Consider the following 122,922-nt stretch of genomic DNA (forward strand, 5'->3'; position numbering starts at 1 on the left):
CATCCCACACCAGCACAAAGCACGCCCCAGACCACAGGCACTGTCCCTGCCAGAGACTTCAAATGCAGGCAGCACGTCCCTTGCATGCCTTCAGCTTTCATGTGCCTGGATGCATCCGAGCCCCCTCACCAGCATGACGGCCCCTCAGTGGGGATGTGCTGGGGCCTCCACAGAGCTCCCATTGTGGAGGGACACAATGGAGTCATCGCATGGCTTGTGGGGAGAGAGCAGTTTTGATGTGTGGTGGAGGGGCTACGGTGGGGTCAGGTCACCCTGAGGGCTTGGTTTCTTCTCTCTGTCACCAGTGCAGCCGATTGATCCTTTCTAAAGGGGAAAGCTGAATGTTTCTAAGGTTGCACTAGCATAAATTCCATTTCCTGAGCTCCCTCTCACACATCTTTCTGCCAACACCCAGAGCTCATGAGCTCCATCCATCACACCCTACACCTATGCCTGCCCATGCCCCTACCCCTACCAACAGCTTTGGCTCCAGCACCAATCCCATTGATACCACCTCACAGGAAACAGTCCCCTTAGACCTCTCCAGCTGAACATAGAATCATAGAGTCATAGAATCATAGAATCATAGAATCATAGAATCATAGAATAGCTCAGGTTGGAAAAGAGCTTAAAGATCGTCAAGTCCAACCACAGGTAGGTATATGAAGTCAACATCCCCTAGGGTAAATGAGCACTGATTGGCACCCCAGAGAAGGAGGATGGTACTGGAGGAGAAGGAACACGTACTCCTCAGTGTGATGGTTCTGCTGCTGAGGTTTTTTCTTGTTGACCAGAATGGGAATTGCTGGGAGGGAGGTGAGACTCAGCATCTTTGGGAGTCGCATGCACCCCCTCCTGTTTGCAGCATCCCCCAAAAAGGTTGATTGCAGAGTGCACGCCATTAGATACACCAGCACAACATTTCAAGGGAAAGGAAATTGCACCTGGGCTGCAGCTCATCTGCCACTCTGCCTCCACGCCAAGGAGCTGGCAACCATCTCCTTTGGGATTACAGGAGCAGACTCCAAAGCCCCTTCCAAGCCTTGACATGCAAATATGCAGTTTACGAGCCTGATGTTCAAAGACATTTTTTTCTCCAGGATCCTGGCCAGCAGTTAGAGGAACTGCACATGGGTGGCAGGGCTGAGCATCAGGCCCTGGAGCCAAATGTCTGAGAATACACATCTTATTCTGAGCATCTTTATTCCAAAGCTGTGCCAGAGCGCACTTGTTACTGTAGGTTAAATCCAGGCTTTACCCAACATAGCCAGAAGCCCGTCACTGCTACACAAGTGGGCAGAGCCTCTGCAATTACATCTGCAGTGAAGAAGAGCAGAAAGAATTGTCTTGCAGGCTAGCTCACAACGAAGCAGGATCGGCCCTGGCTCACTTTAGTGCTCTTGTTTTACAAGCATCTGTTGTTTTGGAGACATCTGAAACGAGCACAGCTCAACACAAGGCACCCAACGCAAAGCATCCTCTGTCAAAGGAGGAAATCTCAGACACGTGTCTGAAAAAAAGACTTGAAAGCTTTTTGTCGTTGTGTCGCTGGTGGTAATTTTGCTTAAAAAAAAAAAAGTAAAAAGAAGAGCTTTCTTTTTTTGAGAACTCCCCCAGATGTCTGTGGTTTGGGATTTTTTTTATTTTTTTAGTGCCTGGTTAGTCTCATGGATATTGAAACCTGCTCTGCTCGCGCAGAGCAAGGGGGCTCTGATGATGTTCAAAAGGATCTGAAGAGCAGCAGCCTGCACAAAGCTTTGCTCTGCTTTCCTGTGAGGGAGGGCTGGAGGAAGCGAGTGGTGGGCAAGAGTCCCACGGGCAGCTGTTTGCAGTAGAAACAAAATCCACGAAACAGAGCCTTAAAGCTTGAAAGTCCCACAGGCACACTTGTGATTATCTCCACTGTAGCTTTCCCAAAACTGTTAATAGGTTTTTGGATGCAGGTGGAAAACACAGTCCAACAGGGAAGAGACAGTGTGAATGCATCAGTATGGAAGGTTCAAGCCATGTGTCAACGTGGAAGAGTTGAGATCATCTTCATGTGTTCTGCAAATTGTGACTACCTTCCACTAGGGAAGGTAAAGGCTTAGGGCAATGGGAAAAACAAGCCCAAGGAGCCCGCAGGGCATCAGGCTGAGGTATGGCCCATTCTGGAAAGGTCACAGTGCATCCGCTGGGACACAGCCTGGAAAGAAGCAGGTTTTCAAACATCCTGAATTCCCTCTCCAGAATTTCTGCCACCACATCCCCAGATGCATCACTTATCTGAAAGACTGAAATCAGGGTTTGCTGCCTCCTCACAGGGGCATCAGAAGGGCTTGGTGCCAGATGCAACTTCCTCACACTCCAGTTGCAGCTATTCCATTCTTTTCCATTCTGAAATAAAGTTCGACCTGAAAGAGCATTTTATTGCAGTGTTTTCCATGAAACTGGAAACTGACAAACAGCAGATCAAAGCTGAAAGCAAACAGACACTGTGCAGTTGCAAGAGAGAGAAACAGAGATAATCACCCCCACATGATACACATTGCAGAAACTGGTGTTGAGAGAGCTTGGAGACCAAATGGGCTGATGAATTAAGTAATAGAATCACAGATTCATAGAATCATCAAGGTTGGAAAATACCACTAAGATCATTTAGTCCACCTCAACCCATTGACACCATGTTCATTAAACTTTGTCCCTAAGCATCACATCTCCAAACTTCTTGGACAAGAATGGTGACTCCACTACTTCCCTGGGCACCCTGTGCCAATGCATTACCTCTTGGTCTGTCAGCATCAGATCAGATAAAGGGAACTACACCACTGTGCTCTGACTGTGCCGACCATTCTCATCCCTTTCCATCCCAAAGGACACCAACAGGACCCCCTCTATCCCCAGGCAGCCAGGCGTGAGAGGCTGAGCAGCTCATAAACCCCAGTGGACAGAAGGAGCTGCACAGCTTCTCAAAGGTAAACAAATAGTTCTGTGTAATGGCACCCTTTATCAGGTAATGGATGAGACTGGGGCTGGAGAGAAGGGGGAGAAAAGCTCTATTTTCTACATCCATCACCACTAGACATACCTGCAATGGATCCAGGCAGGATAGATGATGCTAACCAGGTACATATTTCTACAAGTTAATGAGAGGCTCAAAATCTTAGCAAGAATGTCTAAACAATCCAGTGAACAAGACTGGTGCAGATGAGAGGACAAAAGGGAGCTGAGATCACAGCTGCAGGAAAGCCCAGCATTATGTGAACCATCACTTCCACTCTGATGTCAACTCCATGGTCCACGATTTGAGCTCCATGGGGCTGTCATATGGGTATGACAGAAAGGAACTGAAGGGCTATTTCCTTCTACAGAGATGTGACCCATCAGACTACTCCTGAATCAGACCCCCAGTTGTGGAGGAAAATCCTCATCCCAGGTGCTTCCCTCCCTTATTTTTCTCCTTGAGCTCTCAGGACTGGATACCTGCCAGTGAGCAGACAATTCAACATCACGTGTCTCTCTACTGATGTTTCCATTAAGACAGGGAACACGAAAGGCTCCACTGATTTACTGAGGCTCACTGATTTTGTGCCTTGACAAGAATTACTAAAGGAATCTCATTACAATCTCTGTGCTTCTCATCAGCCTGGCATGGAGCCTGCTTGTGAGCAGTGTCGATCAAAGCCTCACTTGAGAAAGCCCAAAAATTGCAGGTAGAGCTGTCAGAAATGTGATTTTTGTTCTTGTAGCTGTGGCACTGGTGCAAAACCAGAGGAAGGTGGAGGACCAGGCAGGGAATGCAGCATCTTGGGGTAGGATGGGCACAGAGCTATCCATGCTGCTCTACCTGCCCTCTTTCTACCAGGAGGGGGTACAACTGTTTAGGAGGGTGGATGGTGATAGGACAAAGGGGAATGGCTTCAAACTGAGACAAGGGAGGTTTAGGTTGGATATTAGAAGGAAGTTCTTCACCCAGAGGGTGGTGAGGCACTGGAACAGGTTGCCCAAGGAGGCTGTGGATGCCCCATCCCTGCAGGCATTCAAGGCCAGGCTGGATGTGGCTCTGGTTGGCGACCTGCATACAGCAGGGGCTTGGAACTGGATGAGAATTGTAGTTCATTTCAACCCAGGCCTATGATTCTATGATTTCTCCAGTTGCATTCATGGCCAGGGACTGGAGAAGACCTGAGTTCTAAAGGGTAACCTTCCTTCTGCCCTGGGTCCCACTGTGTAAGGCACAACAGAGGGATTGGTATCTATGAATAGCTGAAGACCTGTTTCTGTTTTGCAGCCTCTGCTGTATTGCAGTGACACATCCATTAGGTTCCCCTCCTTGTCTTAATGGAGGCTTGGTTGGAAATAATTCAGTGTCAGTGGGGAGGGCTCAGCAGAGTTTAGTATTTTTTTTTTGCCCTTTTCAGTTAGGAAAATCCAATTGGCTTTTCATTCCTCCTAGTGGTTTAGAAGCTATCAATTACTTTTCAGTGGATTTGATAAACTGGCAGAAGTTTCAAATGTGTTACAGTCCTACAAACTGTGCAAAAATAGGTGGCTGGGAGAAGAGAGCCTGTTAGTGTCTCCTTGGATGGATGCAGAATGCATTTATCTGGGGTGTCAAGCACCAGTAAACTCACATTGAAAAGTCCCCAGTCTCAGGAGGACCAGACATTGCATTTCTCCAGGCACAAGAGCAAAGGAAAATGAAATCAGATATCACGACCCCAAATGAGTACCTCAAATTAGGACAATAAACAAGTTTTCTATGTGTTATTAAATCAAGTAAATATTGAGACATCATGGAAATTATACCACTAACGTTGGAGTGCACAAGTGAGTCCTGATGGAGCATGAAGGAATAAGGCACACAGCTGGGGTCCCTAATGGTGACCCAGACGCACATGACCCCATGACATGGGGCAGGCGCGCATCCCAGCACGATGTGATGAGGGCAGAGTCATGAAACACCCTCGGAGATCTTCAGTGCTGTGAACAAGACACTGCAAGGAGTTCTTCTGATTTCATACACGCAGCTTGTCAAAACAGCAGCGTCCAGCTTGTTAATGTATTTTACAGCATTTACACAGCAGTTGCTTTTCTAGTGGCCATTAAGACAATTCCACTTGGCCGATTCCCCTCACCCTCTGTTTGCTGTCACAACGATCTGGCTCCGCATGTCTTGGAAAACCAGTTGTGTTTTATGAGGGCTTAAATCTGGAGTCATCCCCTTAGGGTTTCCTTTAAGTGTTTTCATCATCTCCCCTTCCCAGGCTCTGCAGACTCCAGCAGGGGGGATACTTTTTCAAAAGCCAGGTTAATTGGCTGAGATGCCATTATAAATCCAGAGCAAGGAGGCCTGAGATGCTCCTTGTGGGCCTTTTTCAGCCAAATGGGTTCAACAGCACAGCAGCTGCTTTGCACATACAATGCAATTCTTTGAGTGTTGTCTCAGTTCGTGGGATCTTTGTTGTTTGACCTCTGGAGCTGGAGGGAGGCAGAGCGCATCCCTGGATTACAGCTGCCAAGGAAATGCTTTCTGGTAAGTGTTGGACAATTCCTTGCTTTGATGAAGACTTCATACCTGTAGTTAGAGCAAAGGCTAAACCCTAAAATTCTGTGGGGTAAGCACAACAGGAATATGAACACATAGTTGCGTGTAGTGGAAGCGTACAAGCACAGCAAGATGGATTGGCCTTTTCTTCCAGGTAACTAGTAATGGGACTAGAGGTAATGGTCTCAAGTTCTACCTGGAGATGTTCTGGTTGGATATTAGGAAAAAAATATTCCTAGAAAGAATGCATTAGCACTGGAAAAGGCTGCATAGGGAGCGTGGAGTCACCATCCGTGGAGGTGTTCAAGAAATCTGGAGATGTGGCACTGAGGGACATAGTACTGTGGGCATGGTGAGGATGGGTTGACAGTAGGACTAGACGATCTTAGTGGTTCTTCCCAAACTTAATAATTATATGATACTCCAGAAGGTAAAAAATGTGGTCTGTAAAGACAGCTCTGGAAGATGTTTGGCACTGCATGCACTACATCATCATGAAACCCCTCCCAGCACACAGAGGCACTGCAGAGGACCATGTACAAATGCTCTGCCAGGACACATCTGGGAGAAAGCTCTTCCCCACTCAGCCCTTGGTGGCCTCGAGATGTTCTGTTGCATGCATCACCTCCAGCAAGGACTTGATCAGGCCCTGGGAGCTCTGGAGCATGATGAGCTTATCTCCACTGAGCATTTCAGTGCTTGCAGACAGCTGGAAAGCACTGCATGAAATGCCTAATAGAGGGCAGATGCAAAGCAAGACCTTCCAGGTTCATTAGGCTGTAAGGTTGGGGGCTGCAAAACACGAGTGACCTGAGCCCAGAGAGTCCCAGCTGATGGAGGTCCACAACTCCCTTCCCAGCCCCATCGGTACCCTGCTCCCATGGGTGCTTTCTACACAACCTGAGCTCACCTTACCCCACGGCTTTGAAAATGAGGTGCAAGGAGGGAGATGGAGCAGGAGCTCAAGCTTACACTGACACCCATGTATATCCCCATTCTGTCTCCAAAGAGTACAGCTGCTGAATGAAGACTTAACGCCGGCTCTACTCTAGAGAGCCTCTAGCCATTATCTAAGCATGAATATCTTTTGCATTTGGTCACACCTAGGTTAGATGCAGAGCAGCTCAGGACTGCTTCAGTTGCTCTTAGACGTGATTCTTTTCCATTCAATCAATTGCCCTTGTGTCAAATATCCTTGCTCCAAGAGATATGTGAACACAGTTTGTTCAGCCTCTGATGAAGCAGATGAAATTCTCACTCATTTTCTGAGATTCAGTCGTGCTAAAATCTATCAATTAACTAAAGACATTGGAGCTCACTAATGTCAGACTAATTATGACACGCTTCAAGCACTTCCTATTAGTTATTCTTCTGGTTATTAGGTGTGGAGGAGAGGCATATAAATAGTCAGAAGCTCATTGCTAGCCTAGGAAAAACTGCTGGAAAATTAAGCTTTTGGTGGGATGTTCTGAAGGGATATTGACACTTAGAAAAGCATGAATATGATGTAAAAATTAGCCATATGACAGAAGTATATTATATATATTGAAATCTATCAACAAATTAGGGCTCTCATATTAGGCACTGCGTGAGCAACTGTTCCCCAGCAGCACCAGAGCACTGCTGAGCCCTTGTATCCCTGCATCCTGCAATGTCCATTTCTCTTCTCAGCGCAGGGAGGTGGGATGGCTTCATGACATAGACGTCTGGTGGAATTGTTCTTGACCAAAAGCATTATCCATGTGTGGTGCCTTGAAAGGAGTTTGTGGCATGAGATCTGGGTAACCAGAACTTCCATTAAATGGATGGGTGTGTGGTCACTTACTCCCACTATGTCTGTCAGTCCTGAGTAACTTGCAAAGCTGCTGTCTGACTCCAACTCCACCTGAGAAGGGGGAAGAATTCTCAAGGATATCATTTTTTTCTCCAGGTTTTGTCAAAAGTAGGTCATAAGGAAATCCTGTCACAAAGATTTAGTTTTCCTTAGACTCATGGCTGTTCACACAGGAGGAAAGGGCTACAGAAGTCGCAGCTACAGAGAAATCTTCCCTTCTCAGGTTAGAGGGTCGAGCTGTGACATCTCTAGAAAAACAGAGGTCTTCACCTGGCCTCCTGCTGCTGGAAAACACAGCTCAAGTGTTCTGAGCTGCCTGGCAATGCTGAAATTCTCACTCCAGCGGAGCAGAACACAACACCAGGCCCAGAGAGGTGCCCAGGAACTGTTTCTTGAGCAGGAGAGAAGGCTGTGGCGATGGACTGATCCAGCCATTGGCACATGGGGTAGAGCAAGTTCCCCCTTCCTGTGCCCCTTAGCCATTCAGCATTCCCAAAGAGCTGCTCTTTATTCAGGCATCTGAAATAGCGAATGAAAGAGTCACCGGGGAAGACAGCCCTAAGTTATAAAGGGAACTCACTATGAAGCTTGAAACTAGAGAAACACGTCCAGGAGTCTCCTTCGTGCAGTTATTCTCTTCTCTATCCAACAAAAACCTCAAGGGATCAACTCCCACTAAATTACCCTCTTCTCTGCCAGCCAGAAGCCTGTACGCATCGCCTCCCACTAAATTACCTCCTCTCTGGCCAGCCTGAAACCTCAGCAACGCACCTCCCCAGTGCTCCCCTCTGCCAGCCACAATTAATCCTTCCACTCAAATTTCTATTCCCAGATCCTGCTCCTGCTGAAAGCTTCAGGGCTGCAGTAAGGAACAAGACTGAGCCTTCTAGCAATGTCTGAAATGGCCTCAAGGAGCAGGATCTCACTGAAACCAAGCATGAAACCACAGGTTTTGCTTCTGCTGCTCCTTCAAGGCTTCTTGGATGCAGAGGAATTGAGAGTTTTCCCCCTTTTCTTGAAAAATCTGCAGCTTTGGGGGATTTGTTTCCATTCTCTCCTTTCCTCCAGGAAAGACAGTCACATCTCACTGGAAGAGATGCGAAAAGCTATAGCAGTGAGGAGGAAGAAGCGTTCAGCATTTCTCCTTCCCACCCCAACCACTCTAAATCTCTCTGTGAAGTGTTTGCTCTGGCAGCCACCAGTACATTTGTCACAGGAGCTGGTCTTTGCCATTTGGAGCTGGTGATAAGGAAAAACTGCCTGCCATCAGCTGTCCACCCCATCCCAGCAGGAGACGTGCAATCTCAAGTGCATCAAGGCTGATTTCAGTATTAAAGAAGCTGTTTGTTTGCCCTGATCTATTGCAGGGGGGAGAAAAGAAAACTGCAATTTCTTTTGTTCTCCACATGCAGCAAATCGGTGTTTCTGCTCTGTCTTCATTACCTGCTCAGTAATTGTCACTGCTGAGTGCCCTTTGAGACATCATGAGGGATGCTAAAAGCTTTCCTCCCCCTTTTTGCTCTTCCATCTGCTCATCCTCTCGCAGACTGATGGTGGCAAGGTACCGTCCGCTGCTTTTAAAGGAGCAGGGCATTGTAAATGCAAGCCCCAGATTTATTTTTGATGTGTTAAATAATATAAATATAACATCCTCTTGCTTGTCTGCCCACTGCCCTCATCATCTGCTGCAGGAGCTGATCTATGGGGAGCAGTGTCCCTGGGTGAAGGTGAGGGTTCCCTTTCTGCTCTGGATTATTCACCTCAGCCAGGATTAACCAAACAAAGTGAAGATCGGGGTGTTTCAGAGTCAGGGGAGCAGTTGTTTGCTTGCAGTCTCTTTTTTCCCTTATTTCAGGACTTTGACAGAGGTGCATGAGCAGCTTTCCTAAAGAAAAGTTGGAGTAATATGGAAATTCAAACCAAGATAATCAATAGGAATACCCTAAAGGTGAACTGGTGCTCATCCCACGGCATCCTTAGGCAAATCCGGCCCTTTTCCACCCTTTCTACCTCTAGGATGTAACTATTCACAAATAATCCAGATCTCTCTTGCTGCAATTTAAGCTCACTGTGTCTTGTCTTCTTCACCACAGACATAAAAAAATTCAGACTTCATTCTCATCACACAATTAATATTCAAAGAAACCAACACGATTTAAGGGAAATGACTGCTTCACTATGTTTCTTAATGGGAGTATTGTAGTCATTTCTTAAAACTAGCTGAAATGGTGCCATTTGCAGTGTGTCAGTTGCAAAGATGGCATGAGATAGGCTTCCTATTTTAGGACAAGAAACCATTTCAAAACACAAGCCAGCTATCACACAATGCCTTTTCAAGCATGTGATTTAGGGCATCTCAGGATTATCAAAGCAGCACAACACAGAGTCCCATTGCAGATTTTCTCCTTTGACCTGCCTCTGTTTTCAGCCTCCCAGCCTGCTCCAGCCCTCACTGCTTGGGTGTTGCTTAGGAAGCTGGTAATTTCTAGTTTAAGTTTATTTGTGCTTGTTGAAACCCACTCATTTCCTAATTATTGCCTTTGAGCTCAAATAGCAATTCTCCTCCCTCTTTGGATGCCATTGGAAAAAGCTGCGTTTCTCCTGTTCAGCCTCTGTTTGCTGATTTAGACACAGGCTGTTATAGTCTCAGAAAAGAAAAAATAATGCTCTGGGTTCCCCAGCCATCCCAAAAACCTTCCTCACCTCCTTTTCTTTGTAAGGATGAGGTTGATGGGAATTGCCAGCAGAGAGCAGATTTGGGCTCGTAGGCTCAGGTGTTCTGCTCAAGCTGCTCTAAGAGCCTTAGGATCATAGGTTGGAAAAGACCTCTCAGATCCCCAGGTCCAACCCCACCCATCCCCACCATACTGAACTGCGTCCCTCAGTGCCACATCTCCACATTTCTTGAACACCTCCAGGGACGGCAGCTCCACCGCTTCCCTGGGCAGCCTTTGCCAGCCCATCACTTCTTCACAGAAGAAATTTTTCCTAAAATCCAACCTGAACCTCCCCTGGCTCAGCTTAGGGCTGCTATCTCTCTTTCCATAACTGTTACATGGCAGAAGAGATAGAACCCCCACCTCAACACAACTTCCTTTCATTTAGTTGTAGAGGGGGATAAGTTTTCCCTGAGCCTCCTCTTCTCTTCGTGGGCCAAGAGGAGATACTAACAGCCAGTGTCAGCTGAGTCTTTCTCTAGAGCTTGGGTTGGTATGATCTGGCCCTTAGATGGCTTTTCAAGGGGACAACCCATCCCAGCTAGGTGGGGAGCATGTGTAAAATAAACAAAACACTCCAGCCTGGAAAGAAAAGGTTTCCCCTCCTTCCCCAGTCAAAACCAACCCAAGTGGTAATTTTTAGCTTGCTGCCTTGGCTGTTGGCGTGGACATGCACACCAGTAGATCAGTTTCATCTTCTTGGTGCAGAGCCAACAGCAGTAGTCCCCATCTTTCTATCCACAGGAAACCACCACTCACTCACCCTCCCTGACATCTGTGTTCACTTGAACTCAGAGATCTCATCTCCAGTGCCTTCAGGAGCTCTTGAGGAGGCAGAAGTAATGAAGAATTATTAATTAGGATGTTATTAATTTATCATAATCATTAAGTGCTGGTGTTCTGGTGGGCACCAGGCTTGGCTCCAGCTGGTGGGACTGCAGTTGCAGATGGTGAGAGCTGTGAGGAGAGATGGTTTTCTTGTAGCCCAGCTAACTGCTATGCCCCGGGATGAACTTGTGTAGGAGGGCAGAGGGTTCCAGAACAACAGCAGCCCATGGGGCCCACACAGGTTAAATCCCAAACAGCAGACATTTTCCATACTTACAGAAAATGCCCTGGAGTGCAATGGCGTAGATTCAGGCTGAGACACAATCCCCAGGCTGGGCACAGGACCTCATCTTTCTGAGCAGGAATTGCCTCCTAGCTGTGCACAGACACAGACAACTTTGAGCATCAAAGACAAGCAAAAGAAATTGTTTCTACCTCCAGCTAATGCTATGAGAGAAGTTATCAGGCTAGGGGGACAGGAGAGAAATCAGTGCTTGTGCCTCAGTTTCCCCAGCATACAGCTGAAGGGAAGCTAAAGAAATGCTGCAGTCTTCAGCAAAAAGCCTGCTCCAAGTCTAGGAAATCCCCGTGGCTTTAACACACCGTCTGGGATTTTAAGGGCTTACCAGAAATCTCCCTGACTTCCCTGTGTCCCTTATCTTCCCAGCACAGCGGAGCACTGCCCTGCAGCTGCATGGAGAGCAGCCATTGGTGCCAGGGTGCCTGAGTCCTTCCCATGACCTAGGTGCAGAGCTTGCTGCAGGCTGGGCTGATGAAAGCCTTGTGCTTATCCAATTACTGAAATCATTTTTAACTCAGGCCAAATTAAGGTAAAATGCAAATAGGTGTGTTAATTCCCTGCCTCCAAAAATAGACAACAGAGCCAGGGATGTTTGTAGACCTCAATGAGGGTAAGTCCAGGGAGAAACCCCTTGATAGCAGCAAACTATGCCTTGTATGATGGAAGGAGTGGGGCTCTTGTACTGGCCTCTGAAAGCCCATTTATAGGGATGCAATTGGGGTTGTGCCTTATCAGAACCACCTGTTCCAGTTCTGCATTCCCGATGACTGAATGTTGGTAAGAAAAGCTGAAACATCTTGAGATGTTTGGACTTCATCTAAAAGCAAGCTTTTCTTGTTTTTTATTATTTTGTGAAAGGCAATAGCACAGGGCCCCTATTATTTTTAATTGGCTCCATTCCTCATTATGCTGAGCACAGATTGTCAGGCAGCAGAATTTCTCATGGAATGCAAATCAAAGCACCAAATGTCCAGGCTCCAGCAGTCCGGGGCATACACTGCTGCTTCTCTCCACTTTTCTATAGGAGGAAATATCCCCTGTGGACTCTGATGTAGGACACAGGGCAAACTGTTCTGCTTTGCAGAGAGGAGGAAATACGTCGGAATAGGTGAGAGCCACGTGAGCAAATCCCAAAGGTGCACTTACTGCCACAGATCCCAATTGTCTTGAAGCGGGTAAATAATAGGAGAGGTCTGACAGCTCTATTTGTGACTATTAATATCTGCTGATGCTCAGGAAATGTTGTCATGCAGAGCAGGAATAGGCTGCTCTTTGCCTCGAATCCTGTACAATAGACCATAAATACTCAGAGGCGTTGTGGAGCCGTCGGCATCCGTTGTGCCCAGATATCCACTGCTCTCATCAGGCAGCCCCATCTCGCTTATGGTTTCATCCGCTCATTCTCTGCTGGAGTTTATTTTGTCTTTTTTTTTTTTTTCTTTTTTTTCTTTTCATATATATACACTTTTGTAATAACTTCCTGTCCTTGGAAAGCAGGGAAAAGTGTTCAGGAGGTGACCTCTGTGTCCATGTACTGAGATGGGAGCAGTGGCGGTTGGGTGCTCCCTGATATTTGGCATCCAGCCCATCGTTGCCTTCATCCTTCACTACCCCAAAGTTTAGTTGGGCCTCACACTGGGCCCTCAACCTCCCCCTGCAAGAAAGGAGGGGCTTGGAGCCTCCTGAGGCTGAGGCTTATTCGTTCCATGGGCATGGGGGAGGCTTTTCCTCTCCTCTTTCACTTACCGATTTGAGACCGACCTGGCAGTGCTGCCTGCCTCACAGAGGTAGTTTCCAGATGCAAATCCCAGCCAGAGGTATTCCCCCCTGCCCTGCTCTCCTCCAGCATCTCCCAATGCCCCGTGTAGGAGATCCCCATTCAGCAAAGAGCACCTGGCATTGCACCAACCACCATGGAGCATTTGGACACCCTGGGGACCTGCCCAGGCTGTGGGACTGCTGGGTCATCCCTGCACAGCATCCTGTGCTACCAACCTCCCCAGAACCTGGCATCTGACTGCCTCATGACTTCAACATGCTGCCTTGGCAGCCCGTGGCACGGGCAACCAATGGGCAAATCCAGCTGATCCAGCTGAACCAGCAAGGGACTTTACGCAGGTGGGCATATCAGTGCATCTTTCGTGGCCAAATATTACATCCCAAATTTCATACTGCATTTGACTGCTTTGAAGCAAATCTCTCAGTCCCTGATGTGTTCAGCAAAGGAACATGCAGGACAAATTACTTTCTCCAGGTTTCTGCATTGGATGCTTGTGTAGATTGTGGTGAATTATCCTCTGGTGTTACCAACCTCTTCATAGATCTTGGATGTGATTTTTTCCACTCGCTCTCTCCAATTTATTAAGATCATTTGGAATTCCAGCCCTATTCTCAGATGTACTTGCTGTCCCTTCCAGCGAGGTATCATCTGCAAATTTAATAATCATCCTTGTTATGTCATCATTCAACTGTTAATGAAAATATTGAATAAACTTGCCCCCAGGAGGGACCCTGTCTGGATGCCCACTCAATTCATACATCTGTTTTGACAGGGAACTGCTGATATCCACTCCCTGGGCACCTTACATGAAGTTTTTCACCCACCCTACAATAGCAGCATTTAGATGAGGGTCCCCTGCGAGATGGTGACAAAACCTCATTGACCTATTTGTGTCACGGAGTTCCCAGCCACAAAAGGTCACTTGATTGATTTGATGCATCACTTCTTGACAAGTCCTCAAGAGTGATAACCTTGCTCTCTTCAGGGAGCTTACAAGCAGTGTGATTACTTCATCCCATTTATTTCTGGTTTTTAAAATCAACTGAGAGGCTTAGAGCACCCTGGTTCACCTCTTCCCACCTTCTTGGAAGTGTCTCCATAGGTCACCAAAAGGAATGACCTCTTCCAGACGGCTCAGACCAGTTTTTAAGATGTTTATTGGGTTCAAATGGTCTGAAAATATCTCATCTGGGTTGCTCCTCACTCCTTATGTCCTGGTTTAGCTTCTCACCTGGATCTGTGCTTCTTGCACTACACAGACCTTAGTGTCAGGTTTGGCCTTACTGCCTTTCTGCTTCACCTCTATGGGAAGAGATGTGGGAGCTGCTCCTATTCGTCCTTGCTGAATTTCTCATTGTTCTCTTCTTCAACACAAATTATCCCATTTCTTTCAATTCCTTTTTCCAGACATTTGGGCAAGCCAGTTGTGAGAGCCCACATTACCAAAATGCCCATAAAGCCAAGCCCAGCGCTAACCCTTTGGTTTGCTGCTCTTTAATCCTTTACTTTGAAAGCTGGGAGAATGTTCCATTCCATCTGGAACCTGTTAGTACTAAAATGGGCATCTTTTGCAACATGTTTTTGAAGCATAGATACAAGGATCTTCCCAGGCACTGAGGGCTTTGATTGCCCACGATGGTATGATAATCTTGTCCCCCTCATTCCCATTCAGGGTTCATATCTGAAGACCTTAGAGATTCATTAAGGTTGGAGAGGACCTTTAAGATCACCAAATCCCTCCCCAGCCCATCCCCACCATGCCCACTGAGCACAGCCTTCACTGCTGCATCTCCACAGCTCTTCACCACCTCCAGGGATGGTAACACTGCCACTTTCTTGGGCAGACTCTGCCAATGCATTTCTTCCTGGCATGGCAGCAGCAGCTCAGGTAGAAGGAGCTTCACCATTGCCATCTGGCCATGTCCACCTTCCTCACCCCCTTCCATCTCAAAGGACTTCATCCATCTTCATCTTTCCCAGCTGTGCCCCATGAAGTGTTCAGCACTGGGCGCCCAGCTAAACGTTGATGCTGTTCCTGTGCCTTTGCTTCTGAACCATGGAGGAATCAGTTTTCCTGGTCCGATACTTTGTGAGGCATCAAATAAGGCATTAATTTTGGACTCTGCAGTCATCGTGGAGATTTATAATGAGTTACTCACAGTTACTGAGCAGTGCCCAGTGCCCAGCCACTTGCTGGAGACACGTGTGGACATGGCAACACTTGAGCATCACAGAATCACAGAATTGCAGGGGTTGGAAGATCCAACCCTTCAGAGATCATCGAGTCCATATTGGGGACATGGTGGCCCACACCTCTCTGCACCCTGGTCACACGCATCAGGGTGGTGTGGCTCATCAGCAGCTCTATGGCATTGCCATGGAGACCATTAATTAGCTTCCATCCCTCAGCTGCCACTACCACACCCGAACAAGTGACATCTTCTCCCCTTGCATCTCACACTGGCATTGCCAAAACCTGTGGCAGCAAGAAAGCAGGCGAAGCCCTGGGCAGGCAATGTTTAAATGACTTTATTTTTATTTTTTTTCCTTTTATAAATGGGCACAGCACAGAAATAATTAAAAAAAATAGACAGTACCATTACAGTGCTAGATCCATTGGCAAAGATTATTTTTTATAGTCTTTTTTTTTTTTTATTATTATTTTTAAAGTTTTGGCCATTGAGTAAGAACAAAAACAATTAACAAACATTTTATTTTATTTTTCATTTTTTAAACAGACACTATGAAGCAATTTAAGTACTAAACTCTAGAAGAGTTATGTACATACAAAAAAAGGTTCTGTTTAAGATATGTTTCCTATTAAAAATATTTACATGCATTTTTCTTTTCCCCTCCCATGTTTATTGTAAGGTAAAACACTCGTAGTTCCTTCTACCCTTAAAGAGTTTTTGTTCTCCTATTGGGAATTTAAATCAGCTCCAGAGAAAACGTGAAGTGGAGCTCACACATCGTTGGGTTTTCCTTTTTCTTCAAATTATTTAAATCTTCTGGAAAGGGATAATTTTTTGGACATATATCAGTGGATTTTCTTAAATTATTTTTTTTTCTTTTTTTCTTTTTAATTTATACAAGGATGTTTCATGTTTATTTACAGAAGGACCAATGGGTGGTGATTTATCCTGGTGGTGAGCACTCGTGAGAGACAAGCATGTGATTTTAAAAAGTTCTATCAAACTGCAATGGATACATTTATTTCTAAAGTCAGCATTTCTGTCAGTTTTGATTGTCAGCTGTACATTTATGACTTAGACCAGGGGGTGCTCAACACCCAGAGGGTCGCTGGTACCCCTGAGGTCTTTGGAAATGCAGTGATGGAGCTGTTTGCGAGGTGGGGGGGATAAATCTGGGCATTGCATGGGCGTCTCCTAGGGTGAATTTTCAGAAAATAATAATAATAATAATAAAATTTTATTTAATTAAAAAAAAAAAAAAAAATTACTGGTAACTCCAGACTGAGACTTCTCTATAGGGACGGAGTGTGGGTATGGCCGTGGAGCTGCAGGCACAGTACGTGGGGGGAAGCAGAGCCACGTGGGTTTGGGGGTCTCATCGTGGGTTTTGGGCTCTGTTTCAGCTCCGGCCATGGAAAGGGGCAGGAGGCAGCAGGGCTCCTTGCCTCAGCCTTGGGGAAGCTGGGGAGGCAGGACCAGCTCCTTGCTCCCATAGCCGTGGTGAAGGAAGGAGCCCCCAGCAGCCCTTCCCTGTCAGGCGCAGTTTGCATTGAAGCTGTGTACGCGTGCATGCGTTGCACACACACGTATATACATATATACATATATATTAATTACATACACATATATATACATACATACACACATGCCACAGACATCCCCACCGCCTTGAGTGAAAATTTCAGTTGTGAATTGTCAGCGTCGCTCTGGGAGCTGGCAGAGCCCCATGGAAAGCTCCAAACCCAGATGTGGTTGTAACTACAAAGAGGAAAGGAACACAAGAATCCATCAGTTTGCTCGGTGATGGGTTTGCTCCCATTATAGCCTCTGTGCTGGTGGCTCTTGGTAGAGGTCGGATAACTCTTGGGAGCAGGAGCCAAGGTTTGCATGGAGTGAAGAGGGGGGATTTTGCCACCCAATGGGCAAAATGGGGAGGGAATGGGAAATTTGTGTCAAGTCCTGCTGCTTATTCTTGAAAGGTCTGAAATGAGAGATTTCAGAGGAAAGGGGTGACCCAATCCCTGCCATGAAAAACCCAGCCTGGCTGAGTCTTGGCACTGGCTGATGCCAACTGTGTCCCGTTGCTCTCCTAAAATACAGAGGCATGCACAGCAAAGGCTCTTCCATCAAAGACATGGGGAAGCAGAAGGAAAAGCCTTTCTACACCAACAGGGCTGCTTGCATCCTCAGAGCACCGTCGGTTTTTGTCCTTTCCCATGACACTGAACTGATGGCGTCTGCATTTCTTTGGAGCTGAACCTTCCTCATGGTCAGCTCCATCCCACCCAGACTCATCTCCACCCCCAGAGCAGCCCTCCTTATGACCACATCTCTGCAGTTTCTGAGCAACCATGTAGGAGAAGAGGATAACGAACGAAGCCTAGTCAATTCTAATTATGCATTTAATTGGCTTCACCTTCCTTTTGGCCTGTGATCTCCTGCTTTTAATGGCTGTATGAGGAAGATCTGCCCAGCTCCTCTCCCTGCTGCCAGCCTTCCTCACTTCTGGAACTGTCACGGATTTAAGTGCCAGGATTACAACTTAACACCAGCTGAGCGAACCGAGGTTAAGCTTGAATGAATAAAAAATTGTATTATAGAAGTTCAGACTATTAGAGGGGAAAAAAATGGAATGAAGAAGATTAGGGAAGCAGCTAAGAAAAGCAGCATTTAAAAGATTAAGCTGGAAGGGTTGACTTTTTTTCCCTTAATGTAAGCTCAAAAGATTAAGTCCACGTTATTCCAAAAGACAGTGATTTTGGGCGGCCTGGATGCCTGCCATACCCAACTCGTGCTACCATGGAGGTTCCATTTCTGCCGTGCACCAACAGCCGGGGGCCTTTGGGAGCAGAAACACAAAGCCATTAAGCAGCTCTTTGAGCAGCTTGGAAGCGGCCCTTGGGGCCAACACCAGCCTTCCTCAGCCACGTGGTCACCTTCAGAGCATCCTCATCCTCATGATGACAGAATTCAGAATGGCTGTGTATATGCAGACACGTACCCCAGCACCTTCAGCATCCCATTCAACGCAGCCAGCAGAACACAGAGAACAAAAACAACGACTGTTTTGAGGCTGACATCTCTAAAATTGGGATTGTTAGAGCTGGGCTGTGCTCCTTACAGTGAAATAAAACCATCAGTGAGCTCAGGGACTGAATGCTGATGTGCAAACCTCAGCTCTTCACAACCACCAGGCCCAGCTCAGCTGCTGTATGCAGTGCAATGACGATTAACAGGGGTTTTATTTCACATTACATGTATATTTATCAAACTGTATATGTATGTGGGTGTGTGTATATGTATATATATGTATATATATATTCACACATGCATTCAGACTCTCAAATTCCCAACACAAAAAGGAGCTCTGCTGTCTTGCAGCCTCCAGCAGGGTGATAAATCCCTGTATGCACTCACGTCCTGGAGGGGACAAAATGTTACTGTGCCCATGCAGGTCAATTCGTGGTGCAACAAAGTTGGACAAAGTGATATTTGTGTTGTTCTCCTGTTTAAACTGCTCTAAGAGCAAAGCCAACATCTCCACAGGACACTGCTGAGATCACAGCCACTGTTAAAACAAAGATCCTCAGCTGCACGGCAAGCAGTGCTTCAGCTAATTAAAAGCCAACTAATTGAAATATCTAATTGACTTTTCTGTGCAGGGAGCTCACTCCAAGATCCGGCCCTTCACGAAGGCACGGTTGGGCTCTGCATGTTGGGGACAGACAGAAGGGAGAGCATTGCGTGGTTGACAACAGCTCCTGGGCTCTTTGCTTGTAGGCTGCCCTGAGCTGATCCCCACGGGAATTAAAATTCAACAAAAGGAATAGAAATGCTCAGCACTGGGGCTCACCAAAGCCATGCAGATGATCTACTCTGCTCCAAGACGCCCTCAAACAGCTCTGTGTTCCTGTCATTGGGTCCCCCTGCTTGACTCCTGTCATTTAGTGCCTCTGTTTCTCCTTTCTTCCCTTGCTGAGCTCCAGGACACCACCCCAGCCAAACAAGTTTGCATTCCCACCCCATTCCAGCTCCCCACGAAGGGCCATTCCACACCATTTGAAAACCAGTGCTGCCAGAGGGGCTGCGCAAGCTGAGCTTTATTGGTCACAGTGAAAACCCAGCGAAAGCACAGGCCCTGCTCCACACCACGCCAACACCACATGGGTTCTAGGGACATCGGGTCCCTGGCTGTGCACAGCAATGCAGCAAAGGGTGCTGGTGGCCAGAGTGGATCCACATGAGGAACCCAAACACGGCTTGTTGGTGCTCCATGAATTCTCCAGATGGGAAGGCCGTGGTTTTGTTTGGTTTTGTTCCCTCATTCCAAGAGCAAATCCCAGGGCACAAGGTATTCCAGCCCCTTGTGCTTTTTCAAGGTTCAAAGCATATCTGAGAGTTACATCCTCTTTTCAAACAGAAGCTAGGAGCAAAAAGGAATTCCCGCAAAGTAACCAGCTCCATTAAAAAAATAAAAACGAGGAAAAAAAAAAAAAAAAGAAAGAGAAAAAAAAAACCCCCTTTTTTTCCAAAAGGAAAAAAAAAAAAAAAAAAAAAAAAGATAAATCCAAACCCTAGGGCTGGTACAAGGTGTCCGGATCCCAGAGTCCACCAGGAGGTGGGAAAAGCCCCGTGAGCTCCATCCGCCATCCGCAACATGGCATCTCCTCGTGCCAAAGGTACGGTTTCTCCTTTTGTGTTTTTTTGTTTGTTTTTTTTTGCTTTTTAAATTCACAGTCTGATCCAAAAGAGAAGAAAGATAAAGAGACGGGATGGAGGAGAGGAGGGAGAGTTTGGAGCAGGAGCAGGGAGGTGAGGCATGCCAGGCTCTTGTCCTACGCGTAGAACTCCTCCTGCTTGTCCGGCTTCTGGTAGGTCACGTTGGCTTGTTTGGGTTCCTCCAATGTATAGCTGCCCTCGTCCTTCTTCTTCATCCGGTAGATGAGCAGCATGACAAGGAAGGCAGCAAAGAGGGCTCCCACCACACCACCGACGATCACAGCTGGAACAGAAAGCAGCAGAGCTGTCAGGAGGGGAATTGGGCTGGGTTCCGCTTGTTTCTTTGCTTTATGAGCTGAATTCATGCTTAAAACTGAACGTGAGGGTGGTGGCCTCGTGCAATTTGTGTGATTCAAGGAGCTGCAACAGTGTGCTGGTTACTGTGAAGGATAGACAGGACCCATCTATTGGGACGGGTGAGGTTGTGTGCCCCAGCACCACCCCAGCACCTTGCTGAAGGCCAAGCCCTCCATCCTCCCACCAACCCATGTGCTCCTCTCTCACCTATCAACACTTCCTTCCTCTCCAGGATGTTCTTCTGGGGGAGCTGAGCAGCTGAGCTGCCCGACTCTATCGTGTTGTCAATGAGCCCCGGCTCTGCATTCTTGCCCAGCCCTGGTGCTGCTGGTGGTGTCACCACTGCCACCACCTCATTGCTCAGCTCAGGACGAGTTGTTTCCTCCTCCTCCTGGATCTCGAAGTCCCCGCTGGGGCCATTACTGGTTGGGACTTCCAGGTCACTGTCGAGGACCGTCGTCAACTCCCCTGGCTCCACCTGGAGGAAAGGACAAGGTGGAGCAGGGAACAAGGACTTACAGGTGGTTCGTGTCTCCAGCAGCACCTGTGTGGCTGGAGGAAGGGCATGTGATACCATGGTGGGGAACATGAGGGTTAAAGTTGGAGTGTCCCTTCCCTGTGTCACCAAAGTGGATGGCTGTATTGCAGAGAGCAGTACAATCCCACATCGTGACTGTCACCTAAAAGCTAAGGTCTCTTTAGCCAAGCAGGACCATTCTGGCCAGTCCCCATCCAGGTGCCCTTGAAACACACAAGCTCCCACCTCTGGCCTCATATGGAGATCTAAGGAGGGTCCCATCACCCTGCTGTCCTCCAGCCCAATCCTCATCTATACATTGCCTCCTGCACATCCCTACACTCACAGCATCCTTGGGGACAAGTCCATCCTGACCTGCCTTCTCACCCTGCTGCATGCTGAGCTGATCCCACAGAGCATCCCTAAGCAAAGCTCCCCCAGAACATCTCCTCTGTGGGACAAATGGCTCCCTCAGTCCATTACAAATGGGGATGAGCAATAAGCAGTTTGGGGATGAAACCAGGGCGGATGAGATGGAAACCTCTCCATGTCACAGAGCCCCTGGCACAGAGCACGGCTCACTGCTTCCACAAGCACGTGGATTTGTGACAGAGATTAATTGAAGGTCAGCAGGAGCCCGGAGCGCTACTCACATATATATATACCCGGAAAAGAGGGACTAGTTTAGACAAATCACTCCACCTTTCAGTCAAAGCGGTTTTCAAAAGGCCCCTTAGGGGCTCTGAATGAGAGATGGAGCAGTGGATTAAATCCCCCACCCTAGAAGCCCGATGGGCTGCAAGTGCTCAAGTGGGAACTGCAGAGTGGCTGGGTCTGCCAGTTCCAGGCTGTGAGCCGGGCTGCAGGACAGTGAGCTCAGCAACTGAACCCAGGGGAAAGCCCATTTCTGCCCACAAACTGCCCTCCTATTGCTTGGGGAAGAAGCTCTGGGGCATTTGCATTATCAACCCCATCCCTGTGCTCTAGGTAGTGAAGGTGCTGGATAGTGAAGGTTCAGGCTGGATATTAGGAAGAATTTCTTCTCTGAAAGAGTGATGATGCGTTGGAACAGGTTATCCAGAGAAGCGGTGGAGTCACAACTCCTGGAGATGCTGAAGAAATGTGGAGATGTGGCACTGAGGGACATGGTTAGTAGGCATGGTGGGGATGGGTTGAGGTTGGACTTGGTGATCTAAGAGAGATTTTCCAACCATAATGATTCTGTGATTCTGTGCCCCCACCCTTCCATCTCCCCTCTCCATCCCACAAAACATTCTGCTCTCTGCAGAGCTGGGAAGAGCCCAACCTGAATGGCTGGCTCAGGATTCAGCCACTCTAAAAGCTCCTCATTGCCATCTCCTGGCTTCACCCATAGTCCGTGAGCCCTTCAGCAGGTGAGAAGGGCTCCTGCCTCCTACCTGGGGGGCTTCTGTGGGTGGCAGCGTGGTGGGACTGGAAGGCAAGGCAGTGCTTTTTTCCATGGGTTCTGCAGTCCTGGAGGTGGTTGGCTTTGGCAGGGATCTCGGCTTGGCCGTGCTTGAGGGGACAAGCCGTGATGTGGTCACCTCTGTCGGCACACTGGTTTCGGGGATGGAGGTGGTGGGCGTCTCCAGGGTAGTGGCCTGGGTGGTGGCTGCCTTGGTGACAAAGGGAGGCAGGAACCTCTGGGTTGTGGTGGGCTTGGCGTTGGCCACGGTGGTGCTGATGGTGGTGGTGGTTGTGGTGGTGGTGGCAGCCGTGGTGGTGGTGGCTGTGGTGCTGGGAGAGTCACTGGCAGTGGGACTGGTGGTGGTCGTTTTCCAGCTGGGGATCACTGGTGTTTCTGTTATCTTGGGGATATACAAGACGCTGGTTGTTTGCTCAGGGGACGTGTCCTCTGTGGGGAACAGCTCAAAGGGAGTTGCCATGGGCTGCACCAAGGTGACGGGCAGCATGGCCACCGTGGTGGGCAGAGGGATGGATGTGTCCGTGGTGAGGCTGACTGCTGTCTCCAACCCCGACTCCTGCTCAAAATCTGGAAGAGTGAGAGAAGAGCAGAGGATGAAGTGGGCATTTTCCAGGACTGGCTGGCCATGTGGCCTCACACCCGAAAATCAGAAAGCACAGAGCAGTCGTGGGTTCAGCAGAAGACAAGGGATGAAGATTTTGAGGTATTAGCCAAAGCCCCTCTCTCAGGTCAACCTTTAAAACACCAGTACAGGCTGTTAGAAAAGGGCTTATCCTGCCTGGTAGGGCCAGGGACCAAAGTGGGAAGTGGAAGCACTTGAGCCCAGACTTGGTACTGTTCCCTTTGCTTTTGGCTGTGAGGGAACAGCAGGGCTGCTGGGGAGATGGGCACAGAGCAATCCACTCCCCCCGTCCCACAGCTTCAGTCCCACCAAACCCCACCCCATGACCCCATGCCTTCCCCTGGGAGCCCTGCAGCTACTCACAGCCTGAGCCGGAGCCTGAGTAGATGTCATCCAGTTCCTCATCCCCGAAGGGATCATCATCCCCGGAGCCCTCCAGGTCCACTGGCCTCTCATAGTTCTCATTGCGCCAGCGCTGAGCCTGCAGCCAAGCAAGGAGCTGCGTTAACCAACTGCAATGGGCACCGCAGGATGGGGTTAAATGGATGGGATGAGGAGAGCAACCAAGAGAGCACCAAGGGAGGGGACTGCAGGCAGTGCTCTCCGGTCAAGCTGCTCCAAACCGCTTCCCCCCCCCCCCCAAATAATTCCCTGTGGCAAATCTTTCAGGCAAGGTGACATTCTGTGGAAAGTGCACATTGACTCTGATAACATTTCCTGAGGAAAGAGCTCTCTGGAAAAGGGAAAAAACTGAACTAATTGTTTTTGGAAAGTGTTAGAAAAAATCTTATTTTAGTTCTCCAGCTATTGTTTGCTTTTGGACGATTTTCACGTGATTTCTGGCATTAATGCACGCTATCAGCTGCCACAACCCGCGAAGTGACAGTACGACACGACGTCAAACTTCAGATGTTCCGCTGCTCCATGGCGCTGCTAAAACTTGAAGGGCCCTCGCTCATAGCGCTCTTAAGCATCTTGTTTGCAGATCAAAGTGTCTCTTGTTTGTGTTGCAAGGAAACAGTTTGACACTTCATTACAACCCAAACCAGGAGGCTTTGATCTGTAAGATAGCATCAGATGTTTCAAGATGTAAGAAGCCAGGTTGGTGCTCGCACTTAAAGCGAAGGGGTGGAAGGGCCCCCTTTGCTATTATGGGATTGTACCTCTCGGTAACAGCTTTGGGTTTCTTTGTTTCTATTCCAGATTGAAATAGAAATTGAGTTTTGAAATGTAAAAGTGGTTCAGTGCGGGACAAGCCTGCTGGTCAGGCTCCTGCTGCCTCCTCACCCCTCATTTCCCTCCTTGGAAATCAAGGTATACCCAGTTGGTGATAGCAAGATGAGCTCAAGAGATTTTATATTCATTGCGCTGATCTGTACAGCCTCGAGCTCCAGCTTCCGTGAGGAGAGGGTAAAAAAACAGAAAAGAATGATAAACAAAGGATGAGTGCAAATGACATTGCTAAATGAATGATGTCTCAATTGCAAGGTCTGACAGCTGGGAGAAGAAACATTTGGAGCTGCTTTTATTTGCCTTCTGAATCCTGTGCTTGTTGGGTATGGCATGGCCAGACTTTAAAGCCTTCCAAAGAAGACAGGGATGCCCAGAAACTTGCATCTGTCTTCTGTTAAAAGCCTGCTAGGAGACTAAGGCTGTCACTTAATCCTAGACCTTAGCAACTTTTTATGCTAATAGTACTGAGGCTCACCAGGAAACCAGGAGCCCATAACACAGGCGCACCCCAGCCCACCCCTTGGCCCTGCTGGGTAACCTGTTGAGCTCCCCAGAGGTCGTATTCTCTCTGCTTGACCTGCACAGCCTCTCTGTAATGGGAGCCACATGGCCTGGCTCTGCCGAGTTCATTTCTCTCTTAAATTGGAACCAGATGAGGCAGCTCCAGCCATCAGTTCCCAGTGCTTGGATGGGGAAATGAAAAATCAGGAGGACAGGCCCAGCATGTGCCCATCCACCCATCCATCCATCCCACCGTCCATCCACCCACCCATCCATCCATCCCACCATCCGTTCATCCCATCATCCATCCATCCATCCATCCATCCATCCATCCATCCATCCATCCACCCATCCATCCACCCATCCACCCATCCATCCCATGGATGGAGTCTTGGCTGAGCCAGTGTGTGCCATGGATGCATTTTGCCCAAAAGATGTTGGAGCACTGCAGAGATCTGAATGGGAACATGTAGTGTGTGCCTGCCCCATTGCAAAGAACAAAATTCAGCTGAGCAAGGGAGTAGATTTAATCAAAGCAACTTGGGCAGTTCTCAGTGCGGTTTGCAAACAGGGCTTGGTCCTGGTGGCCCCATGGTGATGAATCACTGGGAAAGTCCCAGAGATGATGGAGATTGGTGCACAAGGGCATCAATACCAAGCTACACAAAGAGCACCACAGCCGATTCCATCACTCAGTGGGGCTGAGCCCAGTTAGACTCAGCAGTGATGGGGACTAATTACTCCTTTGCCTCAGGATGAGCTGCATCTGTGCCATGCCGGGGCACATGTCTTCCTGCTCCCAGTGGCAAAGGCAATGGCCAATTTACTTCCAGCTGCCTGAAACTCCCATGGACACATGATGACACCGACCTATTGTCCCCTTGATGCCTCCACACTTGGCTTGGCAGGACTGGCTGGGAACCATAGCCAAGGGGCTGCAGCAGCAGAAATCACAGCCAAGTTCTGCACTAAGAGCCTTGGAAAGTGAGAGAGAGCTCAGGCCCTTTGGCCCAGCCCCATCAGAACTGAGACGGAGATTAGAGAGGCTTCAGTCCCTCTGTGCTGTCCATGTGCATCTATCTCCCAGCACAGCAGGTGCCCCATCCTTCCCTCTCCTCCCCCTTTTATCAAGATAGGTGACATCATTTTACAAAGAAAAAAAATGTACTGATTGGGAGGAGGGTCCCACTGAGATGCCCAGCACAGCAGCATGGGTTGTTTGCTGGGAAACCAAGGAACTAACGCGACCTGCCACAGCCCTGCACATCTCTGGACACGTCCTGCTGCCAAACGTCTGCCTTGCACACTGGGAGGAAGGGTGCCTTATAAATCCATCCTCAGCATCAGGGAGAGGCTGGCAAACCTCCCTAGGATGCTCTCAGGTCCTTCTCTGGTAGCCATCGGCATGGCAACGGTTGCCATGGAAACCGCCTCCTCCATGGCGACGCAGCATCCACTGAGTGTGCAGGCAATGGGAGATTTCCTTGGGCACACCCACCCCTAACAGCTCCGAAATTCCTTTCCCAATGAGGTCACAGGGAAAGGACATGGGGTCCCCCGATGGGAAACAGAATTCTGTGTGCCCCACTGGGACCCCACAGCCGGGGCATCCAGGGAGCATGCCAAAGCCAGCAGCATTGGAAAGCTCAAATGGACACAACCCTGCATGCAGGTCAGCAATCTGTCCGTGGCTGAATGCCATTACCTCAACACGTTAAACTGAGAACAGACCACAGGAACAGTGTTGATCATTTCTATGATATTTTCCAGGGGATATTTTCAGTCTATCAGTCCTTGAGAGCACCTTTCTGGTGTTTTCTATATAAAACCTTAATAACTCATTCCAGCACATGATTTAGTGATACTATAAACAGTTGAAATAATATTAACTTGCACATAAAGTTGGAACGAAAACATTGTTTCTGAACCTTAAAGACTCCACAATTCTTTTCCCACTATGAAACTGCTGCATTTCCACGCTTTGATCCAAGGCTGAGTTAAAAATAAATGTGTCAGCAAGCTGCTCCTGACAGCAGGACTGATGGCAGCGACCATGCAGGCTGCTTGAGCTGGAGGTGTCCATAGCAAAGCCAAGTAGGATGGCCAAAAGGCAGTGCTGGATTCTGGGGGTGCAGGATGCTGGTGGGAAACGCTCTTCCTGCACATGGGAAGGCTGCATCCTCACCGCCTCAATCCCAGACCAGTCACAGCTCTTAGAGTCATAGAATCATTCAGGTTGGAGAAGACCTCTAACTTCATCTGTCCACCTATCACCAATATCACCAATATTGCCCACTACACCAAGTCCCCAGGTACTGCATCCACACGTTTCTTAGCACATCTGTCTGCATTCTCCTCCTCCTCGGGATCGCCTGCTTCCAGTATCATCTTTTATTCCCATGCTTCAGTGGATTAGTGCCAGATCTTACCCCACAACATAATAAAATATCCCCGAGCCAGAGCTGGCATGAAAAATAGCAAACCTCCCGACATCAATTGTTGCTAACACCTCCTCTCCCAGCACGCTCTGCTTTCTCCCTCCAGGGAGATGGTGGGGAAAAGACACAACAAACCCCCAAACACAGTACCACCTCCTGCTGCATGCAGAACACCCAATGAAGAGGCACAAATGAGCCCGGTGAATGGGACTGCATCAGGCAGATAAGAATGCTCCATAGGGATGGGGTCAATGCAAGTGCCAACACCTCCATCAATAGGGTCACCCTAAATGCCAACCACATGGCAGACAGGATCACCCCAAGTGCCAACCACCCAATGGATGGGGTCACCTCAGACACCAGCCATTCTGTGGATGGGTGGTTCTGTACCTCAGAGACAACCCAGCAGCTTAAACAAACCATGCAGGACTTCCCCACCCAGCCCAGAATTGATTTAATTTGCTCAGCTCCGTAATCCTATTGCAGCTTAATGTGCAAAACCGTCTTGAGCTTTTCTCACCTTCCACAAAGGAGCACTTCAGAGCTCGCTCTCCCAGCTGAGATTCAACCTTCCAAAGAGCTGGAAAATAGGACTTTATCTCTTTTCCCCCACTTCTTTGGTTGGAAAGAACCTTTATGATTATCCAGTTCCAATCCCTGCTATAGGCTGCTCCCCACCCCTCCCAGACCAGGCTGCCCAGGGCCCCATCCAGTCTGGCCTTGGGCATATCTGCAGGGATGGGGCACCACACCTTGTTTAGCCGACCTGAATATTGGGTTGGGTGCTCCCAGGGGCATGCACTGATTCACTGCTGCGATTTGGGAGATGTTGCAGTGGGGATGCAGTTGGGTGGGAGGGTTAACTCCTGAAAAGCAAATACATGCATGCGTGCATTCATATATGCTGGAGCACCTGAATTTGAGAAAGAGAAAAAAAGGCATTTCTTCTCCCTAGTCCACACTGGGACTTAGGTGATATTTGCCTACCCTGAGCTCCATCTGCTGCAACTATTTGTTTGCAAATGCAATCAATCTGCTTCCAATAGCACCATTCAGCCGTGCTCCCCACTCTATCATGGTTTTCGGCAACACAATGTGCAATAAAAAGTAATAGAAACGCAATTAAAGGGAAAGCAAAAGACATTCCCCTGCATGGAGCAGCTCAAGCATTTAGCAAAACTTTGCAGAAGTGAAGCGTGGAGCAGTGGGGACCACCCGAAATGCAGCCCCCAGGACCCCACTGTCTGCACACACCAAGAGAGCTCAGGTTTCCAGATGAAAGGAAAGCTCCCAAACCCATCCGAGCGTGGAGCCTTGATCCCAGCGCTGCCATCTCTGATTACTTTGCCCAGGAAGCACCTCCAGCCCCGCAGGGCTCATTTTACTGAGAAAATAAATGGGTGGGAGGGGTCAGGCCTTATACAAGAGCAAAGCTTCTGCCAATGGACAAAACCAACCAAAGCTCTGGCTGAGCCACCACCAGGAATGGGGGATTTTCAGCATTTTGGCACGCAATGGGAAACGTTTCAAGTTACCCATCCATGTGCATCTGACCTGGGCTGTAGGCGCGTGCGTGCACACATGCACACACCAAGGGGTTATGTTGCTGGAAAGCACTGTTCAAATATTTATACAGTCTAAGCCTCATTGTTTCCTGCCCCCAGATGAAGTTCTTTTAATGAAATGTAACTAAACAAACCGTTTCCATTCTGCCTTTCCAACAATAATTATGGTTGATACGCTAAACAGGATGGCAGCTTTTCAATGCTGTGCTGGAGAGATGGAGCACAGCATCCTCAAGGCAACATTTCCTAGCACAGCCCCAGCCCTGAACCTCTGGGAGAGGCTTTACGTGTTGGCTCTGCACCATCAGAGCAGTTCACCCAGCTGGGATGTTCATGAGGCTGAGATGGCGTTGCTTACGGATATTCCTGGGGAGCAGTGCAGTCTCCATTATCCATCTCCACCATCCATGGTCACAGCAGCACCCAAGCATCACTCAGTTCCTGGGAGATACCTCTGAGAAGAGGCATGGCCTTCCCCAACTCACTGATCTCCAGACAGAAAGGGAAAGGAAACTGAGGCAAACCTCCAGCCAACTGGGAGCACACCCTCATTGCACACAGCCTGTGCTCGTGGGACAAAAAGTCACAAACTGGGTGTGTTGGTGCAACAGAGCCCAAAATGGGAGGAAAAAAGCACCAAGAAAACCAAGCAACCAACCTACAGACAGGCCTTCAGCTCATGCTGTAGGGGTTCCTTGTGGGTGGGGTGCTCAGACCCCATGGGTTTGCACCACACACCTGTAGATCTTGAATCCCTTTGGTGCTGCTCTCATCCTCCCTGGGGCTTCTTGGAAAGCAAACGTGGGAGCACCCCGTGCTCACAGCCACGGGCAGTTCAGCGAGGGACAGAGTGGGATTAAGGCTGGAGCAGGGGATTACCCGCAGCTCCTGGCAGATTGTGCGTGCCATGGGGGAGGGCACAAAGCCCCAGCCCTGTGCATTTGGTGGGTTTTATGGTGTAATAAATGGGGGATTTACCTGGGAAGGCTTTGCTGAAATTATACCAAAGGCACGCATGTGAGCAATGGACATCCCCAGGCATCAGGCTGTGCACCCCAAAGCACAGCCCAGCACCCATGCAGGATCACAGCACACAGTCCAGGCTTTGTGGTTCTCCCAGCTCCCCTTTCTGCTTGCTTCCATAAAAATGCACAAGGACACATACTTGTAGATAAAGGCGCTATTTTTGGCACCTTACATCATTAACCTCTGGGATTTGTTGCAGCTCATGGCATCCCCAGGGACGCGTTGCAGGAGGGTGCAGAAAACACAGGGATGGGGGAAGCACACTTGCAGAATTAAAGCGAGGTTGTGGTTGGACTTGGTACAGTTTGGCTCAACACCAGGGAATGAACGAGTTCCCTTCCTCCCATACATGCTGGGTTTGCAGCGTGATGGGGATGCTACAGAAAATGTTTGGATGCTCAAAGGATGCTCGTTGTGCCCACTGCCAGAGCAGGGGTGTCCACAGGGCTCACAGTGGGGATGGAGCAGAGAGGTGGTATGGATGATTTCCTAACAAATTCCCTGGAAATTAGTGCAATCAGAGCAATCAACCCAAGGTTGGACCAGGATCAGCTGCGTGCTGACCCTATCTGGCCCTCAGCATCTCCAGCCTCCTGCATCCCTCCTATCCCAGCACATCCCAATGTTCCTGGCCAGCCCATTGCTCTGACATGAATTTTTCCAGTTGTAGGAGCAGGGACTCCATGGCCAGACTTTACCTGGAGAGGAAAAAAATGCTGTGATCCCCTTCCCAGACTGCTCTCCCCACTCCCAAAAAATGATGTCTTTCGATGCTGGCATCCATCATCATCCATTAGTCCAGCCTTGTCCTCATTAGGGCAATGGTGACAAGGCAGCCCCTGGGTGACCTGCCTGGTGTCACACAGGAGTCCCCCAGAACCTGATGCCAAGACTCCAAACCACTCATTTCACACCCAGACCACACCACCTCCCTCTCCCCCTCCTGCCTGTGCCTTTATCTCCCTTAAGCCGATTGCTGATGCAGCTCAGGCTCGAGCCTCCCCACAGTGAACCTCCGGTGCCTGCTGGCCCCCAGGTGATGTGGGTGTTGCTGGCAGTCCCAGCCTGGTGGCATTACAGGGATTTACAGCCTGAAACACACCAATGTGCCACCCCAGAGTGGTCCCGAGCCCGGAGCATCCATCTAGGGCTCCCCATTGGGAGAGGCCCCCATTCTCCATCTCATTCCCAGATGCAGCACACAGGTCTGAGCTGAAGCTTCATTAAACACGGGTGAGAGATGCCCAGAGGATGTTCTCTCTCTCTGTTCCCATCAGCACCAATGTGCCCAACCCAAGTAGTGGCACCCGTCCTGCCACGCCATCCCTGCCGTCCCTGTCTCCAGCGTGGGATGTGGTGAGGCAGGCAGCAGATGGCTCAGGAGCCTAATCCTGCCCAGCATGGACAAGGAGAGGTCCAGACCTCATCTCCCAGAGGGGAAAACCACAGGGGGCAGGGAGATCCCAAGCAGAGGAATGGCACCGAGACACAAGCCAGCAGGAGCCCTAATCTGGTGAGGAAGAAGGGCATGGAGTGAATCCTCTCCCTGGGCAACAACGCAAGATAAAAAAGCCACGGGGAAGTTTCCTGAGGGTGTATGTCTCCTTATGGGGGATTTGGGGTGATGCACAATGCACTGCCACGTGCTGCGCTGCGCTGGTCCTAACGCGGAGATGCGGGCGGAGAGCATCCGCGTGGCCGACATCCCATAACCCCACCGCGGGGCCGGGAGCGAGCCGAGGGCCCCGAGGCCAGCTCAGAGCAGAGGGGTGGGGGCAGGCAGCCAGCAGCCCACCCGTCCCCGTGCTGCGGTGTTCCACCGCCTCACACCCTCTTCCTTTTCCCAGGACGGAGCGCGGAGCACAATGAGCGATTGTTCGCTGGCGCCGCCGGGGAGACCGAAATGACCTCAGCACTGCCGGCAGGAGGAGAATTTGGGTGGAAACGCGCACAGGGGACGGGGAAACACAGCCCTGGGGCTGCGCGGTGCGGCGTTCTGCCCTGAGTTCTACCCCGAGAGGGGCTGCAATGCTTGTGGGGTCGGCGCACGCTGTGTGGAAACCACAGCAGAACTGAAACCACGAACGGCCACAATGAGAGGTTGTGGGATTTAAAATATAGACGTGTATATTATGCTTTTTTGCTTCTTTTTTTTTTTTTTTTTTAATTTTTTTTTTTTAATGTCATTTCATTTTCTGGGCATGGCTGCAAACAGGAAAGCAATTGGAAAGTGATCAGGAGGTGGTGGGAGGAAGGAGATGGGCTGGCCTGGTGGTGATAAAGTCCTCCAGCATGGGGTGACAGAGCCAGGGCTGGTGTGCAGGGTGCTCTGCTCTGAGCCCCAATCCTTTCACAGCCACAGACCCCAAAAGCAAAGTGGGAACTGCCATTAATGTGGATTTCCATGGGCATGTGGTGACGAGGAGAAAATCTTTGTCCACCCCAATGTCGGTGGCTTTTAAAGTCATTCCTGAGGTTCCTGAGGGAGAGCAGCGCTGTCACAACCACCCCACGCCTCATCCCAGAGCTGTCGCAGCTCAGTAGGAGCCCTGCTGCCCCTCTCGTGCTGAGCCACATCTAATGAACCTCCTAATAATGACTAATCAGGACTCCATCAAAGCCCGCCATGTGCAGCTTTGCCACTGAGAGATTAACACAGAATCCCCCACCCAGACTGCAGCTCCCCCAAACACTGCTGGACAACGAGAAGGGCCCTTTTCCCAACAGCCCTTCTTACAGCGTTTAATTAGGAATAATTCATCCAGGGCAGCGCTTTGCTGACTGCTGTCCCGAGCTGCAGACCACGGCATTCAAAAGCTGCACACGCATAGGAAGGAGCTGCTGCCCTCCTTCCTCTGAGTTGTCATGGAAATGATGATGGATGGGGAGGAAGATGCTGCACTTGCCAAAACCAAACCTGCTCACAGCCCCTTCTGCAGGTTTCCAAGGGACCCCGGACCACTCAGGATGGATGGGGATGACCCTGTGTTGGTTTAAAGGGGCCCCACAGGATGGGGAAGCAACATTTCCAGGGACGGGGATGCAGAGGTGCCTCAGTCTGCCCCGACATGCTGTCACTAGGAGGAAGGAAACCCCGCAGGAGAAAAGCACTGACGCTGATGCCCGGTGCAGGCAGGGATGCTCAGCACACCTGGGGCAGCGAGGCGAGATGCCCAGCCCCATAAATTACCCAACTGACATATGTAGGACAACGCCTGCAATGCCAGCGTGCCCACAACCTACTTTTGGAATTTACATCCATGAAGCCACGTGTAGGGGTGGTGCTCAGCTCCCGTGCCCATGGGCAGCTCCCCTTCCTGGCACATCCCGCATTACTCATAGGGAGCGACTCAGAGCTCCATCAGCTCGGTTACAGTCCCTGAAAGCAGGCAAGAAACAAACAGCAGATGCAAGAGGAGGCATCCCTCATCTGATGCCTCTTTTCTCCATCCGAAGCAGTTTCTGTAGTGCCCAACTGCTGAGAACACAGCAGGATGACACAAGAGGAAAGAGAAGCATGCTCTCTGGCTTTCCTCTGTCATGGCCAGAGAAGGGAGGGGGAGGGGGGAGAAAGAGAAATCTATTTTTTCTGCAAGAGGGTGGTCGGGACATTGCCAAAAGGGCCAGCATCCCCCAGGGGATGAGCATCCCAACGTGGGGTTGGGTACCAGCATCCTTGCAGGATGATAGGCACAGCATCTCCATAAGGTGATGGGGATCCCAACCCCACGTAGGGATGCCATACCCATGAGAGCTGGACACAGCACCCCCGGTGCAGGCTGCTGCTGAGTCACAGCCCCCCGTGCTCACTCCAACCAACACCCCAGCATCCCCCACACCTGCAGCCCCTCACAGCCCAGGAGCTGTCAGGGCAGGAGGGAAATGGAGGCAGAGCAATGCCAGGAGTGGGTGAGCACAATGCCAGGACACTGAGATGCTGAGGGAGCAGCCCCAGAGCTTCACCCACCCCTCGCACTGCCCTAGGGAGGAGACGTTTCTGCCCAGTGAGCTGGGCCTAGATGTCAGCCTGCTCTGCAGGACAGGAGGCTGCAGCCCCAGCAGAGGATGAGAAATGCTTGGAGAAGAGCTGAGCTGTACGCTGGAATTACACAGAAACCCTGTGTTTGGGCTTTTTTTGATTCCCCTCTAATTGCTCCTGCTATTTTAACTGAGACAGACATTTCCTTGGTGATTTTCGAGGGCTATAAATGTTTTATGCCCCTGGCACGGCTGATGGGTTCCCCTCAGCTCCTTCCTCTATGGCACTGAGTGCCTTCACCTCCCTCCTCCTCCTCCTGGAAATCAAAGCACCCCTGGGGGTGCTCCACACCAGGACTTGGGGAGCACCCACCTCTGCACGAGCATCTCTGGGGCGTGAGGGTGGCAGCTTTAAGGGCAACAGCGCAGGGATATTCGGGATTCCTTCTGCAGGGTCCTGTATGTGGCCTTAAAAGCCTGAGACGGATGCTTGGAGAGCAGGAATAAAAGTGTTTAGCCCTGAATTGAAGGTAAAGAAGGGGGGAGGGACTGACTGAATTGCCCCAATTACAGCTCCAAACTTAATGATTCTACAGTACTCAGCACTCAAGCCATTGCCCCACTGATGGCTGCACGGGGAATGGTCCCCAACCAGAGCAGTGCTGGGACAACGCAGTGCCATGGGGACACCCCAATGGCTGGCCTGCTTGCACCTCTGCAGCCCCACTCCACAGCCTAATTGAGGCCTGCTGGGCTGCTAACTATCCAAACCTGCTGTCTGCTGATAAATGGGAGAAACAGCTCCTTTTCGTGCCAGAATAAAACAAAGCAAGCAATTACATGGGCTGGGCTGAGAGCAGAGGCAGCCGGGTGGCACAGTGCAAGTCTCAGCATCTCCAGCACACGTGGTCCTCAGTGGGATGCTGATGTCCTGTGACCTTTGGCAGTGAAGTGGGGCTAATTAGAGCCTAATTAGCACTCATGGATACAAATGGAGGGGGTTCTTCATGCCACAGCCCCTTGACAGCCATACTAGGGATGAGGAGGAATATCTCCCCCACTACCCCAACCAGAAGAGGGAGAGGAGGAGGAAGCAGCAACACCAGTGGCAGCTGTGGGGCCACTGCACGACACACAGGCATTCCCCAAAGCCCCAAAGGGCTCCGAGTGGGCAGGGAAGAAAGTGCCCCATCATCAACCCAGTGCCAACACACCCTCCAAAGCCACCCGACCCAGCTCAGGTCCCTCTGCTGTACGGCCCAGCTTGCTGCAACTCCAAAAAAGGGAACCCCGCTCTCTGCCAGACCCAGCTGAAAGCACAGCCAGAGCTGCACAGAATCACCCCATTTCATCAACAAATACCTGGCAGCTCTGCCTTTTTCCATTGGGACGGGGCCAGGGCTTCAGAGCGGGCCGAGCGCCGTCCTCCCTCCCCCCAAACTGTCACCTCTGGTGTCACCGCAGCCCCGTCCTCTCACCATTCCTTTGGCAAACGCACAGGCAGCACGAGAGGGAGAAGGAAAATTAAAGGCTGCGTGGTGCGACCTGCCAAAAAGCCTCCAAAATGAAGGGAGAAAAAAGAAAGTCATAAATTTCTCAACTTAAAAAAAAACAACATCACAGATTTTATGTAGAAGTCCATATTTGACCACAACTCCCACTCTCTTTTCCCCCAAAATCGCAGCTCTTGGGTGTATTCCTGGTGTTTCCAAGGGATGCTCGTGTCGGCAAACAGCGTGCAGGGGCAGCACGTCCCTCTCAGCACTTTGCAGTAGTTATTCCACCCGACCAATGCGGCTCATGGAACAGCTCTGCCTCCCCCCTCCTCTTCCTCCTCCAGAAAACAGCATTTTTTGGCTCATAAACTCTCTCGCCAGCAAGTTCCGCTCAGCACTGCCCCAACCCTGGGAGGCAAAACTGCACTGGGGCCACACGCCCCGAGCATCCTTCTGCAAACGGAGCATTTCCCCCCATTTCTCAGCAGTGCAACCTTCGCTTCTCCAGGAAAGAAGCAGCAGCCCTGAGATCTCCACTGTTATTTTTATCTGAAAACGAGCACTTTGAGCAGCAGCCAAGCTGTGGGGAGGGAGGGAGGGAGATGTTTCACATTGTGGGGATGTAAACACGGCCCAACTTCCCAGCTCAGGGCTCACATCGTGATGCTAAACGTGGGCAGGGAGGCACTGGGTGGCATTGCCATGGGGTAACACTGCTCACCCCAACTGATGCTGTCCTGCTCCACGCGTTCCCCAAAAGCGCATCCCTGTGCCCCCCCCCACTCAGACCCATTTCTTCCCAAATCCAAACCCAAACTCCGTGCTCAGAGAGGTGACCCCCTGCTGCTGCCCTTTCTGCCCTTTGCCCGGCACAGCCCCAACCCCTCAGATCCCATCCCACCCCACAAAAGGCTTTTGCCCCTCTCAGCTTTGCACAAGGAGCTCGGCATAAATGTCACATTAATTAACTGAGGGAGATCTCTGCACGGCCACAAAAAGCCCTCTGTTCCGCCCCGCTCCCTGCCTCCCACCTCTGCTTTCCCTGCAGATGCCAACATGCAGAAGCCGTTCAAATCCCCTCCTCCCCCCCCAAGAGTCAAGCTGAGACCTCACACGCTCACTGCGTGCCACGCCATTCAGATCTCTGCAGACCTCAAAAAGGGAAAATCCCACAACACCGGGCTGGCAGCCCCAGCACAGAGCCACCCCACACCCCGCGGTTGGGACCCCATCACTGACCCAGGGTGGAAGCTCGTCCCCTTCCCTGCCCTCCTTCCATCTTCCATCTTCCCTTCTCCCCGGCTCCCAGAACCACTTTTGGATTCTCAGGTGCCTGTTATGGGGTTGAGCTCATTCCCCGCTCCGTAAGCCCAGCAAAGGGTTCCAGATCTCAGCCTCAGCCCAAAGCAATGCTGTAAGGAGGGGGTGGGCAGGGGTGGCCCAGGAGTTCTCAGCGCTGCCTTCCTCAGCCCCAGTCACATCAGCGGGGGGATCCAACATTGGTGCAGTGTCACCACGTCCCCATGCATGAGGCGGTGGGGGGTCCCCAATCCTTATCGCACCCCTCTGAAACCGTCACACACAGGGCTGTTTCCAGGCATTGCCCTCACCCTGCAGCCTCCAAGAAGAGGAGAAAAGCGGAGACTTTGTCCAACACAACTGAACAACATAGTGGTGGCAAAGAGCAGCAGAGCGAGACCTCGCGCCCCTCCTGGTCCCCAGTGAACCCCCAATGAACCCCACAGCCCATCATCCCAATCCTCACATTCACTTCCCCTCAGCCCTCCTGTCTCTGCTCCTCAGCAAACGGCTGCGTTGCCATCCACCAACTAAAGATCCCCAGATGGAGAAGAAAGAGAAATGAAGGGCTTCAAGTGGTCCCAACAAGGAGGGATGGAGCGAGCTGCCGGCTGGTCCCCATCCGCCCCAAACGAATGGCAAAAATGCAACATTCAGCTGAATAAAGGCTGCTGGCTGCATCACCCACAGCGTGCACAGGGCTGGGCTGCTCGCACATCGCACACCTCAGGGTGCTTTCAGTGAGAGCTCAGCAGCCCCCTCAGAAACAGGCACTTTGTATCTGCTGCTCTGGAGAGATGCAGCCACCACTGTGAGAGCCACGCGGAGCATCTGCACCCCCGGAGCATCTCTGTGCTCAGAGCACTCCTGGAGCATCACCAAGGCTGGAGCATCACCAAAGCATCTCCAAACCCGGAGCATTCCCGGAGCATCCCTGGAGCATCTCCAAACCCATCTGGAGCATCCCTGATCCTGGAGCATCACCAAAGCATCTCCAACCCTGGAGCTTCCCAAACCCACCAAAGCATCCGAACCTTGGAGCATCCCCAGCAGTTGGGCTGCAGGAAGGGAGGTACCAGAAAAGAGAAACCCCATAGGAGTGAGGCAAGCTCGGCGCTATTAAATCCAGCAGGTTGCACACTGGCGGGCAGCCAGAAATGGGGACTTTTTCCTCTAAAAGGGGAAGGGGACGGGAAGGGGAAGGGAAGAGAAAGGAAGGGACGGGAAGGGAAAGGGAAGGGAGTGGAAGGGAGTGGAAGGGAAGGGGAAGGGGCTTCCCACGCCGATGCTCCGCTAAGCCGAGCACAGTGAGAGCCGCGTGAGGAAGCCACCGCACGCAGCACCGCCCCAGGACCCGCTCCATCCCGTGCCGGACCCGACGCCCAAATCTTCCCCTGCCAAAAGCGCCCCCGGGGCGGCCAACACCCCAACCCCGCCGGCTTCTCCCGAAGGCGTTTCCCCGTGACCTTCAAACGCCATTCCCCGCAGCCTCGACCCCCCCTCCCCCGGAGGCCCCCAACCGCCGCTCGCTGCCGACCGCCACCCACCCCCGGCTCCACACCCCGCCGTGGCCCCGCACTCACCAGCGCTGCGCGGGCGCTGAGCAGCAGCAGCAACACCGCGAGGCCCCGCAGCTCCGCGGGCATCTTCGTGCCGCAAGGACGGCTCAGCAGCTCGCGGGGGCGGGGAACGGCCTTTGTTGCCGCCGCCCTCCCCGTCCCCTCCCCGCACCGCCGCCCCGCTGGAAGCGCCCGGCCCCGCTTCCCCGCTCCGCCCGTGTGCGGAAACCGCCCCGCCCCGCTACGGCCCCGCACACCGCTGTGATGTGATCGGAGCTGGGGGGAGAAGGGGAGTGGAGGGGGGGTGTGGGGGAGGATAAGGGGGTGTCGGACTGGGGTTACCCCGGGGGTGGGAGGGAGAGTGAGGGGCGATGGGGAGGATGCGGGGCTACGGGGGAAGGAAGCCGGGGGTAGGGAGGGGAGGAGTGGGGAAGATCGGGGAAACTCGGGTAATCGGATGTAGGGGAGAATGGGAGGATCCAGGGGTAGATAGAAGGGAATAGACTTCAGGGAGGGACTTCGGAGCAGTTAGGAGGGTATCCAGGAGTAGATAGAGGGCTTGGAGGCTGATAGGGAAGGATGCAGGGGGAAATGGAGTGGTATCGGGGTTAGATGAAGGCGATGGGGCATTTAGAGGAGTGGCCAACAGTAGTTAGGGGGCATGGGAGTAGATAGAGAGGATATAGGGGAGTAGATTAGGGGAGTACCCAGGGGTAGTTAGAAGGGATATGGGAGAAATAGGGGGCATCCAGGAGTAGATGTGGAGGCATGGGGATGACCAGGTATACCCAGAAGTAGGCAGGGTACCCTGGGCTAGAAAGAGGGGTATGGGAATAGGTGGGGATACCCAGAGGTAGTTAGAGGGGCATGAGGGAAGATAGGGGGTAGTCAGGGGTAGTAGGGGATCATGCGGGCAAATGGGGAGGGTACAAAGGTAGATAGGGGTTACCTCAGCATAGATGAAGGCATGGAGACAGATAGAGAAGGATGAATGGGTAGATAGAGGAGCACCCAGGGGTAAACAGGGGGGCAAGGGGACAGGTGGGGGAACCTAGGGTGGACAGCAGGGCATGGAGAAGTACCCAGGAGTAAGCACATGGGGGGAACCCAGGGGTACAAAGGGGGGGCATGGAAAAGCCGGGGGGGTAGGGGGGGATAGGGGGGGAAAGATAGGGAGGGATCTGGAGCAGATTGCTGGGACCCAGGGGCAGATGGAGGGATCCAAGGGTAGAGAGAACAGCACGGGGCAGACAGGGGGCTGGGATAAGTGGGACAGAGGAAGCAGGGATGAATGGGGAGGGATAAATGAGAGGGACTCAGGGGTGGATGCAGTTATGCAGAGGTGATGGGGAGATCAGCAGATAGGGGGACACGCGGCAGGTGGAAGAGGAGTTCAGGGACAGATCCCGTGGCAGATGGAGGAAAACGAGGGGCAGATGGCGAGGGGACCTGGGGCAAATGAAGGAGGGGACGTGGGGCAGATGGCAGCGGGACCCACGGGCAGAGCTGGGGGGGGACGGGAGAGACGTGGGGAGAAGGGGAGAAGGTGGAGCGGGGAGGCAGCCAAAAAAGGGACATCACCGGGATTTAGAAGGGAAGTGAACCCAATTCGACTACAGCGCACGGCCCGTCCCTGAGCGGGGGCACCCAAAGGGGCGGAGGTGAAGCAGATCCCCTCAGCCCGCCCCCAGGGCTCCGCTGCAGCTTCTGTCCGCCTTAATTGTGCAATAATTAACGAGATGCAAATAATAATAAGGGATGCCTCGGTGCCAGCGGGGAGGAACCCTTTGCTGAGGCTGCACCGCCCCGCAGCGGTTCCCGGCGCTCCCTGCACTGTGCAGCGCGGTGGGGAAACCCGGGGGGAGCGGAGGGGTCACCGAGCCTGGAGGAGTCCCAGGGCCCAGAGTGGGGATGCGGCACTGAGGGACACGGGCAGCGGGCACGGCGGGGTGGGCTGCGGTTGGACTCGGGGATCTTAGAGGTCTTTCCCGTATTAATGGTTCCACGTGGTGGGAAACACAACGTGGCGAGCTTGTGGGTGATGAGCTGGGGTGGTGGGACACGGGTGATGAGGTGGGATGTTCTTCACATAGAGGGAGGCACTGGAACAGGCTGCCCAGGAGGCTGTGGATGCCCCATCCCTGCAGGCATTCAAGGCCAGGCTGGATGTGGCTCTGGGCAGCCTGGGCTGCTGTTGGTGACCTGCACACAGCAGGGGTTGCAACTGGATGAGCATCGTGGGCCTTTTCAACCCAGGCCATTCGATGATGATGAGCATGATGACGTGGGTGATGTGGTGGGACACTGTGGCCATGACAGGACGTGGGCGAGACGTGGCTGACCTCGCTGGTCACAACTTGACCTCGTGGGACAAAGCTGCTCTGATGGATGAGGCTGAGATGGTGGGTCACAGGTTGATGTGACGGGACGCAGCTGATGGGGTGAGATGTGGCTGTGGATCACAGCCAGCAGGATGGAGCAAGGCCCGCCCCATGTCAAAGCACCCTTCACCCCACGTCCCCTCCAGCAGTGACACAAGGCGGGGCTGCAGCACCCAGCTGTGCCCCAGCACTGCCCACAGCCAGCAGCCCGAGCAAAGGTCAGGACAAGGGGTTTGCAAAAAAACACGGCCACGGGGGTGGAGAACAGCCCCAGAGCTGTTCATCAGGGGCAACGGGCCCCAGCCGCTTGAGAAATGTGCAACCTTCATGCAGAGCAGCTGGTGATGAACCCCAGGTAAAGGTGAGAAACGATGCAGGTGAGGAGGAACCACCCCAATGCTGCCCACACTGCCCACTCTGCCACGGATCGGAGCGGAGTACCGAGCGCCTCCTGGGAACGAGGTCTGCGAGTCAGGGAAGTTTCCACAGAGATTTGAGCTCAGTGCTCAGCCGAGCCACCACAGCCCTGTGCCTCTCAGCCACCACCATGCGCTCAGTGCTCTGCTGCACCTCACCACCGACCTTTGCTCCTCATGCATCAAACACAAACTGCACAGGAACCCACGCTGCCGAAAGGCTGCGATGGAAGAAAAACAGTGGCTCAGGTTGGAAAAGACCTTGAAGACCATTGAGTCCAACCACAACCCAACCACACCGTCTGAACAGCCCTCCTCTCAACCACGTCCCTGAGCACCACATCCAAAGTTTCTGAACACTGAGGGATGGTGACTCAACCACCTGCCTTGAGAGCAAAATGAGAGCACAGAGCAGAGAGGCAGTGGGGAAAACTTCATCTGCCCCCTGTGCGAGAGCTGCAGCCACCAGGAGCCCGCAGCACACAGGCCGATCTTCATTCGCCCCACAGCTGCCCCACAGCAGGGTGCATGGATGCTCGGAGGCTCCAAGGGCCGTAAGCAGAATCTGAGGGGAAGAATTGCCAGGAGCAACAGCCCAGGATGGGGCAGGGAGCTCTGCCTCCTCCTCTGCTCCACCTTCTCAGGCCCTGCGCAGGGCAGGGGAGGCAGAAGGGAAGAGGCAGGAGGAGGGCAGGAGGCTGCAGAGGGAAGGAAGCACCAGGCCAGATTCCAAAGTTCTGTATTTTTCAAAATAAAGATCACACGTTGTTTAGAGACAATCTACACAAGAGTTACAAAAAATAGTCGCCCAGGCATAAGCATACACAGGTTTGTTAATTATACACATATGGTTACAAGTGTGCTTGCAAAAAAGTTCATTGGAAATATACACAAGGCTCTGTAAATGTACACCGTGTAGTGTTACAATTCTATATTCAAACAAGGAAAATTGACAGTATGTTACATTCACTTACAAGTAGACAAAATGCAAAATACAGTTCATCTTCTGTACAAAAAGGGGAGGTGATTCACACTTTACAAGGTGAAAAGGGGTTCTGATTGTAAGGAAACTAGGGGGGTTCTGTACTTTTGCACTTTTCGTTTCTTACTGTCACAAAATAAGCAAAACATTACTTTGTAAGAGTCAAAAAAACACTATTCTGAACTGAATCGTTTTGTAGAACATTTAGAAAGGATCGCTACCGCTCAACTAGGTGACAAATAAAACCAAGCATCTTTTTAAACATTAACTAGGCTGTATAAAGAGAACATTTCCTTCAAAAGAAAAAATTTACTTCTGGTTGAAATTACAATTTACAATATACAACACTATATGCTACGACCATAAAAGGTGTGAATATACACTGAAATGCACAGGTTTTGCTAATTCTTTTTTTTTTCTTACCAAAAAACGGGTTTATGTCGATTCAAACTTCTCCACATTTACATTACAGAGGTTTACAAATGTACAATTGTACAGTCAGAAGTATGTTCCACTACTAGGGTACATTATAGATACAGATCAGACATCAAAACAAGAAAATACTACAAATTTTTATATATGTAAAGTCTACACCAAGTATACACTATATATTTATAGAAGCAAGACCAAAGCCGAGTTGGGTTTGTTTTCCTCATGCTAAATGATCAAATGGTGTCTCTCCCCGTGAGCAGGACAACCGAGCAGGCAGTGAAGGACGCCCGCCCCCCGGCTTCAAAACCCTCCTGGCCGTGCCCCCCTCCTGCCCAGACGAGCTCTACGCTACCTCCGTTAGCAAGTTATAGAGATAAAACAAAAGGAACCCAAAAATAAAGCCATTAAAAAGTTTCAGAAACTTAATTCTCTTTAAACTGAAGCTCCACAGCGAGTCGGTTTTTCTTTTCTCCGTATTTATAACAGCATTTAATGCGTCCCTCGCGCCGCTCAACTAAAACCCAAACTTGTTGCTGACTTCTGAGTCAGAGAAGAACAAGGGGTATCTGCAAAGAGTTGCCTGCAAGGCAGATGGATTAAAAACGTCGTGTTTTGTTTGTACTTCAAACCAACCACCCTGAAAGTTTCCACATTTGGAATATAGATACAACAGTGAACAAAAATGTGGCCTTCCATGTACATTTGATACCTATGTACAAGTATTCTATACACCAGTAAAACAGCAGGGCAATCAGTTAATTAAAAAAAATAATTAGTACATGTTATGCATAATAAAATTAAAGGAATTTACAAAGGCTTTTTTTTCTTCTTCTTCTTTTAGTAGTTCAGCAACCGTGACGCCGCGCCGCACGCTGCTGGCTGCCGGCTGCCTCAGATGATGCCATTGGGAGGCCCGCAGATGGGCCCCAGGTCCACGCCGTTCTTCATGTAGTATTTCTCCAGCTTGGCCAGGATGTGCTTGCCGTAGGTGTACTTGCGCAGGGTGGCGATGTGGGGCCGGATCTGCAGGGCGTAAAGGAGGCTTAGAGAGGGAGCCCAGCCTGCACAGCGCTGCCCGGCTGCAGGGGAGGCAGGGAGCCACAGCCCCGAGAGCAGCAGGAGCTCAAGGGCACCTGGTGTGACTGCCCACAGTGAGCAGGGCCGTGCACAGCTCCAGCAGGCTGCCCAGCGCCTGATCCAACCTCGCCTTGAAAGCCTCCATGGTTGGGCACCACCACATCTCTGGGCAACCTGCGCCACTGCCCCCATTGTAAAAGGCTTTTTCCTTATATCTAATTTACATCTTTGAGCTTGAAACCATTTCCCCTTCTTCTATCACCACAGCTCTGCTCTCCCCTTCTTTCCTGTCACTCCCCTTTACATACTGAAGGTTGCTCTCAGGTCTCCTCAGAGCCTTCTCCTCTCCACCTGCACAGCCCCACTCTCTCAGCCTGTCCCCACACAGAGCTGTTCCACCTCTTGGAGCATTTCTGCAGCCCTTCTCTGCACTGCTCAACAGCCCCCTGTCTGTGCTGTCCTGCTCCACACCAGGACGCAGTGCTCCAGGTGAGGCCTCACAGCAGGGAGCACAGAACACCACCGCCTTCCTGACCTGCTGCCCACGTTGCTCTGGATGCAGCCCGGGGTCAGGTTGCACCCACAGGCATCACAGGGCACTGAGCAGCTCCTGCACAGCCCTCCTCTTTCCAGGCTGAGCTGCTCAAGTGCTGCAAACCTGAAAGGGCTCCCAGTACGAACTGCAGCTGTGAGCCTAAGGGATGCTGAGAAAGGCACGCAGCATTCCTGGGCTGAACAGAGTTTAGCTTCTTCCTGAACCCAACACTTACTACACTTTTTTTTTTTTTTTTTTTAATCCATGGAATTACAATTTCATACTATTTCAGAATAGAAGTTGCTTCCAACTCCAGTCATTCCTGTAACTGGAGCCAAGCCACTGTTAGTGGAAGAGTACCCAAACAAGGGAAAGCACTGTTCCAGCTGTGCTATCATGCTGCTGAAGCTCTCCTGGACAGTTTCAGAGGAATGAGACATAAGAGTAATTCATTTTCTTACTACACAAGAAACATCCCACTGCCAGCAAGTTTCTGCAGTAACTCAGCCACAAGAGCCCTTTTACCCTGCAGTGGGAACTGCACAGGAGGAGGAAGCAGCCTGACCACGATGCACAGCACTCCCTCCTCCTCCCTGCTTCCAGGACAGATGCACCACCACGACCTGCACAGGCCAAGGCTGACCAGAACTCCCATGGGAAACCCTCCCCATTTCTTCAGCTCACTCACTGGCTGCTTAGTTCAACTTCAAGAACCAGACTTGGGAAAAATCTGATCTACGGCCTCTGCCCTCCCCACACTGCAGTCCCTGCAAGGTCTGGCTGCTGCCCAGAGGTTAAGGCACAGGAAAGCTCCCCAGGTCCAACACTTCTTTGTTTACCTTCATTCCTAAAACTTTTTAGAACAGAATTCCAACCATCAGTTTGTCAGTCGCCGTGCTGTTGTTAACAAAAGCACAGCACAAACTGCTTGTTTGCAGTACAAGCAATTTTTACAGCCTAAGATCAGACAACGTGTTCTGCTTTTCCAGGCTCTCATTCAGCTCGATAACGTTGCTGAAATCTTCACATCCAGCCACTCTTATTTAGCTGTCATCCTACTTCTATTTTTGACAGCCCCACTGATAACCTAATTAGCATGTTCTTCACAAGGCTGCCTGACAAGAAGAACGTGCCAGTAGGGATTTCTTTTAAAGACATATCCATAGCTCACGTAAGGATCAGCAAAGACGCAGGTCATTTTGCTGCTGGACTGTCTATGTCCACCTACACACTTATTTTAATTATTTCTTTTGGACTAACGCAGGTTTGGGTTTAAAGCAACTACTCCTACACCTAAGAATGAGTCCATCTGAAGATGAGCTCATTTGTATGCGTGCTGTTCACAGAGCAGGAAGATGAAGACACTGCCTGATGCTCAGAGCCTCCTGCCCATGGGAAGCAGGCATACAAGCCTCGGATGGCACAAGTGGCAGCAATGCTTAACTCCCAAATGCCTTCATTTCTGACCAACATGAAGCCCTCACATCCATGAAAGCCTCTCATCAAAAAGCACACTTAAAACACACGTGCCCCATTAGCAGACAGTCAGACTCTCCTGACTGGGGCTGGAAAGCAGGGATGTGAAGCGACAAGCAGCAGAAATGCACCCAGCAGTTCTGCCTCAGTGCTCGAGGTCTGGCTCAGCTCTGCTGAGTACGTAAAGCTTCTCTCATTAGCAAGCAGAGTTCTCAGAGAGGGCAAGTGTGTCATCACTGCCAGACCTCCTGAAGGCACCTTGCCAAGCACCAAACTTGACTGGTGGCACTGCGACAGCAGAAGTAGCCTTTGCCTTTTTTTTTTGTTTGAATCAGCATTCACTACGCCACGAGTGCAGAACTGGGTTACTGGGTCAGAAGAGACTGCCTGAAGCAACCAGCTGGTTTTAAGTCCCACAGCCTCCCAGTGTTTCTTATTTTCATACACCAACTAGTACTTTCCTGCAACTCTGCGACTCCCCACTTGCCAGGAAATTCTAAAAGCAGAAGCAGCTATCAAACTTGTTTCCTCCCTGCAAGCAGTGTGGCAGTGCCACTTCTGAAGACACAGGGTCCTTATCAGTCGACAGCAGCCGCTCACCTTGTGCATGACGATCTTCCTCTGAGCCGGTTCTGCCACATCGATCATCTTCTGCACCACGTAGTTGGCATACTGATCCTTCATCATGGTGTATAAGGCACTGTGAGGGCCATCGTTCATAGTGCACACCTCGTCGATCAACATGGCGCGCTCCGTGCGGGAGGCGTGGGTCACACACTTCTCCACGACGTTGCTGTAACAGTCAAAGAGAGACAACGGTGAGCACACAGCCACCCTCCTGGGCTTTTCATTCTCTGGAAGCGCAGGCTGTCCTGCAGCAGACACGTGCTGGTGCAGAAATGCAACAACGGGACACGAGCGCCCCAATGTTCCTGGGATCCGAGTGGAAACTGGGGCAGGTGCCCACTTCAGGTTTTATTTCATCCAAATTTATTTGTGCACCTCTACAGTGACGCTGCGTTTGAGATCCATGTCTGTTCTCACAGCACACCCTGGAGAAACAGATGAGCTGTTCTTTGTTCGGCCTTCTCAGCAGTGGGGCTCAATGGGAATGGAGGTCCAAGGTTGTAACAACAGAAGTACAACCAGGAATGAAAGATCTTAGCAAAGGCAGAGAACTTCCAAAATTACTGAATATATCAGATAAGCAGTCTCTGTTCTCTGAAGAGCAAAGTTAAATACAATACACGGTTAGGGAAGGAGAGTTTTGCTAGTCTCATCCTCTGCACCCCTTCCTGAATCACAAAATCACCAAATGATTTACCATAACTAGAGCTCAGCTCAGGGGACACCCTGCACTAATTAACAGGGAGCAAAAGGCTGAAACAACAGCATTCAGACCACGCTCTTCTAATTCCTGTTAATGCTGTACTTCCCTGGAGTTCCTAAGCAGCAGCACACTACCTTCCCCATCACAAAGATAGAGGTGTATTAAACCTGTGAAGAGCTCAGCCTTCGTGTGCAAAGGGCAAGAAGCACCCACAACAGCAGCTCACAAGTGTGGGAAGTGTTGCTTTGTTTTAGCATCCCCTACAGCACCCGAATTTTGCCTCTATCCATGCTCAAGCTCTGCTGCAGCTGGACTAACTACCCCAGACCGCTTCGGTTTCCCCAGGAGGCAGACACACATTACTGGAGGGGCATTCTGCACGTATCTCAAAAAGGACCACAAGGCCTCTGCATATGACAATCAGAGTCTTCTGTTAAGAGTGGGATGCACAGAACCACTGCTACACTCATTTCCCCAGTTCCCTGTGACTTGACACTGCCCCCAGAGACGGCAAAAAGCTCCTAATGCTGTGTTCTCCAAGGGACAGTGACTACTTAACAAAGGCCACAAACACCACAGCTCCTGCTCAGGTTCAAGAACCTGGACTCAAATCACTCTTTTACATCTTTATCCCCTTTTCACAAGTAAAATCTGCCCTGCCAGTCGCTCACTCCAGTTTTTAAGCAGTTACAAATCGCATTCTGCTGTTCAACAGAAAGTTATTTTTCACCTCCTTTCACCTCCCTACACCCCACTCCCAACTCTTTCACAACTCCAGCATGTGTCCAAACTCCCACAGGGTGTGGAGACTTTAAGGAACAAATTCATACCTGGCAAATTTATGTTGACTCAAGACAAGCACGTTGCCTCTAATTTCTGCTACAATCTTGCTCTTGTCCTCAGGCCGGCCATGCTCTAGTACATGCTGGATAACATAGTTCCCATACTGATCCTGTTTGAGAAATAGAAGCACATGAAAATCTGGACAGGAACCACTCAAATCGAAGCACATTAATTCTTACAAACTCTGACTGAACCCTGATCAAAACATCTTCCTTTTAAACCATGCAAATAGTTCCCACCTGCACAAAAACATGCATTCTGGAGTTGCACGAGGAAAAACACCACATCTTTGTACCAACTACAAAACTCATCAAAACTCTGTGAAACTGTAAAACAACTTCATCGCACACGAAACATCAGTAATTTCTCATTTCCATTTACTGCTTTCTCCAAGTTCCAGAATATCAAACGTACTGGAAATTGATGGCAGACTTCTAGCTACAGAAGACTGTTCTCCTGTATGTTCCTATTTGAAATGTGTCCATGTTCAGAGCACAACACAGGTACTCAGCAGCACCAGAGGCATGCCTTGATGCCTCACCTCCAGGCCCAACCTCTTCCCACTCCCAGTGTTACACAGGGGCACACAAGACAGGACTCACTCCACGTTATGCCCACTGGGTGCCACTGCACAAGTCCTAAGAAAAAAGAGCTCTTAGAAGGACTGCAAGAAGGAAAGGCAGGCAAGAAGGAGAATATCTCAGGATGTTCTCTTCCTACACGCAATCAGCCCTTTGCATCAACTCCTTTGAGATCATTAGGATATGTTCCCACTCAATACTTCATTTTCCTTTTGAAAAGGACTCAAATCCAACACTGATATTTGCTGGGTATCTACACACAACCAAAACGATTAGTGATAATGCTTTCCCTGCCTGCCCCATTCCTTTCTGCTCCTCCCCACCCGATGCTCACACAGCCCCAGCAACACTCAGCTGCAATCCCAAACAGGCCGCTAGCTCTCCAGTACAGAACAGCAACCTCAGGACATCTCCCAGCACACCATCTCCCGCTCCCACACTGACCTGCACAAGCTGCTCGGTGTGCTGGTGAAGCTCCTCCAAGATGGGAAGAGTCTGCTCAGGAAGACAGTGCTCGAGGATCCTCTGAATCACACGGCAGCCGTACGGATGTGTGGACAACGCAAAGACCTGCATCCAACAACAGACAAGCACAGGCAGCAACACAGCTGTTAGTCTTGGTGAACCCCAGAAACCTTTTGGAATTCAATGAACAGTGCAGGTTCTCCTGGACAGGGGAGGTAACGGCAGCTCCAGAACTCTGCTTGCAGCACTGCAGCTGAGACAGTGCAAACATTTGCTTCCACATCACTGCCACAGGGAGACTGCAGACACACCACATCCCTACCTGAGCTTCACCTTCTCCATTTATGAACAGGAAACAAAAGGTTAAGTATCTTGATTAATACAAAGAACACCTGGATGGGCAAGCATTATTGGAGGCTGTGTTGAAAGTTTCAGAAGAATAAACCCAGCATACTGCTTGCCAGTTGCATAATTAAAGCTATGTAAGAAATAGTATGAAGCAGAAAGGTTAAAAATACTCAGAGGATTTTCCTCATGTATCTGGATTTGTTTAAAAGTCTTAACTGTGCTTAGCAGAAGTGACAACAAGAAACCTTCTTCCTCATTTCTAAAGGATTATAAAATCTGTTGCTAAGAACATGACACCTATTCATTTTATTATTGCTGTGTAGTTTTCTGTCTAAAGCACAAAGTCCTGTTTGCTGGCTTAAAATTAAAAGCAGCAGCAAATCCAAGCACTGATGTCAAGGAGGCAGACTACAAATTTTTAATAACTATTTTCAGTAAAGTGGGCAGGAAAGCAGACTTTCGAATGCAATGAACCATAGAAGAAAAAAGTCTTGAGGTAGTTAAGTTTAAGCTTGCATACAAAAGTTCAGTTGAAACTAGGACAGCTGGCCAAAGAAATTTCACTGCCATCCACCAAGTTCCCAGATGTGTTTCTGCCTTGCCTAACTCCCCGAGGGAAGGTCCAAAGCTAACTGTGAGCCAGCAAATTTGCTGAGCAAGTTCCCAGCTAGAATCCTGCTTGTTTTGACACAGCCAAGCAAGTCAACACTTTTGCAGATGTTCCAAGAGCAGACAAGCTAATAAAGTCTGGTTCCTGCTATAATAACCCCAGGCTATCCTCACATCCCCGTGGCAAAACCCTCAGTACTTCAAAGTCACTCTCCAAAGCCAATTAAGCTGAAGCCTGGAAACACCCAGAACAGCACTTTTGTAATGGAAGACAAGCCAACTACAGCCAGAACAAAGGAGCTACACAACCCAAATCCAGCACTGGGATAATGGAGCACAAGTAACTATGCTTTGCGAGACAAAACTCATGTTCTGCCCCTGATCTCAGACCCTCAGGAAGTACAGCCTGTAAGCCTCCTCACAGAGAGAATCACCATGAAAATTTACTACACTCATCAGAAGACTCTGCTCGGCACCTTTACTGAGAAGATAAATTAATAACACACATGCTTTCTTCCCATCAGTCAAAAATATTAAATGCTGCAGTAAAGACGTTTACAAGGCTGCTTTACTGTGATAAACCTGAAAATGGCAAAAGGAAGATGGCAGAGGAATTCCTAGGCTCACACTGTAGGCTAACACCTGCTAAATGTTCCGTCCCCAAACACGTGAGTAGCTCACAGCCACTGCTGTGGAAAGAACTTACCTGTCCCTTAAATGCATCAATGATAAACTGCAGGGACTGAGGCTGCACACACTCAATACACTTCTGCACCACATGATTACCGTTCTGGTCTTTTACACACTTCAGGACGTGGCCATCCAACTCCCGCACCATCTCGTTCTATTAGGAGGAGAGAAAGAAACAGAAAGCACCACCAGGATTCATGGCTGATAAAGGCAGAGCTTTGCTGCTAAGCACAGAGGAAGAACGTGGAGAACATGGAAGGCATGAACGATACACCCATGTGTTTCAGTAATGCCAGGGAAATTTCCCAATGGCTGAGGGCTGAGATGAAACCTGCTGTAATACAGCAGCCACCCACAACACCACTGTTCTGAAGAGGGAACACTCTTCATTACACATGAGCATCCTCCTAAACCTGAGTGTTCCTAACCTAAATGTTTGAGACTATTATTCCCCCAATATATAACTTTGCTATGCACTTACTGTTCCCTCCTCCTTTGCTCCACTCAGACAGAAATGTAAGACATTCCAACTTCACAAACTTCTAAGTATCAGCTTCACTAATCACCGGGAGAAGAGCTTGTATTTTACAAACACGAGCTAATATTATACCATAATTAGGGAAATCAACAGGCAAGTTCTAGATTGACTAACATAGCACAGGCAGGCTGAAAGCTTTATAATGGAAAACAGTAGGTGATTTTTGAGGAATTCAATAGTTACACACAGACATTTTACCTCTGGAACTGATACAGCATTCTAGAAGACACTGGGAAATCCTTGGACCAGCAGGGCCAGTTTGTGCTGCCCCTCATCACTGTGCTGGCACAGAGCCACCACGAGGCAGTGCTCAAGTGAACCTGGGCCTGACCCAAAAGGAACACGCACACTTCTAAATTCTACTTCAGTGTCTTTTGTTAGTGGTGGCGCTTTGTTCTTTCTCCTAACTTAATAACCTACATTAAGACTCCTATATAATGATTCCTAACACCTTTAGTAGCTAGCTTGCAGAGTGTATTTTTCATCTTAATTCACTGTTAATAAAATCCTACTGGAATTGATTTATTAATGAGCTTTGAGTAGATTTGAGGCTATTTTCAGCCCTTATCCAACTCTGCCTTGCTTGATGGGAATTACGGGCTCCTCACACGCCTCACTCTGTGGGAAGCAGGGTACTGACCCACATATCACAGCAGCAGTACCTCAGCAAATATGCCAAAGTAAAACTTTGGCACCATTTACCTCAGGGGATCTTAAAGCATCTTCTCATTCATACTAACATTCATAATTCCATCAGCAGCTAGCCTATATCATCTGAGTGCAGGGAATTAACAGAGAACCAGTGCCATCAGCTGTTCAGTGGAACAAGGAGGTGACAGTGAGATCTGAGAACAGTATCACATACTTACTTATCATGCACAAGAAACATAACAGATGTACCATAAACCAAACCAAAAGAACACCATCCACAAACACAACCGCGAGTAACAGAAGATTACAGTTCATGTCACCAAACAGCAAGAAACGTTCAACATCAAGAAGAAAGTTAAAGTTGAAACTTACAATTACCTGCTGGTCTGGGGGAATAAACTCAAGGGCCTTCTGGATCACCCTACATCCATACATCTGCAAAGCCAGGGACAGAACATGCCCACGGATACGTTCTGCCAAGGCTAACTTTTGCTCCAGGCTGCCAAACTGGAAAGATTAAAAGCAATCACCACAAGCACAAAATCCTCATGTGGTCAAGCAGCACAGCAGCCCTCCCAGTCTGTCATACCGAAGTGTTAAACAAGAAACACTGTACTTAACTGAAAAAAAATAACAGCCATAGCTCAATGGAACTGAACAGGCACAAGTGAGATGTTTGTTCTGGCTCTGATAATGCCTGACGCATTAGAAACAGATTCCAGAGCCACTTTGCTAATGCAGTAACCCTTGAGAGGGTTGCTATAAAATTACTGGACTAAAAAACAAACTAAAATCACCAAGGCTGAGTGAAGAAGGGACTGACCAGTTTCAAGAAGGAGAGAGAAGCAGCTGCTCACTCCCCTTGCATGGAAACGCACACTTTTCTTCAGTGGATGCTGTCTGTTGTGTTTTTAACACAAGCGCTTTCCAAAGTTTGTATTATTTCTAAGTACATGAGAACTGACAGCTCAGTGCAGACAGAAAACTAATACTTGTTGGATCTCAGTCCCCTCAATATGTGATTTATTCTTCCAGCTTTTTCAGGTCAAAAGGCAAAATCTGTTCTTCAGAAGAGATTCTTAGTCCCACATTACAATCACCCTGACAGGAATGATACAGCAGCACGTGGAGATGAAATGACATCAGTGTAGCCAGATACCCAAGCTGAGCCAAATGGCATGGCTTCTAAGAACTCAGCCTATGCCTCAGGACATCTGAGCAGGCATCTGAGCAAGAGTTGTGAATAGAGGAAACGAAGACTTACTTCAAAGAACTTCTGGATGACATAATTTCCAAATACGTCCACCATCAACTGATAAGCTGCCTGGAGGATCTCGTTGAACACAAGCTGACGTTCTGCTGGGGTAGCACGCTCCAGTTTCAGCTGAATAAACCTGAAAAATAAGGCTGCTGTGATGCCACTGGCAAATGCGTCCTCAGAGCATTTGTTAACAAAAATCCAGTCATAACCTTCACACCTTGAGCTTTTACAAAATACAGGTCTTTGGAAAACAAGTGCCCTAAATTACAGCAATCTGAAACCTTGAGTGGTGGCACTCATGAGGTGTGTGCCAACGTGCCATTATCCATACGCCAAAGGCTCAAGCAAAGCAGGTCTCAGAGTGACATGGCAAGGTCTCACATCCAGGCAGCTTTCAAATGAGTTCAGCTGTACCAGCGGGTCTAGCAAGCAAACTCCTTTTTGGAGAGGGAAGCCACGCTATAAGAACTTGTCTCCAGCCCATGAAAAGGAGGGTCAGTGTTACACCACCCAGCTTAATGTCTTTTCACACCTCCTTTTCCTTTACTTCAGGATGCAACGCAAGCCCCAAACCACGTCAAATCCAAAAGCAGCTGTCGCAAAAACTGCCTACGGCACAAGGTTTTAAATCCCACCTGGATCCATGCTGGTCCTGGGAGAACTCCATGATGTGCCCAGCAATCTCCCTCAGCTGTAAGTTGGGGTACCGGTTGTTGCGGAAGTCCTCGAGCAGCCTGCTGCGGCCGGAGGGCATCACGTCAGACATGCCGTAGCGCAGGCGAGACGAGGGGAACAGCGTGCTGCTGGGGCTGAAGAGGCTGGAGGCGCTGCTGGCACTGCGGTACTTGGCCTCAGCTCCAGGAGCAGCAGAGATGTAACGGCCGCTGCCATTCGTGAGCCCTCCTGCAAGTCATAAAAACCAAAGGGGTTCAAAAGACGCAAACGAATCCCTTGGCTGTTTCGTTTCAAACGGACGCACAGCCTTCGCATGGCATTTTGCTTCTCATTATTCCTTTTCCACCAAGATGGATTTATGACACAGTTCAAATAGGGAAGTACTCTCAACCAAGCTAAACCAACTGCCCCCAAAATAATTTGGGTGGGACTAACTCGAGCAGCTCCTTAGCATGGCACTCGTGTATTAGGTTGGGATGAACTGAAGAGTTCAGAAAACAACAGCCTGTACAACTTCTGCTCCTCACTTGTTGGCATTGTCTAAACCATACATGTCAATCCACTGCTTGCATTTTTTGCTAACTCGAGATTTCAAATTACTTTATTTTGTTCCTCACCTCCATTTTTTCCCCACCTACTCTGCTGCTGACCCAACCCCATCTAAACAAATGTCACAGGTGTAGGGACAGAACTGAAGCAAAATTAGACAGCAGAAAGGCAGCAAGAAGCAAGCAGAAAAAGATTGCAAAACAAATCACTATTCAATACAGATAAACACCAGTAAGTTAAAATCAATGAGGATCACAAAGAATCCTTTCAAATACATACTAAACATTTTCATTCATACTAAGAAAGCACTCTGTTACCCAGTAACAGGCCTGGGAAACATCCATCACACAGTCAGGAAACTGCAAGTGTTGACAGCCGTCAGCTTAAACCTGTAAAGGCCGTTTTCTTGCCTGTACTTTCTGCACTGCACTTCAGCAGCACAGCACAGGACTCATTCTTGCAGGCTTGGGATCCCTCTGCTGGCCAAAGGCTGCAAGCTACTTGGGTGTGTGATTTCTCTAGAGCTGGCTAGAGATCTGTTAAGGAGAAAACTCCTATCACATGGGAATGTGCCACCGGGACAGCCGACAGGAGGCAGCGAGGGAAACCACCCAAAAAAATCCACAAGTGATCTTTGCAATGGAGGAGAGGGAAGACCTTCGAAGGCAAAGGTCCGTAGTTCTGTCTGCAAAGAGAACAGGCCTTCTCCCAGCAGCCATGCAAACAGCCAGTCCAAAATTAAAATATATTAATTAAAAAAAAAAAAAAAATAAGAACAGAGTGAACTGCACTCCCTGCCAGCAATGCCTCAAGGAAGCTTCCATGCAGGAAACGCTATATGAGAATTAAGTATCTGATAACGGGCCAATTAAGTTTCCCCATCTCTGAGCAGGCAGGCATGTTCTGACTGCTCCCCACCTGCTGCCAAACCTCTGCTTTCTCAGGAGGAAAGCAACTCAAGAACTTCCCGTTCCCATCTCTTCCTTGTGCTGCTTTGCCAATGGCGTGGCCGGCATTGTCTCTAGCTGATTTTTTAATTAAGAGCTCTAACAAGTGACTAAGTGATATTCCTTACTGCTGGAAGGACAAGCAAATGCAAAGGGAATATGAAATCAATAGTTTCTAAGGTAAAGGAAGCCAAATTAATGAGCAGTGGTGTACTGAGTCTCCGCTGCACTCCAAGCACTCAGTTACCCTTTGTTTTTCCAAAGCCTGGAGCAGGTCAGAGCCATGGCACAGTGCACTGAAATGAAAAACTGCTTCTTGATCTGCTACAAATGGCTGTAAGTGGAAAGAGCTGAGCATTGATGCTGTTACCATCTATGTCCCATCTCTTAGTTCCGAGGGAAAGTATCCTTTGTACAGCCTTCTCTACCAGAGGTAGGGCCAAAGCTTCTGATCATGTTGAAGGGTCTAGCTAAACCACTCACGTTTCCCTAAGGGCCTCCCTTCTGCTGGAGATGCTGACTGAAGGTCTCTCCGTAAGGTTCAACATCATACTGGGAATCAGAGACTGTGCAGGGACAGGTTTCCTAGTAACACAAGTGCTTCTGAAACCCATCTTTCAAACTCCTGAGCATCTTAAGCTCCTGTACCCTAATGTGTGAGTGGGACCACAAGATGTGATCTAAGCAGAATGGAAATGCTCCCTGTTCAAGAACCACATGGGGGGGGGAGGGGGAAGAAGCACTGATGAAGCTTGTGGGACACCAAGGTGGAACAGAGGGGCAGAGTCCCAGAGAACAGATGTGCAAAGCTGCTGGGTAGCAATCAGCCCCTGGCAGGGGCTGGGATTTGATCTTCAACTCGAGTCACTGTGTGATTCTATGAAGCTGCTGGTACTGACAGATTCCTGTGACCTCAGCCAGAACAAGCTTCAAGAGAAGGTCTGCAAGCTGTGTGCAGCCATCAGGCCGTGCCAGCACCTGGCTGCCCACGCTAAGCACTCTGACAGCACTCAGCACATGGAGCTGTGCAGAAGAATCAGGCGCGGCACAGTTCTGTTCTACACAGACTGACAGAGGAAGGCTGCACCTTCACCATATAAACCCACAGTGCTTTTGTCTCAGCTATGCACACTTGCACATGCTGCACACACCTTTGAGCTTAAAGCACGTATTTAGCTCAGCTCTCCTCCCTCAGCAGTTCTCATAAGGACTGCATGCTGATTTCAGGTACTTGTGATTGCCCAGATATTTCACAAGGCCACTTCATAGCACCAGAAGTAATGTGACAAACACCATTTTTCACAGCCGTGAGCTCTCAAGGAAGCCACAAGAGCAGGAGCTGAACCTTTACAACAAGCCCAGCAAACACCCAACTCTTACATCCCTGCGTGACAAAGCCAAAGCCACCACACAAGCAGCATCTAACTGTACCTCTCCTGACTGCAAATGGGATCCAGCACCAGCTTCTTGAGTTGTCCTGTAACCTTGGAATTGAACTACACGAAGCAACTCCTCCACACCTCACAGTGATGGGATTTGGCTCTAAACCGGGCTGCTCTAATTTCCCTTTTGGCAAACGCCACATTTGAGTGTTCCCATCTGTCCTTTCACTTCTATGTATTAAGGAAACTCTTCTCAGCCTCTTTATCACAAACAATTTTTGATATCGTTCCAGAAAAGAAGCCTGCCTCAAGCTTCTTTAACGCCTGTGATGTTTTCATAGCATTCAAACTTGTTTTACAACTCCAAGAAGTGGTGACTGCGTTCGTAGTGTGTCTGACACTACAGGTGAAGGACACCACAATAAAATGACCCTACACACTTCCAGGTAAAGCCCACAGCCAGCTGTGAGACTTCTCCTGCAGTAACCACCAGGCATGAAGGCAGCCAGAGGGCTGACAGCTGCCACATGGAGCATCTTGTCAGCACGGGAAGACCCCTGCTAACTGCTTGGGGCACGGCCACTTGTGTAAATGGCAGCTCTCCTTTTCCTCCAGTGTTTGTTCTTGGTACAGACTAACCCTTGTCTGATCCAGTTTTTAAGATTCATTCTTGTTTGCCTGCGGGGGCAACAGACTTTTCCTAGAGCCAGAATTTGACTCTGGTTAGTCTTTAGCATTAATTTAGTGTAGCTATTCAACTGTCAGCTTAAGAACTATAGAGCTGCATAAATAAAGCTTAAAACTCTTTGCAACTCTATTAAAGCTCAGAACAAGAGGAGATGGTAAATTTAAGGCTGATCTCAAAAATCCTATTTATTACTATTTCATACTAACCTTTAGCCAGAATCAGCATTTATCACACACACATTCAGTGAACAAATACACTATCTGATGAGTAACAGAGTGTGCATGCATGTAGGAAGCATTCTGAGAAAGTGAAGTTGCATTACATCCAGACAGATACTTGACAGAACCAAAACAAAGCAATATTCTAACAAACACTGAATTATTTGGCGCAGATGCAAAGAGTAACCATCTTTTTTGCTTATGAGGCCTGGGAATGAATGCTTCAGGAAGTTCAGATCAGTACTGCTTTATTATTTAATACATGCTTTATTTTAAAGCCTTTATTGCATGTAACAGTTCTGGGCCAACTAAGAGATGTAACTTGCATGAAGAAACGTATTTAACCAAAACTAAGAAAGTCACGTGCTTTGATAATGTTAAACTGATGGGAATTTTCCAAAAGCAAAACCAAAATCCTCAGCTAGACTTACTGCCCCAGATAACATCACATACTTCGGTTAAGAGAAGAAGCTTTATCCTAAGTTAATTAACTTATTATTGAAAACTGATTGGATATTTTGCAACCTCTTTATGGATCTATCTATTTATCTATTCAGTTCAAGGATAACAAACAATTGGTGCTTTCTCTGTGTGAGAAAACTGTTTTTAAAACACCCGGAAATGTCATCCAAGGTAATGTTCATTTAGAGATGAAGAATTTAGGCAGCAATGCACATCCCTTCCCATTTGACAGCTCAGCTACTGAGAGGGGAACCAACACAGAACACAGGTGCTGCAACTCCTGCTTCAGCAATTCATCAGCTCCTGCAAAAGCAGGGAATCTGTGGCAGCAATAAGAGCAGCCAGCAGAGCACACGCACCTCCCCCACACAGCAGGGCCGTGCTGGCATCTCTGCACAAAGGGAGAGCAGAGCAGCAGTAACCTCAGACAGCGGCATTGTGGCTCTTACCCAGGTTCAGACTGGAAGAAGATCCGTGTGAAGATAAGGAAGGTGGTGGGGTCTGAGAGTGGCCAGGTCCTTGGCTGGGCAGAGGCATACCCACAGGTCCAGGAGAGGAGGAAAACCCGAGGCCATTGTAAAAACTGTGTCCTATAGGCGTCAAACTGCTGGATGTCCTCTTGTACAGGTCACTGCTCCCTGTCAGGGAATCCCGGCGAGAACCGCTGCCAGTGTTGGAGTTAGCCACTGAAAGAGGATGAGAGCAGAGGTGAGTGAGCATGGACAACAAGCTGCTGAGACAGCATAAAACCTGAAGATGCCTGCAGAACTGACAAAACCATCATAGGACCTATAAGCAACACTCTGGTGTGATGGTATTGCTTTCCTAAGGGTAGCACATGTGCCCAAACGAAATGCAGTAATTACAGACGTTGCTGGTTGTCAAGTTAGAAATCCTTGGTTAGCCCAAATCCTGCCTTTGTTTCCTACAGTTTAGTAACTTTCATTCTGAGAGAAGACATCCAGAAATACAGCTCCAAAAGCCAAAAGATCAGAAGATATGACCTACCCAAAGGAAGCGACAGAAGAAAAACAAATGACAGCAAGTATTTTGGCTTCTGGGTGCAAGCACTTGCATTTTGCTTCCAAACCCTGAAAAGAAGGGTTTGTACACTTCAAAGGGCTTTTCCCCTCAGTGTTTTGCTTTGTTTAAGGGAAGTTATTAGATCTCCCTACAAGCATTGCCTCATATTTGTTCTTTGGGCATCAGAGCTAAATCAAATCCACCAGGAGATTTCACCTATTCTTTATTTAAGAGCATATATAGCTTCGTGTACATTTCCTTGGAACCCTCCTTCTCACCTTTCATTACATTAGAGAACAGCTGAGGAGTCACTTCTTTTTTTACTTCTGTTTGCATTTATTTATTGAGATGGAAATCAGAATTTAAGTAAAGCACATAAAAACATTTTGGAGAGTTTTCATTTACAAGAAATAAAAACCTCCTCAAACACACTTGAGAAATAATCATTTTTGCATTAAAATCTCGTTTAATAGTAGAATTGTTAATGATTGTAATGAATTAATCATTTTTTTTCCATGACTGTACATAACTTCTAGAAGCAACAGCGTCACATTTTTGTTCATGGATCAAGGGAAAACAAGCTCGTGCACCTCAGCTTTGCACAAACCAGTCACCAAATTCAATTAGTCAAATGAACTGGAATGCAAGAAGTGAATTCTGCATCTACTCTAATTCAAGATGGTTCTCATTTTCAGGCTGGGATTAAGGAAAATATTTAGAGTAGCCTTCAAACAAAGCAGCGACTCGATTCGGGGGCACTGCATCTCTCGGCCTCTTCTGAAGGACCGGGTTCTGAAGGCACGCTTTGACTTGCCCTTCAGACTGATGAAAGCAGCAAAGTCCAGGACGTAATTACTACCTCTAAGACTAAGCAGCAATTAAAACAATTGTTCTACTTCAAAAATAAAATCAATTTAAAATAAAAGGAAAAAATCTCAACCCACAGACATCTTTCTGGTTTGGTTTCATTGTGAAAAAAATCATCGTCTCCAACTGCCCTATGAGCAAATCAAAAGAAAGTTTCCATATTTCTTGCAACCACAAGTCCTGGGTTCTTCTGGGCTGTAAGAAAGAAACAGTGCCCAGAATAAGGCGCAGAAACCACCTTCCTCAAGCCACCAGAAGCAAGTTCCTCAGCCACTGCTGAGTAAGAGTCAGCACACAGACAGTTACCCCTGCGGAGCCGACTCCTGCCAGGCCAGTATCTCCACCAAGCACATGCAACGAAAGGCGAGGTGACCCAAAGCCGTTCAACAGCTTTATGTGCAGCAGCAAAAGGATGTCTGACAATGCATCAAATGCACGGAACAAATTTAATGCATCATCTCAAGGTATTCTCTGCTAAAAGAAGTCTCATCAGAACGCAGTGTGCATTTTGAAAGCCAAACAGCTCCCAGTGAAGCAGCCGCAGCTCCTACCTGCCGTCCCGAAGCCTCCCAGTGCAGACCCCAGCGTGGCACCGAGGGAGCTGCTGCTCCCAAAGCCCAGCGAGGTGTTGGCAGGCTGGGCGGAGCCCTGAGAAAAGAGGGAGCTGCTCTGGGAATTGCTGCTGAGTGAGTTGTTGCCATAAAACGAGCTGGAGGCCAGGTTGTTGGTGGGCTGCTGCTGCGGCTGAGGCTGGGGCTGCTGTGTTCCCAGGGGGCGGAAGGGGCCGTTGGTGGTTCCTGCCAGGCCCCCAGCAGCACCGTTGGCTGAAGCTGCTGCTGCTGCAACTGCTGTAGAGAAAGTAATAGGAAGCAGAGTTTGAAAAATCCATTTCATATCTGGGTTGGAAGTCAAGTTTCATCACGTTCCTCTTATTTCCTATAGATTTTTTTTTTTTTTTTTTTTTTCCCCTCAGGATGAAAATCTCCCCCTCACATCAAACTCTTCAAACACCTCTTTACTCTAAACCTGTGCTCCTCCATCAGGCTTGCGTGGAGCCACCAAATACCAAAGTGTAAAATTATTATGACTGCTGTTGGTATTATTACAGCTACATGGATCAAACAAGTTCCCTAAGATCCGAGATCCAATAACTCAGGCACACACTCAGTGCTAGCCAATCAAGGAACCTGTTTAGAAATAATCAGTGCATGAAACCCACTCCTGCAGTGCTAAGAACATCAAAACCAAATACTTTTGTTTCCAGCCGGTTCCAAAGCAAAAGAAAAAAAGCAAAATAAACCAGAGCTACAAGGAAACAATTTAAAAGCCCATTTCATAATCTGTTAGCAACACTGGTCAGGAATGCTTACACACAGATTCTTGCTTGAAAAATTGCTTTTAAACCTTGAACTCCCAAAACAAACCTAACAAAATCCAAAACAACTTGCGGCAATGACCAGGCATATAACATTTTATGTAAGCAAGGCTCTCATTAGGGAGTCTGACATACGCTAATGCCCTTTATTGTGTGGGAAACCGAGTGTCAGCAGACCAATTGGAATAACTCACAAAATTCAGCAAAATGACGCCGTTTGTGCTACGCTGCCTCTCAGGGCTATTTCTCAAGGCTCAGCTCACGAGTCCAGAAGAAGCTCTCAACAAAATCCCTGCAGTGGATCTCAGTGAGGGCAAGTGAGTCATCATTGCCAGAAGGGCACAGAGGGGCTCAGTCCCACTCCCTGTGCACGGAGGCACTGTGGTGGGAGCAGGTTTCCATCTGGCTGGGTTGGAACTCACCTGCCTGTGCTGCAGAGGAGCTGATGATGACTGGCGCAGGGGCCACCAGGCGCACGGGTGCCCCCAGGCCATTCCTGGCCCCCGCATTCACCACAAGAGCACCAGTTTGGTCATAGTAGGCAGCAGGAGCCAGCACAGGGTACCCTGGAGAGAGAAATGACACCACACGGTGAGGTGACGAGCAGCACAACATGTGGGCACAAACAACTGCATTTTGGTAACATTTCTAAATGAAAATCACAATGGTAAAGGAGAAAAGCAACAACAATTTTGGTTCTTGCGAAGCAAGTTCTCTGCATTAACCACCCATGACTTCCACACTTATTTCTACCTCTAAGTCTTTCAGTTACAATTTTTTTTTTCCTCCCTGAAGCTCCTATATGCCCTTTGTGTAAATTCAGTTACCCAGAGGGGGAAAAAAAGTCTTAAAATACTACAGCGCTATTTCTTTTCCCTTACAAGTACAGCCTGTGCTGGCACACTCCATGTGAGCACACTGCGCTTCCATCTCTCCCACTGCATGTTGGAGCAGTTCTGTGTGCACACACAAATATGGCAGAGAATTTCAAGCTATGTTCAAGATGTGCCTTTTGAAGATACCTATTTATAATAGAGCATTCTTAAATGCATACAAATACTCTTAAACAAAAAACATGCTTATGACACAAAGAGCAGCAAGCAGCAGTCCTTCCATAGCACACAGCTGCTCAGTTTAGGTACTGGGTACCAGCTATAGCATTTTAGACTAAAATACTTACAGACATAGAATAAAGAACAGCAAACAGCACAGGAAAAAAAATGAAGTCCTTCCCTATACTGGGGTCACAAAGAGGAAAGTGTTCTGTGAACGTTTTGAAGCTGTAGCCTCCAGAACCCCAACAGCACAGACTCAAGTCCACAGATTACTTGAAAGCATGTACGCTACAGCTTACTTTGTAACTGAATACAGCAACACTCTTCTTAAGCCTTAACAAAAAAAAACAACAAAAAAACCCAAGCCACACTAAGCAGCCATGTGGCACTTCCAGTAAGCAGACCTGAGGCCAAAATAATTCTCTTTGATTGCATCTGACCAACAGGACATACTTGCACGTTATTCAAAAGAACACTTACATATGCACTTTGTCATTACAACAGTATTTTGCATAACCAGTGTCAGAAGCATCTGCACCACAAAAACTCATGGATCAGAGCTAAAACCCACGCAGCACTTCTCTCCTGCAAAATTATAACAGAACTCTGCTTTTGCCTCTTTTTCTTCTCTAAGCCACTAGTATTTATCTGGAAGAAATTATGAAGGGGAAGTCCTTAATCTGTTAAAATCAAGCACTTGACAGGGATGGGCAGACAAGGCTAATGGACAGTACTAAGATATCTCAGAGGTCTTAGAATAAAAATCACATAAGGTAGCGTGAACCACAGAAAATCATGGAAGTGACTTTCAGTAGGAGCCATCAATTTTGGGTATGCAATTAACACATCAGTACAGCTGATAACATTTGCTCCACCTGTGATACAGGAATCCAAACCCTGCTTTAACTTAATGCTGCACTGGTGGTTATGCTGTGTCTAACAGACTCTCCAAAATGACCTGCATACCCACAGATTAAAACCATGAAACGCTGTAATAAAAACAAAACCGATGAATGCCAGACAAACGTGACACCACGCAGAGACTCCAGCTGTAACCTTCTTGGATCTCACTGGACAAGTCACAGCCCTCTCGGGCTCCCTACCTGGCATCCCTGCTGCCAGCCCTTGTCCAAAGGCAAGGGCAGAGTTGACGGCGGCAGCAGCCACCAGAGGATCAGTTTGCTGTCCCTGCTGGTTCTGGTTTGGGGTCAAAGGACGCTGACTGGCTCCTCCACGTAGAACCTGGAGAAAACAGGAAACGGGTCTGGTTACATCAACACCCAGGAATAAGCCACAGTAACCACGCTGCAGGATCCAGCAGCAACATAAGCTGCTAGTTCTTGCACACAGTGGCAGCTGTGTCATGACAATCCCTCCTCTCAACTCAGAGCACAACTGCCTTCACCACCAAAAGCATCAGCACTGTTTCCAATGGGTAAATGCCTAAGACTCAATTTAAATAACACATCCTTCTTCAGGCTTCCCAAGCATAATCTCAAAGAGCTTCAATTCTTCTATTCTCAGTTTCTTCTGTTCTCTTGACATACCTTCAGTCCTCATCCTCCATTAGAAGCCTCTGTGAGCCATCTGTCCCACTAGAGATAACGTTTGGTCTCTGCCACAAGAGCACACTGAAATCCCACTTATGCAGAAACCTTTACAGACTTGAGAGCTGTGGGCTGATGACATGAGGTGACACAGGTTTTTCCAAACTGCCATCCACCTCAGAAAACAGTGACCCACTGACACTACACTTACTCACTGGAAAGAACGACCAGAGATCACACACAGCCTTTTCTACGTGGCTCTTGTGGTTTAAGCACAAGTTGCTCTGAAAAGGGAAGATGGCAAACTGACCTTTCCTGTAATTACCTGCGACAGGCTTCGTCTGCAACAGCCTTTTACTCAGTGGTGATGTTAGAGCCTGCAGCCACTTGTGAGGTCAGCTCATTAGAAGAGCTGTCCTTTGGTACTCAGCATGCATTGTTGCAAAAATTAACATTGTATTGTCACCGGATAAAGCTGTGAAAAGCAACCAACTGCTTTGCAGGGCGACTGGGGGAGGATATCGAAGCTAACAGACCTGAGACATACCCCAGAGCTAGCTACTGCTGTCAAAGCCTGGAAGTGAACTCTTCACCTCTTTCCAGCCTGGAAGCCTCACAAGCTGCAGCTGCTTGGTAAGCACCCCATGCACAGGCATTCTGCAGAATGCAGCTGATGGACGACGTGATGCAGAAAGTGAAGCGCTGGCAGTTTTATAAATACACTACTCCTCCTAAGATGTTGTGAGCATCACAGACTGTCCACACTCATCACTGTATTTCTAAAACATTCGCCTCAGCACTTCTCCGAAGGATTTCATCCAAAAACGTACACTTATCTTCTTACAGACAGAAAGTCTGCATTAAAAACAATACACGCAATCCGCACTCATGCCTGCTTCGTGGCTACAGAATAATGAAAAATATCATAAAGGCTACTGATGATTGATAGATATGCTTTAATAGCTTAAGCCTTTGCAGAAGCTCTCTTTGCACGTACCTATTTAAAGGGGAAAGGTTCCCAGTCTGAATGCCAAAGCACAATGTGCCACACTTCACTCCATTTACCTGCGTGCATGGATGTGTGCAGAAGGTCTGTTAGCACACTCCTGTCAGAGACCTGCCAGGTAGGGAGGTTGATGATTAACTTTGTCAGGAGCAAAGCATTCTCCTTCTGATCACTGGTCCAGAACCACTGATGTGAAACATCATTGCTTTTCTTATCTGAAAAGGCCTTAAAATACTACATAATCTTTTTTAGCTTCAGGGTTTTGCTGTTTTTTGTTGTTGTTGTTGTTGTTTATTTTTTAAACAAAAGCTAATAAACGTAGTTGTCAATTGCAATCTTCTCTAAGGCCTGAAATCTCAAAAGCACAAAGGCCAGAACGGAAGGCTCTGCATCTCCTCCCTTTTCAGTAGGATAATAAATCCATTTTGTATCCAAGAAGGAACTCCCGTGGGACAGCAGCTGACAGTACTGTATTAACCCAACTTCAGGAGAGGAGCAGTGATTCATCCAGACATCAGAGCAGGAAGCTGTGCAGCACAGCCAGCCGAGGAACAGAAGCCCCAGACCAGCTCACGACATCTGTCCAACAGACCCCTCTTTCAGCTCAAAGCAGAATACATCCACGCACACATCTAGTGGGAGCACAACCCAAAGAAGGACAGCAGGGTGACCCTAATCCTTCTAGCATTTGACTTCATGGATTTACTAACCACTTACTACACGCCACTTACTGATACTGACACGGAGTATTGGACACATTTTCATCTTCTCCACAGCTTTCACATGAAAACAGACGAAAACACATGAACACAGCCATGACTTCCACTCACACATCACCAGCACATGCTTGCTAATAAATGACTGTACATTATTTCATGTGCCAAAGCCCCACCTACATACCTGTTGCTGGCCCTGCTGGGTTTGCTGAGTGGTCTGCTGATTTGCTGAGTTAGTGGCAGCAGCAGCTGCTGCAGCTTGCTGCTGGAAAAGGCTGGCAGGATAAACTCCCCAGGGTGTAACCCCGTAGTACTGGTGAGGGACAACTGCAGGGCCTGAAACACAAGAGAACTGGTGAGCTTCTGCGGTGTCACCAGCATTACACAGCAGTCACCAAAAATATCTGCACACCGTGTTTGATTTTACAAATCTTAGTTCAAGGTTACCAGCTTTAAAGTCCTTCCAAATAGGAAGGGATTGTGCTATCTGTAACATTCATTTTAAGAAAGCTTATTAGTCAGAACTGAAAGTTTCACCTTTACCTGGTTTTACCTTAGCTGAAGTCCAGTCCTGCTGACAGTGATCCTGCTGAAACTCCACATTTTTATTGGTGAGCCTTAATTTTATAGGGAAGCAACGAAACTTTTTACCTCTAACATAAACAGAAGGAAATGTCTCAGAGACGCTGAAGTCTCTCCTAATCTTAACACATGAGGCTCAGTAACATCCATCATTTAGCTCCCAATAAATAAGGTATAATAACCTTTCTTCGCAGCCAGACAGCATCAATTCCCAAGTGTGAAATGCTGTTCCTCCAGCCTCTCACTCCTACCATGTGTTCACAAACCACCACAGAAGAGCCCAGAAGATCCCCTATCTTTCCACACCCCACCTTCCTTTAACTGCTGCCTCCATTTAAGAGTTGTTTCTTTTTTAAATAAGTAATTATCTTGAGAGAAGAACAAAGCAAGCACTGTGCTTCATCAGCGCTCAGGGCACTGTACGCTTCGTTGGGTGATAGTAAAACAGCAAAGTGTATCCTTAAATAATCCTGGTGCCACGGCACAACGTGGAAGAAGAGATGAGCCCTTGGCACTGAACAGCACAGACCCTGCCACCACCTGTGTGAATCCAGCAGTATTTTTAATCTCTCTGCTCTGTATCTTTTGAAAAGGTCACCAGGAAAGTATTTCCTTTGCTCTTCGAATACAACACCCATCCCAGGAGTTGAATAGCACTTCCCTGCTGTAAAAGCACCTTGCAGCATGACAGCCTAAAGATAGAGCGCTGCATATTGGACAGACAAATAAACAACTATTGAGTGAATTTGAACCACAAAGCTGATCTTCAACGAAGCAAAAAAAATAGCTTCTATTTTAGGAGTTAACATTTCAGTTCTAACCAAGTCGTTCATGTAGTGCTGTTAGTTAGCTCATTAAGTCACTGCGAGGAGAACACAGCTAACTCACAGCGCTCCGTCTGACCAAAGGAGACACAACCTGCTCCTATTCATTTAATACAGATGCCAAGAGCTGGGGTGCTCCTGCGCTCAGGAGAAAACAATTTGCAAGGTTTTAGGCAAGGAATGAGTGTCTGCCTTTGCCCTTGGGCTACTGAATACCCTTTACTTGGGCAAAATTCGGGCATGGCTCTGGGTTATTTTAATCTCAATTTTAATTATCAAGTAAGCAGAATCTATAAGTTTTTCTTTTTTTTTTTTCCTAGTTAGAGATTGCTCATCAGATCCGCAGAAGCCTGAGGTGTTTAGAAGGAGAGGAGACAAAGCCTTTGAAGTCTGCAGGCAGCGGGGCTTAAAAGAGCTCTGCACATCCCTGCGAGCCCAGCTCAGCTGTGCACACTGTGAGGCTCTCATTACTGAACAGTGCTCTCAGTGAGGGCAAGTGTGTCATCATTGCCAGACCCGTAAAGACACACACAGTGCTTCTTCTGCAGACATCACACCTGCTTTTACATTTATTAAAGATGCACATACAGGAAAAAGTAAAAGCTGCTTAGTGCCTTTGAAATCAAATGTTCCCACTACTATGTCTCTCACACACACACACACACACACACACTCCTAAATACTCCTTCTAACAAACAATAAACGTGCCCAAGGAGGCTGTGGATGCCCCATCCCTGGAGGCATTCAAGGCCAGGCTGGATGTGGCTCTGGGCAGCCTGGTCCAGTGGCTGGCGTCCCTGCACATAGCAGGGGGTTGAAACCAGATGATCACTGTGGTCCTTTTCAACTCAGGCCATTCCATGATTCTAGCAGAACCAATGAAAGTACATTCATGGCACATTCCTCCCTTTTAGTCTCAGCCTTGACACTAACATCTCCCAGTCAGAAAGCACAGCTGCAGGAACAGGAACAAATGGCACTTCCTGCCAAGGGTAAGGACTTGGTGACACCAGAGCATCCAGAACCCCACGTCTGAAAATGCAAGTGTGCAAACAGGAACTTCACCAAATACTTACAACACTTGAGCTGATCCATGCAGAACTATCAGTACAGCAGCTGCAGACATCCAAGCGGGGTCTTCTCAGATAGAGTGGGAAATAGCTCAACTCCACCAACCCTGGTGCTGCCCCACGAAGCCCTGCCCTACAGCCAGCACAGACCCACACCAGAAGGGGCACCTGTGCATGACACCACACTGCAGCCAGCTCCACGTGCTCCCCAGAGCCCCGTCCCAGGCAGTGTGTGTACCTGTTTCCAGCTCTGAGCTGGCTGTGCAGGACACAGATCAGCACCAAGTGAGAGGCTTCTAAGAAAGCCCGGTTTGAGAACAGAGCTCTGAACAGACTCTACCTTTAGTTTCGGAGCACTGTGTTTTTCCTGTATGCAGATTATTCCACCATCCACTTTTCTACAAAGAACAGAAATGCTTTTCTACCTATTATATACCTCGGAGGGAATCAACATTTCTCGACTTGTCCTAAAGGAGACAAGATTTTTCTTTTTTTTATTATTATTTTTAATTGACATCTTTCTCAAATGACAGAAGTAATTTCACACTTCTTAAAGACAGCAGCATCTTCCCCGAGGACTGAACTCACAAGCTATTTTTCTCCTGCCTAGGAAGTCCTTCCCTCTATTCAAACGTGCTATTCTTTTAACTGTTGCTATTGTTGTGAAGAAAAGAGCCTTATCATGGGGCTGACAGTCTTATAATCATGCAAAAGCTGCCATAATGATACATTCTTAATTGGCAGAATCATCTCTGCCATAAAACACACAAAAGTTTCCACTCCTAAGAGTAACTGTGAACAAGAGACTACCAACAAATCTCAATTCATTCCTTCCATCTCATTAACTTCTCCAAGTCTTCCCAATCTAATGCTGCCTTACAAATCAGGGAGGCCTTCTGTGGGTAGACTTGTAGCTCTAAACAGCTCAGTAGTTCCACATCCCTGCAGCACATCACTCACTCTTAAGAGAGAAAAGGCTTTCAAAACTGAGTCTAGACATAAAAGGTGCCTTCACTCAAACAAACAGCCAGAAGTGAAGTCTGTCGCACTGCCATTTTAGCGGAGTCCAAAGCCCAACAAAACAGATGAAGTAACTCATTTCTCAGTGGTGCAATACAGTAAGCACGTTGCAGTGAATTACACACTCTTTCTGTTGTTTTCAAGAGCCATAAAGTTTAAAAATTATTTAAGAAGAGACTCTCATGCTAAGTTTGGGGAAGCTTTAGGCCTCCTAGGGGGTTTATTTCCTAGCTGCAATTTATGAGGCCTCCATCAGACATTCAGGCAGTTGCAGCTTCAACACTACTGAGAAACAGGAGAAAAAAAAATAACTTGAGAACACACTTGTAACTGCTGCAGGATTTCCAGATGTGGTCACCTACGAAATCCAGGCAGTGACCTGCTGCTCCTCTAAACTTCAGTGTATTATTTCAGAATGAACACAAGTGTTAAAAGCACTACAGCGATGCAGAAAGGCCAACCAGAATCTTCTCTTTGTAACAGTTAATCACAAAGGGCACCAAAGTAGTCTTATCATGACTGGACCTGATATTGTTCTGGCGCCCTCCTCTCCAGCAAGACCTGAGTAACGCTGCCTCCGACATCGCCCACACTGGTCATTCATTCATTGCTACACTTTCCTCATCACATGGCAGCTTATCAACTCCTCAAAATATCCTTGTACTCTAACTCTTGGCTTTCCTCCACCTCATCACAGCCTCATCTATCTGCTCACAACACGTCGTTGCCCACACTTATCTTCCATTGTCATTATGCAATCAGCATACAAAATGCACAACAGCCAAAAAGTCCAAAGCCCACACCTTCAAACTACAAATTTAACTCTTAACATACTTCCATACGACCCATGCAAAAAATGCCACGCAAGCTGCTCATGGTTACTACAATCCCATTTCAGAGCTTGACCTGACAGCAGCCCCCCAGCTCAGAAGCTAAGCAGTACTTATCTAACGGCTGTTAAACACAATAACAAGCCACATCCCAAACCTACAATGGATTTTAGCACTGCTGTGTTCACACGCAGCCAAGGTTTCACAGTCCCCATTTGGTACAAGCTCACAGCAGAAGAGATCTGCAATCAGCATACAAGCTACATCTAAGTGGAAGATAGAACAGTGTGTTGCCTCCACTAAAAAAAACAATCATCACTCTGAACTAAGCTGTTTCTATTTAAAATTTAGCAGGCTCCCACTCCAGGTGGTAAAAGAAAAGTGAAGTATGGTATAAAAATATTCTTCTGAAAGTACATTCTTCTTTTGCCCTGACTGCTTAGGCCAGAACTTTATGGCATATGCAGCGAAAGTTCAACGTGCAATGTGCTCTTCTCACTGTCTGATAAGCTGTTTTACTGAGCTGTCATCTCAAGATACAACAACTTTGGCTATGACAGTTGGAAAGAATTTGGAAACTGATACACGAATGTTTGGGAGGAAGATCACGCACAAAGAGAAGAGCCACCATCTCTGCCTGCCATCTGGACAGCCACACATTCCTTGCAGGAACCCTGCAGCAGATCTGGGGTGTCCTTACCTACAGAATCTAAAAAGCATAAATTCTTCAGAAACATCCAGTGAAAGGAAGAGATATCACAGCATGTGCTGCACAGTATATCAAGCTAGAGCAGCAAAAAGATACAATAATTACTGGTAGGAAAACACATCTTCCAACTTTTCAGTATTTACAAAGTGTATTTTCAAAAGGTATCTTTCAGTACTATCAGCTACCAAAACATCCCAAGCATATGACAGCATTTATCTGTGAGCATTTCATTTCATACTTCCTCTGTTGTTCATCCTCAACAAAGAGAATCTACAGCAGGCATTATACAGGAATTATCACCCCTAATCTAAAGAAAATAAAGATTTCCAAGACAAACACTGCTTTAACTCTGCAAGGATATACATTCTGCAGTGATCACAAAGGACTAATGATTAAGTGCTGCTATCAGTCAGGAGCACACAGACAAGTGGAAGCACCTCACCTAATGTGGCAGCTGCGGCGAGCCCGGCTGCGTACGGATCCGTTCCTGGAGGAGCAGCGCTGATGATGTACGGATTGGGGACAAAGGCAGCAGGAGCTAGACCTGCTGAAAACACACCTGTCAGTAAAAACAAACTTGACTAGAACTGAAGCCCTACCGAAATACCTCCAGCTATCTGGCTGTGGACTCGATTGACTGAACACTGCGAAACAAGGGCTCACGTTGTTTTAGTATTTTCAGGCTTTTTATTGTTTGTTTTCCCTGTGTTTCCCAGTGTTGTTACAACAACCTAGAGAGGATATAATTTACATTAAAAAAAAGAAACACTGGATTCCAAACATGCAGTGCTGCATTAAGAAGGCTAAAGCGGCACAACAGCCTGCATACAGTATAACAGTGACATACAGTACCTGTGAACTGCTCATGTATCTCAGCAGTGCAGATACACCCTTGCTGTTTAAGTGGCTATTAACATCAGTTAGATGTTAACATTATCTAATTGCTTGTTTTGATGAGTAAGTTATCAATTTTCCCTAGTATCTGAGTGCCATGCAATGCCGTTGTAGCAGTGCTTCAATTTGTGAGTCTGGAAGGAGCTCAGGAATGCATGGGCAACATCATGGCCTGCTCTTAGTGTCTGTGCAGGCACTATCTTTCTCCTCAAGGTACAGTTTAATCATTAGAGAAATTATTGGGGGGCGGGAGGGGGTGTGGAAGGTGATAAAGGTGAAAGAGAATAAGTCAAGAAGCCAAGGAATTTTAATTCAGGTCTATTCCTGAACTCCACTGAGTGCATAACTGCACAGCACAGAGCTGAGAGAACCCCACACAATGGGCTTTTAGGTTCCAAAAACTACCCGTTAATTTGCCTGCTGTACTAAAAACATTTAACCCTGAGATTGTTCAGCTCTAATCATAGAATCATAGAATCATCCAGGAGTAGCCCTTTCATCGGTCTGTTACTCTATACAGAGTACCCAAGTGCTTTCCTCCCACTTAATCCATACTGTTTTAATATTACAGATCATGCATTTGCATAAATTACAGCTTTAAGTTAAATTCAGACCCCAAGCAGCCTAAAATTCTACCTTGTGCTAATTTAAACACAGACTGTCAAGTAGAAAACACATTCAGGTGTACACAGGATTGTACATGTCTTCCTCACTTCAGTGCAGCCAATTCACACCTGACTTGGAGCAAGCAAGTACTTCAGAACGCTCCCACTGCTGGGAGTGCTGTTCAACAAAGTAAGTGTGTGTCACTCCTCCCAGACACGACTGCTCTGGAGCTTCTTGCAACTGTACAAGGACTTTTTTTCTCCAGGACTTTTCAAGTAGTCTTCAGACAACGTTCTTCTCTTTATGGTTCAAGTACTTACCAGTTGGAAAAACACATCTAGGATTCTCTAAAACCTACCAACTCTTTCTCCCTGTAGTCTTCCCAAAATACTCTGAGGACTAAGAGACCACTAGAAAAAGGCAATGTAAATACTAGGCTTACCTATGTGAGGCTGATGGGCAGCTGCCAATGCATACTGCTGCTGCTGGGCTGCTGTTAGCTGCTGAACAGCAAGTGCATTCGGTCTTTGGAACAACTGAAGGGACAAAAGAACAAGTACGGTCCTTTATTTATGCACAAAAATCAATTTAAAAAAAAACAACAACAAAAGATTCCTCTACTTTTATTCGCACAACTACCAACACTCCTTTTTAGCAGGAAACATTTCAAAAGGAAATTTAAAACAGTACATTTGAAACCAATTGCCTGTGATGATCCACTTAAAAAGAAAATATTTCTCAAGTACAGCTAAACCCTACCCACAGTTTCTTCTGCCGTTCTCTGCACAGTTGCCCCAAGGCCCTGCCTCCCCAGCTTCACACACACAGGATCACCAGAGGCTGCCACAGCTCTTGTAGAGCCTGAGCACTACCAGCTACGTTGAGAGCACTGCTGCATCAGCTGGCAGCCTGGGCTGCTTTCACAGGTGTTCTGAAATAGGTCGTGGGACAGCAGGCAGAGGGGAAAGCTCCCATGGGAGAGATGAAGCTCTTAGGATAGATGCAGCAGCTCACAAACCCTCAGATACATGAGGGAGAAAATGCTTTTTCCTCTACTTTCTAGCCTCCAGCATCACCTACGTAAAACAAGGCAAGCAGCACGTATTCTTTGACCACAGACAGAAACCAGACCCAGGGACTTCTTGGTGAAGTCATCCAAAGCACATCCAGGCTTGCCAACTTACAGTTCGCTCCAGTCTTTGGGAACAATGTGCAGCGTTACTGAGAACAGTCATTCTTAATATGGAAAGAATACCACGAGTCTTTAGAAGAACATGCGTTTTTCTTTTCTGTTCACCCAGACTCTTACTAAGCTCACTTCCTGTGCCAGAGATGCCTCTAAGTCAATGAAACACTCCCTGAATCACAACATTAGCACACCACTGTTCATCTCCAGTAAGAGCACTGAAAATACATCCTGAAAGCCACCCTAAAAATTCTCAGGAGCAACGTTCCTCCCATCTACTCCCCAAAGTGATCTTTTCTGAGGTGTGAATGACTTCATAAACCACTGTGTCTTCTCTCTGCAATTGCTTGGGGAAAAAACAAAACAAAACAAAAAAAATACTGGTGCCTAAATGCTATACAATTTTCACATCTATTATCCCTGCCTTCCTTTCAAAGTCTCAACCAAGACAACCAAAGCTTCTGCTGTCAAAAGCAACAATAATAATTCTGCCCAAATTTCTGGCAGAAACCTGCAACCAACAAGAAGCAGAGAATCGTTTAGAAAGTGAGATGCAATTATAGGCAGACTGTACTTAGTTCTCCTAAGAGCGGGAAGAGGAGCTGTGTTGTTTAAGCAGAAAATATGAATGAGGACAGCTGACAGCCTCCATCCATTTTCTTCTCTTTTTTTATAGGTTCAGAAGGAGAAACAACACGCAAAGATCACGAGGTGGAAACTCAGTACTTGGGGATCACAACCCAGTCATTGCTGCCTTCCTCACTGACTGCTGACCCCTGGAGGTGCCCCTGTGCACAGCTGAGGAGTACCATAACGCTCTATTGGGAAACGCATCACACACCCGCAGGGATTTCATCACCTCCCTTGGTCTAGTGGTCTTCACACAGAAAAAAGCACTCAGCAATACCTGATGTTTATATAAAGTTCTCTGCTATACCGTTAGCAGCTGGATCAAATGGTGCCATTGCTTAGCTCAATAAAGCATGCACATCACGTACAGCAACCTACGGGACATGGACTGAAGGATCCTGGCTCTGTGGGAGCCTTCAGCAGCGTGTTCTCAGATCAGTCAGCAGAACTATCAGTTTAGAAACAAAACAACCCCAAACTGCTGCAGCAATGAACAATGAGCCTGGTTTCCTGCTCTACTGATCTCAGTGATCCACGCATTCTAGCTTTCTTCTGCTACAAACACTTCACCCACTTCCACACTCTTGCACCCCTGGCTCAGCTACTCCAGCCTGCTGGGCTGCACTGTGCCGCAGCAAGAAGCAGAAGCAATGCTACATAACCAGTCATTGGTCCAAGGGGCAAGAGAAACATTTACCTTCCCTGAAAATAATGTTTCAAGTGCTCAGAAATTACTGGGAAGATTTCCACATCTCCCAACTGTATCCCAGGGATTCATTTTTTAATTACTACCAGCTACTCCATGCACGAGTATTTTCCCCCACTGGCTTTTATTTATTACTACTATTATTGTCTGCTTTCCCTCCTGTTCGCAGCTGCTCACTGTGAGATCTGACTTCCAGACCTCCAGTTCCACACCAGCTCTGTCTATTTGCCATTGCTGAAATGAGGGCACAGCAGCCAGCGCTGCAAATGGCCGCTGCCAACAGCCATTAGAGTTCACCTCAAGGCTCAAAGAGGAAGACTGAACAAAAATGCTTTACCTAAAATGTAACAGACGGGAAGAAAAAGGGACAGGATGCCAGGGCACAGCACTTTCATCTGCTTCACAAACAGAGTATCAGCAGCATCCCTCTTCTGCACCCTAATCTCACAAAGAAACCTGCAGATTTAGCTATGACTGCTTTCCCAGACATATTACTGAGCTTTCTTTAAAACCACATGCAAAGCTTAGGCCATTTACATTGTGCTGCACACAGGAGGAAGGGCTGGATTCCTTCCGTCTGTCTGTGGAAAGCCTCTCACATCCCTTTAAATTGAAATGCAGTTTCCCTAAGCCTACAAGCCAAGGCTCAATTTACCATGAAGAAACTGTGTGAACAGCTAAAATGTTCTGCAGCTTTCTACCTCCTGTAACACAGAGTGGGGAGCAGAGCAGAATTTCAGGCTGTGCTCGGGCAGATAAATGCCACACAGCAATGGCAATCATCAGCATCATGCATTTAGTGGAAGTTAAGGCCTCAAGGCACTGCCTCCATCTGCTGACAGCACAGCCCCAGATTCCAAAAAAATCAAAGGCTAAAGGTAAAACTCCACTAAAGATTTTTGCCATCTTATTCAGAAACCGTGCACTGAGTTTGGGTTAAACCACATATCTGCATTGTGGCATCTGCTAAGTGGAAATAAAGGAAGAAAACTCTTCACAGGACTATTTTAGCCTGTTACAAATTACACTCAGTTTAACCTGCAAACAGGTGAGGTAGTTCAGGAGGATGTCAGCAGTTTGCACACACAGGTATGCAGCCAAAGCACCAACTGCAGCGTGTGGGACACAGAGGGAATTTCAAGGACCCAAAACGTCACAGCCCGTGTTACTCAGTTATGGGAACACTGCACAATTAGATTCCTGTAATCCAGTTGCTTCTGCAATATAAACATCTGACAACCACATCTAATCTGATTAGAGATAAGACCTTTCCTTCCTAATATTGCTTTTAGCTGCACTTAATTGTAATCCCTTCAAAGCATATGATGCTTCCCTACGGACCAAGAAAGACATTATTAAAGAAGAGATCCTTGGTCCGGGATGCATCTTCTTCTGACAACAAGCAAATGGAAGAACACCCGTATGAAAGACATGTGTCTTTTGAAGTGCAAGTCTTAACTGCAGATACAGCAAATACTGAGAACCAGCAGCTGCCAGCCATAACATGAAGGAAATGGGTCCTCCTCTTTGAGCCAGCACACACCGCATTTACACCAGCGTGTACCGAGAGGGCACACGTGGCAGTGAAGAGAAATAAGAGCCAGTTCCTGTCTTTAATACTACACTTACAAAAGCCTGCTGCTTGTGTTTGCTGTGGGTGTAAGCAGCTATTGCAACTAAGCTGAAATTTTCAAATAAACACATGCATTACACAGCCTATTTTACCCAGACACCCTGCACACCCACCCAGTCTCAGCTATAGAAGCCTCAGAGCTCTGCAGCCCCATGGGCAGCCCGGAAAAAAGAGCTTCCAGCATGAGATTACTGTGAGATTGCATCAGCTCTGCATAGGTATGAACCTATCTGCTTCACACAGGAGAAACGGGTCTGCCTACAAGGCCATCCAGAGCCTGAACCCAGAGATCCATGTTGGCGCACACGCTTTCCAGGCAGACTGCTTTGAGAGATTTTTCTATTTTATTCATTTTACTTGTGAGGCTCAAGATGTGTTTATTTTAAATCCTATTTTTTAAAGGCTAGGAGAGAAAAGTAACTTGCAAATGAGCCTTAACTTAAAATAGAAAAGATTGCCAGACAAAATACAAATGCTTTACATCTCTGCAGTTATTTTCCTAAACCTAGTATTTCCTTAAAAATCAGTTAGCTTAGCTCCAACAGTGTTTGAACAGAACAAAACAAGATTCTCTGTTTTAAGAAGCTGAAATATGCAAAGACAGGCACTTAAAAGTTCTACATCAGAGTAAGACAAAGCCTTGAAAATAGCTTTCTTCTTTCTCCTTTCTGAACTATACAGCAGCTATTTAGCTTAATCATTTTTAAAGATGTCCACCATTAACTACTGCAGCATGCTACCTAACAGAACAATTGAATGAACTGTAATGCAGTTATTTATATTGCTTTTAAGAACATGATAACTCTCTGAAGGTGGGCCTTCAGCATCAACGTGGCAACAGCCCGTCCTCAGTACACAGCGCCGATCAGGCTTATTTTGCTGGAAAAGATCAGATATTCCAGGAAACTCAGGGCTGCTAAAATTCTCCTGCAATAAGCTACAACAAAGGATTTCACTCCTCTTTGAAGAATATTACACGCACAAAAGGAAAGCAATAAACATTTACAGTTGTTACCCCAACGAGCAGGAACAGGACAAGATTACAGGTCGATGGTTGGATCCTGGCCCAGCATTCAGGAGAGGCCAAACAGCAAGGCAAGGACTTGCTTTACCTGTCTGGGCTGAGCAGTTTGTGCCTCTAATATGGGAGAAAAGGTCAAACAAACCCGCTGGGCTCAGATAAGCTCTGTAGTACTGGACGCCGATCACAGGCTTTGAGACACGCTCAGTGAGAGCCTGGCCTCTGAGAAGCACTGCCCTGACCCCAGAGCTGGGCTGCAGCCCCAGGGCTAGACAGACTGTAAGTCACTCGAGAGGCTCAAGGAGTTTTGCTGATCAGCACATTTTATTAGTTAAAAACTCTTCTCCACTGCACACTTACTCAAAAGCTAGAAATGATCCATCTATAAACAGATGTATGGTGTACAGAAACCACCCCAAGCCTTTGGCCATCCTGCCCACAACGCGAGAGCCTGAGCTCACATCAACACCCTGAGACCTCCGGGGAGGAACCAGGGCAGCAGAGAAGGACCCTGTGCCAGAACTTTACCTGCTGCTGGGAATTGTAATCGAAGAGCCCCACGGTGGCTGCAGCTGAGTCCACAGGTACCTGGGTGCCAGAATAATCAAACTGCAGAGGCTCCATGCCAACATGCTCCATGGGATCCAGGGGAACGCTCTGTGACTCTATGTTGGAAAAATCCTCCACGGGCTTGGCACCATTAGTACTCGCCAGCTGGGCTAAGCCCTCAGATCCATTCTGATTTGGACCCAGAAGATCTACTTCACTAGCAGAGTTCTGGCAATTACCAGGTGTACGGCTGCACAGAGAGGAAACAGGTCCATCACTAAGCATGTACGTTCAGCGCTGCCACACAACATCAGTTCAGAGCAACACAGTACGACTCACTAGAGATAATGCAGATGATACTAGGTTAAAAAAAAGAAATTCTAGGGAGCTATTTCAGATCCTCCTTTTACAAATTCTACAGAACAACCTGTGTAACTATTAACAAAGCTGTGACACTGCAGCTCACTTGAAAGCTTTTTGAAATAGCTGTCATGGCTTCCTACTTACTCAACATAAGCACTGAACTGAAGTGAGAAATGGTTCATCCCAATTCAAGGGCAAGCAGTAAACATCTCACAGTATATTTGTTTTCCTTCTACAGTTCTAGGTGTCAACATAAGGCTCAGCAAGCAAACTAGCAAGAAACAGAAAGGCTTTCTCAGATTTTATCAGTAGCCCAAATTTCATCACTCGTGAGATGTGAGGAACAAGTGCAAAAACTCAACTGCAGTTTAGCCCAGCCTCTAAGCAGGGACAACACCTACAGCAGGTATTTTTCCAAAGCAGTCTCTCACGAAGTAGTTAACAACTGGTGTGAAAATAACATTATGTAGTGCAGAATTAGGGGGCTCAGTACAGATTATCAGTTATCACCCACCTTCTCACAAGTGCTTTCCTATGTGCACATTATAGCATCCTTACGACACTGCTTAAGCCAGGTTTTTCCTATTGCTCTCACAGCACAGAAGATCTTGCAAAAAATTTAAGTAATTAAGTGTGATGCTGATTAATCACTAATGCACGGTGCACATACCTGAAGTCTTTGACATCTGTGTCAATTCCGTTCTGCACTGGCAAACCGTTTGTTTTATCCATCACATCTCCCTCCTCCTTCAGATCTCCTAATTTATCGCCATCAAACGTGCCCTTATTTTTCTTATCCCCTTTGTCATTCTCATCATTCTCTGCATCCCTTGGCCCCTAGGCAAAAGAAACATTAATAAGCTTGAGTTTCAGATCAATTTTGCTTTCATTCCAAGATGTTAACAAATCAAAGAAACATGTCACAATAAATAAGTAATTTTCAAGCACTAGTTTTTACAAATAAAAACATAAAAAGAGCAAAATAGTCGATCACAATCAAAAGAAACAAGGGAATTACTTTTCATTTCGTTCCAAAAGAGATTACGTCTACCTCCTCAGTTTCTCCCATTTAGTAATTCAGAGCCTGACTCTACCACTCTAAAAATTCCATCCCAAAATTATTTTTAAAGAATATTTACCAAATACCTCTCTTTTAAATTGGACTCAAGGCACCCCAAAATTAATTTGGGAGCGTTAAATACAACAGCATGTACAAAGGTGCATAAACTGAACTAGTGCCTTTCCAAAAGGAAGATGTTCTGAACTGCAAGAGGGGACATTTAGTCAGACATCAGGCAGAAATCTTCACCCAGAGACGTGAGGCCCAGCCGTGCTGCCCAGAGCTGGGGGTGGCCCATCCCTGGAGGTGCCCAAGGCCATGGATGTGGGCACTCAGCCCACAGCAAGGGGCTCTGAGGTCCCAACCCAACCACCCCCTGCTTCTATCACTTCGCATCTCCATGTCAGTGATGCAGTAACTGAATGGGCAAGTGCATGCATTCAAGCAGGATGGGGCACCACGCAGCTGCCTCGTTTTTCAGGGGCATTACTGCCATTTGCAGACTGAATGTCAAGGTGCAACTTATAAGAGCACCCGAATAGATCACTAACTTGATCATACAAACCTAAAGCACTTTGAGAAAAAGATTTTTAAAAAGGGAAAGAAGGATTTCATTTCTGCTGAGCGCTTTTGTAAGCTGTGTGGCATCCTCAGCATCCCTACCCTTACATCTGTGTTTCACTTGGGAGAAGAATAAAGGGTGATTATGCCACTGGCAGTTTTCAACAACAGAAAGGAGAGGAAAAACAACATAATTAATGATAAAAACAGCAAGGGGCATACAAACATCTTTATCACTGATAGCTTTGGTGCTGTCGAAGATACCTCTGAAGCTGAATGAAAAGTGCTCTACAGAAAGCAGGACATTTTTGCATTCCCTCCATTTTAGTGGTAGAGAGGGAGTTTTTTTCCCCTGGATTTAGAGAAAAGCAATCATAGTCTGCTGTTTATTCTTAAATAAAATCTAACTGTTCTTACTAATACTTGAGAGCCCGAGTGCAAATGTCAATTATAAATACAAATTTGGAGCTCTGCTCTCACCTTCACAAGGTGGTATTTACAAATGAAATCCTTTGTTTCAGAACCGACCTCCTGACCACCAGCACTACACAGCAGATACCTCTCTGACTCTGGATGATAAACTGACTCCTTCCACTGATTGTTCTTTTTTTCCCTCCAAAAAATCATCTTTCTCAGGCTCAGGGCGCAACAGTGTTATCAGGGGCCCGCTAATGAGGGGAAAAACAGGAGGATGGATGAAGGAGACCAGGAATGGGCTCCCTGAAGAGATGAGCACAGCAGTCTCCTAGCAGTAACAAACCTACTCTGCTTTTATGTTTCTCACTGATCCAGCACTCAGCTGATGAGGCGGAGCTGAGATGTGGCTTTTTTCCCCCCACTGTGAGGATGGGGCTTGATTATGCCTCCACTGCCACATGCTTAGATTTGAGGCAGCAGTGACTGTGCTTTCTTCCCCACCCCACCAAGCAACAGTGACTAATGCTATTTCTCCACAGGAAACAATATGCCCTTGAAAGCATTCCCAAACTGGAGTGGCTTATGCTCCTAGCATCATTACATGGAGCTTTTTGTTCTCAGCCAGCAACAAAGCATCCACACGTTCATCCAAAAACCACACTTGGCTACATGGACATTTGCATACTTTTCAACAGAAAAAAGGTTTAAATGGTGCTCCTGCAGGTCTGCTTCTCCTCAGAACCAGGGGGTGTCAGCCACCTTCAACTCCTTTACACCCACGTCCCACACTGCATCCCCTCAGTCGACACTGGCCTACCCGTTTTAACAGAGACGGCTGAATAAAAGAGCAAATAAAAAAAGAACAGAACATCCGCGTCTAGGAATGGATTAACAAACAAACAAACAAAGCAGCAAATGGAGAAAACAACATAATGGAAACTCAAATTTCAGAATCAGGCAGACTTACAAATCCTCCTTTCCTTAGGCAGGAATCTCCGGGAGATGAGCTCAACACATATTCCACCATGCTAACTCCAAGTCCTCCACTCTCTGACCGTGGTGAAAGCACTGAGTTGACTTCACTATTCACATGAAAGCCCTGACCAGGTCTTCTCTGAACCATAATTGGTTGGGAAACAGAGTGATCTGGAACAAAAACGTGTAATTCTTGTAAGTAGATCCAACTATTTGAAGGAGGCAAGTCATTAAACATGTACTCCCCGATGTCTTAATTGTATTAAGAAGTGCCAGCTTTTTGACTTTGATGCCCACTGGAGAAGGATGGCTTTCTCAGCCCTAATATATAAAGCTACAAGGGATACATATACATTCCTGATGTATAAAGGACCTATAAAGCTACAAGGGATAACTGCATTCAAACTCCAAAATCATAAAATTTCAGAAGTTTGTCTCTAAGTGAGGGCTGCAATTAAAAAACAAAGTTTATTCACTTTTATTAAAACTCGTGTTAGTAAATTGAAAAAAAGTATCCATTTAAACCATAACTATTAAACTATAACTATTATTTAAAACATCGTCCTACAGTTATGCCAGCTTACATTTGTTTTCCTGGTCATATGACTGACCATACTCATATCTCATCATTGCAGTTTCTCCTAGCTGCTATTTCCTCAACAGAAGTTTAAGAACTTCAATCCTCCCTCCCAGCCCCCTGCCCTCCTGCAGCAGCCCCATCTCTTTATCCCGTCTGTGCTTCAAGGGTTTGAAATCCAACCAGAGCCTACGTAAGGATAGATGTCTCCAAGTTCTAGCAAGCTCTGCAGAAACTGCTGGCTGGGCAGGAGGTGACCTTCCATCCCAGTGAGGGAAGGGAAGACGTACTCAGCTTCTGCATGTTCAGACTGGTAACAGCCAGCAAGTTAAAAATTACTGGGAGACAGCAGCACAGCTGCCAGGGGCTGGGGGAAGAGGCTGACACTGATACTGCAGCTTCCCCCTAAGGCATAAACCATGAAGAGAAAAGGTCTATTCCATTCTTGCTCCTAGCTACACTTTCTTGCCTTCTCTCTGAAGCATGAGTATTTACCCACCCTCAAAGTGAAGTGGACCAAGAATTATCTGGGATAAAACTAATGAAGAAAGGAGATAGTTTTAACCCGGATCAATCTCCCAGCAGCTTTCACTGCACTGCTGCATAACCACCTGTACCTTCAGGAGAAGAAAGAAGCAGCCTTTATCAGACAGAACCGCTCCTAGCAGCGCTGGCTTTAAACGCTCTCTTCCTACCACAAGCTATAGGAGGGAAGGACCACAGCCATGCGGATGACTGCAGTGCATACTGTGGACTCAGAAGAAGGGAAAAGGGATGGAGCAAGAGGTATGTTATGGAAAATCAGGCTTCACCAGTTCCACTGCTCATGGAACAAACCCGACTCCTGGCCAAGGACACTTGCACACCCCACCTCCACAGTGCTCCCTGGCAGTGACCTGGAACAACTGCTCAGCTCAAGGCTGTTCTCCTTGGTTTTGATGAGCAGAATGGGAAACTCTGACTTCCCTGACTCACGGACAGCAGTGCAGGTCAGAGCTCGGGAATAAAGGCTGCAAGGTGCACTGGATTAACTGAGAATAAACAAAGGAGGAGATGAGACTAAAGGCTTTGACTCATGGAGATCTGCCATCAGCCAGTGTAGGAGGCTGCCTCCCCCACGTCTCTCCTGCTCGTCTGGTGGACGCAGCCAGCCCGACAACTGGCGGCACAGGAGAAAGTCTCGCTCTCAGCTGTTGCTGTTCACAACCCGGCTCAGCCCTTTAATCCACCCTCAGCACAAGCAGCACAAACTGCAGCTGAGGACTGGATGCACGCGCTGCAGGCTGCAGTCAGACAGCTGGAGGCAGCAGCTCCCTGAGATCTGCCCAGCCTCACAGCCTGCAACGTTCAGCTGGGAAGATTCTGATCTATTTTTGCCAGGCAAACAAAACAGAACAGAAAAACAGCAGAGAAATTGCTCACTTGGAGCTGTGCCTCTGCACAGTTTGGATACTGCACAGGGTGCCCAGCAGTGTCTAAGGAGCACAGTCAGTACAGATAGAAAGCACCAAGAGTTAAAAGTCAACATTTCACATTCAACACATGCATATGGTTTTTCTGCCAGTTAGCTAAAATAAACCTGAACACTTTCCCCTCTGAAGTTCAAAATATGGGACAGTCTCCCATCCAAGAACAAAATTCTTGGCAGATAAACTTCAACACAACTAATTCAAAACATCTCTTCATTTATTTCAGAATTGATGTTTTTGGGCTTTGGTTCGTTAAGTATTTAAAAATTACTTTTTTTCCTCCACCAATGTTGTTCTCTAATGTCTTTGTTCAGTCTTAAAGCAAACCATCCCAAAGCAGAAAATGCATCAGAAAGTTTTAATTCCAATTCTAACTGCTACCTAAAATTTTTAAGGAGATAAATGTAAGGGTACAAGCATTCACACTTGGCAATCTTTTTATACCCATGGATATCTTTCTAACTCTAGCACAAAACAATGTGGTTTTAAAGGTTTTATTATTATTATTATTATGTAAAACAGATGTTTTTTTGTTTTTTTAAACTTTTTAAAAGCTGTGTCATCCAAACTGGCCAGCAATTTTGAGCAGAGGAATTGCATGTTTCTGTGTTCAATTCCAACTAAATTAAGTAAATAATTGAGCTACCTGATGTTCCCCAAGCACTGTCTCTCCACTGATCTCCCAGAAATATCCCTTTTGGTCCATCTTTGCTGGAATCATCAGATTCCCAAAACTTTTTACCCGGCAACAGCTGCTGCAATTAAAAAAAAAAAACAAAACAAAGCATGATTAAAATAAGTATAAAATGCAAACATAAACCATAAGCGTCTCCCTTCTAAACATGAGTCAATCATTAAACACAAACTGATACATGCTTATAATCAAAATATTTATACACTCCTAGGGTGTAAGCCGTACAGCAATGGAGACAATAACTCAATCTCAGCAATCCTCTTACATTCTGAAATGCTTTACAGACACTGCACACGCAAGCACACGCATACAATTCAATTGTGCAGCCTCTCTACACAAAGGCAAGTGGCAAGAAAAACGTTAGCAGGAGCACTGCTGTGATGAGAACACTCATGATTTCCACCTGAGCTGCGAGGATACCTCCAAAACCACCCAGCATTTCCAGCAGGAGTCCTTGACTACCCAGGTTCTGGTGCTGGCAGGGATAGAATACAGAAGAGGTGCCAAGAGCTCTCACTTCTCACTTACTTAATGACTGTTAAGGGCTCCCAGTGCTATGAAGGTTATTGGTAAACAATAATAAGAGTGAACAGTTCTGGGCCACCGCACCTGCCACGCAGGCATTGTTCCTGCAAGATGAGAGGAGAAAGGCAATGCACTCACTGAGGAGAGGACAAGTCACCACTGACTCGGATAACTCAAGGAAGACTGTACAGAAGCTCGGAAGATGGCAAAAAGAGCAACGTGCACTATTTAGGGGATGCATTTTAAAACACTGTGTGGCATCCAAATACAGCAAAGGGAATTTCAAGCACTCCTTAAGTGCCTTGGATATCAAGCATACAATCTTTCAATTAAATCCTCAGGCTGAATGAGATGTATGTAATTGGGACAGCAAACAACACCACATTCACAGCAAATTAAAAAAAAAAAATAAAAGAGCCTTGCCTGATGAAGTTGGAATAAAACAAGGAACTGGAAGATTAGCAAGTACTCGCATCTGTACAGAATTACCATAGCACAAGCAAGAGTATTAGATAAGTCAAATCTCATATATATTAGTGCTGATAGCTCTATACTCCGCCAGCTTGCGTACTAATTTAAGGCTACAGCCTAACAGACTGTGGGGTGAAGGCAAAGCAACAGCAAACAACTTCAGAGCTCACAACTTCCAGAGCCCTCTGGTTTAAGGCAGTGAACAAAGAGAAGCAGAGCTCACTCTTTACTTTTCACTTCAGGAAGACCTTCCTACCCAGCATCACAAAGCAGCTCTGTACGCATGAGCTTAACTCTGATGTCCCCAGATTGAGATAACTAGGAAACACCATAATTAAGATAAGTATTATAATGCAATCAGCACTCATTCTAAGCAGCAAGCGAAAAGCAGAACTCCTTCCAAATTCTCAGAAAGTCCCGCCGCAAACTAGAGTGCAATTCCACCCAGTAATTGAATGAACACTCAATGCTGCTGTTGCCTAGAAGTGATTTTGCTCTTGCACTGGTATCAGCTGAGATTAAAATCAACACGTGACAAACAAGCACAGGAAAAAATAAAGTGAGATGTGTCAGGGAGAAGCCTGTGCAGACACAAGATGGAGGACAGAGGTGTGCAGCAGGCACAGAGCTCAGCACTGCAGCACTACTGCTCCAAGCCCAGCCTCAAGCTGCAGGGTTTTGGGCACACTGCCACAACCTGGGTAAGATCTATACAAGCCCCCCCCCCAACCAATGCATCCGCACTCACACAGCCTAATCAGCAATACTAAAATCTAGGAAGCCACTCTCAGATCATAGAATCACCAAGTGTGGAAAAGACCCCTAAGGTCATCCAGTCCAACCACCCACCACCAGTATTTCCCCACTGAACAGACATTCACACATACATGAACACAGTGCCTACAAGTCTCCCTTTAGCACTAGGTTCCAGACAGTTCTGATCCTCAAACACCAAACTTCCACTGCTCCCAGCCCCTGGATCACAGCACACCACCCACACCCCAAAACTCCCTGTGCTGCCCAAGAAAGACCATTTATTGCTCCTTTTCCCTACCAGATATCCCATTCTACTTCTAATCTCTTTTTCAGCAGTGAGTCATCTCCACCCAAATCTCTCAAAAAGAGGACAGGGAAAAAAAAACACCTAAGTAAGAAAGCTTTGTAATGTAAGTGCTAAGCTTCCTCCGGATTTTATTGTCTTCTTTTTACCAAGAGAACAAGACCCAGCTCGTTATTTTAACTCTCAACCCACAAAGCAGTAACAGCATTTTTCTTGGCTGCTCCTTCCTCGCAACCAGAGGCAGAAACACCACAAGATCAGCAGGTCACTTGCTTTTTAGATACCTATTGGTGACTTTAGATTTTGTTATTAGTGACAGCATAAGCTGCTCATGAGCCTCCCAAGTGATCAATGGAAGCAGTGCAGCTTGCACCACTCCTCTTTCTGCAGCATTCAAACAAGACATCCGCAAGGACAAGTGACCACCAGCAGCTCATGCCCAAACACAGCAGTTCCCCCATCACAAAACCCAGCTCCTCCAACCCTGCAGCCAGCACCCCACCAACACCTGCTCTCCCTCCACCATTTCAGAAAGCAACAGAAACCCATTAAACAAAGCTTCTCATGTCCTATGAAGAAAGGTTGAGGGAACTGGGCTTCTTTAGCTCAGAGAAGAGAAGGCTCCAGGGAGACCTCACTGTGGCCTTCCAGTACTTGAAAGGAGCAGATGAACAGGAGGGGGAATGGCTGTTTGTGAGGGTGGATGGTGATAGGGCAAGGGGGAATGGTTTTAAATTAAGAGAAGGGAGGTTTAGGTTGGATATGAGGAAGTTTTTGAGCCAGAGGGTGGTGAGGCACTGGAACAGGTTGCCCAAGGAGGCTGTGGATGCCCCATCCCTGCAGGCATTCAAGGCCAGGCTGGATGTGGCTCTGGGCAGCCTGGGCTGCTGGTTGGTGACCTGCACACAGCAGGGGGTTGGAACCAGATGAGCACTGTGGGCCTTTGCAACCCAGGGCATTCAGTGATTCTGTGATTCTGTGTCCTTTAATGATACCTCACAGTGTAAAGGGACACAGTGTGCAATGGGCAAAGCTCAAATGAAAAGATGAGAAGAAGCACAGACTTGCAGAAAGCAGACAGGAAGAGCTGAGCAGCATTAGAGCATTTTTTAGCCAAGGAAAGAACATCATCTGGTTTATGGGAAAACTCAACTCCTGCCATATGTTCCTGAGTTTCCAAAAAGTAAATACATTTTCCTCGTATACTCAAGAAAGCAACAGTAAACTCTATACTTAGAAAATTTATTTCGACTCAAAGAAAAAAGGCAGCTTTAACCAAAAAAAAAAAAAAAAAAAAACACATGTAAGAGGAAATCCACTAGGCCAGCATAGAAGGGCAAAGGGGAACCAAACACGATATTCATGCGAGCCACTGTGCTCACGTATGAACTTCACACACAGCACCACAAACTGCACAGCTAACTAGGCAAGAAAAAAGAACCACCTTCCTGTGCATCTGTGTTACTGAGGCACAACAAGCTGTTATGAAGTGTCATGCACAGAGCAAGCTTTTATTTACATGTTGGTTGCTCGTTTAATAAACATTTCTATTTTCTTGAGAACAAGCTGATTCACTACCACAAAAGACAGCAAGACTCTGTCCTCTGGCTCGAGGATGACTTCAGAGTAATTTTATCCTCTACTGTTTCACATACCCTCTATCCCTTTCTTATTTTGCCCTTTAACAATGTGGTCCTGAAGAACTGTACCTGAACACCTTATAGTTTTGCTGTGAATCACAAATAAGGATTAGAACAACGTTCTGATACTTGCTATCTCACACACACTGCACAACAAAAATAACAGCATTTCTGTTCCCTGCAGTTTAATCTTTTTCCCCAGAACATAAAGTTTCAGACTGAAAGCTCTCACTTCAGTAGAAAAAGAACACTAAAGTTTAATTTCCATATGGATTCTGTGTGTGTTTACAGCTGGGAAGGGCAAGAAGCAACCAAAAGACAGTTGCAACAGATGTAAAGGGGGTCCTCACCCTGTCAGCAAGATTCAGCAATTATTTCCACTGAAGTACAGAACAGCCCACCAAGATGATGAATTTTCCCTTAGGGAAAGTTGCTAGTTGTGAAGGAAAAATTATTCCAGCAAAAATAATCCAAGTTCTTCAGTGTGAAGATTAAAAAAAAAAAAAAAAAAAGCAGAGGTCAGCAGACTAGGTCATTTGTTCTGTTTTGTTTATTAAAATTGACCTTATCTAGTACGAAAATAATCCCTCTAAGCCCTCTTACAAAGGACTTACAGAGTTAGGCCAATATTCAATTTAGCACAGGGAGGAGGGATGACATAGACATCAACAAAAGCAATGCTACGTCAACAAGTACTGAGCCTGTGTGTATGGGCCCCCTGAGATGGGATTATGAATTAGACAAATTAAGTAAACCGATCCCCTTCAGACAATGCAAATATTAAGATAAAAGAAGCCATCTGTGCCCCACCACAGCAGTTGGAGAACTCTGTTTCTCCGCAGTAACAGGTACAGACAGGCAGAGCACGTATTCACAGGTCCCATTTGGGCAGCACTGCAAATTTACAAACGCTAAGATGTTATCTGCCCTCAAAAATGCTGCCTCCAAAAAGCAAACCGTGTCGAGACTGAGCGCACAAGCAGCAGCCCGAGCTGGATCCCTCTGACAAGCTCCCTGCTGCCAGGACAGCTCGTTACCCCACCCTGAACCGTGGGCAGCTTTGTGCCTTGCTAGCAGGGCTCTGGCAGAAAAAGAGCCAGCACATAAAGAAGAGGCAGGATGACATTACTGGGAACAGCGTGGAAGATCTAAACAACAACCCCTCCATCTTGCTGTGCTGACAAGCTGTGAAATGCATGGCAGCAGACCCACAGACATGAGCTGCCTCTCTGCAGCCACCAGTGCAGATCCAGCTGCTCCTGGTGAGATGCTGCTCAGACCCTGCTCTGAGCATCCCCAGCTTCTGGGGCACTGCACACCCACAGTCCTCCCACTTCCAATGCTGCTAGCATCAGATGACTAACAAAACTGTACTGAAAAATTATTCACATCTTTCAGTAGTCCATAGTCCAGCAGCCAATTAATCATTAATTTATGAGAAATTTATGAGAAGAAAGCAAAGACATCACTCGTGGTGAAAACAATGTCACGTGGTGTCATTTCTTTTTGGCTGTAGAGCAGACAGAGGAATGCTGAAGCCCAGTGTGACAACCACTCCACATCAGAAAAGCCCATCTGTACCAGTGATGACATGATCAGGCACACAGAGATCCATGTGCCACTTCAGCCCTAGCTGTCGATCTGCTGCAAGGAGCCACGGGGCTTGTAGGAACTTGGCTGAAGGCAGAGCCAGCCTAGAGTGCGGCACCAGAACCTTGGTGGACTGCAGCCCAGAGCACAGTAATCGAACGCCTGTGATAAACATGGGAAGTATTTCCTACCAGCCTCCCTTTTTACAAGTGGGGAAAAAAAAAAAATAAAAAAAAACAGCTGTTACTCAGACATCTTCTTCTGAGTTTTTGGTCCAACTCCTGCATTTCTGAAGTTAAGACCCACAGCTACTCAGCGGCTTTGCTCCCATGAGCCGTGCTCTGGAGGAGCAGTTCCAGCTGCTCAACCAGCTGCTCTCTCACTCCAGCTGCAGCCTTACCTCACAGCAGCACCTACTATCAAATGGGGCACGTTCAGTTCAAAATACACGTGCTGATGAAGGAGACAGATTCCACCTCTGGTCTCTCTGCACCGTCCACTACACAAAAAAGATGCTGTACGAATACTCAATATTGCTAAGGTCCAGATAAGAGGGATGCAAGTGAAGAAAAGCAGGCACCCACCTCCCCTGTCTTGAGGGCCTGAGAAGAAAAAGAACTTGCACAACACATTAAGGTTCAGATAAGCATCACTGCTGTGTGATCAAAGATTTCAGAAGACAGCATGAGAGGCAGGACACGCATTCTGGTCTGTGTGCTGAAGCAGCAAAACCAACCAGCTCCATAGGGGCAATTTTTGAACAGAACCCTCATTCTGCTTCTTGCTTCACTAGCTTCTGTACACTCCCTGTACTACATTCTCTTCTGCAGACGTTGTACAGGAGTTTAACACAGTTAAATGGAGGAAGGTGCAATTCTGAAGACAGAGACAGCCACAATACAGATGAAAGCTGTGGGTTTTTAAACCACTCTTAATTTCCCCAGATTACACTATCTGTTCATCACAAATCAAAAGTCACCTAGCCTGCTGTTAAAATCCAGATAAATTATTTTACTGCGCCCTTTTAAAAAGCTCTGATGTCTTAAGAGATGCAAGCTCCTCAAACCACTAAAACTGTGATGATACTGCTTACCAAGAAGCAAGGAAACAGGAAGATAAAAGATAGACTAAATGCTTTGTTTTCCCAAATGTACAAAGAAACACTTCTACTCATGTTTCTCCCCCAGGGCTTTCAATATCATACTTTGGATCTGATATTATTAACTCTCTGCAGCTAAGAATCAGAAGCAAGGATCTCAGTTTACACAACTCCTAAAATTGGGCAGGTGGATGTATGTTGAAATTCCTCAAGAAACAGAGAGAAAATTCAGTGGACGAAGAAAGGAAACCACAGTGACTGAGAAAAACCTACAGGAAATAAGGAATAGTGACTTAGGTTAGACAAAAATAAGGTGAAACGCCATCTCTCCTGGAAGAAACATGCCTGCTTCAGTGTATGGAAAAGCCCAACAACAGAAGGATGCCGTCTCAAAGTTCCAGTTGTCACAAGAAAGGAAAGGGGAAAAAAAAAAAAAAAAAAAAAAAAGAGAAAGAAGTGAGTCATCATTTAGAAGGCTCAGAAAGAAAATCTCATATCCAGAAGATAAAAAAAGAAACACTAACTTCACTTCTCTCAACAAATCATTGAATAAATCAAGAGATGGTAAAAATCAGCAGTTAAGAACCCCTTCAGGCATTCAGATTGCCATGACCTAGCGCCTCACTAAGCACAGAACAATTTTACTCTCACTCTGACCAGGCAAACAGAGAACCTGAGCACTCTGTATCTGAAAATGAACATTCTGCCAAGTCATATTTACAGAACTTTCACACCCATCATCCCTTTGGCATGTTACATACGGAGGTACATCAGCTGTTTCTCAGCAGCTTTAGATGGATTTGTAATGGCATGTTTTCTCCTTTCTAAATTATTTTCTTCTACTCTTGGTCAATAATATCAATGTAGATCCAGAAACACAGAGGTTTTCCTTTCACAGACTATCAGATTGAAATGCAATTCAGCATTATTATCTTCCAGAGAAGAAAGAACAGAGAGTAAAGAAGCTTGGCTTCTGAATTCCTGGAATTCAGGGGTCTTCCACCTGGTAGAAGGCACTACACAGCAATCCTGGCTTTCTGTTTTCTCCCCACCAACCATTTCTGGATTCCAGAGGCTGCTTTTTAATCTAGTCCATAAACTATGTTACAGAAATAGGAATCATTGGAGAGGGGGAAAATAAACCGATGTGAATTTCACAGACTGGAATGCAGCAAAGAAGCCTCTCCAAAGCAAAAGACCTGCATTACGCTAGAGACAGACCCTCCATGCCTTAATATCCTCCTGCAAGACAAGATTTTCTTGTCTCTGCTCTTCCATAAGCCAGAAGGCTTGGCTACAAAAGAAAAAGGAACTAGGCAAGAACACAAGCATTTACATCCCAACTTTCAGGAATGTGTAACAGCCATCTAGAAGTAACTTGCTCTTCCAAGTCAGCATAAGCAGGCAAGTTCTCTATTCAAAGAAAAAGATGCATCTTCCCCAACTCTACTGCCTGCTTACTGCACAGTGAGATTGAGGAAATTCATGCTGTTGTGCTACGCAGCTGGAAACAGAGCATCTGCTATGTGACAGCTCCTCCTCAGTCCTTTCACCTGTCCAAAGCACTGACCACTTCTGAAACCCCTGCTTACACCACCAGCTATTCCAACCTGAAACACAGCCCTATGCTTTACGACTAGAGCTGGTAGGTGGCCAGGAGCACAAACCGGGCAGCAGACAATGACTGACAGCCAAACCCCACAATATTGTGGGGCCTGAGATCACGGGATCCCAAAATAAGCACGCTCCAAGTATTGTAACACTCGTCATAAGGCAGATTTCTAACTGTTCTTTTACAGCCACCATTTTGCTGTTTGATGATGCGACAGGTGGAAGGCTTAGCTGTTCCTCCTACTAAGACACATCCAGCCTGACAGGTTTTGTTTTGTTAAAGCACACACACACAAACTTCACAGCCATAATACAGAACTCAAGTTCAGAATCATACCAGCAACCTCAAAAGCCTCCTACACATTCACCTCCTCCCCCCAAAATACAGATTTTCTTCCGTAGGCCTTTTACTTACCTCTCCCATAGCCCGTCCTTCCAGAGCAAGCGCTTGAAAATCATGGTTCAGCTCATCCATAGAACGCACCTATTCACAGATGGGTGAGAAAAGCACATGAAGAAATGCTTGGGTGTTTTTTTTTTTTTTTTTAATTATTATTATTATTACAGTCTACAGCATTTTTTCTGAGACAAACCATGAGCTACAGCCTATATTGCAGCACACAACAAGGCTACTGAGCACCAAGAGATGACTTACCTTTAAGATTCCCAGAAGACAGAACTCTTAGCATTAGATTTATGTATGCACAAAAAAAGGCAAAAACAACAACTATTTTAAGACACAAAGTCTAATGTAACCACCTTTGCCAAGTTTATTTTGAAGATCAATCTTTCACACTGAGGTGCATCATTTCAGGAAAAGCAGTTATTGCATAAGAAAACAAATCAGGAGCATTTCCTCTTAAGCAAGACCAAGTTAAGACTTATAAAAGCAGCAGACTTACGTTGAACCTACAACAACACAAAAAACAGTGCTAGAAACAAAAAGCAAATTAAACAAAATAGAACTGCATAAAACAGGAGGCAGGGGATGAAGAAAGTAGAGCAAACAAAGTCTTGATGTCACCTGTCAGGTATTTTACCCTTATCAGTGCTTCAAGCTGTATCCCAGGGCTGCAGAAGGCCCTGAACTCCTCATGGGGTCTCCTCTTTCCCAGGGGGTCAGCAGTGTGTGCGGCAGCCCCGCAGCACCCAGCACTTGCAAGCTGAGGCAAGGTAGGCAAGGCACAGGTGAGAGCAAGGGGCTCCTTCCCCACCTCTGCAGGCGCCGTGCTGCTGGGCACGCCGGCCTCCTGCTCACTGCAAGGCCTACAGCCACACTACAGCAGTGATGCGATTTTTCTGCTGCTGCTCTGGATCACGATTAGATAAAAACAGCTTCAATTAGAACAGCAGAAAGCAGCAGTTTAGAACTGTTAGCTAAATCAATCAGAAATGGAAAATACAAGAAAACATGGTGTTTTGGTGTTTTTCTTTTTCCTGATTTGCACCCCCAAATCTCATCCAGGCAAACTCCTGCAGATGTAGCCACTGAGCATACGTGCAGAAGCAGGAGATAAAAACAATACCATGGACTTGAGGACGAAGCACAGAAGTTCAGGCACGTGCCAAGGTTCAGGTTCATTTGCTGCCCTCCCCAGGTAAGAGGCCTGAATCAGTGCAGCCCTCATTACAACAGCCAGAAGCACTTCAGATGGCACACAAGCAACACTACACACCTCCTACTGTGTGTTTACCTAACCCTGCAACCCCACAGATCTGATACAGGTTTCTGTTGGAGCAGTGGTAATAGTTTATACAACACTTATTTATGAGTAATCCACACACTGTCACTGCAGCCCTTTTACAGGAGCTTTTCAGGATGCTGAAGACACTCTGTTTAGCCATCTCACCACTTGCAGGCACCTCTAGGTCAAAGGAATGAAGTCAGTTATAACATCTGGTGGCTGACATAGCATAAAGGAAAAAAACCTGGCTGAGACACTCGCACACCATCAGTGCTGCAAGCAGTCACACCATGCTCGCTGATCTGAAGCCTGACTGTGGCTTCTGGTATTCCTACCACTATTTCCAGCCCAATGGAGTCAAGACCTCGCTATGAGTATGCTTTGTTTCTGTTTTAAGACAAGAGGCCTGAGTTCTCTGTAGAGAAGCCAAAGCTGCTGTACCTATTGACAACACCAGCATCTCCAGCACGCTCAAAGCCTTCAATACAAGTTCACAATCTCTCACCAAACTCACAACAATACAGCAATCCTAATGATTATGGATTAAATTATTTTCTAAATCAGTTCCCTATGCCCAACTCCTGGGTACTGGATGCCCAAGCTGCATATAACTACCGTATGAGATCCCCTTCTCAGTCACATCATTCCTTTGCCTTCACTGAGCATCTTACTGATTTGTCTGTAATATAAACTTGCTTATTATTCCTTTTCCTAAGGCCATACCCAAATATCCTGTTCTCATTTTTCCACTTCATAACATCAACTAGCAACATCCCTTCATTTTCTTCCGTGAGGTGAACATGACATCAGAGGGTTCCTTTATTTCCGTTCAAACAAGGATAGATACCTTCTCAAACAGCAGAACTTTCAACCAAAGCCGTGACTGCTTAGAGCTTTGTGTTCCAAAAGACAGGCTATACCCTGAAGTGGTAAATGGGTTATAAATGGCCTCATGCCTCACTGGGATCTACCCCTGTTAGCTCTTGCTGCCCTACAACAAGCATAGACATGGAGGGCAGCACCACGACGGTGCAGGCACTGGAAACAAGGAGGTCCACTGAGAAAGAACTTATGCACAGATCAGCATTAATGTATACAAGATCTGATTATCATAAAATGTATTTCACTACCCAACTCTGGTTTTGAAAGAAATCCAGAAGACAGTGCCAAGAGAAAGTGGCTGCACAAGGAAGAGCCCCTGCTATCACTACATGGACGGTAAGCCGGTTCCCTGGAAGAAGATGCGATCTTGAGAAACACCAGGAATGACAGCAAGAGAAGTCAGCTGTCTGTATTCACAACCACCTCAGAAGCCAGCCAACAAAACAGGCTTCTTGAAAAGCCCTCAGCTGCAGCCCTCAGCCTCTTCCAGGCACTCCAACCCGCAGAGCACAACACAGCACTTCAGCACTTGCACAGAACGGACCTCTCGACCCTCTATGAAGAGGGCTCAGGGCTCACTCTCTGGCAACACAGAAAACCAGCAAGCCTTCTTTTGAAGCCTGCTTAACAACATGAAGGCCTTTGAGCTGTCTTTCAGAAACGCTGTTTCTGAATGAGTTACACAGCAATCCCAATGCACAGGAGTGTGCCTCACCTTCACGCCGTGCTGCGTGCGTGCTCAGGGATCATGTAAATCTCACCAAACTTAATGAGTATCTCATTCAAGTCAAGTCATTTCTATGCACATTAATATAAAAATGTGTGTCACTGGAGTGCACTGCAGCTCAGAGCCACTCTGCTGGTGCAAGTTCTAGTGCTGTCTGCCTGCAAGCTGTGCCCACGGGCTGCAGCAAAGCCCAGGGCTGCTCTGTTCCGCTCTCTCTGAAGCCCTTTAACCAGTTCTCTCCTTTGCTCTGAAAAACACACAATAAATAGATAGCTGTATTACTCAGTACTCACTTTAGATCAGACCTCCAATTCCCATTTGCAGTTTCATGAAATAAAAACAAAACAAAAAAAAAACCACACAACATCACCAGGGCTACTCTGAAGCCAAGAAGAACTCAAGCCCTTTTCAATTTCAATAGCTCTGATCCCCACTGCCCATGTTAGAGAGGACAAGACAAAACAGAACACTTTCCACTCCTACCTACTGTGGATTTCAACAGCACAAACCAATTTATCTCTGGGTCAATGGTCACTTCCCAAACTCAGCCTCCCACACAGCAGTAGAGCTTGTTGGCAACTGTGCATCAGATACATCACTGCAGATTTCCAGCCCCTCAAACAGCAGGCAGCTGATCCATGTTAGGTAGTCAATGCATGCAGGACAACCACCTCTTTTTCTCTAAATTAGATTAAGTTCTGCAGCAATGAAGCCCTGTAAATGACAGCAACTCAGAAGCAAACACTTCCCCAGCCTCAAACCTACAGACACTTGTCCTGCCACACCTGGAGTGCTTCTCAGCTGCATCAATGTGGCAGAGATTGAGGCAGCAGCATTCCAAGAGCTAGAGGCAATTTGTGCCATGCTACAAACCCAAACAAAGCACTCTGTAGCCCTCAGAAACAAGCTTTATAAGAAGCTGAACTTCTAACAAAGAAAAAAAAAAAAAAAAAGCAGCGCTAAGAAACTAGAATCCTAGAAACGGAGGGAAAGCTGGGGAAGCATGAGCTGCACACCAACAGACCCACAGGAAGACAGCCATAAACACACCTGAAACCCAAGCAACCGATGGGGCACGCTGCACTGCTGGCTCTCAGAACTCCTGTTAAATTTAACCCAGCACACCCAGCAGGGCCCAGGGCTAAATGGCACTTGTCAAAAGGAATTCTGCAGTCAGTTGAAGTAACAGGAAGCGCCGCCACAAGCTGTCCTTACGGTCACTAACCAGGGATCTGAAGGGCCTACCAAATTAACAGCAGAGCAACAGCGTATTTACCTTTAGGATTTGCAGTATCACCGTTTGCATGCCATACATTTATTTTTCCCCAGAAGTGACAGCTACAGGCAAAGCAGCCCAGTGCTAACTCTCAGTAAATACCAGTGTCAATAATCAGTCTTAATGCTGCACCTTACATTCAGCAAACACGGTGCTACAGATTCCTAACGTGACCTTTACACACAAATTCAAAAGGTAATACTGTTCCACATCCCAGGACGTGCTGGTAACTCAGGGGATCGTACACTGGTTTTATATATTAAGGACTCCTCATTTGTATTCAGTTTATATTCATCTAGACAGGTATGCTGCAAAACTTCCAGAAGCTCCATTCCACCCTTAATCATGAAGGGTCACAGCATTTCTTTTTCATGCTCATGCAAGTATCATTTCCCAGTAAGAGGGAGAGGAGGTAGAATTAAACAAATAAACACAGACTGGAAAGAAAAACCAAAGAAGGTCCTTTGGAGAATAAAAGATTTCACTCTGAAAAATACCCAGACTGAAACAAACTCTAAAAGCTTAAGGGAATTTTTTTTATTTTTACATAGCATCATCTTAAGAAGCTCAAATACCTGCATTTGTTAGCAGTAACAGTGATTGAAGAAGGTTTAAGCTATCTATTCCTATTAAGCCAATTATGTTAAATTGGGTAACTAGAGCAAATGAGGAAACTGCTGCTGCAAGCCTCAACTCCAGTTTCTCCAGCTTCCCTCTTCCTAAAACTGAGGCCTCATCTCAAAGGCTTCCCCTCTCCTTCCCCAACACTTTCTTAAACCAGGACCTCTCTCATCCCCCTTCACCCTCCACATGCATCACAGCACTTTATCTACCACTGCTCCACCTCCCCAGCTCTACCTCTGCCCAGGAGGCACAAAAACCTGTACGCCATCTGCTGAACCGGAGGCAGGATGGGCACTGCAAGGGCAGGACTGAGTTCTGCTGGGACACGTAAATGGCTGCTTTCAAGAGGTCTTTGATCTACAGTAAATTACAGGGTCCACAGCCAGCCAAGCAAACCTAGCACAGGGTATTCCACAGATCTTACCATCAGACTGGGAAAGATCTCAGAGCTCATCTGCCATCCATGGGAAATGCTCAGCACAGACTGAACAGTGAGCAAGTCTACAGGAAGTCCTCCAAAAATGTTAAGCTCCATACACTGCTAACAAAGCAACCTCCTCCCTGTCCTACCACTGTTTTGCTTTCCTGCTCCTGCAGAGTAATGCAGGAAATCACATTCCTGTTACGTTATCAGGAGAGATTAAAATGTTATGATTTCTCAGCTCCTAAGAGCAATAGCACCTGTTGGTTTCTGTGAGAAATGGGACTCCAAGCTCTCACTGTCCACACAAACACACTGCAGGTGCTCACGTAAAGCACCTCAACAGTGTGACTGCTTCCTGGATATTCATTTCATTAACGTGCAGGTAAATGTCTTGCAAAGTATCCATTCATTAAGCCTTCAGATTTTCAGTCTTGCTCAATTTTTAACGGGGGAAGAAAACGCACCTTTATTTTCTGGGAAAACATTCCTAAAAAAGCAAACATTACTGCAAGAACTTCAAGATTAAGGCAGTGAGGATAAGAAACAAAAACATTCTAGCTGCTGCCTGCATCATTCAGAATGGACAGAGGAAAGGAAAAAAAGGTAACTTCAACAGCCTGAATACCTAGTAGCACTGATTTATATAGTTACACGTTGCCTTTTAAAGTAACTACCACTAAGGGTTTACAAATTTCAGATGGAAATAAATGCCTCACTCAGCTGTGGGAGACTGTGTGTGTTCTCTGCTTCGAACAGCTCACATAGCATGTTATTTAAAAGAATAAATCTGCTCTGCATGCACGCTATATATAGCATCTGGGGGGGAAGTATTTACCAGCTGACAATAAGAAAAGCACCACACGCTTTCGACAACAGGCTTTCCACTAACAACCAGATCCAGGGTTAAAATATGTTGTTCCATCAACTGATTACAGCACTATTTTTAGTCCTGTCCCGTAGCAATAGGCAGTAAAGAAAGAATGCGAAGTCCCAAGTATTAGGTGGGATTAGGTGGTTTAACTACTATTTCTGTAGTAAAGGATTCATGTTAGCATTGCTACTACTATTAGCATCCGAAGCAAAAAGCCACTGAAATCACAGATTGGTTAATGCTCCACATGGCACGTAGCCAAGATGATTAATGATTCAGGGTACAGAAATAGATGCAAGAAAGGCAGCCTTTCAGCATGGTGCAGCTCAGTTCGCTAATTATGTTTTTCCTCAGATTTTATTCACCGAGGGAAGTGCCTCATTAATATGGAATTTAGGTTAACCTGCGATGCCTTGGGTACGCGCTGTTGGGGCATGAGTTTTCAAAGTGCTGGATTACAGAAGCAGCAGTCTTAATTTTGTCCCTCAGGAGCTGGTAACACTTGGGGAAATCATCCCCTGCCTCCCAGTGCACGCTCAGACCAGTGGCAATGTGCGAGCATCCTAGGCTGCCAAGAACTGACCTGCGTGACCTCTTCCTTTCACTCTCACCTCTACTGTAACCCTTGGAAGCTTAAGTTCAGAGGGAGAAAGGTGCAAGCAAGGGACCCAAGCAATGCTCAGTTCAGTGGCAAGTGCAGCACTGCCATTAGGAACAGATGCAAATGGCTCCTTGCTGCACAGACTGCTTGCAGCAGGTGAGGGACTCGTTTGGGGGTTTAAAGTCAGCCAAGTTTTAACCTGGTACAGCATCAGGGGCAGTACAACATAAACAGCACAGCCAGATGCTCCCAATAAAAACAACTGCTCTAGAACAAGAGTTACCCCCAACAAAGGAAGAGGAGTAATGCAATATCTTAGAGCAGATCACTTGACAAGAGGGAATGCAGTATCACACGATATCTGCAAACAAAGCAGAGTTTGTTCTCTACAGACCCGTAAGATCATCATTCAGAGAAGACAGCTTTAAAACTGGTAGAAGCATGACCACACTCAGTGCTCTGGAACAGCTTTGTTAAGATTTCCAATCAACAGCCAATCTGAATCAGCTAAGTTTACAACCAAGACACAGCTGTGGGTGGATTATACGACTTTTTCCTTCTGTAAAGCATTTCTTCAGTAAAAGGCACTCATTTACAGAAATGCCAAGTGCATCACAACCTGTAGTGCAAAAGCCCAGGCAGGCCACACCAACTCAAACCACAGGAGTGTTGGTAAGTGGAAACCAGAGGGGAGAAGACAAAGAGTACAAGCTTGTCATGGTTTCAAAGCTGTACTCCGATAAAGCTCTATTCAAAGCACACTTGGGCACAATACCTTAACTGAAATACCTGAAGTCTTACTGAAGCACTGAAGTTTGCTAATTCAGTAGTGCAGAAGGGTTTTGCAGACTACGAAGCTGACACACGACTGAGAAATTCCAAAGCAAGAGCATTAGGATGTTCAGCTACAGCCACACACCCTGCAACTGAGTGCCAAGGACAGCAAGACTGTAGGAATTTGTTCCCTCTGAATCTCATATGACTTCCCTAAGATTTCAGTTTGCTTCCCTCTCTCACCCATACAAAGGATTTCCAAAATGCTGTTTTAAACACCCAACCTGACCATCTGTTCACTCTTCTATCCTACCAGGAGTTTCCAGAAGGAATCGTGTAAAGCAGAAAACTAAGTTAAATGTCCTAAATCCCCTTCTCCAAGGCATCTCTCTTCTTTATTACAGAGAAATTCCTGCGAAACAAATCACATAAACCAGCCACTACATTTCAGCAAGGTATTATGTATACCTTAGGTTCCCAGGTATAAATTACCTGGGTATCAAAGCAGCACAGTCACTTCAGCATTAATGTAGGAGAAGGCCTAACTACTACACTGCCATACGTGGAAGTATGTGAAGATTTAACAGCTTTAATGAAACATACATGAAAAACGTTTCAGACATGCATTATATTACATGCTGCATGTGACTTAAAATTTTCCCCATGCCTTCAACTAATTAGCCACATTATCTAGACCACAGTGGTCATTCCCATAGGCAGATGAAGACATCTCACTCCTAAAGGGTTAACAGTCACTTAATTGGGATTTCACTTTGGACAAATCGCTACAGCTTCCTCAGTTTTCAGCATCATTTTAGAGAACCCTGTCAGGACTTCAAGGCAACCTGAGGCAATGGTGCCAGCCAACAGAGCGCAGTGTTGAATGACATCAGATTCAGACACTGCCCCAGCACCACACACCAGCTAGGGCAGCTGTGCTCAGGAAGGGCAGCTGCCCACAGAATCACTTTCTGTCTCCACTTGAATGCCACTTCTCAGTTAAGAAGTTGCAGCCACATTGCCAAAGGGCAAAACTGAGCATAAAACCCAATTCCAGCCCCACTGCTCTCACTATTCTTCACCAACTATATGTGAAAAATTCCACACATTAAAGACCACCATCCCTGCAGAGTTCTATTGTCTCGAGTTATTAATTAAGCATGCTCTCAAAGAAAGTTAAATCCCTCAAATCATTTGCTTTACCAAGCAACTCCCATATTATTGTAACTGCAATTCAGACAGGAGACCACCATGAGACAATCCTTGCCCCAGTTCAAGAACATCCATGCACACAACAAGCCCCAAGAGACCCCAACCAAGAAAACCCACCCAATTTTTCTGAAAGCTCACTCAATATTGTTAACTGATCCAGAAGAGTATCTCAACTGTCTTGTATTTCCCCTGGGAGCAGTAGATGGCTGTTTGCATTTGTAATGAGAGATGCAACCTTCCACAGGCAAATCAAACCCAATCTAGGTCCTCAGCCATCAGGAATCAACTTCTACCTCTTCACTCACCTACGTGAAATTCAGATCTGCATCTGTTTCCTGCAGAACAAACAGCATAAGAACATCCTAGCTGGTGCAGCTGCCCAAGCAGCCTCAAAAATAGTAACGCACTCAAGATGAACTACAGCTAAAACCTTCAGTCTGCATCTTGGGATTACTGATGGACACTGACACTCAACTTACCTTGCTTCTTTCTGCAGATAACGTATGTCTGCAGTCAAGACTTGGCTAACAGAAGGGTCTTCAATGTAAAGAGTCAGATGATTAGATAAATGTTTGCAGCTGCAGGCAGATAGAAGTTTGTTTGGGAGTTCAGAAATTCAAATATAGGGGGGAAGAAGTGTAATTTCAACATTACCTCTTTGTTCATGCAGACACTGCAGAATTCATAACGTATACTATCTGGATAGAGGCAATATCTACAATACCTTAACATGCAACATGACAGTAGTATCTTCCACTGCTTTACTCCATACTGCTAGGTAACTTCCCTTCCTGCCTCCATTCTTATGGAAGAGAGAAATGCAAAGGGAGGAGGATTTTTGTTAGTTATAATGCAAAGAACAGCTGGCACTTTCCTCCTGTTCACAACAAGAGGACACTACCTGCATCCTCAGGAGAAGAAAAACGTTTTGGTTTGTTTTTTTCCCCTGTTAAAGCCATTCACACCTCAATTTGCAGAGCTGTTGGTAAAAGATAAACAAAAGGCAGAGAAGCAGACAGCGCAATAAAAAACAAAAACCAAGGACAGCACAAATAAATTGTGACTATCACTCTCAACTGCTCATGACACACAACAAAATACCATCACTGCTGAAATCACTGCAATATTAACACCAACAGACAGGGATAGATTCTTGTCTACGTACATAACAAAAAAGAAACTGGGATTCAACAATTAAGAAAATCCCTCTACCCTTAATTACGATCTCCTAAGCTCCAGGCAAACACTAATCTACATCATCCTATAATTAATTTTTCTGACTTCCCATTATCTTTTAGCTAGTGATAGGGGAAGGCAACAAGAAGGGCCTTGTGGCACCTGTGGTTGAAAGCTTAAAACCAAGTATCCAGCAATACGAGTGCATCACAACCAAACAAATCACGAGCTCACAGACACCCAGGAGGATGACCCACCCCTCTGCACCTCTCACCACTTCCCTGCACTGCTTCAGCTCTCACAGGACAAATTCAGTTCCACTTCAGTTAAGCCCAAATTGAATTAAGTAGTTTTGTATAAGACTAGTTCTTGCTCCAAGGAATTGATAATTTATGAAACAGATGCAGGGATGGCCAAAAAGTCAAAAGGAAAGGCAGCATTAGGATTACAGACATCCTGCACTGTTTCCCGTGAGTTAAAACCCAAAGCAAAGAGAACCATAGGGAATAAAAAAAGGCACTCAGGAAAGACTGAAGCAAGAACATACAGTTAGAGAGCCCAATCACTGTAGCATACAGACACCAGAAAGTAGAAAAACTTACAGTCCCACCTCAGAGCTGACTTTAAAGAAATTAAATATAAAGATTGGATAAATGACTGATTATAAACGCAAAACATCAGGACTGAACAACAAAACCACTGTAGCTATGTGAAAACCACCTGGAAGAAGAACAGATAAGGCTTCATCCTGACTACATCACAGAGGGTGTTTCTAAGGCCTCAGGTCCCAGAACACACGTGAAAAAAATCACATCCATTCACATCAGCTGGAACCTCACCTTGCAGGTATATCTCAACCATACCATCTTCTCAGAAGTGAAGATGTGACCCTGCACACAGCAGGGGGGTTGAAACTAGATGATCATTATGGTCCTTTACAACCCAGGCCATTCTATGATTCTTTGAGAGTTCTGCCTTCAGTGATTACACACACTGTTTTTGTAAAGTTCCTTCACACTGGTAAAAACTAACTAGTTTCTCAAGTAAGTGCTGGAAGTCACATCACCTCATTCAAGAACTTTGTGAAGAAAATCAAACTGAGGAAAAGCATCTGCTGACATTACGCCACATCCATGCAACAGGTGGGGCTCCCTGACAGTAAGTCTTCAAGTTATTGAAGAGCACAGTAAGAAAAGTTCCAACCCTGTACTATTTTTAATGCCTGCAGGTCCACTCCCTCCATCTCCAAAGAATTCTGTTGGTTTTGCTTCTAGTGCTTTTCAGAGACAGGAAGATAAAAGCATGAGCTGAAGGAAAACAGAATTAACAGTTTTATGACACATCTTTCGACTTATAAAACCATCTCTACACAAATATGCAAACAACAGCATTCCCTGCCTAAACATCTCCACAGCAGGCCGGCCACACGGCAACTGCTATTTAAAAACTTAGCAGTTACAGCCACCGAGTAAGAAACGTTTACTTACTTTTCTTATACTGCTTCAAGTGCACAATAATCGCTTCCATCTGTGTCTCTAGAAGCAAGTCCCCAACTGTATTCAGTGACTCAAAGCTTAGACAGCATCAAAACGAGATGCAGTTCTACAGTTATCCCTAAATATTATGCTCCACAGAAGGGAATAACTCCAACATTGTTCTAGCAGCTTACTTCATATGGCACTACTTGACACGATTTCTCTTACAAAACAAATTAACAGGGCACTCGGGTTTTCTTTTTTATTGATGAACACACTGACTTCAGTGAGGTTGCAAAATTCACTGCAACATCTGCTTTCAAAGGGCTCAGATGACAACACATCCCCTGGGGAGGCGCAGCACAGGAACAAGGGCTTGATCACTTTTATTTTAGAAATAAAATAAAGGAGGCAGGAGATCTTAATAAAGGTTGCAAAAGCTTTGTGTCTGCTGCTCTGAACAGATCTGTGGGAATCATGCATTTGAACAACATGCCCACACCTAAGCTGTGCTTCCTATGCTAAGGAAGGCATGGAGCAGATCTTCTTAGCTCACTGCTGCATTTGACGAGTTACTTACAGGTCACAGTCAGCAAGCTACAGTGAGTCATACACCCATTTCAGTCTCAGCACATCTGACAATGCAGTGACTGAAAAGCCTTCTAGTAAACACTACTACTAAGGTATGTTTTGGCCTACTACCCCTTCAGAATCGTTCAGTCACTGGAAGGCATTAGCTGCATTTGTAAAAGCACTCATTGTTCCTCGTGTTCTTAATGATGTTCCCTTCTCAGACCAGCTGAGCATATTAATAGCACTTTCCCCATTCAAATATTGAAAAAAAAAAAAAAAAAAAAAAAAAAAGCACACCAACCAACCTCAGAACAAATAAGCAAGAAATGCAGGCAAGCACACATCACAAGCTACTCCCGTAACTGTGTTTTTCAATACTGGGAATGGTAAAAGCTCAACCTACATGCATTGGCAGTTTTGTAATACCATTACATAAGAATTATTTAACTACAGCAACAGATTTGAAAAGCAGCAGCAGCCACCACTAAACTGGTTCACACAGACACACAGAGGGGAAAAAAAAAAGAAAAAAAAAATCAATAAAGGGAACGATAACTTCTGCAAACACACATTTGACTGTCAAGAGTGCACTGGGATTTCAACACCCCTGAGAACCAAAACATTCCGGTTTATAGCTAGCAAGGCACTGCAATCCTGAAAAAAGAAAACAAGCAGGACTGCTGGCATTCCAACCGTTAAAAACAAAACATCTTAAGCTTTAAACAATGTCATTAGAAGCATCTATCACAAGCCCGACGCGCTCATGTGTTCAGTTTGGAAACATTTCTTTACCTGATGTTCTGCATGAATGTTATCCCCAGTAGGCCAGCGATGTTTGCTGTTATTATAGCCGCCTCCACCACTTCCTCCTCCCCCAAGCTGCTCACCATGCTGCCTCTGAAAGAAGTAATCCACCATGGCGTCGTCCTGGGAGCGGCCTGCAACTCCTATGGATCCAGGAACAGGACTGGAGTGCGTCCCTGCTGCAAGAGCCTGGTTTGCAGCTGGCTGTGGCTGAGCCTGGGACCCTGTTCCAGATGTCAATACAACAGGCATGTTGGGATTAGCTGTATCTTGAGCGTGCTGTTTCAGGTGGGGGCTGAACGAGTCCTGCCAGAGCACTGCTTTTCTCTTCAACACACACGCAACGCTCATTCCACCAACACCTACAGGGTGAGGGCACGGAGGCGAGACAGAGAGAAAGGGAGAAGGAAAAGGGAAGGTTAAACCCTTCAAGCTTCAGCTCTGCGCATTCAGTAACACCCCTCTGATGTGGGAAACATTATGATGCCAAGGCCAACTCCTCGCAACGGTCATTTTGCAACTAAAACACCACACAGAAATGCACACTCAGCCCCAAAAAATCCCACATTTTCTGCTGCTGAGTGTTATCAGCGTGAGACTCGCACAGCGCACCCCGACACTGAAAGCAGAATGCCCATCTATGCAACAGACAAAACAACCCAAGTGCCGCCACAGAAAACCACCAGGAAGAAATCCCCCAAAGAACACAGAGCAACCCAGACTCCACCATCAGTGTCTGCCGTGCTTGTTTACACCTCCCAGATCACAAGGCTGAGCTTCCATCAGCACACAAGTGTTGCGCACTCACACAAAACATCAAAGCTCCCAATGCAAGCTGAAAACACTGGATTTCTGCTTAACCAGGTCACAAACACACTGTGCACCGTCCTGCTAACTCAAAGTTCCAGCTGTACGCAGCTCATCGGTGCCAGAGCAACGCACACCTTGTCGGGCTGCAGGCAAGTCTCAGGCGAGACCCAGTAAGATCACTCTGAATTTTCCCCTCCCAGAATCTTCCTCTTTCATCTAACACAGACGAGGCAGCGCTAAACAAGCGAGAAAACTTGGCAAAGGAGACATTTTGAAAGGGAGCAAAGGGGAAAGGAGCATTGTGGGTAGTTCAAGTTTAGTTCCAAGATGTGTTTTTATAGAAATGCCGCGTTAAATGTAGCGGACAGCTGAACGCTGTCATTCAAAGCACACACAGCATCAGAAATATGTTAAGTCACCTACACAGCGCACATTCATTAGCTACCAGCAGCTGCAAGGCTCTGCTGCAAGCAGTCAGTGGCTGCTAGGACCCGGCTAACTCCCAAACTCTTCCTAAAAACATGCAATAAAGCTTTCCTATGTAAACAGCTCCCTGCAAAGAGTTACACATTTACAAACAAAGGCAGAATAGCCAGGAGATTCGGGCAGAGCGCTGCCACAACGTGCTCCAAGCAGACAGCTTTCCTTTCCCCCAGACCAAAATACAGCATGTAAATAAGGCGCTCTATGTTACCATTAGCAGCAAAATAGTTTAGATTACGAGGCTTTAAGCAGTCAGCTGAACTTCAGAGGCATCAAGGAGCAAATTTCAAGCACAAGAAGCGATGTCTCTCAGTGAGGCAGCACGGCCCTGCCTTTCCTACAACTACAGGCAGCATTAGAACACGAAGCTGGTGGCAGATGAACACCTCAACAAGTTGAATGCAGAGCTGGATGGGAGTTCTTCGGTGGTAGTTTGGGTGGTGGGGTTTTTCTTGTTTTTTTTTTTTTTTTGGTTTGTTTTTGGTTTTTTTTTTTTGTTTGTTTTTTGGGGTTTTTTTTTTGGAAAGCTGGACTGGAAATTCAAGCTCTCATTGTTTGAGAGCTGCGTGGCCTATCAGAAGTTTTAAGGTGAAAGCACGAAAAACCTGCAGGAAGTGGGAAAATTGATAACCAACCTGATTGCTTTAGGCAGCGTTAAAACAGGGGGTGGTAAATGCCACCCTTCGCCCTCACTCTTCATAAAGGAAATTCCTTACTCATGATCTGTGTAAGGAAATCTCTGCTGTGAGCAAAGTTACTAAACACGGAACAAAACAAACAAACGAAAAACAAAAGGGAAAAAACAAAACAACCAAACGAATTAAAATGCCAGCAAGTATTTCTCAGGTTGGAGGGAGGAGGGGTAAAAAAAAGAAGAAAAAAAACCAGGATTTTTCTCTAACAACCACCAAGTGTGTAATTAAAAATGTCCAAACGGCACTGATGGGAAGGGAAAACAACAAGGAGAGGGTAAAAAAAAAAAAAAACAACCACCAACAAAAAAACCACAAACGGGGCCACAGCGCACATTCAAAGTAGCGCCCGCATTGTGCCTCCGCCGGGCTCCAGGCCCCGCGGCCCCCCCTCTGCCACGGACCCCCCCAGCTGCCCTCCCCCGGATTCCCCCCGCCCCGCCGCGCCCACCCCACCACCCTTCCGCGGGCAACAAAGCGGGGCCGGGCCCTCCCAGCCGGGCCTGCCGGGGGCTCCCGGGAGGGGCCGTGCCCGGGGGGGCCTCACCGCCACCGTGAAGGAGCGCGGCCCAGGGGGCGCCACCACGGGGCCGCCCCCGCCAGACAATGCCGCCGCCGCCGCCGCTCCCCCGTGGCCGGATGGGGAACGGAACGGCTGGGCGAAGGACGGGAAGGGCCCGCCGGGTAACAATGGGGCCGACGCACGGCCGGGCGCCGAGCGGGAGAGCCGGGCGAAGCGCCCCGCCGCCGCCGCTCGCTTCGGGCCGCCCCTCCGCCGCTCCGCCCGCTCCCCCCGCCAATATGGCCCCACCGGAGGCTTCGCAGGGGTGCGCGGCGCGGCGGGGGCCCGATCCGGTGCCGATACTCACGGGCGGAGCGGTAGGATGAAGCTGGATCTCGGCCCCCCCCAGGCCGCTCGCCGCCTGCCTCTCCCCCTGCCTTTCACTCCGACAACATGGCGGCCCACTGGGGACGGGCGGCGCGCTGCATGCCGGGAAGGCGAGGCGGCCCGGCCGAGGGCGGCCCGGCCGCGGCCCTGGTAGGCCCCGCGCGGTTTGGGGGCGGCTCCGCACGGCCCGGGTTCCGCTCCGCACCGTTGTCGGTGTTCCTCGCGCCGGCCTTTCACCGCTCGCCGCTCTCCTTTCCCATTTGCACTGCTTTTTTTTCTCACAGATGTGCACGCTCTGCCCCACACCTCACTGCCGCCACCTGACTGGGGATGTGGAGAAGCCCAGTCCCGGTGTTTTACCCAGTCAGCACTGACAGCCCTCCCCACTAACAGCTGTGTGTGGACACCTGCGTGCATTTTACTGGATAAAACACGCTTCCTGGCACAGGCTCCCGCACAGAAGCACTACAGTGCATGATAGACCCCTCTGTGAGATACGGGGCTCCCACCCCAAAACAGACCTGGTGCCAGCGATGAGCGGAGTCTTAATGAGATTAATGTGTGAATTGATTGTTTTCCAGTTCAAGTTGGCAAGGCTGAGTGGGGGATCTGCCAGGTTGTTGCATAGCTGTGGTCTCAACATTCACTGTCCCTTATCTGATCTATCTGGGAGCTTTGGAGGAGTTGGATGTGTGATAGAACCATAGAATTACTAAGGCTGGAAAAGGCCTCTAAGATCACCCAGCTCACCCCACCATGTCCACTGCCCACGTCCCTCCGTGCCACATCTCTATGGTTCTGGAACACCTACAGGGTTGGTGACCCCCCTGTTCCCTGTGCAGCTGCGCCACTGCATCAACGCTCTTATGGGGAAGGAATTTTCTCTTATATCCAACCTGAACCCAACATCAGAGCACAGCATTTGTTAATGGCACTGCCAGGCCCCCACATTTTGCCCCCAAGCTCTTCATTTAAACACTGACACCCCTAAGGCCACATGGCATCCACAACCACAGCACGACCACGCTGTGTTAGCGTGGCTGCTTTTGCTGTGGGTGCTATTCAGTGCTGGGAAAAACCATTTGTCAGGGTTCCGTTCACACAGAGCCCAAGGAGAGGCAGAAGCAAGCTGCAGAGCATGAAGCAGAGCAGCCAGTGCATCAATAGGTGCTGTTTCCTGCCCTGCACACCGAAAGCTGGGCTCTAGCAGCCCTGCACGCCTTTTGGATGTTTTCCCTTTGTTCCCTTTCCTCCCCTTCTCCAAAGCACAAACTACGCACCCCAGCGTGCATTGCTCTGCTCCAGCCATGCCTGCACTCTGGGCATTCAAACAAAGCGCTGCACTCTGGGATTAGAAGTTCCTGAGAGCGCGTCCATATTAAAGGGGCAGCTCATCCAAACCGTCCAAACAGCCTCCCCAGAGCCTAGGGATCCTCCTGCTGTCATAAATTCGGCACAGCTTTGCTGGGCTCAGCCCCGCTCACCACAGAAGCATACTGCCTGTGCAGCAAGCAACACCAATCTGGTTGCTCTGCTACACTAAGCCCTAAGGGCTGCTGCCAGCGTGGATCTTGCACAACAAGCAGCTCCTGTTAGCGAGGCCGGGCTGCCCCAGGCTCCCCGAGTCCTTCACCAGAATAGGAACATCAGCAGGTTTTTCTGGAAAACGTTCCTAATGAAGATGCAGCTCATAGTGCCACGCGGCACTGCCCTGCTACACGTGCGGTCAGCCCATCTGCAGCACGGCGTGCACTGACCCTCTATCACATCTTCAGCTCCCAGCTGGTAGAGCACCAAACCTGACCCTGTGCACAGTGCAACAGCCCAAAACAGCACCAGCTTGTGCATAGCAGAGCCCTGTGGGTTCTGATAGCAAAACCATGTTATCCTGGCATGGCAACAAATCATTCTGTAGTGAGAAGGGGAGGGATGGAGTCCTGTGAATGAAGTACTGGTGGTTGAAACCCAGCGAAATGGTACATACTCACTTTCACTCCTCCCAGCCTTCCTTCTTTCCTCTCTAACACTACCAGGAGCAAAGCTTGTTATAATCACTGGAAAATTTCTTAAATTCACTGGGGGTTTGCCCAGATCCTCCAGCAGTGGGTTATGGAGGATCACCTCAACTCCTCCTGCCCCTGTGCAGTTATTATTATTTTTCTTGTCCATGGTGGGAGGTGGGAAGGTCCTGCCCTTTTTGGTCTCACTGTTACTCTCCCCCTGGCTCCGTGGCTCAGTCTCACTGCGTTACCTAGGCTCCACCTCGTCTGAGAAGGGAAAGTGGCATCTTCAGGAGGAGTCTGATGCCATCCTGACCTCTGAATCACTCCTGGAAGTGCCTTTCTCCCTCCAGTGACTGCCGAATAGCATCCCCAGGCAGGTGTGGCCATCTGCAGCCCTGGGGACATGGAGGAAAGGCCATTGAGCATTTTCACTTCAAAGACAAAAGTGCAATTTTATTATTTCTGAAATTAAAAGACAAATTGGAAGAAAGGGCATTTCTTCCTGCTGCAAAGTAGGGCAGCAATATTTAGTTAGCCACAAAAAAAAAAAAAAAAAAAATCCACCGTTTTTTTTTCTAAACCAAACCAAAACACTCAGACTTGACCAAAAAGAATTCTGAGCCAGACTGCTTTTGCAGATGACACCACGCTGGGAGGAAGTGTTGATTCACCTGAGGGTTGGAAGGCCCTGCAGAGGGATCTGGATAGGCTGGGTCGATAGGCTGAGGCCAATTGTATGAAGCCCAACGGGACAAATTCTGGTCTGGCACTTTGGTCACAACAACCCATGGAACGATAGCAGAGGCACTTCTCCCAGTTTGCATTGCATCCCCAAACATTTCTTCTTCAATAAACGCCTTTCCAAGTTCACAGAATCACACAGAATCACAGAATCACAGAATCACCCGGGTTGGAAGGGACCTCAAGGATCATGTAGTTCCAACCCCCCTGCCTAGCAGGGCCACCAAACATACACATTCAGATCAGGTTGCCCAGGACCCCGTCCAACCTGGCCTTAAACACGTCCAAGGACGGGGCATCCACAACCTCCCTGGGCAGCCCGTTCCAGGGCCTAACCACTCTCCTAGTAAAGAACTTCCCCCTAACATCCAACCTAAATCTTCCCTCCTTCAACTTGGATCCATTTCCCCTAGTCCTGCTGTTGTCAGCCCTTTTGAAGAGTTTACTCCCCTCCTGGGTGTAGGTTCCCTTCAGGTATTGATAGGCTGCAATGAGGCCACACCGCAGCCTTCTCTTCTCCAGGCTGAACAAGCCCAACTGAAAACATCTCTGCACACCCCATCCTGCACACACACACATGCACTGTATGTGAGTCAACGTTTTCCAGGCTGGACCTGTCATCATTAGACCTAGGTGGGAAATACCACATCGGTTCTGTGGCGTCTTTTCATCAGATAAAGCTTCATTTTCACCAACACTTGTCGCCTACGGGTTTCCATGAGAGGCAGCACAACGTTTTCAGGAGGCAGCAGCCAAGCTGGTGAAGTTTTGTGGTTGCTGAAAGCTGGAGGAAGTCCTGGCTGCAGAACCACCTGGCAACATCAAGTCAGAAAGTTTCATCTTGGCTGAAAAATCACTTTTTCTTTCAAAAAATGCAAGATCCCCTTACATGGGGGACACAGCGCCTCATCCCCATTTCTAATCATTAGAGCTCTGAAGCATGCAGCTGATTAAGCTTTCCAGATTGTTTGTTATCATGAACTACATCAACTCTGGATTTTCTTGACAGGCAATTACATGACTAAGTCCTTCGGAAGCTCAGCCTGAATGCAACAAGTCCCAGGGCTTGATTGTGCTTCATGGGCAGCGACTCCCCATATCACTCTGTGTTTGCCATTTGCATTTCGTTGGCTCTCTCTGGGCACTGAGGATGATTCCACCACCTCTGGGATGTCTCCAGAGAGGAGGGTGACAACATGCTGCTGCTGACCACCCTCCCCGTGGTGCAGCTATCTGCATTTCGCATTTTGTTTCCCATTCAAGGGGAAAAAAAAAGAAGAAGAAAAAAGAGAAAAAGAAAAAAAAAAAAGGAAATTTTTGCCATTTAGAGCATCATCCCAGCTGCAGATTTGCATGCTCACATTTAGGAAATACCAGAATTAAATTTGCCTGCGCAACCTTAATTCAACCCCCTCGGGCGCATGCTTTGTGATCCAGCCTTTAATTACAGGTTTGCAGACGAGGTTTTTCCCACGGCGCCTGTGGCCCAGTTAGTGCCCAGGCTGACTCTGCGGGGGGGACACATCCCTGGGACCCCTAAGTCCCCACCTTCAGAGACTGGAAGGAGAGAAAGGGAGCTCTGATGCTCAAAATGCATGCATGCTTCTCTAGCCTTGCGCAGCTCGAGCAGCTGAGCCACAGGTCAGGGCTCTGGAGGGCTTGGTTGTGAAGCTACGAGGATGGAGCTGGGTGTGTGAGTGTGCAGGGGGCCGGTACCTATAGGGCTGGGGCAGACAGAAGCTCCCTGATGCACCTCCAAACCCCACTGCAGCCCCAAATCCTGATCCAAACAGCTCTTCAGCTCCAAACCCCAATGCAGTTCTAAACCCCAATGCAGCTCCAAATTCTACTGTAGCTCTGAACCCCAGGTTATCTAGCAAACCCCCCCTAGATTCCCTTACTACCTTCTCAGTGTATGGGGCCTGGCTGCCTCCTCCCTTTTCTCCTCTTGCACAGACAGAGCCCTTTTGCACATCACCTCTCCACCCATGCATACCTTTGATTTGGGCACCCATACGTGCCTGGGTGCTGGGTGGAGGCTGCTTTTATTCCGCCTTCCTTCATGCAGATGGGAACTGAGCAGCTCTTGCATTTCTGCCCACCACCTGCAAGCTTGCAGGTTTGGCACCATGCTTGCCAGCAGAGGAACCTGTGCTCATGGTGAGGAGGGGATGCACCTGGAGGTGCCAGCTGGGACCTCACCCATGCACAGCCCTTGCCATATGCAGTTGGCCTGCTCGTGTTTCCTGGAGGCAGTGTACATGTATTATGGCTGGAGCAAGGGGAGAAGCTCCTTCCATGATTTGGATCTGCAAAATATCTTTGCTGCAGGACAGCAGGATGGAGGCTGAGGGTAGCAGCACCATAGGGGTCAGGATGAGCTCCACAGTGTGTATAGAGAAAGCCAGAGACAGTGAAACCACAGGAAGAGCCAGCACCATGGGATGCAGCCACTCCCCAGCATGGAGCAAGAGATATCGGTGCCAGGAACAACGCTGGGAATCTCATGACAACGGGGCAGGGAGACAAATTCAGGGAATGGCAGAACGTGACTGGCACCATGCTGCTTTTGGGTGCAAGATGGAGCCTTTCCTGCCTGGCCAGCACCTGCACAGCTCCCACCTTCCCCTGCACCCACTGGGTCTGTGAGTTCCAGTGGTGCACGTACACAAGAGCACCCCATGGGGAGTGGGGATTTGGGGTGGCAGCACCTGCACCATGGCAAGAATCTCCCACAGTGCGATGCCAGGAGGGGATGTCCTTTGGGGACACCATGAAGTGCCACCCTAGACCTGAAAAGGAGGAAAAAGGTGACCCAAGCTGTTTTTCCATCAATTTCCTCTGAAAACCAGGCACCAAGGGCTGCTCCCCTGGGCACAAACCCAGCACTGCTCCCATCCCACACACCTCACATCACCACACAGCCTCAGCTGGCCTGCATTTTCCCTACTAAAGACTCAACACGTAGTTAGAGAAGTGTGCGAAGGCACTACAGCCCCACTTGGCTCCCTGAAAAGAGTCTCTATGTCTTTGTTCAGCCCCGTGAAAGCGGCTTTTTTCCTCCACCACATCTGTGCCTCGCAGCGGTTCTGCGGCTGCAGGAGGGGAGCTGCGTTCCTGCCTGGGGTCAATCGGCCTTTTGTTGCTCCTCGTCCCTTTCTCTGCTGGTGCTGCAATGGAAGAAAACCCATCACACTGCTTCCTGCCCTTCCTGTTTATGGTGACGAGGCGTTGCTTTACATGGGCACTGCAGGAGATGCTTGGACTCTGTAATGACATTTGAGCATCGTTGTAAAGACTGCAAAGCTGAGATCCCCAGCCCACCCATGCTGTGGATAGATGTGCAACGCACACATTCTTGGAGTGCCCGGGTGGTTTGGGGCACTGAGAGCATCGGTGCTGGGAATGCTGCAAGTGTATGCCAGCATCAGTAATTCACATTGCCCCCACTGTGCTTATTTCAAAGAATTCTTCCTGCTGCTTTGAAATCAAATTACATCTGTAAACCTGTAGGGAGCTGGAGGGAGAGAGGAACCCTGTGATTGCCAATGGCAGGGGGAAACACAGCAGCCCCTGAGCCAAGCTGGCTCCCTGCAGGCACCGTGAGCAACAGGAGAAGAGACAGAAGACAGCATCCCTCAGCCTGTGAGGGAGGCTGCTGAGAGACACAAGCAACATCCTCAACCTGCAATCCCAACCCGCATCCCTTACCTGCATCCTAACACACATCCCAACCTGCACCCCCTACCCACATCCTCCACCCCCATCCCTGACCCCCATTCCTAACTCATTATCCCCACACACCACTCAGTCCTCTGAGTGATGGAACACACATCAGCAATGAGTGCTCTTCCTCCACACGCCGCTGCTTTATTTAAAGCAAACAGGGATTTGTTGATTATTTCTTGCTAAGGTAGAAATATGGTCAATACGTATTTCACAAGATAAGTTATTTGAAACTGCAACACACCCAAATAATGGGTAGGTGTGATGATGTTTGCACCAAAGATGTTGCAATCCCCAGCCCAGGATGAGTCATGTGGGAATTGCAACATGGTTAACTCATGGGATGTGACTTACAGAGGGTTTTCAGCTCCAATAGGTGTAGGGGGGTCAATTGGTGCTGGTGGGGTTTGTTGGTGGGATTGATGTGGGATCAGCCCAGCTTCCAAGGGACTCACAACTGTGATATATGGGAGCTTGTGCTACAGGGAGTCACAGCCCTGTGGGCTCCACAACCTGGGGCATGGCTATGAGTTTTCTTATCACTTTCCCTTCACACGAATTTTTGAGGGTCAGTATTAACCTAGATGGTGTTTTGCTGTCTCTGTATCACTTCACCTTGGGTGCAGACACACTTCCATTTTCCAACCCCAAGCAAATGCAACTTACTGCTTTCAAAGCCAACCCCAGTCCTTTCTTCCTCCTGCAATGCCCTCAGCATATACCAAGCCAGAAATGTAGCTTTCCCCCAGCCAGGATGGTTTGTATGGCTTTAAAGCAGCCTCCTATGGACATTCTTTCTTTCTCTGTGCTGCAGGGATGTTCTCTGTGCGTGTTCCCATCCCCTCTATCCCCACTGCCCATGTAGTGGTGGAGTCACCATCCCTGGAGGTGCTCAAGAACTGTGAAGATGTGGTCAGTGGGCACAGTGGGATGGGCTGGGGTTGGACGTGATGATCTTAGACTAGAGGTCTTTTCCAACCTTAATGATTCTGTGATTCTTATCACCCAAAAGTCAGTTTCTCCAAAGGCCACTGGATGTCAGATAAGAGAAAGAGAACGTGGTGACCACAAAAGCTGTGCAATAACCTGGCAAATGTCCCCACTCAGCCCTGATGAGTTTAATTGGAAAACACTCATTAACTCATGCATTTCTATCATTCAGGCTCTGCTCGTCACTGCCACCTTAGATCTGTCACAACTCACAAGCAGGGCACACGAGCAGGGCGAGGTATCCCCAGATTCCCCATCACACCCCATTCTCCATCCCCTCCCATTCCCTCTTTCCGCAGGCTCAACACGTACGGTCACACTTTTCTACCAAACTACCTCACCTGGCTGGTCACCCTTGCTAGGAGAGCTGGTGCCCAAGTACTTGGGGTAGCACAGGTAGGAGAAGCTCTTTGAGAAGCATTACTGGCAATAATTTAGTTTTTCATGTGTTCATCAGCATGGATCCCTTGGCTGGAGCCCTCAGTGGGATGTGAGGGTGACCTGGGGCCATCAGGAAGCGGACCGTGTCCATGTCACATCCCAACTGGGGACAGGGCAGGACTAAGGGTCACTGCACAGTTAACACAATGGCATTGCTCAATTCCTTCTCCCATTCTGTGGGCAAAGGGAGAGAAAAACCAAATGAAGTCTGAACACGTACAGTTAGTGAAACAAAATAAAATAGAGCAGTCAAAGTGGCTTGGAACCTCATCGTGTGCTTCAAGCATGGACCAGGTTCAGATTTCTACTTCGCTGATGGAGAGCGGAATATTCTGGCACAGAGAAAACTGCTGCCAGATCCTGATGGGGACAAGTGCTTGTTAATGCTTCTTATTAACAGTAAGAATTAATTCTTGTTATTAATACTAAGTTCCTATTATTAATGTAACAAAGATGTGGAGGGAAAAGATGGAGATGAAGGAAACAAAGCAGATGAAGATGACAAACTAGATGAAGAAGGGGAAGAAGAATCTTGGAATCTTCACAGAATCACAGAATCACAGAATCACAAGGTTGGAAACGACCTGCAAGATCATCTAGTCCAACCACCCTTCCATTCCTATTAGTACCACAAGCTACTAAACCAACTAAATCTTGTAAGAGGAAAGGTTGGAAAAGACCTCCAAGATCATCCAGCCCAATCATTGACCCATCCCCACCAAGCTCACTGACCACATCCCTCGGTGCCACATCCCTGTGGTTCTGGAGCACCTCCAGCTATGGTCCCTTGGCAGCCTGTGACAATGCATCACCACTCCTACGGAGAAGAAATTGTTCCCAATATCCAGCGCGAACATCCCGTGGAACAACATAGGGCCATTACCTCTTGTCCTAAAAGAAGGAGGAGAAGGAGAAGATGGAGAAGAAGACAAAGAAGATGAAGAAGGAGAAGAAGGAAAAGAAGGGGAAGAAAGTGAAAAAGAAGAAGGAGAAGATAACTTTTGGCCACCTCTGTGCAGAAGGCCAGGCTGTGACATGGCACAAACGCACTGCCTGCCATTCACTGAGCAGCAGTGCCAGCACTGAGTCCTGCAGGTGTTGGTTTTCTGGTGTGAGGCACCAAAAAGAAGGGGAGGGGAGCTCAGGATCGAGCTGGAAGCTTTTTCTTAAACGGAAAAAAAAAGTGAAAAACCACAACTTTTTAATTGATTCCACCTCACAAAGAATGGAAATACACAAAACCAGAGCAGGCATCGGGTGAAAACTCCTTCCACTTTTATAATTACAGCATAGAAAAGAAATCCTCGGTTCACGTTACAAAGACGGTCTTATAAAAAAAACAAGCCAACAGAAAAAAGATCACAGAGCACCGGCGACAGCGGGACTGTGCCCTCTGCCCCTCTGCTGCCCCCAGGGTCACCAGCGCTGGGATGTGGTTCTGGGGACAGGTGGATGGGGTCGATGCTGGAGGCGGTCTCTGCTGCCTGGAAATCGCTTTATTTCTCAGAGATGGGGGAAAAAGGGTTCAGAATTATTGCCTGCAAAGCTCCCGCTCAGGCTGGGGTGAGTTGGTGGTGATGGTGGAGGGATGTAGGCCATCCGAGGATGTGGGATTGGGCAGCATTTCCCGTTGGGGTCCGTCCTTTGGCACTTGGTGGGAAGGGAAAATCAGCTCTGGGGTTGCTGGAAGAGCCCATCCTGGAGGAGCAGCCCTGGGGAGGCAGAGCTGGAGCAGCCTCCATTCGACGCCGAAGGTGTCCAGGGAACAGAGACATCTGGGGACAAATCATGGGGGGTCTGGGGCTGACTCCAACTCACCTCCATGCTGCAGGCTGGGAAAAAGGAGAATGAACCCAGAGTACATCAGTGACCCACAACAACATCTTCTGGAAGTAAAGTTGGTTTGCAGGTTGTTCCAACACTTCGTATTCCCAACTCATTTTCGGTGGATATCATTCGCAACCTCACCCCAGGAGCTCACACCTCACCTCCCACCAAAACCATTCCCACCTCCCAGCTCATCACTCTCCTTTTTTTTTTTTTGCTGCCAAAATGAAAAATGCCCCCATGTGGGGCAGTGCCAGAAAGAATGGATTTACCCCCAGAAGCCCAAGGGAGGCAGTGGGCACTGCCAGCCTTCGCTGAAGGCACAACACAGCCTTGGGAGGAGGAGCAGGAGGAGGAAGAAGGTGTGAGGAGTGGGGGTGATGCTCAACAAAAGTGTACTCAGGCACTTCAAATTAAAATAGAATAAATAAAAAACCAACCTAAAACATTCATTATATTCATTAAAACAGCCTGAAAGGGCTGTGTTGAGAGCAGCGTCAATATTGCCAAATCGAAGAGTTCCGATGGTGCGGATGGAACCCCAAAATGTGGGGTGGCTGTGGGGTGCTGGTTCTGGGGTGTGGGGACAACGAGCAGCCAAGTCCCCTGGTAAGACAGTGGGGGCTTTTCAGGAAAAAAAACCCTCCTTTGTGCCATCCCGACTCCAAATCTGGTGCTTTAGGATGTTCTCCAGTGATGCCACGGGTGTGCTAACCCCACCAAGCTGCAGTTCCCTCCGCAGGCCTGAGCTGCTCCAAACAGGCTGGGTTTTGTCCCAAATTCCCTCTGCGCTTCATTCCGCCCAGCTCACAGGAAGAGGACAAATTAAAAACAGAAACAGAAGAAAAGTGTCCAGTGACCGAGCCCACATCCCCACCACGTCCCCACGTCCTGCTGCGTCCCCATGTCTTCGCTGCATCCCCACTGTGCTGGCCCATCCTGGGGCTCAAGCACAGCTCTGAGAGTTTCCTTGGGTCTTTTGAAGGTGAACTGGAGATGTCCTGGCCATGGTAGCCTTGCACTGGGAACCAACCAGATGATGGAGCCCTTGGATGTGACCATGCCCAACTCAGCTTCATTTTTGGGGTGCAAGAGGAGAACGGAGGGAGGTGACTTGGTGCTGTCCCCGTCCCCCAGAAGTGGCAATGGCATCGAGTTGGGGACAGGGGGCTCCGAGGGGTCCAGTCCCACGCTGGCCAGGGTGGATTCAGGGCACGGAATTACCCAGACCTGAGGAGTGAAAGGAAGAGCTGAAATCAGGACTGATCCCTGTGTGTCCCCGTCTGTCCCCTCTGATATAGAGTGAGGGGGCAAGGAACGATGGCCACAAGCATCCATCCGTGGGGACAGGCACCTGCTGGGGTGCCCATCACCCTCATTTCACGCCCAAAAATAAGGCAAAGCAGCAGAGGACAGACTGGGCCAAGTTCCTCCAGGGTGGCATGACGTCCCCCATTGAGGCTGCCCTTGTCCCCAGCAGCTTGTGGGGCACTGAGGGCTCGGTGCCCACCCCAGAACCCACAGTGAGAACACAGGGATGTGGGGACGTGGAACCGGAGCCACGCTGGGTGGGCCGTGGTGTGAGACGTGCACATCCTCCTTCTTCCTCTGGGTGGAAGCCCTCCCACACGCCCGGCTTTAATCCAATTACAGCTAATTGGGAACTGCCAGAGAAGCTTCAGTTTCACAGGCTGTGGGCAGCATGGATTCATCTTCAAATTAACCCTTTCTTCCCAATTTCTCCCACCCCAACCATGGCAGTGGGAACCCTACTGAGCTCTATTTGCCCCACAGAGGCAAACCTGAGCAACCACCACTGTTGCAGGGACCACACAGGGGACACCGTGCCTCCAGATGATGGGCTGCAGGGGGCAGGAGCCATGCAGACTCCCAGTTTGGTGGGTGCCAGTGTTATTCTGGATGCATTTGTTTCCCCACAATCCCCTCTTTGCATATATAATTGCACGGCGTGCCCTTGAATTTCCATACAAGTCTTAAAATATAATTAATTGTTGGCAACCAGCAAAGCCCAAATGAGGCTAATCCCTTTAGATTTTGCAGCCTTATCTCGTTTGAGCATTTATCTAGTTAAGCTTAATGGGCAGGAAGAGGAGAGAAGCCACCGGCGCTTATCAGCCACGGCTCAGTGTGACAGAACCACCCAAAAACTCCTCTCCACTGGGGCTGAGCAGCCACACAGCCCCAAATCCTTTGGGTTCAGTGGCCCTATGGGGCTCCCACGGCATCCCCGGACGGACTCACGTGTACAGTGGCTGTAGCTGTAGATGCGACGTCTTCTGTGGCGCCTGGTAACCATAGGAGTCAAACCCACCGATGAAGTCAACTGGGGGGAGAGGAGAGCAGCAGGGTGAGCAAGGAGGGCACAAGGGGCTCTGCCCCCCAGCCCCCCTGTGAAGCTGACTTAATATTCAGCCAGCTCTCTGTTTCGATGGCATCCGTCCATTTCCAAATCTAATAAGATATTCCATTAAAAAGATGCATTCGAATCTTGGCTACAGCAGCATTAATATTAAAAGTGTATTGAATGCCTGAATTTGTTTGAGTGTCGACAACTGCCTGGAATGCAAACATGCTTCAAAGACAGCGCGGGCAGATAAACCCTTCTCCAGATCCCTGTCTCCATAAGCAAGTTATTACAACAGGCAGTGTCCAATTTCACACGGAGATTTTTCCTTTCCACTACAGTGGATACAGAGGCGGCGGTGGGGAGAACACGCCCTGAGGATGCTGAGACCGTTCCTAGGGGTGTCACTCCACTCTTAGGGATGCCAAAGTCGGTTTTAGGGATGCTGAGACTGATCCAGACTGATCCCCTGCTCCCAGGGATGCTGAGAGTGGCCCCAGGGATGCTAAAATTGGACCTAGAGATTCTGAAAGTGGTCCCAGGGGTGCTAAAACCAGACCTACAGATGCTAAAACCAGACCTAGGGATTCTGAGAGTGGTCCCAGGGAGGCTAAAATTGGTCACAGAGCTTCTAAAACCAGACGTAGGGATGCTGAGCCCGGTCTGGGATCCCACAGCTCCCCTGGGTTGTCCCCAGTGCTGTGCTGGGACCCAGAACCACCAAGGGACCATGAATCCATTGTCAACCCAGATGAATTCTTCCTAAGACAAGGGGATGCTGAGTGCTTCTCAGTGCCTTTGCAATGTTGGAAGCTGCAGCACTTCACTACCTCTGCTCGGCTGCTTGGGCTGCCAGCTGGCATGAATTAATTAATGGCAGATGAGCATTTAATGTGGCTGGATGGCTGCAGCCATAACTGCCTGCTTAATTGCTGTTGGGGTACTTAGAGCTTCTGTCTGGGTGGGTGCAGTGATTATTGTCAGAGCGAAAAGCGCAGTGTAGATTGCAGAAAAATTAGCCTGCATCTTCACTTAATTTTTCCCTCCTGCCCCTGCTCAGAGCGCATTGTGGATGGGGGGAGGCTCCACCCAATGACGAGTGGAACCCCACTGGGTGACACTGGTCCCATTTCACACCCCAAGGCTGTGACTGCTGCCACCCTGCAGCACCAAGGGGTGTGCTATGGGGACTGCTGGCAGCATGGGGTGGCACATCACATCCCAAAGCTGCTCAGCTGCCTCCTTGAGGAGGGAAAAAGGGGACCAAATCCCAAAGTAGTGATTCCTTCTCCTACCCTAGCCCAGAGCGGCCCTTGCCCTATGTTATCTGGGATGGATTTGCAGCACTGCAGCTTGCCCTGTGACTAATAGCAAAGGCACTCACAGCTGTCTTCTTCCTCCAGAAACACTTTGCTGACATAGCAGGCGTAGACGAAGCCGAAGAGCTGCAAAATAAAAGCGGGCAGGGAGAGGCTGTTATGGGAGCAAGCAGCACCATGAGGACAGCAATGATAAGGATGGGATGAAGCCACATTTTGTGGAATCAAGCAGGCACGGGGACCTCATATGTGCTCTGTTTGTCCTCTCTTCCCAAAGCACCCAAGCAAAGCCAATGCCACCCATGACCACGAACTCGACCCCAGCACTGAGATATGTCACATCAAGGCAATGGGGCACTCCAGCAGTCCCTTACCGCCAGGAAGATCTGAGCAGCACTGCTCAGCACCTCGATGTATTGGTAGTCCAGCAGGCAGCCGCTGACTGTGATGACGTGGTGATCCTCGAGCGCCAGCCGGGAGTTGAGCACCGGTGTCACCAGGCAGCCCGGCCCGTTCTCCATCCACCACGAGCGGTGCAGGGAGGTATTGAAGGTCATGATGAAGTCTCGATCCTGCGGGAGGGGAGCAGAGGCACCGACCTTGGATCTGAGAATCCCATCCGTGCTCAAAAAGAGGTAGACAAAAGTGGGTTTTCCCATTCCAAGGATGCTCCGCAAGCACCATCCCTGCTGCAAAGCCACGCCGACGCTGCACTTCCCCCACCAGCACTGAGGATGGGTCAGCACTGGTGGATGTGTTAACGAAGAGCACCCAATTAACCACTCATCTCTACAGCCCATGACATCCCCAGGGTTCGCTGTGGCTAGGGACACACATCCCAGCAGCGGGCATGCACAGTGCTGGGCTGAAATTTAATTCAAACAGGAGCGCAGGGCTCGGGCTCATTGAGGGTACGAGTTCCTAAAGCCGAATGATGGGGATTTGCTTCCATGCAGATGTTTCCACCACACTTCCTGACAACACTCTTTTCATGTAAGCGCTGTAATATAGCAAATCAGGATCGGGCTGAGTGCCCTGCAGTATTTCCAGCAACCTTTGGTGCCTCTAGACCTGTTCATCCTTGTGTATCCCTGGAGCTTTTCAGTCCTTTTCCGTGGAGAAGACACAGACCCCAGAAAATCCACAGAGACCCCTGGGAAAGTGGGAACTCACAGCACAATGCAAGCAGAGAGATGAAGATCTTTCTCCGCTTGATCTGCTCACTGCATTCAGAAATTGTTGCCCAATTTACACCATCCATAAAGCCAGACAGTGCTAAGTGCCAGCAGGTGATTAATGAGTGCCCTGAAATTCCCAGCTCATCAGCCTCATTAATTTGGAGCTCCTGAAACTCTGCCTCTGCCACACCACTGTGTTGCTTTTCCTACCCACTGTTGTCCCCAGTGCCATCCATCAGTCTGTCCCATGTGAACTTACATGCCAGGAAGAGATGGGGATGGATAGAATGAAAGAGAAGAAATGAGATGAGGAAAAATGAGATGAAAGGGAAGGGATGGAATAGAAGAGATGGAAGGAGTGGGAAGGATGGAATGGGATAGGATGGAACAGAACACACGGGATGAGGAGGGATGGGATGAAAGAGATGGAAGGAATGGGAGGGATGGAATAGGATGGAATAGAAGGCATGAGATGAGGAGGGATGGGATGAAAGCAAAGGGATGGGATGGGGAAGGAAGGAATTGAAGGGATGTTATGGGGAGGAATGGAATTGGATGAAAAGAATGGAATGGAAGGGTTGGGATGGGGCAGAAAAAAAATGAAAGGGGAGAGATGGAAGGGATGGAGAGGGATAGAAGGGATGGTATGAAAGGGTTGGGTGGAAGGAATTGAAAGTTTTGAGTGGGGGGGGGGGGAAAGGAAGAAGATGGAAGAGAAAGGGTGGGATAGAAGAGAAGGGATGGGATGGAATGGCATGGGATGGGGAAAGATGGAATTGAAGAGATGGAACTGGATGAAAGGAATAGAATGGAAAGGTTGTGATGAAAGGGATAGGATTGAACAGAAGAGATGAAAAGGGGGGATGGAGAGAGATGGAAGGGAAGGGAAGGGAAGGGAAGGGAAGGGAAGGGAAGGGAAGG

At 47.8% G+C, this 122,922-nt stretch overlaps 3 protein-coding genes and 2 non-coding genes across 14 annotated transcripts in view; all 5 read right to left on the reverse strand.

The window, feature by feature from the left end:
* Positions 1-19,261: 19,261 nt before the first annotated feature.
* Positions 19,262-38,056, reverse strand: SDC3 (syndecan 3). Of its 2 annotated transcripts, none has more exons than XM_042885570.1 (5): positions 37,961-38,056; positions 23,205-23,322; positions 22,191-22,786; positions 20,463-20,733; positions 19,262-20,181 (listed from the first exon to the last, which is right to left on the reverse strand). In XM_042885570.1, exons 1-5 carry the CDS (start codon positions 38,021-38,023, stop codon positions 20,015-20,017), a joined length of 1,215 nt encoding a protein of 404 aa, XP_042741504.1. In that variant the 5' UTR covers positions 38,024-38,056; the 3' UTR covers positions 19,262-20,014. The 2 variants fall into 2 exon arrangements, with proteins under 2 accessions (XP_042741504.1, XP_042741503.1); XM_042885569.1 differs by lacking the exon at positions 37,961-38,056 and adding an exon at positions 37,398-37,494.
* Positions 38,057-41,455: 3,399 nt separating this feature from the next.
* On the reverse strand, positions 41,456-107,483 carry PUM1 (pumilio RNA binding family member 1). 9 transcript variants are annotated; one of them, XM_042885552.1, is made up of 22 exons: positions 107,392-107,483; positions 104,526-104,899; positions 91,849-91,917; positions 83,390-83,495; positions 80,690-80,868; positions 78,355-78,521; positions 77,301-77,571; positions 72,039-72,132; positions 70,539-70,655; positions 65,246-65,397; positions 62,896-63,034; positions 61,160-61,303; positions 59,914-60,210; positions 57,922-58,158; positions 53,187-53,454; positions 52,555-52,684; positions 51,669-51,797; positions 50,118-50,255; positions 48,434-48,559; positions 47,396-47,517; positions 45,836-46,028; positions 41,456-43,170 (listed from the first exon to the last, which is right to left on the reverse strand). In XM_042885552.1, exons 2-22 carry the CDS (start codon positions 104,886-104,888, stop codon positions 43,039-43,041), a joined length of 3,573 nt encoding a protein of 1,190 aa, XP_042741486.1. In that variant the 5' UTR covers positions 104,889-104,899; positions 107,392-107,483; the 3' UTR covers positions 41,456-43,038. The 9 variants fall into 9 exon arrangements, with proteins under 9 accessions (XP_042741486.1, XP_042741479.1, XP_042741484.1 ...); XM_042885545.1 differs by having other exon boundaries at positions 51,663-51,797; XM_042885550.1 differs by having other exon boundaries at positions 70,539-70,640; positions 83,390-83,498.
* On the reverse strand, positions 45,394-45,479 carry LOC122187815. The gene has a single exon (XR_006181427.1). It is a non-coding gene; the product is annotated as a small nucleolar RNA SNORD103/SNORD85 (small nucleolar RNA).
* On the reverse strand, positions 66,902-66,982 carry LOC122187816. Its single transcript, XR_006181428.1, has one exon. It is a non-coding gene; the product is annotated as a small nucleolar RNA SNORD103/SNORD85 (small nucleolar RNA).
* Positions 107,484-119,397: 11,914 nt separating the features above from the next.
* NKAIN1 (sodium/potassium transporting ATPase interacting 1) overlaps positions 119,398-122,922 on the reverse strand; it is an 18,735-nt gene continuing 15,210 nt past the window's right edge. The window contains exons 5-7 of the mRNA XM_042885561.1: positions 121,198-121,395; positions 120,889-120,949; positions 119,398-119,483 (exon numbers count right to left, since the gene is read on the reverse strand). Coding sequence (XP_042741495.1) covers positions 119,398-119,483; positions 120,889-120,949; positions 121,198-121,395 — 345 coding nt within the window. The remainder of the gene's footprint in view (positions 119,484-120,888; positions 120,950-121,197; positions 121,396-122,922) is intronic.

This window comes from Lagopus leucura, unplaced genomic scaffold (genome assembly GCF_019238085.1).
Source record: "Lagopus leucura isolate 7727_CA_CO unplaced genomic scaffold, USGS_WTPT01 Super-Scaffold_100051, whole genome shotgun sequence".
Classification (NCBI taxonomy): domain Eukaryota; kingdom Metazoa; phylum Chordata; class Aves; order Galliformes; family Phasianidae; genus Lagopus; species Lagopus leucura.

Bases quoted from the DNA above. Each gene is read 5' to 3' on its own strand.
- SDC3 (XM_042885569.1), bottom strand. From the start codon at position 37,472: ATGGGGTTTCTCTTTTCTGGTACCTCCCTTCCTGCAGCCCAACTGCTG. The intron at 23,323-37,397 runs GTGGGTTTGGGA...GCTTGGCTGCAG, and splicing joins TCCAAGGTTCGGATGCTTTG to GCTCAGCGCTGGCGCAATGA. The intron at 22,787-23,204 runs GTGAGTAGCTGC...TCACTCTTCCAG, and splicing joins CTCAGGCTCCGGCTCAGGCT to ATTTTGAGCAGGAGTCGGGG.
- PUM1 (XM_042885544.1), bottom strand. From the start codon at position 104,888: ATGAGCGTTGCGTGTGTGTTGAAGAGAAAAGCAGTGCTCTGGCAGGAC. The intron at 51,798-52,554 runs GTAAGTCTTCGT...TAATCTTTCCAG, and splicing joins TCATCCAGAAGTTCTTTGAA to TTTGGCAGCCTGGAGCAAAA. The intron at 50,256-51,662 runs GTAAGTTTCAAC...TCCTCCTAATAG, and splicing joins CCCCAGACCAGCAGGTAATT to AACGAGATGGTGCGGGAGTT.